The 116,953-nt window shown below is 49.9% G+C and overlaps 4 protein-coding genes and 1 long non-coding RNA gene across 13 annotated transcripts in view; 2 read left to right on the top strand and 3 right to left on the bottom strand.

Moving 5' to 3' along the window:
* Positions 1-7,611: 7,611 nt before the first annotated feature.
* On the bottom strand, positions 7,612-14,765 carry OCSTAMP (osteoclast stimulatory transmembrane protein). The gene is given in 6 exon segments (XM_024559316.4): positions 7,612-7,804; positions 7,807-7,930; positions 7,932-8,077; positions 8,080-8,431; positions 11,131-12,121; positions 14,590-14,765. Coding segments are annotated over 6 exon segments (1,680 nt in total). The 5' UTR covers positions 14,634-14,765; the 3' UTR covers positions 7,612-7,781.
* A 6,097-nt stretch (positions 14,766-20,862) lies between these two features.
* SLC13A3 (solute carrier family 13 member 3) lies at positions 20,863-78,145 on the bottom strand. Of its 3 annotated transcripts, none has more exons than XM_045194914.2 (14): positions 78,002-78,145; positions 58,168-58,433; positions 55,587-55,750; positions 49,851-49,917; positions 47,978-48,043; positions 46,857-47,042; positions 44,601-44,726; positions 42,818-42,913; positions 41,716-41,820; positions 37,219-37,316; positions 34,094-34,206; positions 26,944-27,105; positions 24,443-24,580; positions 20,863-22,573 (listed from the first exon to the last, which is right to left on the bottom strand). In XM_045194914.2, the coding sequence occupies exons 1-14, from the start codon at positions 78,110-78,112 to the stop codon at positions 22,394-22,396; spliced, it is 1,878 nt and encodes a 625-aa protein (XP_045050849.2). In that variant the 5' UTR covers positions 78,113-78,145; the 3' UTR covers positions 20,863-22,393. The 3 variants fall into 3 exon arrangements, with proteins under 3 accessions (XP_045050849.2, XP_045050850.2, XP_024415272.2); XM_045194915.2 differs by having other exon boundaries at positions 26,944-27,102; XM_024559504.3 differs by lacking the exon at positions 47,978-48,043.
* Positions 78,146-89,275: 11,130 nt separating this feature from the next.
* TP53RK (TP53 regulating kinase) lies at positions 89,276-92,796 on the bottom strand. Its single transcript, XM_053927122.1, has 2 exons — positions 92,401-92,796; positions 89,276-90,355 (listed from the first exon to the last, which is right to left on the bottom strand). Exons 1-2 carry the CDS (start codon positions 92,681-92,683, stop codon positions 89,877-89,879), a joined length of 762 nt encoding a protein of 253 aa, XP_053783097.1. The 5' UTR covers positions 92,684-92,796; the 3' UTR covers positions 89,276-89,876.
* A 1,857-nt stretch (positions 92,797-94,653) lies between these two features.
* On the top strand, positions 94,654-107,740 carry SLC2A10 (solute carrier family 2 member 10). 7 transcript variants are annotated; one of them, XR_006655332.3, is made up of 7 exons: positions 94,655-95,126; positions 100,954-102,237; positions 102,793-102,915; positions 103,888-104,023; positions 104,989-106,016; positions 106,432-106,481; positions 107,303-107,733. XR_006655332.3 is itself a non-coding variant. In XM_045194824.3 (6 exons), exons 1-5 carry the CDS (start codon positions 95,123-95,125, stop codon positions 106,472-106,474), a joined length of 1,590 nt encoding a protein of 529 aa, XP_045050759.2. In that variant the 5' UTR covers positions 94,654-95,122; the 3' UTR covers positions 106,475-106,481; positions 107,232-107,715. The 7 variants fall into 7 exon arrangements, 4 of the variants coding, with proteins under 4 accessions (XP_045050759.2, XP_071077841.1, XP_045050757.2 ...); XM_045194824.3 differs by lacking the exon at positions 104,989-106,016 and having other exon boundaries at positions 94,654-95,126; positions 107,232-107,715; XR_006655331.3 differs by having other exon boundaries at positions 104,989-106,481; positions 107,232-107,737.
* A 6,716-nt stretch (positions 107,741-114,456) lies between these two features.
* LOC123479657 (uncharacterized) overlaps positions 114,457-116,953 on the top strand; it is a 3,054-nt gene continuing 557 nt past the window's right edge. Inside the window, exons 1-2 of the long non-coding RNA XR_006655339.2 lie at positions 114,457-114,641; positions 116,373-116,533. This is a non-coding gene — a long non-coding RNA (uncharacterized lncRNA). The remainder of the gene's footprint in view (positions 114,642-116,372; positions 116,534-116,953) is intronic.

Here is a 116,953-nt window from a genome sequence, read left to right as displayed (position 1 = left end):
TTTCCCACTTTCTCAGAAAGAAACCAACACCAGAAAATTCATGTTAGAAAGAAATACTACACGTGTGAGTACTGCAGAAAGAACTTCAATCCATATACGAAGTTCATCATACATCAAAGAGTTCATACTGAAGAGAGACCCTACAAATGTAAGGATTGTGGAAAATCCTTTAAAAGCACCTCGAATCTTAATCAACATCAAAAAGTTCACACAGGAGAGAAGTCTTTTTCATGTAATGAATGTCAGAAAACCTTTCAGCAGCTCATCGATCTTCATCGCCATCACCAAATCCATACCGGAGAGAAACAGTATATATGTACTGATTGTAAGAAGACCTTCGTCCGCTTCTCGGATCTAACGCGCCACCAAAGAACTCACACAGGAGAAAGACCCTACCAATGTAGTCTTTGTGAAAAAGCCTTTAGACATCACTCGAACCTCATTAAACATCGAAAACTTCATTCTGACGAGAAGCCCTTTAAATGTGATGAATGTGAAAAGACCTTTCGGGTTGGTTCAGAGCTGAATCAGCATAAAAAAATTCATACTCAAGAGAAGCCCTATAAATGTAACGAATGTCAAAAGAGTTTTAACAATCATTCAAATCTTAACAAACACATGAAAATCCATACTGGAGAGAAATCCTGTGTGTGTAATCAATGTGGAAAAGCTTTTAGCATAAACTCAAAACTTGCTCGACATCAGAAAATTCACGATAAAAAGAAACCCTAAAAATATATAGAAGACACAAAAAGGCATTTATAAATCACTTACTTTTTACTAGAAATCGGAAATTAAACCAAAGAGATCAACGCGGAAAGGTTTTTACTCAAAGCCCAATTCTTCTGCATGAATTCATCCTATATGGACTATTTTAGGAATATAAATACATACATGTTGAAGACACAGGAATACGTGATCAGAAATGTACTTCCTACGTTGCATTGACTTCTTTGAGCAAAAATGGCTAAACACATTCAGCCAAAACTTGAAATTGGATAAGGCAGTTCCTATTGTGAAAAGGTGGTTATGAGGAAGCTGGAACGGTGTAGTGCAAAGAACATAGTCATTTTGCTGTCCGTTCATAATCTATTTTTACTGGATGAATAAACTCATTCCTTTCACAGAGGTCGCTCTCTAAAGCTGTGAACCTTTGTAGGGGGATGATGCAACACTAATCTAAGCCTAAGTCAGGAAAACAAAAGCTATCTCTTTGGAATTCGGAATTAGAACTGTTAGGGAAGAAGAACCTTTGCTGGTGAATAATGAAACACAAAGACAATTATGAGGCAACACACTAAAGTATAATGAGTTAAGAGGGTAGACATGAGACATGTAAAGGTCACGGTTTGTGGGTGAAAAGACGGTTTCTGCTGCCTTGTCTAAGCGGATGTGACTCTGAGACGCCCAGCCTACCTGGATAGGTAGCACGATTCTTAGATATATCTAGAGAACCAAGATGACTTGGAGAAACGACAACACTTCTAGGACTCAGATTCAGGACATGGAGACTCTGTTACGTGTAGTGTGGTCTTATTTGTAATAGGCTGATTTCCTGTTTGTTTTAATAAATGCTAAGTTTTCTAGTGCGTGCTACCACTGGCGTGTACTGTTGAACACATTCAGGCCTTGGGTTAGAAATCTAATTACACCTTCCTGAATCTTTTCCCATAATCATTGGTGGCAACTTAGTCCTGTTCAGCCAAGTAGGGTAGGCATAGTGCTACGAATGTGTTTAGGGCTGGCCTCAATCCACAGAAAGTGACAGAAGACGATATTCCGTTTCTTCTCTGGGGGTCATTCTCACATCTTCCTGATCTCGCTGCTTTCCCACATATTAACAGTGGTTAAATTGTTGTGTAATCCCAGACGTGGCCCCTCTTGTCTGCTTTCCTCTTTAAGGAAAGGTGTGTATAAGGCTCACTTTTTGTAAATAACAGACACATAATAGGTTTCAAATTATATATAAGTTGAAAATGCAAGTGAAATAACTGTTAAAATGAGAATAAAAATATGTTATCAATCCAAACTTGGACATTGAAATGGTTAGTGGGATAAAGAAAAGAATTGTGTCCTAGACCTCTTACTCCTAATTTTGATCCTTAAAGTACTGGTTAGCGTAAATTTATTTTTTAAAAAGATTTTTAGTTTTTGAGAGGGGAAGGGAGAGAAACATCAATGTGTGGTTGCCTCTCATGCGCCCCCTACTGGGGACCTGGCCGGCAACCCATCCAGGTGCCCTAGACTGGGAGTCAAACAGGTGCCCATTTGGTTTGTAAGCCCGCACTCAATCCACTGAGCCACACCAGCCAGGGCTGGTTAGGGTAAAATTTCAAAGGAACTATTTTATGTGTTTCAAGTGTATTAAGACTTTCCACCAAGGATCCTATCTGGGTCAAGCTCCGCCCAGCCCCACCCTTCCCTCCAGCCCTGGAGGGCTCGGAGTTCTCCCTGAGTAAGCCCTTCCTCTCACTTGTGCGTGCACCTACTTCGCTTCCCGATCACACCAGGCCAGGTGACAGGGAAATGGGAGGATTCTGAGGCTGCAGTACGTCCCCTGATCCTCAGTAAAAGCCTGGAGAACCAGCAGGGGTGTCCAGCAAGACCACGGAAGGCCACGTGCGCAGAAGAGGCTTCTGGGTGCCTTTCCCAAGATCCCCCGCAAGGGGGCTGGATGCCTTTCCTGACTACATTCCCCCTAAGGCTGCTCCGCAGAGCCCCTAGATGAGGGATTCTTTGAAGAGCTCTAGCTTTAATTATGGGGTTTGGTTGATTGATTGCTATGAACCATTCCTAAAAAAAGAAAAGCTGCCAATTAATTTCACCGAAGACTATAGCTGAGAAACAAAGGTTACAAACTGTTAAGTGTCCACCAAAATGCTAATGATCCCCCAAATCTTTACATTTCTCCAACACCTAGTTCAGGAACACCAAAGCTGTATATCTTATATATTTTTTTCCTACTGCTTTCCCCACTCAGCATCAGAAAACATGCTGGAGAATAACCCCTAGGAACATTTTAAATGTGAGATCTCATACAGGAGCGATCAGAAGAATAATCAATGCTATAATGAAGCCGTCGCTGATTTCGGTAAACCCATCTATAGAGATACTTTGAATGTATGAAGGCTCGTAGGATTCAAACACTAACTACCCAAGAATTCGTGGTGAAAGGCAATCTATCAGTGGGGAGTCTGGGAGGCTCGCCTGGCTCATCAGCAGCCTGGAAGGAGCAGGACTGGAGGGCTGGGTGGAGGCAAGAAGACCCAGGCAAAAGAAGTGGGGAAGCGCCATGGGATCGGCACATATTGTGAAGATTGTTCATATTAGTTTTCTATGACTGTGTAACAAATTGCCACAAGCGTTGTGGCTTGAACTAGGCAAATATATTATCTTGTCACTTCTGTAGATTAGGAGTCTGGGCACGGTGTCGCTGACTTCTCAGCTCTGGGTTGAAATCACGGTGTATTGGGGCTGCGAGTTCTCTGGTGGCTGGAGTTTGGTTGGCAGAACTCAGTTCAGTGGTTGTCGGACTGGGGTGGCCATTGTCCTGCTTCCCTGTCAACCAACACCACTCTTAGCTCCTTATCACACGGCCCCACAGGTCTTCCATTATGTGGGCACTGTTTTCTTCCAGGATACCAGGACACCCGTCTAATTTCTTTTTTTGTGAAGACCCTGCTTTTAAAGGACTAATGGGATTAGGTCAGACCCATGTGGATAATCCTCCTAGTTTAAAGTCACCTCTTTTGGGACCTTAATTACATCTGCAGAATCCCTTCACAGCAGTGCCTAGCTGACTACTTGATTTCATAAGCAGAGTAAGGTGTGTGTAACAGGGGCCGGGACTCTTGAGGGGCCACCGTAACAGTCTGCTTCCCACCCTGTTTCATTACAGGGCTCATCCAAAAACATCAACCACGTGAACAAAACTAGTAGTTTATGGGTGTCTTTGTCCACATCGGTACGTGTACAATGAACTCATTCAGGAAGTAGCCGTGAGGGCCGGGGGAGAGGTTATGCGTGAGCCCACAGCACAGTGCTGCCTCTGGTCATGGCGGGTCTAGCTGCTGCTGCTGCTGCTGCTGCTACAGAAGGTCCGACTTGCCTCCCCAGACGGCAACACTGAGTCCTTGATAAGGCGCTGTTCTGGAGAAGAACAGCTGGCTTCCTGGTGGAGAGTTGATTGCTGCAGGCCCCTTTAACTCTGCTTGAAGCGGTGATTCACCCTGCGGAAACTGACACGGACTTTGGATGTGGGTTTCCTTTGTTGGCCACAACGCACCTATGCCTCTGTTGGAGGACTGACAAAACGCCTCATTTCCCGACTGGGACTCTGCATAATATTAGCTCCCACCAAGGCACCCATTTCATAGCACAGGAGGTGTGATAACGGGCACATGGCCAGGAGGTCCACTACCCCACCCTACATGACACCAGCCTGAACCGGCCAGCCCGATAGAACCACGCTATGGATTATGAAAGGCACAGCTAAGGCAGGACCTTTGGAAAAGTTCCCTGAGAGTTTTGGGTGCCGTCCAATAGGATGTGGCATATGCTTTGACCCAGTATGGAACCAACGAAGAGGTGACAGAAGGATTGCCCTCTCTCCATATCACTCCCATGTACAGAATTTGTGCTGTACTTTTCCACAGCCTTAGATCCTGTTGAGATAGAGATCGTGGATCTTGTAGGTACTCCACTAGGAAACACAGCGATAAACAATGTCCTAGCCTCCAGCCCCTCTAGGAGAACTATTCTGGGAAGGTTCTACATGTTTTTCAGAGGTCCTGGCACAATCAAATCCCTGTCATTTACATCAGTGGCATTAATGACACCCCCTTAGGCTAACTTTCCTCCTTGGTCTCATTCTCTCCACTTCTTCATTCCTACTTCCTGAATCGCCTCCCATGTAAACGACCTGCACCTGAATCCTTGTTCCAGCTCTGCTTTTAGGCAAGATGTTTATATAAATATGTGTGCATAGCACACATATTCTATAACCCAGGAACTTAATGCGTTTTTGCATAACACGATAGGATGACATCGTAGATTGTGCCCTGCCCTCTCTTCCTGGAGTTTTTTTTTTTTTTTTCAGCCAGAAAGGGAAGAGACTGAAGATCTGAAGAGGAGATCATAGAACTGACATTATCATCATTCATTTGCTTTGAAGGAAGAATGTAGAGTTAATACCTAGGTCTTTGCCTTCTAATTACTAAATAGATTGTAGTAATTAACTGGTGTTCTGCTTATCAGCTAAGAGTATTTTCATTTTAAAAACCGTGGATTCTGGTGAGATTTTTATTCAGTGAGAGCTTCCTTTGAAAGAAATGTAAAGAGCAGTGGAAGACGACAGTATTTCTCAAGATGTGTTTTTCAGCACACCAGTTACATTGACATACATACTTCCCATAAGGATGTTCATGGAAACAGAGTTTATAATAGAAAAAAGAAACAACCTACATGTACCTTGGTCGGGAATAACTAGATAAATTATGGTGCATACTCACAATGGGATGCTGTGCCAGTACTAAGAATGAATAAAGTTATTTATGTAATAAAAAATACCCATGATCTAATCCTAAATGAAATAAAATGAAAGGCCAACAACTATATAAAGCATCATTCTATCTTTTACATATACATGATTAGATAAAGGTATGCACATTTAAATACATGTGACTGTATAAACTTAGATAAAATTTAGAAGCATGTGCTCCCAAATTATTTAGGAGGAAGAGGGACTTCCGCTTATGCATCTAAATGATTTTTTTTCTATAAAGGAAAATGTCGGGGTTTTCCAATTTGTGCATGAAAGATATACACAATGAAAGGGGACTATACAGGCATTTTACAGCCATTAATTGAATATCAAATGAGAGTCTGTAAAGAGAGAGATTAAAACACACACACAGAGATCCTCATTGAGATAAGCACTGAAGAAAAGGCTGAAATAAAAAAATATTAAATATCACTTATAGGTACAGATTTATAGGTAAATTTTATTTTATTTTATTTTTTATCCTCACCCAAGAATATGCTTATTGATTTGAGAGAGAGAGAGAGAGAAACATTGATTAGAAAGAAAAACATCAATGAGTCCCTTGTAAACCGAAAGGTTGCAGGTTCAATTCACAGTCAGGGCACATACCTAGGTTGTGGGTTCGGTCCCAGTCGGGGCACGAATGAGAGGCAACCGATTGATATTTCTCTCTCACACTGATGCTTCTCTTCCTCTCTCTCTCCCTTCCCCTCTCTCTAAAACCAATAAGCATGTTCTTGGGTGAGGATTAAAAAAAAGAGGGGGGGATACTGCAAGAATGAGGAGGAAAACAGGGAAAGTGACATGGGGGGGGTGGGGTCTGAGTTCTATAGCTTTGCAGGTCCCCACTTCCAGGGCTCACTACTGGCCAGCACAGAGCACAGGGACTGGTCGCGATATGATGAATTAGGGTAGTCTAGAGGAGGCAGAGGGGGGAAGGGAGAAGAGAGGAGAAAATGCAGGATGGAGGAAGGGAGACTGGGGAAGAGGAAAGCAGATGGTGGATCATGCAGTTTCCACTGTGGCCAATAGGTGACAGTATTAGCACCCTGGGGGATGAACTTTGTTGCCCAGGGAGAAGACACCCGTTGCAGTTGACCTGGGCCAGCTCATCTGTGGTGGACATCTGTTGTTGGTTTTGTGTTTTGTTTTGTCCTGGTCCTTGTGACATCTGTACTGTCAATTTTCCTTTGGGGCACTCCCACCCTCCCCGTAAGGCCTGCCTTATATATTATACTCGCCTAGGCTGTGCACTGAGCAACTCCAGAGGGTCCATCCACGTAGACTGCCAAACGGTGCCCACTGCAACCGAGCAGCACCCAACCTACACAACCGCCAATGCCAGCCACTGGATGATGCTCCAGTAAGTTGCCCACCCCACTCCTGGCCTAGGTGGGGCAGATTCTTCCTGACACGGGTGCCGTGAGGCAATAGCCCATTCATTGCTGCTGATGGAAGGTGACGTCTGCCCAGTAACAACAGCCCAGAGGGCTGCAGGAACAAATCTCCTGACCTCTTCCTCCCTTCCCACTTCCGACAGCCTTGTTAGTGCCCCCGTTGACTGCATCCAGCCAATGGTCAGAGGGCAAAGGAACCAGGGTGTTAGGACGCATGGACTCCCGGGGGTCAGACCCCTGTGAAGGAGAGCAGGTGAAAGAGCGGCGGAGAACTATCTGGAGGGGAAAACAGGAAGTGCCAAGCCCACAGAGCAGGGGCTTGCGATTTGTTGTAACTTAGATGGGAAGAGAGTTGCCAGTTAAAGCCCAGTTAACCAGTTCAAACTGAATTTCAGGTAAACAACCAATATGCGCCCGGTCTAAGTATGTTTAGTATAAGGACGGTGTGTCCCAAGGACACTAAACCCATACTCGTTGTTTATCTAAAATCCAAATTGAACCTGGAGGCCTGTATTTTCCTTGGGTACACTGACAGGCCTGCATGGGAAGCCCCTACAGGAATTTAAAGCAAAGGAGTAACCTGGTTCTAATTTAGGATTTAATAAATCCATTTATTTATAAAATCAAGACCATTTTAGAGCACTATCAATAAGTTCAGAGGATTCAGGGGCATATAAATAAGTTCCAGGAGCATTTACACACATTCATGAGGCGAAGTCGCCACCGACTAGGTAAGCAGTGGATGCAGGTGAGAGCCTGGAACGACCCCCACCTGGCCGGGGGTGGGGCACTGAGCCATCTTTGCACTTCCTTGCCTTTCCCTTGGCATAGTCCATCTCTGTTTATGAAGGCCTTTCATGCCCAAATTTCATTCTGTTCTTACCGCATTCCCGTGTGGAAAGTAGCTCACATCATTGTCATTACGCAGCTGCAGCAACTGAGGTTCAGAGAGGTGCAGCAACCTACCCAAGGTCACACAGCGAGGCGGCAGGAGGGCCAAGGTTACAACTGAGGTTTGTGCGACTCCGAAGATCTTCCCTCTCTTCTCCAAGCTTGCCTGTTCTTCCACGTGTCCACTATGCAATAGGCCTGTGGATCCGTGCTGGGTGCTTGCCCGCAGGTCCGGATGTGGGGATCAGGAAGGAGTCCGCAGGAGCGGCTGCTGGTCTCGCTTCCGCTCGTAGCTCCGCTGGAGCCGGGCGTGAAGGTGGCGGACCCTCCTTGCCTCCTGCGCCCTGAAGAAGGAAGCTGCGATGGTGTGCCGCAACCTACGGGCGTATGTCTCCAGCAGGACCGTGGAACAAGCCGCGAGTTGCAGGACCCCGGCGGCCAGCGGGGCGGCCGTGTGGGGGCGCTGGGCTGGCAGCAGAGGGCAGCCCGGGGAGGTGAAGCGGAGCTCCCACTGGAAGGAGTTGTGGGCTGAGAGGAAGGGGCTCTCCTGAGGCGGCTGGTTGAAGAGGAAGGGGAGGAAGCCCAGGACGGTGTATGCAGCCTTTACAAAGGACAAAAAGGCCAAGTCAACCAACACGCTTTCCAGCCATTCCCTGTCCCCCACCACTGGCATCTTGCAGGGCTGGGTCAACCTTCCCTGCGCTCATCTGCGACACGGACGCAGAAGTCACCCTTGCCTTCTGGGGCTCGAGGGAGAGCCAACGAGATCAGGAGTCTGACACAGGCTTTTTGCCAAAGGACACACACCGTGCAAATGCTATTTTTATTATGACTCTCTTTGAAGAGTAATAGTTTATCTTCAAATAATTCACTCTTCAAATAATAATTTTTATCATTACTTGCATTCAGAAAAAAAACAAATTCATGCTTCTGGGGCATGAACTCTTTGTTGAGCCGTCAGTGGCTGAACGCTCTAGATGGATGTCCTTGCCATCAAATAAGCACCAGCCTATGAGGTCTAGCCCAGCCTATGAGCCCCAGCCAGGGAGGGTCCTAATATCCTCTCATAAGCATCAGGGTCTACACTTCCCATGAGTTAGGATGGAGCAAGGAAGAATGATGTCTACAGAGGCAGGAAGGTCAGAGGTTAACCCTTTGAACTTGGGAATCAACTTCTTGGGTTGGATCCTGGCTTGGCCCAGAGCCAATTTCCCCATCGGGCTCAGTGCTGGGCCCCATTATACTTTCAGGGGCCTATGAAAATGTTTCATTTTCTTTTAAAATCAGAGTTTAGAATTAACTTTTCAGTTGAAGAATATGTTTCATTATATACTATTAATATATTTGTGTTCATCCCAGTGACGTCATTGCTATTTTTAATGGAGGGAGAAGTTCTTGCAAGTGGATGTGCAGAGGCCACACAGAAGTCCCAGCACAGCCCTGGTTCTGCCACTTACGGGCTGGGCGAATGTGAGCCTCAGTGTCTCCATCAGTAAACTCGCAATGATAGCGGTTCCTCTCTGACAGGGTCACAGGGACAATTAAATGAGCTATCTTATTTCATCAGTTCTGGGTTCTCATTCCGCCCCCCGCCACATTTGGACTTTGAGATGAAGAAGTGTCTTCCGAACAAAAAGACTCATAACTGCTTTCAGCACTCGTGCCGGTCCCCGCTGTCTCAGAGGGTCAGGGGTGCCAGCATCCAACTGCAGAGTGGGTGTCTGCAGCTTGGAAGAAAATGCTGGAAATGAGGGTGGAGCCTCAGCAGGGCTCGAGAGGGCACAGCGAACAGTGTTGTGTGAGAAGTTGAGGAAGCTGGTCGCTCAGCCAGAGTCATTCAGAAAAGTCAGGCTTGAGTGGGAGGACGTTTTAGAAAACCAACCAAAATTACTTCACTGTTTTTCTTGCTTTCTCTCCATCAGAAAGTATGATGAAATAAGCCTATGTTAAAAATAAGTGAACGATTTTATATGAAGACAATGGAAATTCTGAATGGTAAGAAGGCATTGGGCAATGGCTTCATTGGAAGCGTTTTCTTTCCTGATGGCTCCTGCAGGGATGGTGTAGCTTGTAATCCATGGCCTCTTAGGTATGGTGAAATACAGTGCGTCAGGCAGCACGCTGAGGACATGGCCTGACATTTCCTTGTTGTGACCTACGGCATTTCATAGTATCTTCCAAGCACAAATTGTATTGTGGTTGAAGGAAATTTTCATAAGACAGTCCATACCCTTATTACCTATAATATCCTCTCATATATTTCTAGTCCATTCTATTTCATTAAAAAATGATGACCATGACCCCTAAATTGATTAAATTCATCTCATGCAGTTGGAAAAATACTTTCTTACATTAAATAAGTACTCAATAAATGTTAGCTATTAATATTACTAGCTCAGGGTCTGACACTTTAGTGGCATGCAATGGGCTTTCGTGTGCGATCTCACCATAAAAATAAAACATAAAGATCTTATGGTGGAAGGAGTTCGTGAACGAGAATCTACCTGGCCCACAAGAGTCGCCGTGCAGCTTGGCGCTGCCACTCACAGGCTGGATGAATGTGGGCCAGCACCCTAACTTCTCTGAGTCCCCGTGTCTTCATCAGTAAAATGGCCAAAAAACAGACCGAAAAAACACAACTCTTGATGAGATAGTAAATATCTAAGAGTAATTCGATAGTAAATATTTTATATATAATTATTAAAATAGTAAGTAATTTCAGCTTTGCTGGCCATACAGTCTCTGTTGTTACCACAGCTCAAATTTGCCTTTGGAAAACTGTGTTCCAATAAAACTTAATTTACAAAAACAGGAAGCTGGCAAGATTTGGCCCATGGGCCATAGTTGGTGGGCTCCTAAATCTAGACCCTTCCTGAGCCCTGGTATACACAGTCTGATGTTCACAGATGTGAGCTATGAATAATGCCCAATATTTATTAAACATCTCCTGTGGGTCGTGGTGTTTGCTGGGTGCTTCTAGAGACTATCACATTTAAAGCTCACATGAGCTTGTAGGGAAAGGAGGACTGACCCGATCTGTACAAGTGAGAAAAAGGGGGGCTAGGACGTGTGGCCACATCCCTGGGTATCAGTATTTTCACCTGCGGTAGGGGTCAAAACAGAGCCCACTGCATCAGGTTGGGGTGGGAATTAAGTTCATCTGTTTCCCAGGGTCTCAGCCCTTCCCAGGGCTATGACTTGAAGGTAAGTAAAATTCAATCACCGGCCAAGGATTTGACAAATTTTACCCCTCCCCTCAAGGAAATGACTCTGTACCTGCCTTCCCATCACCACACTTACATCATACTTGACCATGAGCGTAACGGGCACAGCAGGCAGCTTCTGAGCCCAGTCCACGGCGGCCTGTGCCAGGAGGAAGGTCACGTGGTCTGTGGCCACCGTCACAGCTGTGGCCATGAGGAGCAGGGTGAGTGGCCCCAGCCTCAGTAGACAGCTCAGCAGCTCCCCCTGGGACAGCCTTGGCCAAGCTGCCCGGAGCAACCAGGCTGGTGGAGATGCCAGCAGGTGTGTGGCCCGGGCCTCTTCCAGCTGCTGAGCCAGCTGCCGTGTAGCATAGATGTTATCAAACCGCAGGTCAGTCAGGTAGCAATGGAGATACCGGGCTGAGTCCACCAGGAGGCCAAGAAGGAAGAGCCCCGTGACCACCTGCTGGGTCCCCAGTGCTGCTGCCCGGGCCAGGGACTCCAGGCTAGAGAAGTCCTCCAGGACCTGCTGAGTGACCTGGAGCATGTGAAGCCTGAAGACAGAGCCATTGCCCGGGGCCTGGAGTGTCAGGCCTTGGCCAGTGTGACCCAGAGTCCTGGATGCTGTGTGCAGCTGGTGAGTGGTGTTGAGCAGACTCTCCAGGGAGCCCTCAGTGACACACCTCAGCACCTGTCCAGCTGCGCCAACATTGGCCAAGACATTGGGTACCACGGTGACAGCCAGGATGGTGGTACTCCAGGACAGGAGCAGGCGACGCCCCTGCTCTGTGCCCAGGGTGGGCACGCTGAGTGCAAACAGGCAGCGCGCCGGAGGCACCAGGCCCAGGCCCAGGAAGACCAGGAGACCACAGACAGTGGACACCATGGCTGAGGGCCCCAGAGGATGAAGCAGCAAGGACACCAGCCATTGGTGGGCCAGACCTGCAGCAGCGGCAGCCAGGGAACCACACAGGAGGAGCTGGGTCAACAGCTGGCCACAGCTGGTTGGGACCGGCTGAGAGAAGGCAACCCAAGCAGCCTGCAGTGGGACAAGGGCCTTGGAGAGTCCCAAGTGCCAGAATCTGCACCTGTACACACAAAAATTGGGGAACCTCTATCAGGAGGGTGGGGAGTTTGGTGTCTGCCCAGTGTCCCTGCCCCACAAACCCTTCATCTGCTAGCAGGCTCTACCCGATTAGCTACAGGAGCAGGCACTCTTCCCAGGTGGGCCAATCAGAGTAACCCACCTCAAGCCCACATGACCCAAGCCGAACCAATCAGAGCCTTCCCCAGGATTATTCTCACTGGAGTTGTCAGGGAAGAGCCCTGTTTCCATGCAGTTCCCTAAGTTGTGAGAATAAATGTCTGTGTCCATAATTCCAATTTTGTGAGGGCAACTGGCCCAAGGGGATGAAGGGGTCATGAAGAGAGAAGCACAGATGGAAGGGAGAGGATGAGAGAGAACTAAAGATACTGTTTCACGGTTGACTCTGTGTAGCACTGAACATTCCTTCTGTGTGGACTTAAATGTCTCCTCTACAATTTGGAGGTGGGGGGTGGCGAAGGGAAGGGGAGAGTGGATTAGTTTACCTCTGGGAACTTTTCTACTTTATTTTCCTTATATTTATTTATTCAACAAATATTTATTAAGCAACTACTATGTGCCAGCCACTGGAGAAACTGGAATGAATGAATAGACAAGAATCCTTGCCCTTCTAGAACTTATACTCATGACAGCAGAGGAATGGTAAGAAGAGTTCGGATTCTGGATACATGTTGCTGGAAGAGCCAAAAGGTCAACAGACTGATTGGCTGTGGGTGTGGGACAAACATAGCCGGGAGGTTTGGTGGCCCAAGCAACTGGAAGCATCGGGGTGTCATTTCCTGAGGCAGAAACATCTGTGGCTAAAGCAGGTTTGAGTGGAGTGGGAGAGGAGGAATGCTGGTGGAAGTCTTAAATTTGAGTTGCCAGTTCAGCCCGTCAACGGAGCTGTTGCGTATGCGGTTGGAAACACGAGTCGGGGATTCAGAGGAGAGATCAGGCTAGAGATACATTGTTGGGTGCTGCTGACTTATTGATGGTAAGTAAAGTCCGGGGGCAGGATGAGATTCCTCAAGACATGTGCCGGTGAGCAGGAGAGAGATCCAAGGACGGAGCCCTCGCGCTCAGGGCTAGCAGTTTGGGAGATGAGAAGGAACGAGCAAAGGAGACCGGGAAACCAAGCCAGGGGTGTTTGAACAGCCTCATAAATAAAATGTTTCAGGAAGAAGGAAGCGATCAACTCTGTCAAATGCTGCTAATGGGTCAGGTACATGCAGTAGCTGATGGGTGACCTGTGAGTTCATTCAAGACGGAACAATTCTGGCCGGTGTGTAGATGGGAGACCCAACCAAGACCGGGGACACCGATGAAGGGGAGGCTCCCTGCAATGACCTCCTTGTGGGTGGCAGAGGTCAGACCGAGAGCACAAAATGTGGGGCTGCTCTTAGAAAGCAGCAGGGCCGTTCACTCTTACCAGCAGGTGGGAAGGCAGAGGAAATGGGTACAGATGACAGTGAGTAGACAGGCAAAGAGGACAAGTATAGATCAGTATCATCTGATATACACAGAACACAGCAGTGGTTAAAGGCATGACTCCAGACTGCATAGGTTCAAATCCCCACTTTACCACTCACCATCAGTGTGATCTGGGCCAGGTTTCATAACCTCTCTATGCCTCAGTTTTCTCATCTGTAAAATGGTGCAATAAAAGTAGTATCTCCTAGGGTCATTTTGTATCTGGAAAATTGTGTCACGTCAGCTACTATCTGTTGCTAAAGCGTCCACCAGGCAGGGACTTGGTCTCTGACCACTGACATGTCCCAAGGGCCTAGAACAGTGTCTGGCGTGTAGTGGGTGCTCCATAAATAGTTGTTGGCTGTGGTGTGTTTGCTTCTGTTTGCTCAGGGTAGCAGGAAGCGAGGTCAGCACTGATGGTGAGGATGCTGGAGGAGTCGATAAGAGCCTGAAGATAAAGGAGGAGATATAACACAGTTGTCCAGGAGAGTAGGAAAGGAAATGAATTAGGGAAATGATATACATTCCAGGCAGCGTGGAGGACTCACCTGAGGTTAGAGAGCATGAATTAGGGCCTTCCTTCCCTCTGAAGTCATTTTAACTTGGGGCTAGACGCCCCTCCTGCTGTATAATTAGTGTTGGAAACCTGGTGGCTGTGAAACACTATAAACACTATTGGAAAGGAAAGCCAGTTCTGAGTCATATCGGGTGCCAAGGCCTGTGTTAAGGGTGGGCCATGAGGCTTTCAGCTGCCTTTACTGAGCGCTCCCTCCGAGCCACGCACAGTAGCAAAGCCCTCTGTGTGCCTTTTCTCCTCCAGTTCCCACTCCAGCCCGGTAGACCGTGTTATCACTTGCATTTCCCAGTCGGGGAAACCGAGGATCAAGGATTTACCCAATCATGCTGCCAGGGAATGGCCGAGCTAAGACCTAGACTCATTCCCAGAAGCCCGACTGTTCTCCTGTCTGTGGCCCCTGTGCCCAAGGTCCCCAGACCTACCCGGTCCTGACGAGGTGCTCAGCTGTCCTCCACAGAGTCCTCATGCCTCCTGAATGGCAGCGGAGCCAGCCAGGCAGCCTTAGGCAGCGAGGACAGGTGGAAAGGAAGTAGGAGGAATTGAGTCCTCTAGCACTTGGGAAACCCTGTCACTTCTGCTTTTCTGCCCTTAATTAAGTCCTCCTGGTGGCCTCATCCCGCCCTGCAGGGCCCACCTCCCAGCGGGTTGGGCAAGCTGCCTCCTCCCCTTCAGTCAGGCAGGCGTGGGTTGGAGGTGTGGGAGGAGAACAAGAGCCTTTTCCAAGCAACATCTCTAGACCTGATAACAGGAAGGTGGCATTAGTCCCATTTCACAGAGGAGGAAACTGAGGCTCAGGGAAGCCATTCATCCAGGACTAGAACTCTGCTCAGCTTCTTCCTTCCCTCCCAGTCCATAGTTACGTGCCCTAACTCTTAGGGGGTGGGGACCCAAAGGAGACCGCTAGACTTCTGCTGAGGCTCTTCTCCAACCATCAGTGGCTCTGGTCTTTCTCTCCAGCTCCCTTCCTGTCTTCAGCCCTGTGGGAACCAGGCTTCAAAGCACAGCTGTGTCCCTCCCTAGCTGTGTTGCCTCGGGCAGGCGACCTCATCTTTCTCAGTCTCACCTTCCTCCTCTTAAAAGATAATGATGGTAACAGTTAACCTTCAGTGAGCATTTGCTTTGCATCAGACAGGTTTCTATTCAAATTCATTGAGTCCTTACATCCAAGGACCCTTTGTGGTAGGGACCATTGTGATTAAAAACGGAGACCCAGAGAGTCAAGTCCCTTCACCAAGCCACTGAGCTAGTGTGAGGCAGGGCTGTGATTTACACCCAACAGCCCTGCCCCACAGCCAGCTGGTCAGCCCCTGTGCTCTGCCGGGTAGAGGGGTGTCCCGGGCCTCATGAGGATCTTGTGGTGCTTCTGGCACTCCAAACAGTAGGCACTCAATAAATGTGCATTTCCTAAATGCACTTGGCTGCAGCCATTGCCTTGCAGGTACACTTGCAGCTGTCCTCTCCCAGCATCTCTGTGCCCTGTCACGGCCTGTAGGACAGCCTCCTCCAGGAGGTCCCCACCCTGCAGGAGGGGCCAGTTAGGGTTGACCCTTAGGTAGCATTCTTCCCTTATAAGGACGTGTTGCCTGGGTTGCTTGCTCAGGCCTGGAGGAGGATGTCCTGTGACCCAGATAGGAGAAGTGACACAGTTGAATGAGACACTTGTGGCCTTCAGAGAGCCTGCCACCCTCCCCAGGTCACAGGCCCCTCCAGGAAGGTAGGCCAGGCACCCAGTGCAGCAAGAGCAGCAACCACATGCCCGCGGGGCCAGCTAGCCAAGGTCAGGAGCACAGTGGTCCAGGTGGAAACGGCAGTGCCCGGCCACATGCAGACGCCTTCGCAAAGGGCAGCTTCTAATCTGCTCCCACCAAGGCGGGGGGAGCCCCTTGAAAATGAGGCCCAACGTTACCAGAGTTTCCTCACACTGTGTGTGCTGGGTGATCTTGGGCGACACACCGTCCCTCTCTGAACTTGCGTGGACTCTGATATAATGAGGATGCCAGCACCTGCTTCTTGGGGTTCTTGAGGGTTCCATGAAATAGCATACGCAGAGTGCCCAGTAAACAATAGATAAACACTCCTGCCTGCCCCCTCTCACCGGGCTGAGGGCTGTGCCTGAGCGTGCCCCAGGCGGCTCAGACCTGAGTGTAAGGCCTCTGGGATGCCCTGACCAGGCTCCGCCCACACAGGAAACTTCAGGGCATTGTGCTGGTCAGAGAGGGGCAGTCCTGGAGGACACCGATTTTCCCCAGTCTCTGCGCTGGCACCAGGGAGCCGACTGGTTAAGGCCCACGTGGGTCATTTCCTGAAGGCCTCCGGTGGGTGTGTGAGGTTGGGAAGAGATGGGGACACAGGGAGGAAAGGGGCGGAAGATATTTGTGACTTTTCTCAGCACATGTAGGCGGTCACTTCTGCCTATATAAGGCGACTCTACTCCAAGGCCCACAACGCCCGGAAGGGGCTTCTGAATCACCAGAACAGAATCAGCTTTGTTGGGGGGGATTTCTGGGTAGAGGATTCAGAGCCTTAAGACAGGACCGGAAGAGGAAGTGGTAAACCCTCAGGTCTCAAATCAGAATCAGAGGTATATATAGTATGAGAGTCATCGAATTTTACTGCCTGTGGGTGCAGAACGTCACTGCCCGGCATGCAGCTGGTTTGAGAATACGGAGACGTGGCTGCAACCTTCCCAAACAGACAGTGCTGTCCAATAGAAACAGCATGGGGGCCACACATGTAATTTCAATTTTTCTAGCAGCCACTTAAACAGTGAAATTAATTTTAATAGATTTTACTCAACCTGATATATCCAAAATAGTATCCTTTAAACATGCAATCAATAGAAAAATTATTAATGGGATAGTTTACATTCAAGTTTTTCATAGTCAGTTATTAAAGTCTGGTGTATGTTTTATACTTACGACCCCCCTGAATTCCAACTAGGCGCATGGCTGTTACAGGTGGCTACTGTATTGTACAAGGCAGGTGTGGACGATTTCTATCACCACAGAAAGTTCCGCTGTGGCTGCTGCTCTAGGTCATTAGAACCTGTGACCACTAAAGCCGAAATGGACCTTCCAGATCATGTTGCTTAGGACTCCGAGATGCAATGCCTTCAGAAGCCAGGAAGGTGACAGAGTCAAATGAAGACAGCCAGTGTAAGACATTAGGGAGTGGTGGGGACTGTGGCAAACAAGAGGTTCTCCCTCCAAACAATTGTTGCCAGACAGCAATGAGGTTGCATATTGCCAGATCTTCTGGTATTTCCTTTTCCAAGAGAAACATAAATTCAGGTTTTAATGTGAAATCTTCTGAATTTAAAATATTAGCAATAAATGAATCATTTAAAACTCAGGGAAGGCAGGGGAGGGGGAACCTGACTGTGGGCTGGAGGTGGTCCTGGGGACCACTACCTTGCAAGCTCTGATATGGTCTCGACCTTCCATGCCACGTTTTTCTCAGTTTGCCCCCCAGACCCAGCCATCCCTCTCTTCTCCCTGCCTTGTGCCGCCAGAGGTGGACCTGGATGGGCTACAGCAAAGGATTCCCTTGCATTTTAGCTTCTGTTGGTATGATGGTTAATTTTATGTATCACCTTGGCCAGGCCCAGGTATTTGGTCAAACATGATTCTGGATGTTTCTGTGAGAGTGTTTTTTGGATGAGATTTAAATTTCAATCAATGGAGTTTAAGTAAAGCAGATTGCTCTCCATAACGTGGTGGGCCTCGTCTAATCAGTCGAAGGCCTGAATAGCCCAACAGACTGCCTTCCCCTGAGTGAGAGGGAATTCTGCCAGCAGGCCGCTTTTGGACAATTTCCTGGGTATCCATCCATACACACACATCCTGCTGGTTCTCTGGAGAACTCGGACTAACACAGTTGGGTTTGGCCAGTGGGTGCCCCAGCAGAAAAGCTGAGGAAGGGAGGAGAGGAAGATCCAGGGCATCTCTTTCCCTGTGGAGTCCTCAAGAGCGGATGTTCCCCGGGACTAAAGATGCCAGCCTGGTTAGGCCTCTCTTTGTCCCAGACCTCAGGCTGGAGGTGCTTCTTCACGACTAGTAGCCCTCCCTCCACCTCCAGGGCCCACGCCTACCCGCATGGTTTCCCTGTCCTCTGCCCACACCTTGTAACTAGACCTTTTGCTAAACCATCCTCAAGTTAGCTAGTTTATGTGCCTATTAGCTCCCTTTGAGACCCTGACTACGCACTCTCACCTCTCAGAGGCAGAAACCAAAGTCCGAAACGGTAAAGGGCCTGCTTCCGGTCCTAAGCGTGTCCGGGGTGGAGCCCAGTCTCACCTGGCTCCCTGCACTCTCCATTCAGTGACTTTGCTGTTTGTTTTTTTCATGTACCATCACTGCTTCCATTCTGCTGCCTGCTGCCCCTACCTAAACTTCTTTCATACGGGGCAAAAGTAGGTTGACAGTTGTGAGTATGCAGAACAGTTTATTCTTGCACTTGCATGTATTAATTATTGTGCTATTTCCCATACGAACAGCTGTCAGCCTACTTCTGCTCCGCCCTGCGTGCCCTGGAGTATGTGTCTGTCTGACCCCGTTCTGCGCCTGTTGTTCTTCGCTCCTGGGGGCCATATTTCTCACAGTGGGCTTCCTCCACATTTCATTTAATAGCCCCACCAGTAATGGTCACCCAGGTGGCCTCCAGCTCATTGGCCCCTCAAACAACAGTGGCACAAATGTCCCCCTACAGAGGCATCCAACCTGTTGCCGTCTCTGGGCCACACTGGAAGAAGAAGAGTTGCCTTGGGCCACATATTAAATACACAAACACTGATGAAAACTGATGAGCAAAAAAAAAAAAATGGTTTTAAGTAAATTTTGTGTTGGGTTGCATTCATAGCCACCCTGGGCTGTGTCTGGCCGATAGGCCATGGGTTGGACACCCCTGGATCTCCTTAGGGACCGTTTTGCTGGGCTGTAAACCCAGGAGTAGGATAACGGGGCACAGGAAAAGCAGACAACACCTCCCCTACACCCCCCACCCTGCCCAGCTGCTTGCCGGACTCACAGGAACAGTTCAGTGTCTCCCCAGCAGGACATGAGGGTCTCTGTCTTCTCCCATCTCACCGCCGCTCATTGCCCACTGTTCTAGCTGTGGCCAGTCTGATTGGCTTAACATGCATTTGTCTGATTACAAGTGGGTTTGAGTATTTCTTTATTAACCTGCTGGCCACCTAGATATTCCTTTTTAGAATGGCATACTTATATCTTTCACTCAATTTTCTCTTGGGTGTTATGGCAGAAGGCTTCCAAAGAGGATGGCTAGCCATCCTCTCCCCTGTACATGGATGCCATTCCTCCCACATACAGTTGAAAGGGTGGAGTCTATTTCCTGCCCTTGAACCAGGACAACACGTGATCTGCTTTGACCAATTGAATATGGAAGAATTGATGTTCTTGGACTCCCAAGTCCAGGCCTGAAGGAGCCTTGCAGCTTCTGCTTTTGCCTTCCTGGAAGCCTACTGTCCTGTAAAGAGATCCAAGCTGGACTCCTGGAAAAGCCACATGACCCCAGAGGGTCCACAGCCATCGAGGACATTCCAGCTCCAGCCACACTCCCAGCTAAGTGGCCCTGACCATGGCATGCGGAACAGAGATGAAACCATCCCTGTACAACTCTGTCCAAATGCAGAAATGTAAGCCAATGATTCGTTGGGTTTTAAAGCCCTGATTATGTGGGGTGATTTGTGATGTAACCATCGGTAACTGAAACAGGTGTTTTGTTTTGGTTTTGCCTCTCCCTACTTCCTCATATATTCCAGACGCCCCCGAGTCCCTGGTATATTTCCAATGACCCTGCACTGCCCTTGCCATCCCCCATCTTCCCATCCCCCACCAGCACATGGCTGACTCTTTCTGGCCTCAGCCCAGTGCCACCTCCTCAGAGAAGTCCTCCCTAACTGCTTAGGCTGAAGTAGCCTCTGGGCCAGTTTGTTACATCGGCCAGTTTCATTTCTGCTTAGCCCACATCATGACCTAGAGACATTTTGTTTACTTGTCTGCCTGACTCCTCAGCTAGAATGCAAATGCCGCGTGGGTGGGGACAGCGAATGAGCCCGTGAGAAATAAACACTGTGCGATGAACAAATGGAAGAAGAGTGAGCCAAGAAATGAAACAAAGAGAGCCCAGATCAGAGGGGGGCGATTGCTCTCCCATCAATTCTGGTATAGATTCATTTACCAAATATTGACTGAGCACCTACTATGTGTCAGAAAGTGTCCTCGACACTAGAGTTTCAGCACAGAACAAAATAAAGTTTATATTCTCATAAGTTTGTATTTTATAGAGAGAGACATTTAGTAAATAAGAAAATAAATACTACAATGCCCTGACTAAATACGAAGAAAAATATAGCAGTATAACAAGACGGAGAGTAATGAGGATGATATTTTAGACCAGATGGTCAGAGGAGCTTCTCCGGGGAGGTGACATTTGGGCAGAGACCTGCATAAAGGGAGGAAGCAAACACAGACGCGGGAGCAAAGTGCTCTAGGCAGTGGGAACAGCCGAGCAAAGGCCCTGAGGCAGAAGAGTTTATCTGGCCAGAGCAGAGCTGGAAGAGCAGTAAGAAAGTGAGGTCAGGGAGGTCAATTCTGTGGATTCCTGACCCAGCTCAGAAATTTGGGGCTTTGAAGCTCTTTTATATCCAGAAAGGCAAAAACTCTTCACAGCCGGTGTTGATTCACATTCTTTATTTTATAGCATTTTCGATCAGAAGTATTTGAAATCATGCTTAATCTAGTTACAAGTCCCATGGGTTTCTCTGTGAATGAATGTCTCCCTTCCCCTGTCACACAGGAGTGCGCCTCCCTGGCCCCCCAGGGGCTGTAACTGTGACTAAGTACTGAAGGTCTACTCCTGTGGGAAGGGGGGTGCTCATTCTCTAGTTCAAGGGGCCTCTCTTCCAACCTCCCCCCTGCTTCCAGGGAAACATCCATGACTCACTCCTGCCGAATGGAGGATGAGCTCAGTCTCTGGGAACTGCCTCCCCAGCCCATGCAGCTGCTCAGGGAGCCTCACCCCTCAGGGGTGTGGGTGGTGCTGATGCTGGGCCACTCATCCATTCCACAGACACTGCCGGAGCACCGCCGGGCCCTGTACTGTGCAGTTCACTGGAGATGCCCAGAGGTTTCCGCCGGAAACCAGGAGTGATCAAACCCCCTGGGAGAGCCCCCGCCAGCCACTGGCTCATGGCGAGTCTCAGGGTGCCCGTCTGTAGAAGTGGATTATGATATTTGCCTGCCTGAGACCTTTTACCGGCTCTTTTCACGACCCCGGTTTGTCTTTTGACTTTTCTCTCACCCCTGACAAATGTGGCCTTTGCTAATCAAACATGCTTACCACTCGGGGTAGCTGGGGGAGGTAATGACTGGCTGATTAGCACGCAGCAGCCACAAAGACCGTGGGGGTCACATGCAGCAGGGGCCTGGCCACAGGGGCCCAACTCCAGAATCATGGACAAACTGAATCAGATTAAACAGGAGAATCCTAAAAGCTTAGAGAGAGATGTCAGTGGAGGTTTCTAGAACTCCCCTGATGTGCCTGGGAACCCAGAGAGACAGCGAGGAGGCTTTGCACAGCCTCCCTGTCCTCAGGAAGTCATCTGTCCCTCCCCATGTCTCCACAGATTGAATATTCCCCTGCCTGCTGGGTGTCAGCAGGCGAAATGGTCAAACAGTTGGTGCAGAATGGGCACCAGCTGAGTGGAATGGGCACCAGCTGTGAGCAGCTGGAACCAGTGGACCAGAAGGAACACTGCCGCCAAAAAGCCTCTCCAGGGAAGGGGACTCCTGAAGGCAGGATGGCCTCTCCAGAGTGCGACCTACAGAAGCCAGTGGGGAATGTTAGCTGGGCCCCTGGGGATGGATAGCTCCCAGTCCCAGCTGTTCAGGACAAATGCTATCCTGGAGTTGCTTATTGCTGCCGAAGTTGGGCTCTCTTGCACCCCAACCACATGCTGGCTCAGAGATAAAGGAGCTTGATTCTCAGGAAGCAGGTCTGGGAAATATCTGGGCCCTGAACTGCACGAGAAAGGAGAAGGAGTCCTAGATAAAGAACTTGTTGACCCGAGCGGACCACTGGCGGTCAGCCTTGCTTGCTGCTTACTGGATCGCAGAGCGCTGCCAGACCACCCGGTCTGACCCTACCAGCAGCTGACAGTAAAGCCTTCTGGGAGGGCCCAGGCCAAAGAGAGCCTCCAAGGTGGACTCAGAGGGTCCCTGGTGTGCCATTGGCCACGGGTGTGGTAGGCGGCACCGTGACATTGGCTAAGTGGTTGTGGGCCCAGTCTGGGAAGGTGCCCAGCTGGAAGATGGCCTGTGCCCAAGTATTGACGGCCACATTGAGCAGCAGGACACCCATCAGGTTCATCAGGAAGCCGGCCCGCACCTGAAACAGAGCGCAGACTCAAGACCCAACACGTAGACAGAAAACCCACAGAGTCCTCCACCCATGCCCAGCTCGGCGGATGCCTAAGACCCTTCCACCTGCACACTACCCGCGGCCATCACTCAAAGAGCTGCAAAGGTCACCATTCACTGAGTGGTTTCTAGGTGCCAGGGACTGTACCTTGCAGCTGTCACAGGGTCGCTTACACCTGAGAGCAACCCCACAAGGGCTATTACTATGATTGTTCCCATTTTACAGAAGAGGGAAATGAGGCTCAGAGAAGCTGGTTTATCCAAAGCCACACAACTCGGAAGTAATCTGATGGGACCATCCAACAACCCCCACCCCCTGCATCCCCCGCCCACACGGCGTGTCCAGTGGAGGCTGGACTAGCTGACCGGGAAGGCTTTGACCTCTGGAAACTTTTACCTCTTAAATAGCTGGAAAGACCTGCCCACCTGCCCCCTGCCCAGGCTGACCTCACATACTGTACCATCCGAACTTGGGCTAAAAACCCTTTTCCCAGCTGGGTTTTCTGATTGGCCCACCCTGGCCATCCAGCCATGGACCGCATGGCGAAAAAGTGACTCCCTTTTCGGTTGCTTTTCAAACCCTGTCCACAAAGAGCAAGTCTCCCTTAGGTGCTACCATGCCCTGAACGCCTCCCTCCTCCTCTCCAACTGCCCTCCTTAATAAGCAGGGTCCAGAACCTTCTCCAGGCAACTGTTTGTTATCCAATAGAATGTCATTATTTTGCTTTTTTTTCCCCTTTGCATTTATTTTTAGACATGCCTTCAATAGCATGCGACACTGGTTTTCCTTTTGCATGTGCATCGCTAACTTTTCTTTTTAAATACCCTTATTTAAGTTTTAAAAAAAATGTAAGTTGGTTTAGCAAAATTGTGAAAAGAATATTACCCTGGTGGCTCATGGGAAGGGTATCATCCACGGTGAAGGAAGGAGGGCACTTGGCAAGGTCGGAAGCTGCCTTGTGTTGCCTCTGAGCTGGGGGCTCTTAAATCCCTTGGCAAGTCTGGAGGGTTGGAAGGAGCCTGACCGATGCTTTGGGGGATCTGGGTGGAGGGCTGGCTCTTCCCTTGCCAGGCTCTTGGGAGCCTGGCTCAAAATGCCTCAGTTCCACCTTACTACTTAGTCACTTAACAGCTATAGGTTACACTGTTTGCTCTGGGATCTCTTTCTGCCTCTTCCTCTTGTTATCTCGTCCTTTATCCTGCGGGTCCCTGACACTGGAAGCCAGCATCACAAACTGGTGAAGCAGATCACCCCTCTCGATGGCCTCAGTAGGAAGGTTATTTGCATTCTGAGTGCCCAGTGTACAAGCGCCCCAGGCAGGGGTGGAGAGGGAAGGGGCAGCTGGAGGCGAGAGGAGAAAGGGAGGAGCGGACTTAGCAAGGAGCCTTGGGGAGAGGGAACACTGCTCAATGCTGAGCCCTGCTGAAAGCTGGGGGATCCCCCACTGCTGCAACCCTGGACTTGCGTCTCGCTCCCCACCTGGCTGGGCACTGAGATCTACCCCTAAGCCCCAGGCTGTGGCCTGCTGTTCCTCTGTCCTAAAATTCTGGGCACACAGCCATTAGCCTAACAAGCAAGAAGAGAGAGCAGTGCCCATGGCGAGGGGGAAGTCCCTGGTCCCTGAGGCAAACTTTAGCGAATAATCTCTTAGGCAGTGTTTCCTGAAGTTGTCTAAGCAGCGAGTCTTTGCTAAAATGTATCTTCCTCGTCCCCCTAAGAGTGACCTTGACCTATGCAGAAAGTGGAGGAGGGTAGGGTTGAGGGGAGCAGAGGTCCTCCCCACTACTCGGTGTCCACCCACCTCTCCGGGCTCCACTAGCAAACGCCCAGACTCACCATGTCTTTGACCAGCAAATGTCCAGAGGCGAAGGCGATTGAGTTGGGAGGCGTCGAGACCGGGAGCATGAAGGCGTAGGAGCAGCCCACCGTGGCAGGGATCATCAGGTACAGTGGGTGCACCCTCAGGCGGATGGCCTGGGCCCCGGAGCGGATGGCGAGCCCAAGACAGAAAGAACCAGACAGAAACCACAAGAGGTAAAGACAGTTGGAAGGGGAGGGACTTGGAGACAGACGCAGAGACAGAAAGAGGGACAAAGACACAGGGACAGAGAAAGGCAGAGCGAGAGCGAGCGATTGAAACGCATGAGAAGACAATTTAGGGACAATGAGAAACGCAACCGGAAAATGAATACACAGGCAAGAGAGAGGCGGTGCACGGACATAGACAGGGAGAAAAGAAGAGAACCAGACCACGGGTGAGACGGAGAGAACATTCTCAAGGTTAGTGACGGTCCAGGGCCACACTGCAGGGTCACTGGGGAGGATGGGCTGGGGAGATTTATCTAGGACGCTCCTTCTCCAACTTGAGTGTGCGTGGGAACCACCGGGAGGCTTTTTAGAACTCAGATGGCTGATTCCTCAGGTCTGGGGTGACCCTAAGAATCTGCATTTCCATCAAGTCCCCAGGCGATGCGGAGGCTCTAAAACAACACTGCCTGGTCCTTCGCTCAGCCAGGCTCTGGGCACCTTCTCTTGGCGCCTCCCTGGGCCTCAGGGGTAAGGAGAGCTGGGGATGGCACCCACTGGCAAGCATTTCCAAGTTTCTGACTCTGTGGCTCAACCGGGCCTGCGATTCGGCCTCAGTCAGTGGGCCACGGGTTCGTCACTTCTCTCCAATGACATATTCACCTACAATTCATGCCGATTGCTTCTCCAGCATTTTATTTTAAGATAGGAGAGTCTGGGCCTCTCTAGGGGAATCACCCTCTTGTGTGTTAAACGTTTTGATTTTGATGATGAGCAGCATTTGGAAGAATGTGTCGTTTGCTAGTGTCTTCAGTAAAAGCAGCCCCTCTAGATCCGGCTGGCTCTACACTCCCTCCTGCATCCCACCTGGAAGCCCCTCCAACTCTCTCAGTTGCTGGGTCCCTCAGATCCTGGGGGAGGGTGTGATTAAATCCCATCGCACTTAGCAAGAGGTGGGGAGCCCCCACCCTGCATTGCAGGTGAGAGAGTAAAATGGCACATTCACTGTGGAGGGCAGTTTACCCTTATCTAACAAAACTGTGAATGTACAGGCTCCTTAATCCAGGGATGTGAAATCTACCAGTACATCTACACGTCACCAAAGGTGCACAGACAGGGAACGTTTGGGGCAGCGCTGCTGGATCACAGCGAAGGCTGGAAACAGATGCTTTAAACAAATCGACAAGTACCGATGCCTAATGGAATATTCTCCAGCCACTGCCAAAGAACAAAGTGTACCTTTGTGTATGCAAATACAGCGAATACGGCGTGATCTCTGTTATAATTGATGCACAAGTAAATAAACAAAAATAAAGTGGTTCAGACAAGCGTGTCTGGTATATCACTGTTTGTATACAAAGCGTATACTCGCAACATTGATTTAATTTGGCAGATTTTGGATCTTATTAAGGTAATAAGATGGTTTGGTTTTCTTTAATCCATTCAAACGTAAAACTCCTGTTAATCAGTGTTTAAATCCCTAATGTAATCTCTTCTTTGCCTATGGCCCTGGAGTCATTTTGCCATTTGCAACTTTATTTACATGTGAGGTGGAGTTATGACATTTCCCCCCTTGTCTCTACCTGTTCGCTTCTGGTGTTGGGGTTTGGCTAACCTTCTGCCTGGATCCAATGGCTTTCTCTACCTTTCTGTGCCCTGGAACCTTGGGTGAGTTGAGCACTATCTGTTTCTCGAGGGGTCCAGCTCTCACCTAGCCAGCTCTCCAGGGCTGGAGACTGTGAGAGCCGCAGCTCTCCCCTGGGGATGGTCTTGTTCTTCCGGGGGACGTTTGGCAATGTCTGAACATGTTTTCGATGATCCTGATTTAGAGGGGGTGCTACTGGTTTCCAGTGGGTAGAGGCCCGGGGTAGGGGGGGGCGCTAAATGCTCTAAAGTGCACAGGACAGTCCCCACCACTGACCCAAGGTGTCAGCAGTGCCAAGAAGCCTGGCTTCCCAGGGAGGCTACCGCTTTGCTCTCATCAGAATTCTACCATGGTTATTCGACGACTCAGATTTTCTACTTCTGCTTAACCCAAATTTGGTCATTTACATTTTTCTAGAAAACTTTCCAAAGGAGAGAATTGGTCACTTTGAAAATATTGACTCTGTTGATGCATTTTTTTTAAAGGAAAACAAAGAGTAAATATTTTTTCAATCAGGGCTCTGACACTTTCATGCATTTCGGGAGAGAACGGTGACCAGGGAGCTCCCTGGTGGAGATCCCGCCAGCAGGGGGAGCTTTTTGACCTGTGTTGTTGGAGACCCTGGGACCCCTCCTCACCTCCCCCTCGTCCCCAGAAGGACCCTCACCAGCTCCGCCAGGACGGGCAGGAAGATGATGATGGTGGCCGTGTTGCTGGCAAACTCGGTGAAGAAGATGATGACGGAGGTGATGATCAGGACGGCCAGCATGGGCGGCACGTTCTCCAGCGGGTGCAGCTGGTCGCTGATCCACATAGACAGCCCGGACTGCTGCAGGGGAGGCAAGGGGCATCCCTTCACACCCCGCCCACCTCAGCTGCCACCCTGGGGGTGGGGTCCCGGCGGGAGGGCTGGGGCCAATCACAGTGGTGACAACTGTGCTCCTTCCTAGATGCGGAGTCTGAGGTTCAGGGGGCTAAGTGACATGTCCAAGGTCACACATGCGAGCCTGGACTTGAATCATCTCTGTTTCTTGAACTCTTCTCTACTCCATATGCTATATGCCTGGGGCCCAAAGCCTTGGACCCTCAAACAATCCATCTGATTCTCCAAACAATCCATTTGGGTCTAGCACCAGTAAGTTCTAACTCGAGTGGGAGAGGGGAATTGGATTCTCCAGGATAAATCTCCACATTACTCCAATGACAGTTATTAATTAAAATGATATTAACACAAATGTTATACAAAACATTAGTCTTTTAATTATTATATATTAATATGCATCAAATGTATAACATATAACATATACTATATATCATGTATAATATATGTATCAAGTATATATTAAATATAACACTATCGACATGATTATAAATAATAAAGATATTTGTGACCAATAATAAGGAAGTTTATTACATGATAATACAAATGTGAATGTTATAACATTGTATTATTATTCATTACCACAACCATCACCATTACTGTGGCTTTATAGGGTGCCAGGCACCTGCATGCATTACCCCCCTGTGTCCTCCCTGCCACCCTATAAGGTAGACATCCGTCCCTGTGTTATGGAGGAGCGGTCTGAGCCTGGAAAAGCTTTTGTGATGCCCACGGTACCCAAAAATAATGACTGAGATGCCTTTCACACTTAAGGCCACGTGCTTCCGTAAGCTACTAATGTGCTCCAGCAAAACTCCCTGTCGCCCAGGTGCCCTCATTTGGACACATCAGTCTGTCACTGCCCCTCTTCATATAAAGAGCAATGTCCAAAGCTGAGCTGAGCCCAGCAGGATAGAGAAAGGACCTGTTACACTGTCCCCTCGCTGGCCCCTGACCCCACCCCGCCATTGATACTGCAGAATTATCTCCAAGCTCTCTCCACTGAATTCTTGGAGAGTTACTCTACTTGCAAGTACACAATATGTATACTGTCAGACCTCCTGCCCAAGGGAGTACCTGGGAGACAGTATCTTTAAGTACCAAGAGTCCCAACACACTTTTGTTAGGATCCCAAAGCAGCAAGGCTGAAGATGTAAAATTGTGCTCTATTCTGCCACCTGGTGGTGCCATGCAGCAATATCTTAAAAACCCACCAAGTCGTGTCCTGCAGGTCTGGTTTTGTTTTTTGGTTTTTGGTGTTTTGACTAAGATAACAAAGCCATAAGCTTAGATGTTGACTGGAGGCAGAGTTGGGTTAGTCCCCTAATATTTATAATCAAGTGTGTATCACCACGGCCCTTTTATCAACCCAGTATCTTCTGGTACCAATACACTTGGGTCTATCAAAGAAACTTTGTACATTTATTTTATGATTAATGGAAAATGTACAGCTTATCCAGAACTTAAAATTTCATAATGGCTTCTAGAACACAGCATACTGCTTTTAATGAATAAACTAACACACTTGTTCCTACAATCTGACTTTAAAATTACTTTCAATGAACGAACATGCTTAAAGATATTTTTCCCTAGAGGAGACCTTGTAAAATTATGGTGTTTCTTCTACATCTGCACTGTTTGTCTGAGAGCCTAGAAACTATGGTGCATGGCCAAGTCAGGACCCCAGCCCCTTCCCTGGCCCAGGGAAACGTTCAAGGGGAAAACGAGGCCACTGGTTTTTCCCCGAGGCCACAACTCTGGCAAAGGGACGGAGAGCAGTGTGTGCAGTTAAATGGAGACAGGCTGGAGAGAGGGAATGTTAATGACTTGTATGAATGAGAAGCCAAGAACTTCCCCATAGCCAGACCTCTGGGTGACAGGCTTCCAGCCACTGACCAGCGGCCACTCAGGCCCTTGGCTCAGTTTCCACAGCCAGAGTGAGGTCTGGCAGCTTCATGAGAGCGGAGAACCCCCAAGTGCCTGGGTTTCTCTTGGGGGCTCCAGAGGGCTTCGCCTGCCACTCCCATGCCCTTAGGAATCAGAAGGTCTGTTTCTTTGGAAATACACAGCCCCACCATGTGCTAGGAACTCTAGGATCAGCAACAGGCATGGTCAGAGGCAGCATGGCCATGGGGTGAGGAGAAAGGGCTCTGGAGTCAGACTAAGTGGGCTCTCCACCTTCATCCCTTCTGGCTGTGATGTCTTGGTCAAGTAGCTTAACCTCTCTGTGCCTCACTTTCCTTATCTGTACGTGGGAATATCTTAGTACCTGTCTCAGACAGTTATTATTGGGAGAAAAGGAGCTAATCTATAGAGCATTTTAGTAAAGTGCTTGGGCACCTGGTGTGTGCCCAGTGCATGTCAGTTGTCATTAGTAGCATCAAGTGGTGACATGCCAGAGGGGTCAGAACCCTCAGAAATCACCCAGTGCCGTGGCTGTGAAATTGTGTTCCTTATGACCCTCGAGGATGCCAAGAGGTGCCTGAGGTCACGTCACAGGATAGGAGGGAGCTGAGCTGGCAAGACAGTGCTCTCCTCCTCTCCCTCCCCCTTTTCCACTTCAACCAAGTCCTTTTCTAGATCTCTTTGATAATGGTAGGATCGCTTCTTACCAGGAGGGTGTTACAGTACGAGTTAAAAGTTTGAACTTGAACTCTCAATAGAGAACACCCTTGAATATCCCTTGCAAGACTCATAAAACACAGTAGGCTCTGCTGTGCGTGTACAACTCTGTATCCTAATTCTTCGGTAGAGAGCCCGTGAATTTGATTAAAGGAAAGAAAAGAGAAGGCTGCATATGTGAGGTGAGCATTCAAACCAGGGCACTGCCTGCAAGCTGAGTGATCTCGGGCAAATTAATGAGCATCTCTGTTCCTTGATTTCTCCGAGGGCTCATGGTAAGGATTAAATGAGTACTTGTAAAAACAGTTCCTGTACTGAACATGATTTATTGTTATTTATTTAATTGAACGATCACATAAACTGGGCACTCTTATAGGTATTTTGCTACTATTAACCTATCTAATTTTCATGGCAACCCCATGAGGTAAGTACTAGAATTCTCTGCATTTTATGGTTAAAGAAATTGGGGCACCAAGAAGTGGTGATTTGCCCAAGTAAGTGAGATGCCCTATAATTGGAACTTTGAGCTCACAGTCTGGGTCTTAATCATTTCATTAGGCTAGTTTTCCAATTAAAATAATAATAATTATAGCAACAACAATAAAACTCAGGTCTCCGGCAGGAAATAAGGGGTTGGAAGAAGACGCGCTTCTACTTGCTCTGCTCTGATTTGACACCGACCTTCAGTGACCTCAACATATTTGTAGACCGGTTTGCTGTGGTGGGGATTAAGTGAGATGTACGTGACGGTGCCAGAACAAGGTCGGCTTTTCATCCATGAGATGGTAAAATTATAATAATAACGAGAGTAGTGAGGGTGAGAAGACCCCGATTTCCACACCGGGTATGTACCAGCCCTCTGCTGGGCACTATCCACACCCCCATCATGTCACCGGCCCTCAAACACAGCCCATCTTACAGGGCATGTGCACAAATATTGTTTATTCAGAAGGCACGGGACATGGCGGGTAAGACAGATAGGATTCTTGCCCCCATAGAGCTTGCATTCCAGTAAGAGAGACACCAGTAACCAGACCATGAACAGGGCCACGTGAGGGGTAGATAGAGTGTGAGCAGAGCGATAATTGGAGAGTGACTGTGTAGGTGGGGAGGCTAGTTTACGTGTGTTGGCTGGGAGGTCCCTTCTGTGTCGCTGACCTCAGAGCTGAGAGGCAAGGGCAGAGAGAAAGCAACTCCAAGGTACTGGGGAGCGGGCGACTCGCGCGGCCGAGGAACGCTAAGGGGCCGTGGGACTGCAGTGGAGGCGCGGAGAGGAGAGACACAGGGGCTGACGGGGTCTGTGTGGGGGCCAGTGGGAGCTTTCAGGCCGTTGTGAGTCAGGAGAAAACTGGGGAGAACGTGAAGGGGATGTCAGCGAGTTGCCTGAGCTCAGAGTAAGCCCTGGGATCTGATTCCAGCCCTGTGGAACCAGCACGTGGGAGTCCGCACATCCAGACTCACTCCGGCCTCAGCCGAGGACCCCTAAGCCACAGGAGGCCGCTGAGGCCTGGCAAGGGCACCAGGCAGAGGCTAGGAAGCAGGATGGGCCAAGAGCATTCTGGTCTCTCCAGGACAGGCTGCGCTGCCTGGGGAGGGGCCGACACCAGCAGGGCCTGGGGGAAGGCAGCAGCTGCCACACAAAGCTCCCCTTGAACAGAAATCCCAGCCTGCTCTTGGGGCTGGGCCAGGAGCCAGACTAGCCTCCCAGCATGCTCAGGGGCCCTGCAGCCCAGCCTCCACTGAGAGGCAGGCTTTGCCCACCACGCTCGGAGCTCAGAGAAGTCTCTGGGGTGTGGGGTCACCCCTCCGCCTCCTGCCTCAGGGCCAGGCTAGGTGCATCTCCGCAAACAGCGCCATTTCCACAGAGTCGCTGGGGGCAAAGACCACTGTGTCATCCTTGACCCTGAATTCCCTCCTTCCCCAATATCCAGCCAAAATAACCAGCTCTGCAGTCCATGTTCTAAGTTCTCCACACGTATCAACACATTTAATAATTATAACAACGCTATGAGATGGGATGCATTAGTATTCCTATTTTGCAGATGAGCAAACTGAGGCGCACAGCTCCGAGGTGACTCTAACCCAGTGGCTTGGTTCCACACCCATGCTTTCTACCTTTGCTCTTCAGGGTCCTCTTAAGACCTGGAAAACATGTCACTTCCTCTGGGAAGCCCTCTTTAATACGTCTCCAGCAGGAGGCAGTTGTCAGAAGAATCAGACAGACACCTGTTCAAATCCCAGCTCTGCTACCTATGCGCTGTGTTACCTAGAACCAGTCACTTAATCTCTCTGGTCTTTGGGATTCTTAAAATGGAGACACCAGGAGTACTTTTGCTCATCCATCCTTTGGCTTGTCTTGACACTGTGCTATTTATTGAAAAAAATGAATAAAATAAAAATATAGCTCACGAGAGAGTAGCTGTGTGGGAACCTACGTGTGGCACCCTGACCGCCCTTCTTGAAGGCGCCCTGCCCCAGCACAGGGAGAGCGGGCAGCAGTCGGCCTTCACTGTCAGCCCCAGACTCCAGGGTGGCCTTGCCCCAGGTTGCACCTGCTCCTGGGGAGGCTCGAGTCCACGGATGAAGGAGGGATGTGGGATAGAAAGGCCTGGTCATCTTCGACCACCTGGGATGTCTCTGAGAGGCTATCTCAGCTTGCCTCTCTCTGGGGGTTTGGATGAAGGCTTTGTGGGGGTCTGCCTCACCCCCACCACAGGAGATGACCTCACGGTCACCAAAAAACCTAATAAACCCCCTGCTTGCTTCTCCATCTCGGAGTCTGCTTCCCGGAAGCAAAGCCTGCAGGAGCCACGGTATGAGGAGCACAGGCACGTCTCAGCACTCCCTGTGCGCTGGGACTGCATCAGCATCATCCTCTTTCATCGCTTCCAACCACCCCGGACAGAGAGAACTCCGAGCCAATTCACAGGTGAGAAAACTGGTGCCCAGAGAAGTTAAGGAACTTGCCCGAAGTGCCCCAGCGAGCAGTGATAGAGCTCAAATTCGAATCCAGGTCCTCGGATCCCCAAGCCCAGGCTTCTGACTGGTATAGACCTCCATAGGTACCTTGCACTGTAACACTACTTGAACCTGAAAGTTTAAATTGAATTTAAAAAGAGAGCAATCTGAGAAGTAGACGCAGGTGTCCTTCACCTTAATGTTAGATCGCTCTTTCCCTGGTTGGGTTTTGAATGCGTGGGCTCACACGGAGCACTGTTGGGGCGGTGGGGCCCAGCATCGTCAGCTGTGGTTGTGACCCCGGCCCATCTCCTGCCTGCACAGATGTAGGCAAGCTGCTGAGCCCCAGGGTGCCTCCGGTCCTCATCTTTCAAGCGGGGTAGCACCAGCATATGCTTCAGTGATGTTTATGAAGACTGACACGGTCAGAATCAGCAAAGGGCTTCGAGCGGTGCCTGGCACTTGGGAAGCTCTTGAGACCGACCGAGCCATTGGGAGTCTGGACTCTGAAATTCCGTTGGCAAGAGTTCGAACCCCAGCTCCTAGCAGAGTGTGATTTTATGATCTTAAGAGGGTTGCTTAATTTTTCCGTGCCTCAGTTTTCCTACCTGTAAGTGGGAGGTTAAGACATTACGGGGACCCTCGGGGCCGCGTGAGGCTCAGTGAGATGACACAGTGTGCCACGCACCGGCACTGCGGCTGCCCTTCTGAGCAGGGCCGACGACCCTGAGAGCGAGCGTCTTCTGAAATCCCGCACCCCTGGGGCCTCTCTCGCCTCCCTCTAGTCCTGGCCCTGCGTCTGAGCCCACAGAGCCCTCTAGAATAACATCAATAATTAATTAATAGTAAAAATATCTAACACTTATATCATAGTGGCTAAGAGCACACACTCTAGAGCCAAATTACCTGAGTCCAATCCCGAGTACAGAGCTGTGTGACCTTGGGCAAGTTACTTTACCTCTCTGTGCCTTTGTTACCTAATCTACAGAAAGGGGATAATGATGGCATGGACCGCCTAGGCTCGCTGGGAAAGTTTAAGTCCATTACTGTGTGTAAAGCATGTGGGACGGGCGAGCACAATACGGTGGGGCTGTTCCTCTGTGCTCAGAGAACGCTGAGTCAGTCGTGATGGTATTGGTACCAGTAATAGTATTACATTCATCGTGCGCCCTTGAGGGTCCAATCATACCTTATCCCCGTCCTCCTTTGCAGCACCTGGCACTGAGGTGGGAACTATGATTATTCCAACTGGCAAATGAGGTGGCGTCTGCTGGGCCCATAGCGTCACTGGCGCTTATGCTGAGCCTGCAGCTGAGCCCACACCTCCCCGGGCCTGCAGCCCACCTGCTGTTCTTACCTCACAGCCTTTGGCCATGGCGAAGCCCCCTCCCAGGAGAAGGATGATGTTCCAGGGGATGGTGTCCTGGGCCTTCTTCCACGTCAGCAGGGGCTCTGTCTCTGCGTTGGAAGCTGGGCAGAGAGAAGACACTCACTCTGAGGAGCGGATCCCAGTCCCTGCAGCCCTGTCTTTGTGGGGACGCTTAGAGTCCTCCAGGAAGCCACAGCCTGTCCCCAGCGTCTGACTCTGGAGCGGTAGGGAGAAAACCCACAGCAACATGGTGGGGCGTGTGCTCTACTCAGAATGAAACCGTTTTCACGGCTCCCTGCGTCTTGAGAATCTCCTGGGACCCAGCACTCCACACGCAGGACCCCCTCGAAGTCTCTCAGCAGCCCTCCTGCATAAGTGTTACTTTCATCTTCACACAGAACAAAGGGCTCTCTTTGGCACTGAATGTATAGACAGGAAAGAAAGAGTAAGGGCATTCCGGAGAAAGAAACTACAGGAAGCGTCGGCCCGCGGAATTATGGGGTGATTTCTAGGTTTTCCAGGACAGCAGTGCGGGCCGTGGTTAGAGTTGGGGCAGCACACTTCTCTACAGAAGGTTAGGGAGTGGACCCTTCAGGCTTTGCGGCCTCTGTTGCGACTAGGCTGCCATGGGGGCATGAAGCAGCCCTGGACAAAACAGATGTGGACGGGCATCTCACGAAATCCTACTTCCCACTGGGTCTTCCCGCTTCCTATTAGCCCCTGGGGCTATTCTCTTGTAAGACAGAAACTGTTCTCTGTTTCAAAACGTGAAAGGAACGATGAACAGGGAGGGCCGTGTTCCCTGAGACAGACTGTCCTGCACCCAGTCTGCTGCCTACGTGAGTGTCTCTTCCCTGTCGGTATTTGACTTGACTTTGCCACCTCCCTCCGGCAGAACTAGGAAGGCCAGAGGTTTGGCGTGTCTAAGGGACCTGCTGGTTTCTAAGTGGGAAAGCAAGGCCCAGAGAATATAGGGACTCGCTCAAGGTCACCTAGCAAATAGTAGCAGAGCTGGGGTAGCAGACAACCAGGGCAGGCTGCCCCAGCCGAGAGGAAGCTCTGGGCCTGTGAGCCCACCCCCAGGTGGCAGAACCATGGATGGAACCTGACCCAGAGCAGCCAGGCCACAGCCTGGTCAGGAAGCCATGAGGCTAGGAGGCAGGCAGGTGGGGGAAAATCTATAAGAAAAAGAAGTACTGATTCATGTTAGAACATGGCTCAACCTTAAAAACATGTTCATTGAAAGGAGCCAGTCACAAAGGATCATGTATATAACTGTGGTTACACGTATTAAAAAATGATCTAGAATAGGGAAAGCTATAAAGAAAGCAGGCTGGTGGTTGTCTAGGGCTTGGGCGGAGGGCCATGAGTGACTGCTAATGAACCAATGTTTCTTCATGGGGTGATGAAAATACTCTAAAATTGGTGGTGTTTGTGACTGTACAACTCTGTGAATATACTGAAAACCATTGAATGGGCGATTTGTACGGTATGTAAATTATGTCTCCATACAGCTGTAACCAACATAGAAAAAGAGTACGCCAGACCAACCAGATTCTTCCTCACAGAGTGGGATGTAGAGAGATAGCTGGGCACAAAGAAGTGATGATAGAAGGTGAAAGAAGAGACAGAGAGGTTGCCTGACACAGGAGGGGCATCAGCGGCTACGGTTCCCTGGGGACACAGAAACATGAGGAAGTAGACACTGTCAGGAAGTGGAAACTGTGAGGAAGCAGAAATGGTGAGGAAATGAGTACTGGGAGGCTCCAAGGGAGCAGACAGACTCAAAGGCGCGTGCACTGTAGGACCAGAAGCTATGAGGGAACAGGCCCTGAGGGGACAGGAAGCAGCAGAGGCAGGGGAAGTGAGTGGGCGCTGGCAGGGAGGAGACGCTACAAGGAAACAGAAGTGATAAAAAAGCAAGAACTATAATGAAACAGGCGCTGGAAAGACACAAAAGCCAAGAAACAGGAGAAACTATGAAGAGACCAAGAAAGGACACGTGGAGCGGAAGGTGAGCAGAGCAGTCTGAGAATGAGACGGAGACACAGAGATGGCGGGACCCCGGCCACCCCGCTCAGCTTCGCAGAGCCCAAAGCCCACGCCTGGGCTCCTCGGACCTGGTGCTGGCCTCCTCGAGGGGTGCCCCAGCAAGTGCTGGCGGGACCCGTCAAACCCTCTCTGGCCTGATCCATCCACTGTACTCCCCGCACTGCAACCCCCATCCTCCCTCCACAACTGAAACTCTTTTTGAATACTCCATTTTCTTCAGCAACAGAAAGTACTTAGGTAGTTTCTTAGTGCCTCACTCCTGCCCAGAGCTCAGCATGTCCCCCGGGATGGACAGAGATGGGCATCCCCCAGATGCACAGAGATGGGCCAGGCACGCAGGTGGCAGGTGCGGGCGCCTTCTCTTGGCAGACACCTGCTGGAAATGCAGGGGGGTCCCGTGATGGTGCTCTGGAGGCCAAGGCCAGCCCATGGGCAATTTGGTTCAGAGGGCTCAGCGATTGCTTGAAGCTGAATTTGAATGCTTTTTGGCACTTTTGCCTCACTCCCCACCACTTCCTATTCATTGAAACCCAGCCTGAGGTTTTCATGTCTGGCCCCTTAGGCAACTGAGTTGCAAGGCGAAGGGTGGCAAAGTCTTTGTGAACAGGACCAGAAAGTAAATATTTTGGGCTCTGCGGGCCAGGAGGCAACATCGAGGCCATGGCGTGGGCGTTTACACGACTAGAGAATATATCAGCTCACAAGGTTCTTGCGGAAGGCATTAGCAAGTGGACCCTGAAATTTGAATTTCGTGTCATGTCTGTGCGTCAAGCATATTTTTCTCCTGATTTTTTTCAACCATTTAAAAATGTGAAAGCCATTCTGAGCTCATGGGCTGTACGGAAACAGGCAGCCAGCTGCATTTGGCCCGCGGGCGGTAGTGGGTAACCCTGCCCTGGGCAGTCACCTCTGGCAGGCCTACTCGCCCAGACGAGGTAACTGCTCAGACAGGGGAACAGGGAAGACGCAGGGGGCAGGTCCCAGGCGTGGGCCCCGCCTCCAGGCCACACTGCTCACAGAGCTCACTGAGTCCCCCGATGCCCCAGCCCTGACCCCCTTACCTTTCAAGTCAAACCACCACTTGAGAGAGGGCCTTTGGGACGGGAAGAAGAACAAGATGGTGACGACGGCCATGCCGGTGACAGCATCAGACGTAAACCTATAAGGACAGACAAGGCCCCCAAAGCACGTGACCCCGGGCAGCTCCACAGGGCAAGTGTGGGATATGTACAGGTGAGCGTCTGTGGGAGGGAGTTAGGGCCGCTGTGACCAGGCCTTGCCAGACGCCTCTGGATTCTGTCCTGCACCGAACTCCGCACAGATGCAACCGCCTGTGAGGGCAAAAGCCCTTCATCCACGGCTCCCTGGGGCTTTTAGAGTCTGCTTGAGCCAAACAAATACTTTTCTTCCCAATCTAAGAACCCTAGGTAAGGGGACATGACCACAGAGGAAAGAATCTGAGAGCCATAGAATCGTGGGGCCCATGGATCACCATAACCGGGGCTCCTGTAACAGCCCTGTGTTTGTTCAGCTTCTCTTTGCATTCCTCCTGAGACGGGCAGCTTACTACACGGATATAGAACTCATTCCCATCAGCAGAGCCCAGATGGAGCCAGCCTCTTAGCCCCTCAAAGCCTAACTACCACCTTTCAGGATCCACGAGGCGCCCTGTGGGGATTCAAGCTCACAAAGCCTGGGGCAGTCTTCTTCTGTTTGAGGGGAGGGATCCATGGCTCAGAGAGCAGAAGTAACTTGCTCAAGGCCAGATCGTGGTCCAGGGAGGAGATCGGCATTGAAACCAGAGTTCTCCAGCTCCAAGTTCAATGAAGCTCAGAGCTAACTGCTAACAAAAGCTTTTCTAGCCCACGCATTTGGGAAGAAGATTATTATTCAAATTGCCAAGAAACTGGAAAAGATAGTCAATATCCCTATATCGGAAGAATATACATCGAAACACTAATGGAGCGCCATTCCGTTTTTACCTCTGTGAACAGACAGCCACACTGAAAAGGGCGGTGACACCGAGTGAGGCCGTGGCAAACGGGGCGGGGGGGGGGGGAATAAACATTTGACCTTCTAGACGGCAGCGGGCAACGTGTCCACACTTCCCGCGTGAGTACCCTTGATCCAGTGATTGTACTTCTAGGAATTTATCCTCAGGAAATAACGGGACTCTTGGACACAAACTACACACAGGGATGTTCATTATTGACGAGAGTAAAAAAAAAAGAAGATGTTTAAAGAAATTGTGTTTAATAGTATACATGTAAAGAATACCCTGCATCTGTCTCTTTAAATAGATAAGATAGTATCTACCTTTAGGTATTGACATAGACATGCAACCAAGAAACCTTGTATTTAAAAAAAGTTTTTATTTGCAGTACTGGACACAGTCCAAACGGAAAATTGATCAAATAAATGAAAACACTCCTATTCTATAGAATACTAGGCGGTGTTTAAAAAGAATGAAATAGCCAGTTGTCCACAGCCATGTTACTATATTTTCCAATTTTTGTCACATGTCTGTTTGTATGTGTGAGTATGTGCGTGTGTACCTGACACATTGCACACCAAGCTTTCATCGTGAATGTCGTCGGGGAGTGGGGCGGAGGGGAGCTGAAAGGCAACTAAATTTTACTTCTTCAGTTCAGCATTGTTGAAATTTTTTATCAGGAAACAAAACAGAATAAAGCAGATCATAGTATGTTCACTGTAGTCATATTTCTGTCAAAAAAAAATCTTGTGTTTGGATAAGTTTCTTTTTAGGTAGTTTGTGTCCGCTTTTAAAATTAGTTTTACTGAAATCTATAATTAGCATGGAATAAAACGCACTCATTTAAAGAATGTAGTTAAGTGAGTTTTAACTAATGTGGTCTTGTAATAACCAATACAATCGAGGCGCAGGAGAGTGCCCGGATAGGTGATTTTTAAAATCAGACGGCACGTACATCGGATCTGGAGGTGGAGGTTCTGGGTGATCTTTACTTTCTTTGTGTTGTTGGAACACTTATAACTCCCATTTTTCAGCTAAAAAAGAAATAACTAAGTTCCTACATTTGGGAAAAATAGAAGAACGGTAATCAGAGCCACTACTCTCGGTTCTGCGAAACTATAGTTTTTCTTCCTCGTAACAACCTTCATGAGATCAGAACTGGTATCACCCATGTTAGCTGAGGGGAGGCTGAGGCCCCACGGTGAAGGTCGGAGAGCTGCTCCCTCCAGCGTGGGAGCCAGCAGCCATGCCCGGTTCGTGGGTGCTTGAAATGTGGCAAGACCAAATTGAAATGTGTGGCCGTATAAAATTCCCTTCCACGCACGCCAGATTTGGGAGATTTAGTATGAGAAAAGTAAATCTCTCAAGAATATTTTTATATGGATTACATGTTGAAATAATACACTGGGTTATAAAGAAATAGATTGCCACAATTATTTTCATCTCTTTTGACTTTTAAATATGGCTATTAAAACATTTTAAATGACGTATGTGGCTCACATTGTACTTCTGTTGGACGGTGCTGCTGGATAGCATCAGATCTCACCAAATCCAGAGGACACATCTGCCATCTAATCGTGTTCTAACTCATGCCAGAATTTGACACAGTTGCCTGCTCACTTTCTCTTAAAACCCTCGCTCGCTTGGCCTTTGCCAGTCCGTGGCTCCAGGTTTTGCGCCCACCTCACCGACTGTTTCTTCTCCGTTTCTCTAATGGGATTATTCTCTACCCAGCACCTAAATATTGGGGTTCCTCAAAGTCTGCTATACTCTCCTCTACACTCTTTCCCTAGCTGAGCCCATCAATACCTCTGGATTTAAATTCCAAAATTATATGATGACTCCCAGATTTATATCTGCAACCCGACACCCCTGAGCTCCAGGCTTGCGTATCCAAACGCCCCTTGCCGCATCTGAGAGACGTATTAGACTGGCTAAGTCTAAACCAAGTGCAAAATAGAATTGTTGATACGGCATGCCCAATCTCTTAAAGAATGTCCTTCTCCAACTAAGCCCCACCAGTGTGGGGACTTCTTTCCCGCAGGCCCCCAAATCCAACCACAGCAAGGCCTGTCATTTCTAACTTTGAAATGTATCTTGACTGTTCTGTCCCCATTGCTACCACTTGCATTCGAGTCACTGAAGCCATCACCTAGACTGGCATCAGTAAACTTCTATAAAGGGCCACACAATAAATACTTCGGGTTTTGCAGGCCGTGGAGTCTCTGTCACGACGCCATAGCACGGGAGCAGCCAGAGCGAGTACAGGAATGAGTGGGTGTGGCTGTGGGCCCACAGAACTGTGTTTGGGGACACTGACATTTGAATTTCACTCCACTTTCACGCACCACTCATCAAGCCTAATAGGTACAGCTGTTCATGTGGAAAAGAATGCAATAATTAATAAGTACTAATATAAGAATAAGTTCTTGTGTTTTGTGTATTCGCAACTCTAAACCTACTTTCTCTCCACCCAGGACTGTCTTTTGATTTTCTCTAGCCATTTAAAAAGGTAAAAACCACTCAAACACAAGGGGTGGGCCAGATGTGGCCCATGAGCCTTAGTTTTCCTTAGAAGACAGGGGTCGTCGAGGTGGTGCCATAGCTCCTAACTGCTCCGTCCACCTATATTTTTGCCCCCACTGCCCATTCCCTAGTAAATACAATTAATGTTTTATGGAGTTCTTCCTCTGAGCAATTCTGATCACGTGACATGCACTAACTCATTTATGCTCTGAATAATCCGATGAGAATTATACTATCACAGAACCATTTTCCAGATGAGGACACTGAGGCACACATTGGTTAAGTAACTTAAAACCCTCCAATAGTTTCTATTGCTCTCATTCAAAAAGACCAAAATGCTTAACATGGCCAACAAGACCCCCACAGTCTGGCTCCCGCCTTCCCTTCCAGCCACATCTTGCCCACTCTCCTCCCTTCCCACCAGGCCTCGGTCACACAAGGCTCCTGTTGGTTCTTCACATGTCCTAAGCTGGTCCCTCCCTTGGGCTCTCAGTGGGCATGCCCAGGGTGTCTCCATTTTTGCCTCTACTCTTCCTAGCCTTTGGTTGTCCCCAGAACTCTCCAAAGTCAAGGCCCTTGCTCCGCTCTTTCATCACTCTCTCTTTCTTCCATTGCACTCGTTACAATAAGTTATTTTGCTGCCTAACTACTTGTTTCGGTCTGTGAACCCAATGCCTAGCATAATGCTTAGCACATATTAAGCTCTCGATAAATGTTGATTGAGTGAATGCATGAATGAATGAACGAATGAATGAATGACATGCTCAGGGCCACATAATTTGTAAGTGGCAGGGCTGCCCCTGGAACCCAGCTTTGTCTGATTTCAAAGCCAAAGCTCTCAATACATGAGAACCCAAATGTCTTATCATCCAAACCTAAACTCTTCCAAGAGCAAAAGAAGGAGCTGCTGATAATCACCAGGGTCAAGGGGTATGAGCCTATCCCAGGTCACTCCTGCTTCAATGCCTCTCCCGCTGCATGTGGCCCATCCCAGAATCTTCCCTGTTGGACTCTGTTCCCTGGGTCCCCAGAGGCTCACCCAGCAGGGAAGAGACTGGCCCAGCCAGGGATGAACTTCGGGTCCCGGAAGAAGAGTAGAATGGCGAACATGCAGAAAAGGATGAAAACGGCCTGTTCAGCAAACCTGTGGCACAAATACGCAGGCACATGGTGACCGTGGGCTCCAGCAGACCGTAGGGCGAGAAGGCCTTGGGCAGGTGCCCGTGGTGTGACTGGGCCCAGACCCTGGCTCTGAGAAGCTGAAGGGAGTAATTCACCCCTCAGGAAGCCTCCAGAGGGGAGGGGTGTCTTGTGACATGAGCGGTTCCTGCCTAGGCCTGCCACACTCAGCCAGGGTCCTTCCTAAGCATTAAGTACCTCCTGTCCCCAAACTATTTGTATCATTTCTACTGGGAATTTCCCACAGTCCTAAGGAGAATCCAGAGACAGAGAGAAAGAGTGAAACAGAGACAGGGTCAGAGAAGCAGAGAGACAGGAAACAGACAGAGGCAGGCAAAGACAGAGGAAGAGCTACACACAGAGGCAGGCAGATAAACATAAACATAGAGTGAGACGAGCACAGAGGGACAGACGTGAAGAGAGAGGTACACAGAGGTGGAAAGAGAGAAGCCTCAAATGGTGGGGTAAATATCTACCCAATGTGCCCATTTCAGAGATTGGGGAACAGAGCCCAGAGAGGGTTAGTGCCTTGCCCAAGTCACACAGGAAGTTAGTGGCAGAGTCAGCCCTTGGGGGCAAGCCTGCGGACTCCTAGTTATTTTTACCACACGAGACACATACATTAAACAAGGTCCTGGAAGTCACCTGAGGCAATGCCGAGTATCCCATATACCAGGAGGGAAAGGGTACATTTGGCAGGAGGGAGGCAGGTCCCCACCCCAAGTACACCCCAAGGGGCTTTCTGGTCCTCAGAGTATCTACCCCAGCACCAGAGCAAGAGGCTGACTGTTAAGCCACCTCCCTACCCTCCATCTCCAGGATCCTATCTCAGGCCACTGGTCCTGATATTCCCCTGGGACTCAGCCCCCAGGGACCCAGGGGTCAGAACAGGAGGACTGTATTGAAAATCTAATGCTCAGCTATCCCCCATCCCTCACCCTCAAGGACCGTGGGCCACGTACTTCATGGGCCCCAGATTCTGGAATTCCTGCTGAATCATAGCCCGAGCCCTATCTTCTGCACCAGCTCTGACCTCAGATTTCTTCTTCCTCCAGCCCCTGAAACAGAAAGTGGGGAAGTTAGGAGTGGCCACTGCAAAGGTGACTAACTTCTCCCCCGCCCACTACCACCTGGCCAGGACTCATTATCTCTGTTCCGCAGACTGCAGTGGCCTCTGCGTGGTCTCCCTCTGTCTTCCCTTTCTCACATCTGTTTTCCCCACCTGTAGCCTGGATGGTCTTTTAAAAATGTAAATCTGATCATACAACTCCCCGGGGCGGGGGCCTTCAGGAAATTAAACAAAAACATGAATGAACAGACAAATCAATGGAATAAAATAGAAAGTCCAGAAACACACCCAAACATAGTGGGGACTTAGTCTGGGATAAACCTGGTATCGCAGATTGGTGTGCAAAAGATGGGCTGTTCAGCCAATGGCATTAGACACGTGGACTGTGGAATCGAATGCAGAGTCCAGAAATAAGCCTGTACCTCTACAGTCTCTTGATTTTTGACAAGGATACCGAAACCATTCAATGGGGCAAGAACAGTCTTTCAACAAATGGAGCCAGGACAGCTGAGGGCCACATGCAAAGGAAGGAATGTGGGTCCCTACCTCACACCATGTACAAGATCTAACTCCGACTGGATCACAGACCTAAGTGTAAGAGCTGAACCCATACAACTCTTAGATGAAGACATAGGGGTAAAGTTTCATGGCCTGGGACTAGTCAACTGTTTCTTAGACATATTATATCAAAAGCTCAAGCAATCAAAGACAGATAAATTGGACTTCATCAGAATTAAAAACTTTTGTGTGTCAACAAATGGTGTTGGGACACCTGGCTGGTCACCTGGAACAGAAAATAAAATTGGATTCAAACCTCACACAGCACCCTAAGGATAAACGCCAAAGAGATTTTTTAAATGTAAAAAAGTTAAAATATCAAAAGAAAATATGTGATGACTTTTTTTATACCTCCTTTAATGGGAAGACCCTTTTAATTATAATGGAAAATTCAGAAGCTATATGAGAAAAGATTGATCAATTCATCTGCGTAAAATGTTCTCAAAAATTCTACATGAAAGAAAGTACTGAAGAAAAACTATTTGCAACTCATCTTGCAGAATAATCACTAATTTCTCAATATATAAAGAGTACTAGACATCAATAAGACCTACACCAACCGCCCAGCTGCAAATGTACAAAGAATATAAACACAGCTTAACAAGTTACAGAAAAGGAAATAACCAATGAGCCCCATGAATATATCCAAACTTTTCATATTGCCCCTCAACACTGAAAGTTGCTCAAAATTACTCTCAATAAAATAAATGCAGATTATTTTTCTCTGATCAGATTGGCAAAAATCCACTTTTCTATTTGGAAACAGACACTCTCATACGTGGCCAATGGTAGAATTAGTACAATTCTTATGGAGAATGACTTGACAATGTTTATTAAAATAAAAATGTGTTTTTATTAGTGTATTAGTATCGATGATGGGTGAATTAACTGACGGTCTGTGCACAGCAGGCTGGTCACACTACCCATAACCCTCACATCCCTGGGAACTGACGTCCACTCCAGTCACCGTGTGAGAAGGTAACATGAAGTTACAAGAACAATCCTCAGTCGACCTCGAAGACTGAGACTCACGGAGGCCACTCCCAGGTGAGAAGGAACCTGCGTCAAAGGCAGTTCAGCCTGGCTGAAAGCTCAAGTTAAACAGGAAGGGTAGGTACCTCAAGGTCATGCCCGCATACAGGAAGGCGATCCAGAGCCAACCCACCAGCAGGAACAGCACCATGAGTGGGAAGGCGAAAATGAACCAGGAGCCGAAATTCACCACATCGCACTTCGGGAAGAAACTGGAGGAAAGAGGGCGGTGAGAGCCAGCCAAGGTCAGCCACGGGGGGTTGGGGGGTCTGTACACACCCATAGAAAAACTAGGAGGAGTATGTTAAATATTAAGAGTGGGATGAAAAGTATTTCAAAATTTTAATTTTTTTCTGTATTTTCTGAGAGCTCTATAACATGCCTATCACATGCATAATCAGAATAAACTAATAAAATGTCTTTAGGGAGCAAAGCCCAAGGAGAACACTCAGGGCCACTGTTTCCCCGTATCCCCAGGCTCCCCGCTGCAGAATCAGAACCCCATGTCACTTAGCATTCTTTCTAAATCCCCTCCTCCCACACCAGAAGGTCCAAGCCTGTGCAATTAAATGTTGCATATTATTTGCATGCAATTTGCATGCAATTTACTCGAGATCCTTCATGTTTGATATTTTTACTCACAGCTCTGCATTTCCCCACCCCCCGATTTCTTTTAAAGTTGGGACAAAGTTCTGCTCATACCAGGGCGGGCAGACGGCCTGAAAACTTTCTGACAGCAACTGTCGCCTCACCCATCAACCCCACCCCCCAACTCAGGCCCTGCCTCTGAGGCTCCCAGACCCACATCCTTCCTGTCCAGCCCCTTCTGACTGAGGAGACCACAGGACCAGCGCAGACTGTCCCCGCATCTGAAACAGGGCCATCTTGGCTCCTGGGGTTTTAGTTGCTAACTAAACCCTGAGGCACAGCCAGACCTTGCTCAAAGAACAGAGGTGGAAAGACACCAAAGGTCGGGAGTGGGCTCAGATCAGTGGGAAAGGTACTGATGCCTGGCCTCCCTCCCACACCTCCCGAATCAGAATCGCTGCAACTGAGACCCAGGTGTACTTTTCCCTCTCTCCCGGTGACTCTGATAAGCACCCATTGGCTGAGAACCACCTGTTTCCACCATCACATCGTAAAAATCAAGGAATTTAAGAACCTGAGAACATAGCAGAGTTCTAAGGTTTTCACATCAGCTCAAGAGGCCAAACAGGAGTGTGCTTAATATTTCTCATGAAAGTGATTTCGATTACCCACGAGTGTAGTACTGATTCATGTACGCCAAGCCTGCTCTCCGCTAGATCTCCACCCTCCTAACAGGTGCTCGATTCTTTGGTTGAGTAGCAGGTAAAGAAATTGGCCAGCATGTGGGGCCATGTTGAGTATCAAAGACTTTTGACTGTTATTTGTTTGCCAAACGCTTACCTTTGCATTCATGTGGATTAAATAAACCTCTGCCAGTCTCCACGGCACAGGAATCTTAGAAACCCTGCCTCTCAGAATCCTAAAATCTGAAAATCTTAGAATCTTGAGATACAGGTATTTTAAAAATCTTTGAGCTAAGAGGCTTGGAAGGGTGGAATGGACGCATCGTGCTGTCCGAGAACTCTCTTATTCTCACGCCTGCCTCTGTGTATGGTTTCCGTGATCGGGATGCTTGTCCTTCTAGCAGGCCCCTCTCCACTGCTGGCCTGGGTACATGGTTGCAAAGCTCGCCACTGGATGGGACAGCCATGGACCAGCACCTCCATTCGGGGCACTTTTAAAATGGATTACCATATCATGGCACTCTTCTGCCCTCAGCTTTCCACTGACTCCCCACTGGGTCCTTAACAGTAAATGCCTTAGTCTGGCCCCTTCTTACCTCATCTCCTCCCACAATCCCCTTTTCCTTCTACACTCCTGCCTTGATGGTCTTTTTGCCATTCACTTTTGCATAGGCCATTCCCTCTGGAAGGCTCTTCCCTCCTATGTCCACACAGTTCACCCCCTCCCTTTTGCTCAAATGTCCCCTTATTAGAAAGGTCACACATTCATGACCAACCAATATAAAATACCACCCACTCCTGTCCCTCTACCCCCTTATCCTGCTTTGTTTTATTTTACAGCTTATCACACCGATATATCCCATATTTGTTTGCTTTTTCTTTTACTGCTTGTCTCCCCACCAGAATAGAAGTCCCTTAGGGCAGAGACTTTGCTGGGTTTTGTGTCTTGTGGGGTCCTGAGAGCCGGCCAATAGAAGGCACCCAAGACACAGCTTCCCTGGATGTTAAATGAAGGGGGCGGAGAGGAAGAGAAGGAAACTCCAGGGCCAGGTAGGGGACACTTGCTTTTACCTCTTGAGCCCACCAAGCAGGATGAGGTTTGGGGCCGTGCCTGTGACAGTGGCAGTGCCCCCGATGCTGGCTGAGTAGGGGATGGAGATGAGGAAGCCCTTCCAGATGTTTCTGCGATGTTCCTCCTCCTCCGTGGAGCCGGCTGGGAGATCCAATGGAGCCTCTGCCTCCTCGTGGCAGTCTTTGCTTTAAACAAACCCGAAGAGAAGCCGCTCAGAACACGCTCAGCCTTCCCAGCCTCATGGGGAAATGGCTCACACAGTGCTTGGCTGGGGACAACTGGCAGTCTTCCGAGAAGGCAATTTGGCACGGGCCTTCAAAACCTCTAAAAACGTGCAACCCTTCAGCTCAGGTGTTCTACTCTAATTTATCCTAAAGAAATCATTGGGTAAAAACCTCAGGTGTGGGCACAAGAGTTCATGTGGTGTTAAATACGGTAAGTTAAATTGAGAACAACGGAAGTCTCCATAAAAAAAGGGGTTGGCTAAATAAAACGGTCCTCCTTCCGGATGGAATGCCAGTGCAGCCATTAAAAATGATGATTTAGATGAGTGTGTTAAGATGAGAGGTGTTCATTATATAAAGTGAAAAGATAGGTAATAGCACTAGCTTTTCATTTAAAAATGTTCACGTGTTTCGTGAATATCTGAGTATTAAGAAAAGTCTAAACTAGTAATAGGCAAAGTTGTTTTGGTGCCTTTCTCGGAGCTCGAACTATGGATTTTTTTCTCTGTTGGTATTCTCTGGGTTGCTTTCCTTGCACAAAGAGTTTTAGGAAAGCATGAAGTCAAGAACTGTTCATTATATAATTAAAAGATAATGCTGTTGACACAAATGTATTGAGGTGGAAGATGTTCGGTACAGTCCATTAAGTGAGATAATAGCATATGTAGCATTATCAACGTTTTTATTTAAGAAAATGTATTTACGTACACAGAGAGGAAGCAAGAAATAATCTAGAATGGTATTCACTTAACTGTGCTAATGCTGAATATATTTTTTTATTTAGGAGTATTTTTTTGACTTGTGCAATTATAAAATGTTTATAATCGAATGAAATTAAGAATGGCTCCTGTGCAACCAATCAAAAGTGTCTGAAGAACAAAAGATCCTTCAAATACCTTCTGGCCTTAATTGCTACAAGAGGGGCCCCTTCTCCAGTGGGTGACGGGGGCATGATCTGGAATCTGAAAGGAACATACGGAAGCGGCTGGAGACCTTCGTCCTGCATGGCCTGACTTCTCAGGGTGAGCGGCCCATGCAGGAAGGGTGGCCTCTCTCGGATCGCGGAACCCTTCCAGGCTGAGCCTCACAGTGAGAATGAGAGAGCGGACAGGGCTCTGGGACTCATCTAGTGCGACCCCTTCTTCGTTTGGATGGGGAAACCGAGTCCAGAGAGGGGACGAGGTTTGCACCCGATGGACACTGAGCCTCCATCCAATGGACGTGGCTTTTGTCTAATGGACGTGGAGCTCCAGAGAGTGGCGTCAGGTCTCTCCCATAAAGTCAGCACAAGCTCTGCGTAGGCAGATGGTTAAAACTGATGCCCAGGTTGCGTGGTAGTGAGTGCTGGGCTATCACAAAACCCATAACTCAAAGCTGGACTCGAAGCTCCCAAAGGGTGCTGGGAGAGAGCACAGGCCGTAGGATAAGACAATCAGATGTAAGATCAGGTTCCTTCTCTGCTATCCCTCCCATCTCATTCAAAGTCAAGGCTGCATCAATGGCCTATGAAGTCCCACGTGCTCTGTCCTTCCACCACCACCCTCTCGCCATACAGACGATCTCTCTGGCACCACCTCCTACCACCCACTCACCCAGCACCAACCACACAGGAAGCACACGGGCTTCCCGTCTGCATTGGACTCTCAGGAACTGTGCACCTGCCAGTCCCTCTGCTGAGAACATTCTACAGGTCCCCCATGACCTCTCACCTCCTACAGGGGTCTGCTCAAGCATGACCTTCTTAGAGAGGCCTTCCCTGATCACCCATTTTAAAGCTGCCCCTGGCCACCTTTTCTGCCCCAGGCTCCCTCCCTGGCCCTCTTTTCTGCTTCGTTCTCCTGCATAACACTCACAACCATCTGACATACGATGGATTTTCCTCATGTAGGCGCTGCTTGTCACTGGGACGTAAGTTCCACAGGTCTGAAATTTTTTGTCTCTGTGTGGCTGCCTCCCTGGTAGTGCCAGGCTCATCCTAAGCTCTCAATAAATATCAATGAATGAGTGAAACAGACCTGATCGATGCCCAATGAAGCTGAGAGCAAGTCACTCTACTTCCCACCATTTCATCCCCATTAAGTCAAGATAATGAGGCCTTCGGGCACAAGTGCTCCCATTGTGCGCACAGGACCCAGCACCTGCTTTGTCGGTATTATCCCACTTCATCTCCAAACAACGCGATAAGGTGGGTCCCAATGTCATGTCCACTTGGTGGGCGAACCTCACTGAGACTCAGGAAGGTTACGTGACTTGTCTAAATGACACAGCAGGTAAGGGGCAGAGCCAGGGTTCCAAGTCAGGCCTGTGGGGCTCCAAACCCAAGATCTTCAGCACATTGTCACACACAAAGGACACCAAAGGCTAAAGGTGCCGTGATTGCGAAGGCGCTCCCTGACTCATGTAAGTGTGAAGAATTATTGTTGCCTCATAGAATAGTTTTTCCTATGGAGCCTCTCAGCCCGGTCTGCACCCCTCTCCTCCTTGACCAGCATGTGGCTTGTGCTCTCCTGCTCTCCTGGGCCCACCCTGGAGACCCTCCCCTTACCAGAACTCCAGGGGTTTAATGTACCCCACTGCCATGACCACATTTTGCACTTTTAAGGGGTCTGTGGAGGTGTACGCCTAAGCCAAAGGTTGGAAACTTGGGCGATTAGGTCATTTGGAGAAAATTCCAGAGATGGGAGGGAGGTCGCTTGCAGCACTGAGTTCTTGTTCATCATCTCCTTGGACCAAGCACTGGCTCCTCTAGGACTTTCACCAGGAACTCACTCTTCTGTGCTGGCAAGAAACTGCATCTCCGTGGGCATGGGTTGCAGGCCTTTGGCCTGTGCAGCAGCTAGGAGAAGAAAGCATGATGGCTTTAGTGTCGTGTGCGTGGGGCAGGAGTGTGCCCGTGCTGTGGCAGCCAGAAGTGCTGCGGCAGCCAGAAGTGCTGCTTCAGGCTCCACGCTCTGCCAAGGGTTCCCTGCTATTCACTCAATCAATAAACAAATAAAATACGTCACTCAACACTCCATCTTCCTGTCCCACCCATCTCTGTTCGGAGATGTCCCCAGAGCTGTGGGCAGGGAATTAGCTGCAAGACTGCTTGACAGTCCGTAACTCAAGCCCAGGCTTACCCGAGCAGCCACTGCCAAAGGGATGTTTGGGGAGGACCAGTTGTGAGTGGTAATGGATCAGCATTGGGAGGGGTGACCCCAATCTCCCATTCACTCATTCAGAAAGTATTCATTGAGTACCTACTATGTGCTATTGACTATGCGCTTGAGGTACACAGTGAACAATATACAACGAGGTCCCTGCCCCATGAAGTTTATGTTCTAGAAAGGGAGACAGACAGTAAACACGTAAAGAAAAATTCAGGTAGTGATGAAAGTGATGGAGGACATAAAACGGGGCCATGTGATGGAAAATAATTGCAGAGTGGGGAGGGGGAGCAGGTGGCTTGCTGTCATCAGGTCAACAGAAAGACACCATGCGCTGATGGCATTTGATCTGAGGCCTCGAGGATAAAGAAGAACCAGTCTGAGGGAGAAGGAGAGGAGCAGCCCGGGGTGGGCGTGGCAGGAACTGGGCTGGATCACACAGGGGGCTTGGGGATTATAGCAAAACCTTTGGCTTCTCCTCTGAGTCAGGGGGGAGCAAAGGCAGGGGAGTGTTTGAATAGAGGAGTCGGGACAGGGTCTGACTTTATTTTAAAAGTATCCCTTGCTTGATAGGTCAGCCTCCCTGGGAGCCAATGATAGTGTTTTGAAGACAAGACAAATGGAAGGGATTAAAAGTTCCTACACGGAAATCATCACCAAGGGCAAAAGAACCCATCCCTGGGCATTGGTCGTGTGACTGGTAGCTGAACACGTGGGTTCTCAGTTCAGATCATAGCTCCGTCGTTTACTATGTGATCTTGGACCAGTGGCTCCCAAGCAGGGCCAGTTCTCCCTCCCATGGACATTGGGCGACGTCAGGGCACGTTTTTGGCTGTCACAACTGGGACGCTGAGTGTGCTGCTGGCATCTAGGGGGTGGAGCCAGGGATGCTGCTAAACATCCTGCAGTGCCCAGGGCAGCCTCCCATGAAAAAGAATTACCCTGCCCAAAATGTCAACAGTTCAGACAAACCCTGGTTTAGATAAATCTGTTATTCCTTCTGCACTTCAATTCTTTAATGCATAAAATGGAAGAAATAATTTTCCTAGGGTTGTCAAGGGGGTTAAGGAGTGGACCCATTTGCTCTAGACTGAAAGTTTGCATCCTCCCCAAAATGCATACGATGAAATCTAATCCCTAAGGGGATATAGTGTTAGGAAGTGGGGCTTTGGAAGGTAATTAGGTCATAAAAATAAGGGTGGAGGGCTCATGAATGAGGAGAGTGCCCTTCTAAAAGAGACCCCACAGAGCCCTCTTGCCCCTTCAGCTGTGATAGGACACAGCAGGAAGACAGCCACCCATGAACCAGGAAGTGGGATCTCAGTAGACACCACATTTGCTGGCTCCTTGACCTTGGACTTCCAACCTCTAGAACTGTGAGAAGCAAAAACCTGGTCTATGGGATCTTTGTTACAGCAATTTAATGGACTAAGATACCACATGAAGCAGGGACTGGCAAACTTCTTCTGTAACAGGCCAGAGAGTAAATATTTTAAGTTTTGGAGGCCATATGGTCTCTGCGGTTAACTATTCAACTCGGCCACGATATCATGGCAGCAGCTAAAGACAATACGTAAACGAACAAGTGTGGCTCCACCTTTATTTTGGGGCACTGCAATTTGAATTTCATATACTTTTCACATGTCCCAAAACATTCTTCTTCTGATTTTTTTCCAACCATTTAAAAATATATATAACTATCCTTAACTCACACAAAACAGGTGCTGGGCTAGATGGGGGGGGGGGGGGCGAAGTTTGCCAGACTGTGATTCACAGAATTTCACAGGACTCTGAGCACCCACAAGGATTCAGTCGATGTGGGTTACTCTTGAGAAAGAATATCAGAATGGCCCCTGGTGCCCGGAAGTGGCCTGACCCAAACACACTCTGTTGTTCTCTTGTTGGGCCCAAGTAATCTTACACATCACTGACGGCCAACAAAGTCCCTCTGGGACCAATAAAATGAGCCAAGGCGAGGACGCTAGAGTTGTCTTAGCACAAAGCATCTGGCCTCCCACAAAATTCCGAGCATCCTCATGCTTGCGAAACGAATGGCTGCTACTTCCTTTCCAGAGTTCTGGCGGCACCCAATCTAGAGCAATCCCTTCTTCCTTAGATCCCCTCCACACGACCCGACAAGAGCCCCAGTCCTACGAAAGGGCCTTTCTCACACCCTCTTCCAGAGGTGATCGAGCTTGCCCCGGTGTGTGCTCTCCCTCACTGTGGCAACGGAAGCAAACCCCGCCTGTTCAACCTCAGACGCGTTTCTGGGATCCTCGCCTTGTGGACCGGGAAGGTGGGGCTAGGCTCCAGCCTCCGCTCTTTCCCTGTCGCACCCAGGGACCTGGGGAAGTCAGAGCCTTCTGCTCGCCACTCTGGGCTGCTCCTTTCCTGCTTGTACCATGAGGGAGCAGGATTCCTTGCTGGCTGCCTGTGTTGTGTTGGCTGTGTCTGAGCCCTGCCCTGCTGACCACCAGCCAGGGTCTGAAGGCTAAACACAGGCCAGTTCACCCAGGGCCAAGGGCACACAGGCCTAAGGGTTCCTGTGGTGGGAATACATGTCCACGTGCAATGCACACAGCCAGAGGCCAGGGCACTGAAGCAGGAGGTGTTAATAGGACACCGATGCTGGAGGCAAAGGTCGCTCCCCAGGGGATGACCAGACAGGAAGACCTCTGACCCAGTGACCCCTGCTCAGCCCCTACCCATTGCTAGCTCACTGTCCCCCTCCCTCCACAGCTCTGGGTAAACGGGAGCATTTCCTGAGAGTGCCCAGGTCCCACCCTAGAGGTTCTGGTTTAGAGGCTCTGGGGCCTCAGTATTGCTGAAAAGCTCTGCAGGTGATTCTTTTGGAAAGTTCTGGGCTGAGAACTGCTCCCCTGAAGTTACAGATCGGGAAACTGAGGCCCCCAAGGCTTCCCACACCCTCAGAGGGGGCATGCATTCACCAGTGGACCTCAGTTTCCCCCTGGCCCCTTTCACTCACTCATGCACCCTTGTGGCTGCCAGCATCTGAGCTGAGGAGCTGTGACCATGTGAACGGTAGTGAAGGAGCTGGTCTATTCCATCCTTAATTCCACACATTTATTGAACACCTACTATGTGCCAAACGGTGTTCTAGGGGGACAAGGCCACAGCAACGACAGAGATAGACACAAACCCCTCTGCAGCTTGGATTCTACAAGGAGACAGAGAAATAAATCCCTCTTGACCAGTAGGTATAGGAAACTTCAAGGGTGAATCACAGTCTGGGGTTTATTACTGGCTTCTCTCGATTCCTGGAAATCTTACCATGGTTTTTATACAACGGCCACACAGTAACTAACCCTTTCCTATGTTCCCCATTTTCATTTCTCATCAAGTTTCACAATACATGTGAAATGGGAGGGATGGTCCTCATTTTATGGTTGAGAAAAGAGCCTCCACTCCTGGCCTCATGAATGAAGAGCAAAGGAGGAGGGCAATGCCACACCCAGTCTCAAAGTGGTTTTCTGAATGCTAGTCCCTTGGACAATCCTAAAGGAAAGGCGTGGGTGGCAAGAAAGAATGGCAGCTAACTCACCATGTTCCTTTGGGCAAACCATTCTGCCCTCTGAACCTCAGTCTCGCCATCTGTAAGATGGGGATCGTTGGGAGGGTTAAACAAGCTAACGGGCATGAAAAATTTAGCACAGTGTCTTTAGAAAATGAAAGCACATCATCGTTGTAGTCGCTGTGTCTGTCCCTCGTGGACTTAAAGCCCCGGAGCCTCCTCGCCCCTGACCTGGCTCGCTAACAGCGCCTCCACTCCCTCCACCCCCATCCTCACCTCACCTCACACAGCACAGAAACTGGGTGAGAGGGAGCATCTCTCTTTGCCCTGGAATTAGCTTTGGTTTAGGTCTCAGGGCCAATCATTAACCAGTCTTGGTTGTCTGATTCCACTGCCCGCAAAGGCAGGTGGCTGCCCCGACCTCCCAGGGTCTCCTGCCTCCCGACACCCTGCAGCAAGAGAGAGAAGACTGAATTGCGCTCTGTGCCCAGCCTCATGGGCGACCTTGGGCAACCCTTCCTGGGTGTCAGACTTTTTCTTTGTAATAAGGGACTTGGCTTTCAAACTTTTTTGGGGGGGCCACTAGACTCTGAAAACAGATCTTGTGTTGGAGGCGGAATAACAGAGGGTAAGAGCGCAGGCTCTGAAGTCAGCCCGTGTGGATCCAAACCTTGGGGCTGCTTTACCCTCTTTTATTGATTGTAGAGAGAGAGAGAAGGAGAGGGAGAGAGAGATGAGACTCGGTTTCCATCCTCTGAATGGGGTTGATGCGAGCTGCATCTCACTCAGATGTAAGACCTTAAGAAGAGTCTTTGTGTAAAATAAGTGCTCAGCAAACACGTGTTTGTTACTTGGAAGCTCGGTGTATAAAACGGATACAGCAGTGGCAGCTGGAGTTGAAATGGGAGGAGTGAAGTCGCAGAGCCCAAAGACTCAGGGGAAACAGTCTGAGGACCAACAAAGCAGATACAGCAAAGTAGGGATCCACAAACTATGGCCCTCGGGCTGCATCCAGCCCACAGCCTGCCAGCTAAGAATGATTCTAACATTTTTAAGTGACTGGAAAAAAATCAGTAGAAGAATGTTTCATGATGTAAAAATGGTACACAACTTGAATTTCAGCACCCATAAATAAAGTTTTATTGCAACACAGCCACGCACATTCATTTATGCATTGTGTACGGATGCTTTCTGTACCCCTTCACTAGTGATCACATCCATGTGCCTACCAACTCGCCACCATGGGGAATGCTGCAGTGAGCACCGTCACCTGTGTCCCCTCGTGGTCCTGCGCCAGAATCCCTGTAGCATTAGCAGTCAGGTGCAAAACTGCTGAGTTACAGGGTATGTGCACATTGAATCTGATTAAATATCGGCAGAACACCCTTAAGAAACGCAGACCCAGGTCCCCCCCTCTCTAGCAGTGCGCACAGTTCCAACGGCCCCCATTCCTGCCAACACTTGGCATTATCCAGCTTTCTCATTGTTTCTTATTGTTGTTTCAATTTGCATTTCTCTGGGCATTAGTGGTTTTGATCATCTCTTCAAGTGCTTTAAAACAAGGCTTAATTATAGAGGTGGAGATAATGTATGGGAAGTGTTTAACTCTGCTTAATACATAGTAAATGTTCAATAAATGCCATTTTTAAGGTACTGTGGTTTGACTTAGTTAATTTTCTATTATTATTATTATTATTAAAATCCTTGGCACATAGTAGGTGCTCAGTAAATGTATTCCCTTTACCTTCCCTGACAGCCTTTGGACATCCCCACTCCCACTCCTCCACCTTGCTGGGGTTGGTCCCCAGTCCCTTTCCCCAGCCTCACCTGTATTCTCTTCACTCTCCCAGTTGAGGTCCTTCCGCGTCTCCTTCTGGCTGAAGAGACTCTTCAGGATGGCGATGGCGATGGGCAGCATCATGGTGGTGGAGGCGGTGTTGCTCAGCCACATGGACAAGAAGGAGGTGGTCACCATCATTCCGAGGATGAGCCTGGGAATGGAGGGAGGGAGAGGTGGATCTGGAATTGGGACCCAGGAGGTCCTCTGGTCTGAGCTTGCTTCCCCTGAGGCATCCAGCCCACTCATTTTACAGATGGCCCCCATCACTGGGTATGGTTGCCGTGGCTCGGCACCCAGACCCTGCACCACCTCACCCCAAAGGGCCCTCCCAGCTCCCTCTTCCCCTCCCCCTCCCAGTCGTACCAGGAGCGGCTGCTCAGGCTCTGCTGGACTCCTCACTGGCTCACACACACAGGCCTTCATTCATCCCCTGCCGCCCTCCCTTTGCTCGACCCCGCCCACTACCAGGAATTGAAGTTTTGGGATCTTTTTGCTTTACATTCAACTTTTAACCTCCCTGCCATTTGTTTAGACTTGTTGTATGAAGTCAGCTCGAAGTGGATCTTTTTTCAAAGGCTCTGCTAATTATTTCAATCCCCACCATTTATTGAAACATCCTTCCCTTCCCCACGGATTCAGATCTCTTCTAGCTTATTTATTCAGTGTTTCCCATCTATTTCTGAACTAGCGCCATCGGGTTTTCATCGTGGAAATTTAAAATATGTTTGCCAGCAGCCCCATCCCTTCTGCAAGGTCAAATTTAAAGCACCTCCATGAGGTCACCCCCTGCCTCTCACATGGGCTCCTGTGGCAGGTGTGTCCTTTGGGTATCAAAGCCTGCTACAGATGGAATCTCTTTCCAGGACTTATGATTCCTCCATGAGCAAACACAGCTTCCGAGCCTAGCAGAATGCTTGGCCCAGAGCAGATGCTAAAAAACCTGCAAGTTTTCCACAGCCTTCTTCTCCCTCATCCCTGCCCCTGCCCCCACCTTGATCGCCATCACAAAAAAGCTCTCAAATTCCGTCCATCTCCCCTGCCACCACCCACGTCCTAGCTGTTAGCATCTCTTGCCTGGACACTCAGAACAGTCCCCTAGCTGGGCTGCGTCCAGCATCTCTCTGCCCTTCTGCTCACCACGTGGCAGCCAAGAGGAATTTTTTTTAAATGCAGATCTCCTCCTGTCACTCCCCAGCTTAGAACTCCTCGGGACAGAGTTTCACACCCAGGGCGCAACCACGGATTCCTTTCAGGATGGCAAGGGAGGAGAGAAATACGTCTTTAGATTACTAACGTCTAATAGAAACGCTTTCCTTCTGCGATAAACATAGTCCGCAAAGTTCAGTGGCGTTAGCAGTGCCTGGGCCCCGGTCGCCAATTATCGTAAGATCACAGATAATTCCCTATCGCTTTGCCGTGCCACAGCTGCAGACACCTGGGAATAGCACTGCCCCTCAAAACCGTCTGGGAACTGCAGTTGGGGTTCGGCCAGTCGCTAGATCCTATCACTTACTGGAGAGGGGCAGTGTGGCCCTACGTCAGCTTTGTGGGTTTTAAAAAATTACTTGGATGACCGCAATTTGCTGTAATTAATGTGGTTATTGTTGTTTTAAAGCCCATGTGCTGAGCTTTATGATTTAAAAACATTATTCCAGGCCCTGGCCAGTGTAGCTCTGTTGGTTGGGTGTCGTCCAGCAAACTGAAAGGTTGCAGGTTCGATTCCCTGTCAGGGCACAGGTCTGGGTTGCAGGTTCAGTCCCTGATTGGGGAGCGTGTGCAAGAGGCAACTGATCAATGTTTCTCTCTCACATTGGTGTTTTTATCCCTCTCTTTCTCCCTCCCTTTCCCTCTCTCTGGAATCAGTAAAAGGGGGAAAAAATTAAAACAAAAAAAAGCATTCCAGGAAGGAATTCTTAAGATTCACCAAATTGAAGAAAAATTTAAAAAAAGAAAAGAAAAAAACATGGAAAGTACAACAATGACCCTATTTAAGAGGTCATTCATTCCTCTTAGAATAAAAGTTCAAATCCTAGCCAGGGGCCTGAGGCCCCATAGGAATGGACCCCACCTTCTCTCTCTCTCTAAGGCCATTTCTACCCACTCTCCACCTACCCCGTCACTTGGCTGGTAAACAGCAAACTAGGGTGGTAGTGGCCAGCCAGCATTTGCTGTGCAGGTCTAGGCTACCATATTGCCATTTTACAGACAGAGAAAGACATTTCCCAGAACAGGGAAGGGGGAATTCAGTCCCAAGCAGCCACACTGCTAAATGGCCCCTTCTGAAACAACTGGACACAACTCCCTGAGGGTGGGGGCTGAGAATCAGCATTCCAACCAATGTCCCAGTGATTCTTACACACTTTAGAGACCCCCCCACCCTGAGCCTGGCACTGTGCCTGGCACACAGAGGGGCTCATGAGAGATGTGAGGAACAATGAAGTGCGTGGAAGGCGGGACACGGTGAGTTTGTTGGCCTGGGTGGGTACCAAGCCAGAGTGAATTTGGGCTCCGAGAGAAGGGACCCTTCTGCCCCCCCCCCCCCGGGGCCGACCCGTTGCCCGAACTTACCAGGCTGGATGGACCCCAACGAGCATCAGGATCTTGAGGGCGATTCTCCGGTGCAGGTTCCACTCCTCGATGGCGGTGGCCATGATCAGACCACTGAGGAACAGGAAGTTGGTGTCCAGAAAGTACTGGGGGCAGACCACGCTGGACCGCAGGATCCCCAGGAGGGGGAAGAGGGTGACAGGCAGCAGGGCTGTCACCGAGAGCGGCAGGGCCTCTGTGCACCAGTACACCGCCATGAGCAGGATGACGAACAGACAGCGTCCTTCCTGCAGGAGGGGAGATGCAGGCTCAGGAGCGTCAGCAGCGCACAGGGTGGCAGAGGGAGGAGAGGTCCTGGAGCAGGGCCCATCGAGGCCCATGGGGAGGCAGGGGAGAGGCTAAACGCCCACGGCTTTGACCTCAAGGAGGTGGCGTCACCTGGCTGCGCCTCATGTTGCTCGACTCTAAAAATAGGGAAGCTCTATCTGCCCAGTTTATAGGACTGTTTGAGGATGACATGAAATATCATCTTAGAAGGAGACCCTGAGACAAGCATGAGAGCAAAAACAGTTTAAATAGTAGGGGATCTCAGGAAGTTCTAGAAGGGCAGTGGGGAAGTGAGACTGTTGGTCGCTGGGGTCAGTCCTGATGGAGACCCTGGGAGATGGTGTAGATTATGCCTCAGAAGCTGAGCTATTTATCTGCCGATTCCCTGGCCATCACAGTTGTGGGCTGCCCCCCGGGAGCATTTGCTGCCCCGCCCTTCCAGCCTCCCCCATGTGCAGCCAGAGAACCTCACACCGAGCATCTCAGTGGCAATAAGCAGCTATTGGCGTGTGTAGAATGGTGAATGCCAGTGGGGATGTGGAGGGAGCACCAGGAGTGACTGCCACCTCTATCCCCAGCACACAGCACGAGGCCCGACATTGGGTGCATACTCTATAAATAGTCATTAATAGTGACAAGTACTTTATTGTGCCTGGCTGGTGGGAATAAAAATGTTATAGCCGCTATGGAAAACAACATGGCGGCTCCTCAAAAAGCTGAATAGAATTGCCGCATGGCCCAGCATTTCCACTGCTGGGGATCCACCCCAGAGAACCGAAAGCAGGATCTCAAAGAGGATTGAACACCTGTGGTCACAGTGGCCTTGTGCACAAACACTAAAATGTGGAAGCAACCCAGTGTCCACTGACAGATGTCCCTGGAATATCACTCAGCCTTAAAAAGGAGAGATGTCCTGACACGTGGGACAACAGGGATGAACCTTGAAGAGAGGGTGCTGAGTGAAATAAGCCAGGCACAAAAAGATGAAGATCGTATACTTCTTGAGGTGCCCAGAGTAGTCAAACTCAGAGAGACGGAAAGCAGATGAGGGCAGAAGGCAGAGTCCTAAGGTCTCCAGACCCTGTTCCTTTGAATTTTAACTTCTGGAGTTCGAAGGTTGGGGGAGGTGTCTGACCCGACAGGCTCACTTTCTGGGTCACCTCAGAGTCAGCACTTGGCCTCCTGGCCACTTTGCTCTGTCCAGAGGGTCGGCTTCAAGAAGGTGGCCCAGGGGAAGGTGGAGTCCTGGCTCCTGCCGAAACATCTCCCAACCCCCAGGACTGTCCTCTCAGCCAGGAGAAGCTGGCATGACTCAATGGAAACCTCCAGGGGTGGAGGAGGCTGAAGGAGACTGTACCTGAGAGGACAGGTGCCAGCAAAGCAAGAAGCCTGGTCCTAATTTTATTTTAATTTTTAATTTTAATTTTAATTTTATTTTTTATCTTCACCTGAGGACATGCTTATTGATCTCAGAGAGAGGGGGTGGGAGGGAGACAGAGAGGAAGAGAAACATCAATATGAGAGGGACACATGGATCGGTTGCCTCTCATATGCGCCCCGACCAGGGACCAAACCCACAACCCAGGCATGTGCCCCTTTGGTTTACAGGACGACCCTCCAACCGACTGGGCCCAGTCCTAATTTTAAAGCCTGACCTCAGAAGCCAGCTTAGGGGAGAGCTTGATGTGGGTGGGTTCAGTGATGGCTAAAACGGAAGGGAAAAGGGTGCCAAAGAAATTCCTAGAGCTGAGCTGCCCACTTGCATTAGCTTCAGGCCACAGGGGCCGTTTAAGTTTAAATTTGTTCCAGGTAGATGAAATTTTGAATCCCAGTTTCTCAGTCACACGAGCCACTGCTCAAGTGCTCAGTAGCCACAGGAGACTCGTGTCTACCGTTCTGGGTAGAGGATATACAACCCTTCCATCATCTCAGGAAGTTCTGTTGGAGAGAGCTGCTCTAGAGAATCCCGACCTCAGGGCCGGGAAGCCTGGGCATGATGGTTTTGCTGCTGAATTTTTGTGGCAAGTCACTGAACCTGCTGAGCCTGGTTAGTTCATCCGCAAATCGGGTGTAATAATCTGGGGGGTGTCTACCTCACAGGGGATCCCACTGAAATCATTTCTTTAATTTTTCTGATATTTCATGGAGAAATATCTGCTCAGTAGTTTCTCCAACGTCATAACACAACTATTCAGTATTCATTCTTTACTTTTTATCTGGCATCCCCTGTCTAATTTCTCACACAGTTTTGTTGTGGTTCCCATGCCGACAATTCAGCACAGGATTGGGGCCACTCTTTCAGGCCTTCTTTGTTGAAGGCAAGTGTGGGGAAGGGGCTGGGAGGGGGCTGGGCCAGCAGGTGTCTGTTGGTGATCTCAGAGTCTTGGGTCACCATCGCTACCCTGAAATGTGTCTCTGCTCTAAGCATTAGGCAAGCTGTGGAGACCAAGTGTGAAAGCCCAAGAATGTCACAGTTCTTTGGTATCTCTTTCAGCTTTTAGGTCTCTTTGACTGACAGAAAGAGAAAATTAGAACAATTACAACAATTTAGCTGATCGTTATCCATCCCCTGTCTCCCACCCGCCTTCCAATACCCCTGCTTCTCACCAAGGATCTCGGGCCTCCTCACCCAGTTCTTCTGAACTCCGTACTGTCACTTGTGTCTCAGCGACTGTCCCTTCCCCCCTGCATATTCCCCAGGCTTTGCCAGGACTTGGAAGAGCTCATAGAGCTGAAAAATACTTCTGGAGAAAGTCCTGCCTGGGAGCTACAGAGGCATGTACGGCTAGCTCTTGGTTTCCTTCTGCCTTTTGGTTCAAATCCCATCATCGTCACCTACTCTTTACACACCGGGGGTGGGGCTGTGGGCTGCCCTTCTCGTCAAAGATGACATTCTCTTCTCCCTTTGCTACTTTTGGTGGCTGTTTACAGACTGCTTCAGAAAGGTGAATGGTTTCTGCCAACTTAAACCAGAAGTTCTTCCACCTAGTAGTTTTGTCCTCGGAAGTACGTACTTCCTTTCATTTATCTGCACTTTCTAACCTTTCTGCGATAAACATGCACAGTAGCAATAGCATGGGCTTTGGAATCAGCCAAGCCTTCCACACTCTGGCCGTGTGATCCTGGGCCAGTTACTTAATACACTCAGCCTCGGCTCCCCTACTTGCTGTGGGCACACGATAACAGTACCTACCTCGGGGAGTGATTTATTTAACACAAGAGAACCACTGACTCAGGGATGGACGCACAGGAATGCTCAATAAATATGAGCTATTGGTGTGTTGGATAAATTATTAATAACCACATGTTAATATTACTTTATTATTAATAACTCAAGTTCAATTTCTTAAAGTTGGGCTTCAAAACTACTCTTCTTAAATGTTAAAGTCTTAAAATATGACAGCCAGAATGGATCTGAGGTCATTTAATCATTCTCAACAGCGAATGATTTTGTCCCCCAGGGACAAAAATGTCTGGGGACATTTTTGGTTGTCCTGATTAGAGGGGAAACCTAGTGGGTGGAGCCCAGCAATGCTACTGAGCTCCCCGCAGGGCCCAGGACAGCCCCAGGAGGGAGAGGTATTTGTTCCCGATAATGTCAATGTCAGTAGAGCCCACATTGAGAAATCCTAGTCTAATCTATCGCTTCTTAGTACAATGGTCACCTGGAGAAGGGAAGTGGCTTGCCTGAGGTCACACAGCCAGTCAGAGGTAAGGACTTGATTTACCTTATTTCCGTGCAAGACCACTGTGCCCTGAGCTTTACCAAGGCTGAGACTGGAGTGAGGCTGGTGCACAACCCTGACAGTGAGCCCAACTTGAACTTTGCTCCCTGGGTGCCTCACCTGGCTTACCCTAGTCCTGGTTGGGAGCAAGAAAGGGAGGTCCCCACAGTCCCTGAGCAACCCTATTCAAGCCAACCCAACGCAGGCATTTCTTACAGGAAGCCTTATAATTACCCCCCTACCCCCGCCCCAACCACCCCTACCAAAGCAATCCCAGCTCTCGGGTTTAGCCAATCCATTACCACAAGGATTAAAGTCTGCAGGCGAAACACGTGCGGCGAGGGGGAGAAAGAGAATGCCACATCAGGCGGTTAATTTTTGAGCTGGGGGATGACTTCCAGGCAGACACAAGGCAGCTTTTTCCTCATTGCCCCAAGCTTGCCCCGCTGGCTCACTCAGGACAGAAAGGGCACTGGTCTGTTCTCTGAGCCCTGATGGGGAAACTTTACTCACCATCTTCCCCCACCCCCTCGCTGAGTCCTCCCTCCCCCCAGCTCCCTGGCATTTCCGTCAGGGCACTGGGCTGTGCCCAGGCTTGTGGCAGGCACCAGTGACTCTATGCCAGGCCCTTTGGGGAGCAGGGCGGGGGCCAGCTGCTACTAGAGGCCTGTTCCCCAGTAGTGTCCAGGACCCAGGAGATGGGAAGCCCTAAACTTTGAACTCCAGCAAGGCAGAAGCCATGCCTTAAACCTCTCTGTCTCCCCTGACTGCCCCCAGCCCAGGGACGGTGTCACACAGCAGTCAAAGCTTCCGGAGTCACCCCGGGCTTGAAGCATCATGGCTCGGCCACCCATTACTGGGGTCAGGGACCTTGGGCAGATGGCTTCCCTGCTCAGAGCCTCAGCTTGCTCACAGATAATCGGGGAATGATGGCATCACAGAGTCACCACGGTGGTACAGCCACAGGAAGATGGCCAGCACCGGAGAAGCAGGAGCTGCTGTGACCAGTGGAGAGAGCCAGGAGGTGGGGGCCGAAATCCGGACCCGATGCCACGAAGCAGAGGCGCCTACGAGTTAGTGCGCTTGGCAGCCAGCACCAGAGTGCCTGCGTTCGAGTCCTGCCTCTCTCACTTCCTAGAGCAAGTGACTTAGTTCTGTGCCTAAGTTTCCTCATCTGTAAAAAGGGAATGACAGTAAGAATTTCGACCCCATAGAGCTGCTGCAAGGATGAAATCAGTCAGTGCAGGTGAAGTGCTGGGAGCCGTGCGTAGCGGAGTAAGCGACGTGCACCTTAAACGTCACCTACGACTGCTGGGCTCTGGCGCTGCGAGCACGCCTTGCCCTCTTTGCAGAACTTTCACCCCCACGATCCGCAAGGCACTCAGGTCGGCCACGTGGGATGATGGCGTGAGTCCAGTGGCACCTGGACACGGACCCCAAAGGAACAAGAGTCCGGGGCACACACACAGAAGACCCAGGCAAAGGGCCCGGCCTGGCAAGATGAGACAACAGCACAGAGCCCCCTGTCTCTGCAGAGGCCATGACACAACTAGACCCAAAGCCTCCACTTGAACAAAGGGGTTCAGGGAGGCCAGCTGAGGCTCAGGTGACAGGCCACGAGAAGTCACACAGTCCTGGGCGCAAACCCCAGCCGACCACTCACAAGCTGCAAGCTTTGGACTGACAGGTGCCCCTTCTGAGCCTCTGTGTCCTTATCCCTAAATTAGGCTGCACGCTGCACCACCCTGAGGGAGCTGGGAGGGAGATCACGGGGAGCATGGCCGTGGCCCTTCTTTGAAAGCCCTGTGATTCTGGGAGCATTGGCCCCCCACCCCTTCAGTCTCTGAGGCCAAGCTCCCCCCTTGCCCCAGAGCAGCACCACTAGTTGACATGGCTGCAGGCATTGAGCACTCACTATGCGCCAGGCATGGTTCCTGTAGATTCCCGTTAAAACTCTACCCATGAGGCAGCTACAGCTGCTGTCTCCAGTTTACTCGTGGCTCCGTGACCGGGGCTCAGAGAGCTCGAGTGACTTACCCAGGGTCACATTGCTCCAATAGGAATGGTAGCTGAGAATAAAAAAGCTACCATTTATTGAGGGCGTACACTGGCCAGGTGCCAAGCCACACCTTTGACGTGCATCAACTCACCTGCTCCTCATATAACCCTGTTTAGAAAGGAGAAACTGAGGCACGGCGAGGTTCAGCAGCAACTTCGTCCACATGCACTTCTAGCAGGAGATGAAGCTGTTATTCCCACCATGGTGGTCTGGGCCCAGGGCCCCAGTCCCAGTCGTGGGCCCTAGTGCTGGGCTCAGTGGTGAGGATACCAGTGATGGGGACAGCCAGCATTTCCCGAGCACTTACACTGTGCAGGTGCCGGGCTAAGCCCTCGACACACAGTGTGTCTCTTGTTCCTCGCACACCTTGGTAGGTTCTATTAAAGGAAATGGAAGGACAGACACCCCACAGAAAAGCACTTCATGGGCCCTTCCACACCCCTGGGTCTCAAATATAAGCAGAGCTAACTTTAGGGTGCTCACTCAGGGGTAGGAGACTGGGGGGTGGAGGGGTATGCCAGAAACACGTGCAGGGTGACTCGGACGAAAATAACGGAGGCTACCCAGAAATCTGGTCTGATTTCCAGCCAGGGCTCCCCACTACCCTCAAAACACTCTGAGAAAGCAGTTAGAGCCCACCTGTATGCATTTGGGCCCAAGACTCAAGGGGGTAAAGAGGAGAAAGTAGAGAGGGTGACTTGCCCCAGGAGACCTCTGAGGCCAGCCTCCCCTGTCCTCCCACCCTGCCTCCAGACTGGGGTGTGTTAGTCTCCTGGATTCATTAGCAGAGGGTATACAAGTTCAAGTGCAACTTCAAGTTCTCAGAGCCATTCATTAAAAGTGTTCCTGGGGTGGCTCACATGCCACAGCCACCCAGGCCTCACTAATCATTCCTGAGCCAGGTCGGTGGGTGGCGGGGGTAGGAGCTGCACTGAACCCAGGAGCCCCCAGCCTCCTGGCTCAGCCCCAGGCAGACGGAACAAGCTGTTCCGAGAAAGGGGCCCCTCACTGTGTGACCTTGGAGTGCTCCTTCCCCTCTCTGGGCCTCGGTTCCCAGCAGTGTATTTACAGCCCCACTCAAGGCTTCTCCACCTCCCCTGCTCCTGAGAGCCTCTCCCACACCCGTGGGGGCCTTTCTCTGGTGGAAGCGGAATCCAGCCTCAAGGCGTCGTGTGGGGTCTGCCTTGGAATCCCAACTAGGCTCTTGAACTTTGCCGCCCTGTGGTCAGAGGGCCAGAGATGAGCCCCGATCTCCTGGAGGGGCTGTGATGAGGGCTCGGGACTAAGTTGGACGTTTCTCAAACACCTGCCCACTGCCACCTCAGGGCCTTTGCACTTGTAAAGTGCTCTTCCTTTGTGCATGCTCGGGGCTCCCTCTGTGAGCTGTTCCGGTGAAATGTCATCCACTTGAAGCATTGGTTCAAAAGTCCCCTTCCCGTGAAAGTTTCCTGACTCTAACATGGCACCGCCCCATCCCTGCCTCCCCTCCCCTTGCTCTGTTTTTATTCTCCACGGCACTCACCGCCATCCGACTCACCGCTAGGTCTTATTTACCTGTGTGCTTGTTTTCAATGTCCCCCCCTGGAAGGTCAGATCCGTAAGTACAAGGACTTATGACTACGTGGTTCGCGGCTGTGTCCCCAAGAACAGTAAATGGAGTGTCATAGGTGCTCAGTTCATACCTTCAGACTGACTGTATTAACCACTTGTGGTCAGTGCCCAGTGCAAACACTGAAGGAATACCCGTTTCCATCCTGTGCTCATTCTGGGGGTATTTATGAAGCACCTGCTCGGGGCCAGGGGCTGGGAGCACACTGGTGAACACGATGGACAAGGTTCCTGTGACCTTCCTGCTTGAAGGGCACAGAGCGCTTGGTTTCCCTGGCCCCTCGCAACAGCCCCATGAGGTGGGCAGGCCCGTGAGACAGATGAGGAATCCGAGGCTGGTGAGGGAAGTGTCGCTCCCACTCACAGGGCAAGTGCTTGGCCAAGCCGGGATCCATCCTGGGTCCGCACTGGGGGTCTGCCCTGCCCAGCATTTTCAATTCTCTGCTGTTTACCATTGTTCCTCACCCCCCGACTCTGGCCCAGCTGGCCCTGGGAGCTTGCAAGGCTGGTGAGTGACAGAGAGCAGACCCCTGCTGCTGAGGCCTGACCTGTGGAGTTCTTCACCCCACCCCTGTGAGTTAGGTCCTGTCAATGTCCTCATATTATAGAGGAGGAAACTGAGGCACAGAGAGGTTAAGTAACTTGCCCAAGGTCACACAGCCAGGAAGTGGAAGAGCAAGACTGGAGTCCAGGAAGTCTGGTACGAGAGCGCACACGCTCATAATGCTGCCCCTCCTCCTCCTCAGAAGGTTATTCGGGGCAGACCCCTCTTCCTGGACTCCAGCAGAACAAGATCAGAAGCAGAAAACGAAGCCAGATCTTCCAGGCTGATGACCAGTTTAGCGGGGATGAGGCTCCCTTAACCCTCCCCCACCCCAAACAAGAGGTGGGAACTGGGGTACGGTCAGGGCACGGCATCAGCCCCCTGCCAGGCTCCCTCAGGCCTGGACACCCCCTGATCGAAGCAGACCACATTCCCCATACTAACTTCTCAGTAAACTGCCTACGCTTCGTTTTCAGGGAGACTGCTATAAAATGCCTAGCTTTGTCACTTCCCCAGCCCTTTCCAGAGAAGTCCAAGGGGGCCACAGAAAGGGGCGGGAAGTGGTTACAAGGAGCAGGGAGAATGCTCCTTCCCTCTCTCCCTCACCCCCAGGCCTCCAGAGCCAGCTTGTCATGGGAGAAAGGTGTTAGCGAGCCCATGTGAAAGCGAGGGGGCAATCGGGGCTGTGGGTGGCAGTGAACAAGGGCCTCTCTTGTTCCTTCTCCCAAGCAAGGGATAGGCACTGTTCCCTCCCACTGCAAGCCCAGAGGGCAGAGGGGACGGTCAGCTCTGTCCAACGGAGCCCGAAGTCGGTCTGTGAGTTGAGCTGGGAGGCTGGGGTGGTGGCTTGTCTTGCCCGGAATGCCCTCCATTTCCCAGTCGTGTCCACTCTGTGAGGCCTTCTGCCAGGCTGTGTGCCCACAGGCAAGCTCAGCCCTCCCCAGGCCTCAGTCTCCCTGACAGAAAATGCCTGCCCCTTGGGGGACCAACGGAACGCATGCATTCAGGACAGGGCTTCTCACCCTCGGCCCCACTGATGTCTGGGGCCCGAGGATTCTCGGTGGGGCCATCCTGTGCATTGTAGGGTGTTTAGCAGCGAACTTGGCCTCTGCCCACCAGTCACCAGTAGAATCTCCCCCTACCAATTGCGACAATCAAAAAGGTCTCCAGACTTTGACAGATGTCCCCTGGGGAGCAAAATGCTTCAGAACCACTGATTTCCAGCATTTCCCGCAGTAGGTGGTTTGTCCCTGAAGGAAGGCAGCCAACATTGGTTCAACCTTTTACAAGCATCATCAATTATCATATCCATGTACTCCTGAGGAAACTGAGGCACAGAGAGGTTAAGGGACTGGCCCAAGGTCACACAGCTTATTAAAAAGCCAGTATTTGAACCCAAGCAACCAAGGCAAAGCTCCTCTCCATCATGCTTAACCACCCATGTTAGTTCCTACCTTCAAAGAGCTCTCCGAGACTTACAGTGTCAGGATGACAAGTCTCTCCCCTGACTGGCTGTCCCCACCCCATCCAGCCTCCACTGAGCCGTGGACTGTGGGCTTTCGACGAGGCAGACATGGCTTGAACGGCAGCCCCACTACTCATTCAATGGCTGTGAGGTGCTAGACAGATGGCTTCACCTGTAGTCTCAGCCTCCTCACCTGTAAAATGGGTCCGTCACCCTAGTGTTGCTCAGAATGTCAGAGAGCACAAACTCCGGAGCTAAAATGCCAGCGTTTGCATCCCAGCTCTGCCACTTTTAGTGTTGGGAGCTTGGGCAAGTCACTCTGTGCCTCAGGTTCTTCATCTGTGAATGTAGATAATAACAGCACTTGCCCCCAGAGCTGTGGGGAGTATAAGGGAGCTAGCAAGCAAATCTTAGGTGTGTTGAACCATGCCTGACACTCACTACATGCTCGAGAGGCGTCTACTGGCTGTTAGGAGGCCTTTTGGGGGACGGAGGAAAGGGCATGGATAAGGCACGTGGCCCAGGACATCAACAAACTTGAATTCACTTCCTGCAGCCTCCCAGGGACCAACGCATTCCTGCAGGAGAGCTTAATGCTGTTGAAATCAAATTCCTTTTTTAGCCCAGACTGCTGATGAGGACACCCATGGGAGAATGGAGCAAAAGGGACTGGGCGGGGGAGGCGGTGGGCTGGCTGGTAGGGGCACGCTGGTCTCCCCGGCCCTTTTCCAATGTCTTTAACCAGCGGGGACCACTGTTCTGTTCTGCGCATCAGTACCCCCAACCCCTGTGGCACAGGTTCATTCCCATTGGCCGCCCTTCCCCCTGTGAATTTCAGGGACGAATAGAGCCGAGAGCCTGGTATCCCTATTTTGCGGAGGACAGCACAGCTGCGGATTTTTATTGAGCACCTACTTTGCACCAGGCACTTTCAAGTCTTCCCAGCTGGTAGGTTTCATTATGCCCACTTTGCAGATGAGGAAATCGAGGCTGGGGGAGGGCAGTGATTTGCCAGCAGGTCGTGTGGCCTTGTGTGTCTCTTCCCTGATGGATCTCATCCGGAGCGAGTGCTTTGGGAGCACGTACATGACTTGTTCCAGGCCCCGGCCGGGTCGAGCCCATCTAGGTGCTGACTTTGTGTCTTCAGTGTCTGGGGGGTGTCAGAAAATGCTACTCATCAGTCCAGAGGGCACTGTCCTGTTGAGTCGGGTCAGGAAACACAATCCTGGTTCCTGCCGCATCACGGGAATCACGCACGCTGGCCTGTTTACACACCTGGCAGGAGCTCTGAGAAAGCGGAAAGTTGGCAGGGCCTCAGAGGAGCCATTCCGAAACCAACAGGGCACCGGGTCAAACCCGGCGGGGAGAGAGAGCATGGTGGGGGCACCGAGGAGGGGTCTGGGACCACCTGGCTGCAGGGGGCTGCGGAAGTCCCTCTGCACCCCCTCTGGGCCTCGGTCTCCCCAGCTGAGAGATGAAAGAGCTAGAAACACCAGTTCCAGCTCAAATCTTTCATGGATTGGCTGCAGTGTGGGGTTCTAGAAAGTGCATGTCTTCTGAAATCAGAGCTACCTGGGTTCAAGTTCAAATCTACTCATTCACCTATTCACCGAATACCTACTATGGATCACACGCTGTCCTAGGTACCAGGGGTGCTGTAGGGAACAAGACACACATGGGCTCTGCTCTTAAGTCACTCACAGCCCAGTGAGGGAGGCAGACGAGGAACAAATAACGATCATTTCAGTTCGGGATGAACGCCATGAAGGAAATAAAAACAGGAGGCTGTTTTAAAAAGAGTGTTGTGGGGCGGGGAGAGCAAGTGTTCTTAAGGATGGCCAGAGGGTCCAGCTGCAGAAGACCAGGGGTAATGCCATTCTAGGCAGAGAGCAAGTGCAAAGGCCCGAGGCAGGAACGCGCTTGGCAGGTTAGAAGAACCAAAAGAACTCAAAGCTATTCTCCTAGTTTCACAGGCCAGAAGTCTGAAATCCTTCTCACCAGGCTAAAGTCAGGGTGTCCTCGGGGTTGGCTCCTTCTGGGGGCTCTAGGAGAGGTCCTTTCCTTGCCTTGCAGCTTCTAGAGGCCGCCTGCATTCCCTGGCTGTGGGCCCACCTCGCATTCCCTTCTGACTTTGACCTTCATGCCTCACATTTGTACAGACCGTGCGACTACGTCGGTCCACCCAGATAATCAGAATCATGTCGGCCTCTGAGGTTCCTTACCTTGATCACACGTGCAAGGTCCCTTTTTCCATGTCAGGTAACATCCACCCATCTAGTAGGACACGGGCATCTCTGGTGGGCCCCTGTTCGGTCAACCCCACGCCAAGAGATTTCCTTTACTTGTCAGACACCAAGTGGCATGGTGGAAAGAAGGTCCCCTAGGTATCCACCTTGTTTTACAGACAAGGAAACCCAGAAACCAGAAACGAGGCTGACAGCCCACCCCATGAATCTCCAAACAAGGCGTAGAGATACGGGATCCGGCATAAATAATGCCTGCTTTTTCTTACAAAATCTTTTATTACAACATTGTAAGTGTGTAATTCTGTAACAACAGTATCACACGCAAGCACACCCTGTGACATGTTAGGTGAAATGTGCGAATTAAAACTATGAATTATCACACCCATATTATCACCTACCAACCACGCTCAAGCAGGCCCTACTTCTGCCGGACCCTGCTGTACAGGTAGACACGGCTGCGCGTCCAGCATTTCTTGCAGTGGGAGGGGCCAGCTGTGGAAGGCTTTGGACCCTTCACAGGACAGTCAAGACCGTCGACGTCACTCCCTTTCTGCTTCCTTCTTCAATTTCCCTCCAAAACACAGTCTCAGTTTGGTACTAGCTTATCTTTAATACCTCTCTTGACCACGCCCCTCCCTTCATAACAAAGAAAGGCCAGGTCTCCGGCCCTCAGCCTCGAGCAGGCTGTAGGTAGGTAGCCATACGTAGCCAGAATTAACCGGCACTGGATATTTATTTCCGTATTGCTAGTTTTCTTCTATTAGTCGTCTGTGATCCTGATTCTCCCCACAGGGTCCTGACGTAAAACTTTTTTCTAAGCCATTGTATTTATGTATTTTTAAGAAGCGGGGGCAGTAAGGCATTAACATAAAAAATGGGCAAATCTTAGGAATGTGTATGTAATTAAGTGGTAAGAGGGTCTGGCCAGAATGTTGTGGGTGGTATTTGGGTGATGAAAACAAAATCAGACCCCATGCTATTTTGGGGGTGCATGTGGACAAAGTCCCCACCCAAGCTCTCTGGGGTTCAAGGAAATGATGCAAGTTAAGAGCACTAGGCAGTGTCTGGCCAGCGTTGAAATCCACAAGGCTGGGCTCATCATTTTTTGGGGGGTGGGGGGAGACTCATATTAGGGGAAGACTCACAGGGATCTCCGAACCCTGGCCACCCTGTCCACCAAAACCCAGGACCAAGAGAAGAGAAGATACTGAACTAATATTTAGTAGCTGTGTGACCTCGGGAACATTACCTAACTTCTCTGTGCCTCACCTTCCTCATCTGTAAACATGAGGGTAAACATTATTCCTGCTTCTTATGGCTTAGGTGAAGAGCAAATGACCTAAAATGTGAAAGGCATCTAAAGTAACACAAGGTAAGTGGGGGAAATGAGAAGTTATTATTATTAAAAACTCCCACTAATGTCTGGCACTGCACTGGACAATTTCTGTACCTTCTCTTAGTAACTCTTTGGGGGGTGTAAGTCCTCCCCACTTCACGAATGAGGAAACCAAGGCTCACAAATGTGAGGTTGCCAACTCGGGCTCCCCTGCCTCATAGTTTCAGAGCCACAACTCAAACCCAGGTCTTTCCAACTCAAACCCACGCTGTTCCTATCGCTTAACTTGTCAGAGTCTCAGTTTCCTCATCTGCAGAATGGGAGAGTTAGAACTTACATTGAGCATTGAATAAAAATGTAAGAAGTTATGGTGCGGGCATAATACATGACTTCACTGGGCCCAAATGATAAGCAAGGAGGAAGGTAGTATTACGACCATGTTATAGATGAAGAAACTGAGGCCCAGAGAAGTAAAACGACTTGCCCACGGTCACAGAACAAGTATGTGGAATGAGACTCGAGGTTCTGATCCCAAACACTCAAAACTGAGAACAAAATGACCATTTTCCTGGTCACCCTTCCCAAATGCCCCCCACCCAAGAATCAGGCAAATGCAAAGAAGAGGGTCTCTGACCTTACAGGTGTACTACCACCCCCTAAAAAGACCTACCACCCCAGAACAAGTCTGCTGCCGGCCAAACTTGCCACCTTTGCACTAGCTGGGAAAGGGGGCTCCTCCTCGGGCGGATCCAGCCCCGCACTAGGGTGTGTGGTTTTGCTTGTGGAGGTTTTGCTTGAGGTGGCTTTATTCGCATTTTGCCTCCTCAAGGCCCCTGTGCAATGCACAGCCAGCACAACACTCCGTAGCAGGCCTGCCTGGAGCACCCCCAAACTCCTCCTCCTCAGAACATCCTTAGAAAGAGTCACTGAGGGGCACCCACTGTCAGAACTGGCCAGAGGGTCACTCCAGCTAAATTTGCTTTCAGTGGGTGGAAGGCGGAAAATGGGGCAAGCATTCTCTGCAAACACACAGGGCTGGCACTTATTTGTAAGCCTGCTTTAGTAGTCTCCTCTGTCCCCACTAGCTGCCCAAGGCCAGCCCCCCCAGCAGTATCCTGTCTTCCTAAGTCTTCAGCATTCTTTGTAGCAAGAGCCGGCTCCCCAGTGGCACTGGAAACTGCAACCACTGCATTCCAGAAGCGCACCCCACTCCTTCTCATCCCCGCTGACAGCGTCCCAACCAGGAGGACAAATGTGAGATTGTTCCTCCCCCGACCCATCTGCCCTTCAGATTAACCCCAGCCTTCCTGGAGACCAGCTCACCTGTCGCCAGGGGACGGGTGCATGAGAGCCAACCCTTTCTACCAATCAAACTCCTAGGACCTCAGAGCAACAGCGGCCTGGAAAACCAGGCCCCGAGTAGGGGCCCAGGGCAAATGCCCACACTTCTCAAACCTCTTTCCTGACCTGATATCTGCAGTTTTGCAAAATTTTTAAGGAACCCACATGTATAATATCACTTGCATTGGTGCTTCCAGAATTTCTACACGACAGAGGCTCAGAAGTGGCAATCTGACGTTGGGAGGGGGGGGGAGGGGGAGGGCACCGAGGACCCTGTCCTTGAAGCTACATTTGCAAGGCCAGCATATTGTCAAACCACCAGACTCTGGAAAAGTTATCACAGGGTTAAAAGTGATTAAGTTTACACAAAATTTCTGGAAGCTGTGTTTGCCTAAAAAACCCACTCTGTTTGTTTTAAATTATGTCACAGATCAATACAAACAGCAGTGTTCTCTGTTCAATGTTCTCTTGGGATGCTTTTATTCACATTGTGCATTAGGTTGAGAAACATGTCAGTTATTCATAGCTAAACTATACATATGGAGGAGGGGCTCCAAGTATGCGGATGGAAGGAGGCCAAGATCTCCCAAGAAGCCAGACTTCCCTCCTTATAGGTTTGTCAGCCATGTAAAGAGGCAGTGACATCTAGGGCCACCAGAGGGTCCCCACCAGGGATCTGTAGGGAACTAGGAGAGGTTTTCATTCATTTATAACAAAGGGAAGAGTGTAAAGTACAATGATTAGAAGTACAGACCCTGCGTCCAGCCTTGTACAGGCTGTGTGACCTTGGGCAAGTCACCCAACCTTGCTGAGCTTCCATTTGCTCATCTGTTGGTTGAATAGGGATGCTAATGGCAGCTGCCCCTCTGGCTATGTGGACAGTACATAGCACAATGCGTGGGAAGCTCTTAGCACGGTGTCTGGAAGCAGTAAGAGTGAAGCATTCAATCAAACACCTTGCTCATTAGGCTGCCACCATCCCAGGGGGTTACAGGCACTCCCGCTACCTGTGCACGCCGCGGTTCACAGGGAAACAGATCCACTGCGAAGCTAATGAAGCTTCAGACCCCCTTCCCAAACTCCACACTCAGTCGTGCATTTGTAAACCTGCATGCTTTTTCTTAAACAGAGCCACTCAAATACTTGGACTTCAGGCCCCATAACATCTGGATCTGCCCCTCGGTTCTCAGATCTTGCTAGAGGGCAAAGCAGAGAGAGAAGCTTCCAGAACCCTCTGCTGTGGAGAGAGACCCTGTGTGCTTCATCTCTTCTTCCCCAGAGCTCCACCGACCCATCCATCCTCCCACCAGGGACGATGATGGCCCACTTTACAGACAAGGAGAGTGAGAGCCTTAGAAGAAAGGAAAGTCGGCCCGAGATCCTGAGACCAGCGAGTGGCTTAGGATGGAATGCTTTTTGAAAAAGTGACCTAATTCTATTCTAGCATTTATTCTTCTTCTTTTCCATGTCCAAAAAGTCTAGTTGGATAATTCCATTAAAGGACTCGCTTGTGTAATGCCTCTGGATCTCCTGGGCACCTCCTGGTATCACCTCCTCTCTCTAAGCTCAAGGAGGGTCTCTTCATCCAGGTAGTCCTCTCTGAACACCTGCCCCAGCTACCCTGGTCTGTGCTGGCAGATGCTGGGTAGTGCACTAAATTACACCCTCTCATAACTTTTACTTTTATGAACATTTCATATCTCACTGAGGGATGGGGAAGCAACTTCCTTGAAGTAGAAGCCTTGTCTTATGAGCCTAGTGTCTTCCCAGGGTGCCTCAGAGGGACTGGGCACAGGTGAGGGACCTGCCCACAGAGACCTGCCGTATCACCTCCTTCCAGCCCCTGTGGGTGGTGATTTTCATTCCACACTCCTGACATCAACCTGCAGTCTTTGGTCTTCAAGATTTTCCCTTGAGAGTTTGGAAACGCCTCAGGCTCTGGGTTCTGACAAGCTCAGGGCCAGACCCCGCTTGGCTGCTTGCTGTGTGACTCTGAGCAAATCACTGCATCTCTCTGAGCCTCGCTTTTCTTCTCTGAAAAATGAGGCAAATAATCCTCCCCCTGTGAGGGGCCCCGGAAAGGTAAAGGGACTAAGAAGTGAAGGGATTAAGAAGTAGGAATTGGAAGTTACGGAATAGTCACGGGGATGTAGCACAGGGAATAATATTGTAATAACTATGTACCTTGTAAGGTGTCAGATGGGTACCAGATTTATCGGGGTGATCACTTCATAAGTTATATGAATGTCTGTCTAATCACTGGGTTGTACACCTGAAACTAGTATAATATTGTATGTCAACTGTAATCAAAAAATAAAAACATATTTTAATAAAAGAAAGGATGAAATGAGATGGAACACATCTCATTGGGTAAAGCTTAATGGTAAAGCTTAGCCCTGTGCTTCACTCCTAGTAAGTGTTTGTTAAACTTGGCTGTCCCCGTTGTGCAGGTATGAAGACCCACCGGTGCATTATTAGGCACTTACTGCACACCAGGCTCAGTTCTAAGAGATTTACATATACAGTCACGTGCCACTTAACGACGGGAGAAAATACATCTTCAGGTAATGTCATCACCCTTGGACATCACCGAGTGCACTTACACAAACCGAGACGGTCTAGCCCAGGGGTCCCCAACCTCGGGCTGTGGATGGGTACCAGTCCACACCTATTAGAAACCGCACCGCACAGCAGCAAGTGAGCTTGAATGGAATGCTCGAGAATCGTCCCGAAACCAACCCCTACCGCCCCGATCCGTGGAAATATTGTCCTCCACGAGACGGGTCCCTGGCGCCAAAAGGGTTGGGGATGGCTGGTCCAGCCTACTGCACACCTAGGCTACACGGTCTACCCTACAGCCCCTGGGCTACAAACCTGTGTAGCCAGTTACTGTAGCGAACCGCGCCAGAGTGAATCAAGCACGTGAGAATGTGATACAATCAACAGACTGTCCACACGCGATGTAGGAAGCTCCTGCCGGCGGGACACGGCTTACTGCTTACAGCAAGCTTTGGTTTTGTACGTGGAAATAACAATAAAGAGTATAGTAGAGTGTGGATGGAAAAAGGGCCACATCCTACACCCGACAGCAGCTCAGGGGGGCCTTAGAAACCCCGAGACGGAAAGTAACCTCACAGGATGGTCTGAAGGTAAAACTGCCTAACTAAACGTGAGTTGGGGCAGGTAGACTTGTGCTGGGCCCGTGGCCCAGAGTGTGCGGTGCACCCAGTGAGCCTTGTCTGTTGTCTTTTTGCATCTACAGTAACAGGCCTTTGGAATGTCGGACTGGTCCCTTTTTACCCAGACCCCTCAGGGCACAATCTCCCACCGGAGCCGGGGACCACAGGACCCCTCCTGATATCCTGTCCCTGCATACCATCGCTATGTGCTGGAAACGTGCGTGGTTCACTATGCCACTCCCGCCACTGTAGAAGAAGTGTGGTCTCTCCATCCTTATCCGGTCTCAGAGATGCCCCTGCTTTGCTCCCTCCCACCTCCTTAATCCACCACCAGTGAATTTCAGTCACTCCCTCACCCCTGCCTCCAGCCTCCTCCTTTGTTCTAATCTATAACACAAACTGTAAAACTGCCACTCTCCAGCATTCTCTCAACCCACCGAGACCTCGTTTCCCGGCAGTTGTCATCAGCTCAAACAAACTCACAAAAATTCTCCACAGGTTTGGAGGTTTCGTACGTGGACAACAGTAATGCATAAGCCAGCACCGTAGTCTCGTTTACTATCAAGTACCACCCACTGCACATAACTGCCTGTTCTATACTTTCACAGGACTGGCAGCGCAGTGGGCCTGTCTACCCCCGCACCTCCACCAACGCGTGTGGGTGGGTACCAGGTTTACCGGGGTGATCAGTGCCTAAGTGACGTCGATGTCTAATCACCGGTTGTACACCTGAAACCAATATAATGTTGCATGTCAACTGTAATTGAAAAATAAAAATATTTTAATAAAAAGCTTAAATGAGATGAAGCATGGAAGGCAAAGCTCAGCACTACAGGGACAGGTATACAGTAAGTGCCTAATAATGGTGGGTCTTAATCCAGGTGCCTTGCACGATGGGGACAGCCAAGCTTAACAAATAGAAGCGAGGCACAGGGCTAAGCTTTCTTTGCCTTACGTGTTTCATCTCATTTCATCCTTTCTTTCATTAAAATGTTTTTATTTTTCTATTACAATTGATATACAATATGATGTTAGCTTCAGGTGTACAACTCAGTGATTAAACTTATGAAGTGATCACCCCGATCGATCTGGCACTCAGCTGACCTTGCTCCTAGTAAGTGTTAAACTTGGCCCGGGTGTCATTGCATCGGGGTGGCTACATGGCACTTGGGCAACAGGAATTCTTCAGCTCCACTATACTCTCACGGGACCACCACTGGATATGCCATCAAAACATCGCTACGCTTCTACGTTGTTGCTCAGTTTATTGTGTTCATTGGATTCCACATCTAAGTGAGATCATATGGTATTTGTCTTTTTCTGACTGGCTTGTTCCACTTAGCATGGAACAGACTGACAGCTGTCAGAGGGGAGCGGGGAGGGGGGCACTGGATGAAAGAGGGTGAAGGGATTAGCCAAAGGACCTGTATGCATGACCCATAGACACAGACAGAGGGAAGGTGGGTCGGGGGCTGGGTGGAGGTTGGCAAAGGGGGGGAAATGGGGACATCTGTAATAGTGTCAACAATAAAAATAAATTAAAAATAAAATGAGCACCTCGTTATGCTTACCTGGCATATGACTATTGCCTCAATTAATACTCGCTACAACCTTAGGGGTTGGCACTATCATTTCCCCCAGAGAGGTTAAGTGCCTTGCCCTAGGTCACACAGCATGGCCTTCAGTAAGTGTTCATTGTGATCGCCAAGGGAAATGGGCCACAAACACAGCAGCCAAGCCTGTAGTTAGAGCTCAAAAAAGAGAAATCATTCCTGAAAAAGCGAGAAGATCCAGAAAGCTGGGTGGGACTCCAGCTCCAGGGAGCAGCTGGGAAAGGGTAGGAGCAGTGGGGGCGTTTAGAGGATCAGGTAGAGAGGACAGGGTAGAGGGGCACTGGTGAATTCTGCCTGGACTGGAACCTCATTGCTCCCCCCTCTCCTCTCACGGAGGCTCAGGAGAGAGGGTCCCGCGGGCGGCGCTGCGCGGGAGGCGGGACTGGGGGCCCACCGGCAGAGGAGGCGTTACCTTGATCGGGAGGGCGAAGACCACCGGCAGCAGCGCCAGCGGCGTGACCAGCAGCACCAGCAGCCGCCGCCGGCTCCACAGCTTCTTGGCCACCGCCGCCAGCGCCGCCATGTGTGCAGTCTCGGGGGAGCGGGCCGGCCCGGGACTGCCGGCTCCCGTACCACGCGCCCCTTTAATAAAGCCTGGGGGCGGGGCGGGGAGGGGACTGCGCTTGGGGACCAGCCACCTCTCCCTACTACCCTCGGAGGGAAAGGGTGGTGCTTGCCCTCCCCACCCCCAGGCCCGGGGCTGGTGAAAGAGGCCAGAGAAGTTAAGAAGAGTTAGGCACGATAACTAGGCACGGGACTGCAGCCCTGAAGGCACTTTGGCCTCGAGTTTAGGCCCTGACGACTTTCCAGTTATGTGACCTGGGGCAACTGGCTTACTCTTTCCTCCACTCGGTTTATTCGCCCGTGAGATGTGCAATAGAGACAGTGTGAGGACTAAAGCACCCAACAGTGTTAGCAGGTTCAAATCCTGGCTCTGCCGCAGGCGAGCTGCGTCGGTGTCAGCCACTGGTCTCTGAGCCTCAGTGTCCTCCTGCAGGGAGTGCGAGTGACGGTGATAACCGTCCCTGCCCGACAAAGGTCTGCGGGGAAATTTAATTGAGATAATGCGGTAAATGGCCTTAGCGCAGTGTCGGACACCGAGCGAGCCCTCGGTGGGAATGATCGTGCGTCAATATTGGTCTTCTTTTCTCCCAGGGCGGGTGAGGCACCTGCAGGTGCGACCTTGGAGGGGGCCTTTCCTTCCTCTTGGGTACACGCACAGGACACAACCGTTGGGTTGTATGGTAGTTTTTAAAGAAACTGCCAAGCTGCCTTTCCAAAGTGTGCGCACCGTTGTTCGTTTCTATCAGTGACTCAGTTTCTCCACGTCCTTGCTAGCACTTGGTGTTGTCACTGGTTTTATCTTAGCCATTCTGAGAGGGGTGTACGGATACTGCATTGTGGTTTTAATTTGTATTTCCCTATAGGCGAATGGTGTTTTAAGGTCTTTCAGTGCCCCTGTTTGCCATCTGCCTATGCTCTTTGGTGAATTACCTCTTCCTGTCCTTGGCGCATTTTCTAACTGGACGATTTCTCTTCTGCTGTTGCATTTTGAGTGCCGCTTTATATTTTATATATTCTACACAGTAGTCCTTTGCCAGATGTTGTCTGCAAATATTTTCTCCGAGTCTTTTTATCCTCTTAACAGTCTTTCACAAAGCAAACATTTGTAATTTTAGTGAAATCAAATTTATCCATTGTTTTTTCTTTCTTTTTTCCTTCCTTCCTTCCTTCCTTCCTCCCTTCCTCCCTCCCTCCCTTCCTTCTCTCTCTCTCTCTCTCCCCCCCCTCTCTTTCATCATGCTTTTGGTATAATACTCTTTGCATAGCCCTGGATCCTGAAGATTTTCTCACATTTTTTTAGTTTAATAATTTATCATTTTGTTTTATATTTAAGTTCATATGTTAATTTTTACATAAGGTGAGAGACTTAGGGTGAGGGTTTTTTTTTTCTTATTTCTCTTTTTTTGTGTGTGTCATTGACCAATGGCCGCAGCATATTTGCTCAAAAGGGTTTTTTTGTGTGTTTTTTTTTACCCCACTGAATTGCTTTTGCACTTTTGTCAAAAATCGATCAGGCATATGTGATAGATGTATTTCTGGATTCTTTCTTCTGTTCTATTGATCTAATTGTCTGTCCCTCTTCCAATACCACACAGTCTTGATTACTGTAAGTATATATGAAGTCTTTAAATTGGGGAGACTGATTCCTCCCATTTTATTCTTTAAAAATAATTATTTTAGCTATTGTAGTTCCTTTGAATTTTCATGTAAATCTTTAGAATAATCTTCTCTATACCTATAAAAAATTTTTTGTTGGGATCTTGGTAGAATTGCATTAAACTTGTGTATCAACGTGGAGAGAATTTACATCTTTTGTATGTTGACTCTTCTAACCACAAGCATGGTGTGTCTCTCCATTTATTTAGAATTTTTAAATTTCTTTGATCAGCAGTTTGCAGTTTTAGCCTTACATGTGTTACATTTTTTGAGGGATATAAGTTGTTTTACTTTTTCAGTGCACATATGTTCACTGCTAGTATACAAAAATAGCATTTTGTGCATTTATCTTGTATCAATTTATTTATTACTTCTAGGAGAGTTTTTGTTTTGTTTTGTTTTGTTTTGTTTTGTCAAATCCTTGGGGCTTTCTACCCAGACAACCATGTTGCATACAACAAGGATGGTTTTATTTTTTCCTTTTTCATCTGTTTTCTCTTTACTGATTTTTCTTGCCTTATTGCACTTTCTAGAACTTCAAGCACTGAGATTGAATGAGAGTGTGAAAATGGACGTTTTTGTGTGGTTCACAGTCTCGTGAAGGAAGCACTCAGTCTTCCGCCATTAACCATAGTGTCAGCTGTGTTTTGCACATGCTCCTCAGGATGGTTATTCTAGTGGGTACACTTTTTATTTAAAAGATCCTTTGGGCTGAGATGATAATGGTTGAAACCAGAGTAGTAGTGGCAGATGTGGTTAAGAAATGATTCAATTCTTGATGTATTCTGGCAGGAGAGCTGGCAGGTCTTACTGATAGTCTGACGAGGCCAGGAGACAAAGCAGCTGGTGCTGTGATGTGCTGAGATGGTGGGATCTTTCTCACAGTGAGGAGCGGACCAGTGAAGAAGCACGGATTGTTCCATGTTGTACTACACAGCCTTTAAATAGTGACATTTCATCCCACAGAGTGGAAAGTATTCCCTGCATCAGTTTCCTTTAACTCCTTATTACGCCACGGAGAGGGTCCCAGTTGGGTGTTAGTATCCCTTTAACACCTCAGCACTCCGTCAGCTCTTGTAACAGCCTGAGAAGGCTCGAGAGCCAGAGACTTTGGACAACATTGGACAGTACTGATTGATTTTTATTGTATTTATTCTTATAATTGTTTTGACTTTGAGCAAGTGTGTTTTATTGTTTATTAAAGTCTGTGATTTATTTTTTAACATCCTCATTTTAAATTAAACCCAATGAAGTTTACAATGTGAAGCCACTCCAAGAACAATATCCAGTAACTCATGAGGCAGAGCGCGTGTCATAAGAAAATCCCAAAAACTGGATGCAAAGATCTGAAATTTGGGAAGATAAGAGGTGGCAAGAGAAAGCCCCAGAAAGGGATGCAGTGCCCACTTCCCAGCTGGATCATGTTTCCATGATTCCTGGAACCCTGGGTAAGTTATTTCCCAATGGACCCTGCAGGTTGTGACAAAACTTTCTCCCATGTCCTCTCAGACTAGGGACCTGACCTTGAACTAGCCCGATAACCGGCTTCATCAAAGGTTTTAGTCAGGTTCACATCAGACAACACTGGATGGAGGGAAAGGCCCTGCGGGGAGCACTTTGGACATTCGAAGCCTGGGGGTGGGAGGACGGGATACCCCAAGCTGGAAAAACCTCTCCTGGGGGTTTGGACCCACTGGCGTCATAGACACTCTGGTGCATCCCCAGAGCGGAGACCTCTGGACCGGCTCTCTCGTTCTGGAGCCAGCGAAGAGACTGAGAGTATGATACTTAGTATTAGAGCAGAGGTTTCGAGCTGGTGGCTCAAAAGTAATAATAATAATATTGTTAGCGATAACAAGAACATAAACTGCACTGACTACATGCCAGGCACGGTTTCCAGCACTTCACGTGGATGATCTTTTCTAACCCTTCCAATAGCCACCCTGCATGAGACAAAGCTACACGTAAGTTCCGGCTGTACCACTTGCTTGTTGCACAGCCCAAGGCAAGAGGTTTGATTCCGATGGGCCTGTTTCCTATCTGAAATGGGAATGAGAATGGAACGTAGGTAATAGACGTGTTTGGAGAATTAACAGGCAAGAGCGTAGCACAGTACCTGCCCATGGTCGGTGTTCAACCATGGACAACGGTTAGTGTTCTGCTGGCGACAGATGGCACTTTCCAAGGAGACACCAGAGAGCGTTCCACCCTGGATGTGCATCACGTCCGCTCCTCGGATTCACACTGTTCCCACCCGGGGTGGGGGTGGGTCTCTGTCTCACCCGTTGAAAGTGGGTGGGGGCTTATGATGAGCCAATGAATAGAACATGGCAGATGGATGCTAGAGATTTCCAAGGCCGAGCTATAAAGGGGGTGCAGCTTCTGCCTGGTTCCCTCACCCTTGGGACTCTCACCCTTGAAACAGCCACCATATTTGACATTCCAACTAAACCAGGAAGAAAAACCACCCAGAGAGAAACCAAGGGTCCCAACAAGCAGCCAGTCATAGCGAACTGGAGTGGGAATCCATCAGCCTTCAAAAGATTCCAGTCCCCACCCCACCCCACTCCCACCTTTGAGTTCTTCAGCTGACGCCCTAGTGGATCAGAGATTAGACAACCCTGTGCCCAATTTGTGCCCCAATCTGTGCCCCACCCAGATTTCTGATCCACATGATCTGTGAGCATAATAAGTAATTGTTTTGTGCCATTAAATTCCAGGGCAATTAGTTACACAGCAATAGTTAACTACTACTTTTCTCGTCTGGAGAAGGGCTTCTTAGAGGAAGGAGAGTCCTTCTCAGAGGAAGGAGAATCCATAGGACAGGAGCCCTTCAGCTGGAGGGCATAGAGCACTACAGGAGGAGAGGTGGCCCCAGACTGGACCCACGAACTTCCTTCCTTTGTTTCTCCCTGCTTCCCACCAAAAAGGAAGTAGAATGTGGGAGGAAATTCTTAAAGAACTTCCACAGTCAGTGGACGATCTGATTACCACTTATTCTCTTTCCCTACTAGATATGCCCATTGAACAGATGGGGCAACTTAGGCTCAGAGAGTACGAGATAACTGCCCAAGGTCACACAGCTAGTGCATGGTAGAGCTGAAATTCCAGTGATACACACTGCTACTCCCCCACAGTCCATTTTTAACAAGCAAATAACAATCTATGTACACTATGCATTATATATCAATTGTTGTCAAGGGCCCAGTTACTAAGGGCTCACTGTGTGACCAGCACTGTGCCGAGCACTTACATAAATGACCAGCTCCTGCCCGGTTCTTTGGCTCCGTGGCCGGCCTGCTGTCCTCTCAATGACTGTGCACAAGTTCTTTTTTTTTTTTTTTTTTTTAAGATTTTATTTATTTATTTTTAGAGGAGAAGGGAGGGAGAAAGAGAGGGAGAGAAACATCATTGTGTGGTTGCCTCTCGTGCACCTCCTACTGGGGACCTGGCCTGCAACACAGGCATGTGCCCTAACTGGGAATTGAACCAGTGACCCTGTGCTTCACAGGCTGGCACTCAATCCACTGAGCCACACCAGCCAGGGCTAAGTATGCCAAGTTCTTCACATTGACTGCTCCCTCTGCCTGGGTCTCTCTTCCTCCCACCTCCCCACCTTCCTATCATAGTGGCTGATTCCTATGCACTCAGGTCTCAACTCAAATGTCACCTCCTCCTTGGAGCCTCCATGATTACCTCATCTGATGAAACACAGCCGTCCTCAATGCGACCTCACTCGTTCAGTACAAAATCCTCCTGAGTTATTTCCTCCGCAACATGGTTCATCATTTACAATTATCCCTGCTGGATAAAACCCTATGAGAACAAGGAGTCCAAATTGTTTCTGGCCACACCCCCAGTGCCTGGAACAGAGCCTGGGACACAGTAGAGGTTCAAGAAATACTGACTAATTGAACCTGGTTTAAATCATTGTATTTTGTTATTATGAACAGCCATCAAGATTCTGAATAGCATTCTTTCAACAAATATTAACTGAGCACCTACTATGCATCAGGCATCATGTGGGATGCCGCCCCATAGCAGTGATCCAATAAGACAAAACCCTCCGCTCTTACGAAGGCTTCATTTTAGTAGCTTTCTAATGAGATAAGTGAGTGGAGCCGATAGCATTCCACATGGTGCTTGGTGCTATGAAGAAAAGTGAAGCAGGGGGAGGGGAGAGAGCATGAGGGGAGAATTGGCATCAGTTTTCCCCCTCCCCTTCCCCTGCCAGGAGCGATTCTCAGTGCCCCCTCCCCGCACTGTCCTCACCGAGCCCTGTACCTCTGCCAGCATCTTTCCATGTGACATTTTGGTGGCCTTTGCAGTTCCAAGAGCAATATTGCCATTGAAGCAAGTCCCTGCTGGTGGACCTCAGTCAGCATTTGGAATAAGTCCCCCCTTGAGATGCCCTGGGGGTGGTCCCGCAGTGTGGCCTTTCAGGGTCTTCCCTCACTCTGGGGGAGGGGCAGGCAGGCCCTGGACTCCCCTGGCCTGGCGCTGTGACTGACTCTGTGTTCCCAGCTATCCTCTTACCCCCTCTGTTCCAGGCACAGACCAAAGGTTTACAAACACGAGGAGGCCTTTGATCAGAGCCAGACTCCCAGGGTTCTGACTGTTTTTTGTTCCAAGCTGCAGGTCAGGACCAGCGCAGCTTCGGACTCCAGCAGGGAAGACGGAGGGTAGGCGGGGCGTGCGTGTGCGTGCGCGCGCGTTTGTAGTAGCCCAAGGAAGGCTCATGTGGCTCCTTGATTTTCTTTCCAACAACCAGGTTGGGTTTGTATGAGAGAATCCATTGCAATCCCGTACACGTTTGCAGAGCACCCACTACTACCCACCACTCTTCAGGCACCTAATTATGGAAATTAGGGCGGGGACAGTGGCACCAGCAAGGCCCCCTGCCCCTGGAGCAGATGGAAGCAACTGTGCACAGAAACACGGAAGACAGCAGGTGCTCGTGAATGGGTACGGAGATAAAGCTGGGGAGGCAGACCAGGAGGGCTGGAGCTGGGGTATTTATTACCTTTCACACAGGGTGCTCCGGGAAGACAAAGTGGAGTTTGCCAGAGCTCGGCAGGAAGTGAGGGAGGCAGCCACAGGAAGGCCTGTGGGAACAGCGTTGCAGGCAATGGGAACCGCAAACACAAAAGCCCTGGGATGGGAGCAAGACTTGGAAGAACTGTGTGGCTGACTCAGAATGACCAGCAGGGGTCAGAAAGGGCTGGGGAGGGGCGGGAGGGCCTATTGACCTTGACTGAGGTAGAAACACTGGAGTGTTTGGAACAGAGGGATGGCATGATCTTCAGAAAGTTCTGATCGTGTGGCCTTGGCCAGAGGGCTGGCTGTGAAGGGCTGCGTGGCTGTGGGTATGGCCACCTGTCTGATCTGGTTTGAGCCCTTCATCTTGCCGATGGGGGAACTGAGGCCCAGGGAAGTCTGGGATTTTTCCCAAACTCAGAGAGGACGTAGGTGGCAGAGATGGGCCAGGCCTTGAATAGGCTGAATCTCAGTCCCAGGTTCTTGCCTTGGGGTCCCCGGAGAGAAGGTGTTGGCATCCTCCTGTCATTGCTTCTCCCCTTTGACCTAGATAGACGCCCTCACTGCCCAACATGCCCCAGCCTGACCCAGGAAGGCACACATGGCTTCAGGGGGCTGGTATCTGTATCTCTTCTGATTAGGAACTATTGGCTTCAGGCGATAGCAAACCCCATTAAAGCAGCAGCAGCAGCTTTAAAGGCGTTTGCTTATGCATGCAGTAAGTCAAGAGGTTGGAGGTCTGATGTCACTACGGATGGAGTCTCACTCTGTCCATCTCTCTGCTCTATGGTCCTCTTCTCATTGACCCTTTACCTGCAGGAGTGGCCTCATGGTCTCAATATGGCTGCTGAATACCCAGTTATCACCACTGCATTTAAAGGCAGGAATTGTTGATGGGCAAGTGTGGGAGTCTGGGCATGGAGAGAATTCTCACACCCCTTTCATCTACAAGCAGTATCTTCCCCCAGAAGCAACTGTGCAGATTCCCTCTTGTGTCTTATTGGCCAGATAAAGGTCACGTGACCATCCCCGCATCAAGGACCACTCAGATTCCCTGAGATAAAGCTGTTTTCCACTCATACATACCTGAACAAGTGAGGCTCTATCCAAAAGGAATGGAGGGGAGGGTGGAGCTTTTGATAGGCAACAATGTCTGGCACAATCTCTACTATTTACAGGGTGATGACTCTGGGCAAGTTTCTCAGCATCTCTGAGCCCCAGCTTCCTCTTCCGTGAAGTGGGTGTAGTCAATAACCATTGCTTCTGCCCTCCCAGCATCCGTTTCCTGTTCATCTCCTGAGACACCTTGAGTTTCCATAGGACAGTGGTTCTCAGAACGGCAGCCTCAGCATCACCTGGGAGCTTGTTAGAAATGCAAATTCTCAGCCCAGCCCCAGACCTTTTGATTCACTGGGGGAGGTGCCTGGCTATGTGGAAAAGTGCATCTAGTGAGTGAGTGAGTGAAGGAGTGCGTGGTGACCAAATTAAGACGGGATGGGAGCAGGCATCCCCATGTCTGTCTTGCTCACTACATCCTGAGTGATTAGCATGGCGCTTGCCACACGCAGATGCTCAGCTACAGTGTGGAGTGAATAAATGACCAAGTTCAAGAGAGGGAGATGGGGAGAAAAGCGGGAAGGGGGAGGAAATGAAGAAAGAGGAGGGATGGAGGAATGGGAGGGAAGATTCTTGTTTATAGCTTTGCACCGGGAATGACAGTAACTTGCGACCTCTGGTGGCAAAAGAGAGCCACTCCTCTGGGCCTGGGAAAGGGGAACTTGGCGCTTTGCAGTTGCAGGGGCTTGAGTTGAGGACCAGAGATTCCCAGTCCCCCCAGAAGAGGTTTGGGACAGGCCCTTCCTTGAAAGCACATGGTCGCAGTCAGCGAAAGCTGGCTGAGGACTCGGACCAGGTGAGTGAGGCTCTTACTAGGGCACAACTTAAGGGGGCACCTAAACACTCAGGAATCGAGACAAATGTTTTAATGTAGTATTTTTAAAAAACAAATTGGCACGCCGTAGCCCACAAGCCAGCTGCCTGTTTTTGTAATTAAAATGTCATTGGAACAGGATCAGGATTAGGGTTGACTTTCTTAGTTACAGCAGATTGTACCTCACATGCTTCCTTACTGTGGGTGCTTCCTACAGCCCCTACGCCAGCACGTGACGCCAGCGCACGCGGCACATCTAGTGTAACCAGCGCGCCTGCACGGGCACTCACTATGCCAGGCTTCCCTGAGTCCGTCCTGGGGCCCACGGGCTGCCCGCGAGGCTCTTTTAAATATTCCAGGAGACGGGGGCCATGTCCTTTTCAGTGCTGGACACATCTCAGCGTCACATCACATGTCCCTGCCTGTGTTGCCCACTAGTGGGGTGACCTTGGGCAAGATTTAATTTCTCTCTGCCTCAGTCACATCCTCTGTGAAATGGGTTAATGCACATAACGTACTTCATGTTGTTGTTAAAAACGTGGGCTTGAATCCCACTTCTGCCACTTACTGTGATCTTAGGACATGGTATTTTGCATTGCTGAGAGTGTTTCCTCATCTATAACGTGGGGGTTGTCACTCCTGCCTGGAGGTTTCAGGTGGGAATTCAGAGCCGTGCACGCCACCGGCTGTCCTCCCAGGACTCCGAGCGATCTGGAATTGCAGAGGACGTCTCTGTGCTTTGTGAGACACTGAGCTGCGGAAGGAATCCACTGCCCGCTTAGGTCCATCAGGGGCTGTAGGCCAAGTACACAGAGAAGACAACGCTCCTGGGAACATTTGTGACATTTCTCCAGTCTGCAGTACCCCTCTCCCTCTCAGTGCCTGCAGGGATCACTTCTGCTTTCCCATGGCTGCAGGCGGCCACGTCACTCACACCAGTGGGCGTCATGGTTTACAGCATGCTCGCCCACACCTCCACCCCCAGGCTACCATCATTGCTGGCCCGGTCAGCTGCATAACCTTCCCACTGATTTCCTGCTTCCACTCTTGCCTCCTTCAGTCCTTTTTCTACCAATGGAATCCTTTCAAAACAGGTCTCCCTGTTTAAAACCCTCCACGGCCCATGAAGAATAAAACCCAACCTTGTTACAAGGCCCTCAGCCACCTCTCTGATCTCATTCCTGTCCCCATCCCAGCTTGCTGCAAAGCAGCCACACTGGTCTTGTCCCTTGACGAAGCTCCTCCCTCACCACCTTTGCACACGACGGTCCTCCTGCCTGGACATACATACATCCCATCTCCCGTTCTCCTGCACATCTTAGCTCCCTGGGCACTTCAGCAGAGGCTTTCCCTGACCACCCATCCCTCCTCCCCTCGAGCTCACTCAGGATCTCAGCACCCTTTACAGCACACATGCCGTGGGTGCTTAGACTACCCTTCCCGGGAGGGTAAGGGCAGCCTTCGTGTTCCCTGTGCATCTCCAGTACCCGGCACGCAGTGAGTGCCAGGGATCTGCTGACGTACCTCCTTCACACGTGGGTCAACCAGTCGTCCCCCAGCGAGGTCCCCGTTAGCCTTCATCAACCTCACGGTGCATATGAGGACCCTGGGGAATGAGTCCTCTGCCGTGTGGAGAACACTCACTGAAAAAGAACTGCTGGCTCCAGTAGCCCTTGGAGATCTTGGGAAATGTTAGCACCACCAATGCATTCCGTAGGACGGGCCTGTCATATCCAGCATACCACTTCTTAAAGGGTCGGTGGAAAGAATATGGGCTTCAGAGGCAGGTGAAAGTACCCCTTGCTACCTGTGCCGTCTTAGACAAGCTGCCCACAGTGTGAGCCTGTTTCTCCATCTATGAGATGGGGTGACACCTGGTGCAGTTGTTTTCAGGTCCAGGATGAAAACTCCCGGCAGCCTGCCTGACACGCAGTGACCAGGTGATGGTACTAGTTCTATGAGTCCCCACTGCCCAGGAAGGGTGCGAGCCATTCTGAAGGAGACGGACACAGGTCGGACTCGGTCCACCCGAATGTTCCCTCTATGGACGCAGGTGCCGCGTCCACCTTGCTCACCACCGCACCCAGTGCCCGCCACAGCGCCAGATACACAGCAGCTCTCAGGATGCTCACTTGCTAGTTGGGGCCAACGAGGAGGAAAGGGATTTTATGATACCTTCCACACACACCTTCTATGGGGCAAGCAACTGAGGCTGGGTAAGGTTACGTGTGAGCTAATTAGTGGCACTTGGCATCTTAACTCAGTTTTCCTCTACCTTCCCCTGAACCAGGCTTTGTCAAACTGTGGTCATTCCCAAGCCACTTCACCAATTTTGCTCTACCTATGTACTGTCTGTGGTACAAATTGATTCACTTTTTTACCTAAATAAACTAAAAGGAACTGTATTCAACCACTTGTCTTAATTAGAAGATAACCATAAAATCACAGAGCTACAAATATAAAAACAATGTTGTATAAAAGACTCTTAAGAGAAATTAGTCAAGTATTTTTCATTCTTTTTTCCCACCATGACCCTCAAAACTATATTTTACATTAATACCCAATACATACCCTTGTCTGTATATACGTATATGTAAAGTCTCATAAAACAGTGTTCGCCATACTACACGTAAGGCACATGTAATATTTCCTACTCTCTGACTCTACTTCGTTTTAAAAACGCAGGGTGCATCCCTCTATGGAGGTTTCAAGAAGAGCGCCATGCACACCAGAGAGAAACCAGCATGGGGTTAAAGGGCAGGTGAAGACACACTGCCACCGAGACTTCGTTCTGGTCTCACCAGGAATCAAGAGAATAACCTTCTCGTTATGTGGTTCCACGTTCTTTAATGCCACCTGTACCATGTACCTGAGGCAGAAGCCCGTCCCGGGTCCGCTGTACACTCAGGCCCGCCTGGGACATAGCTGACGGACACGGGAAGAACAGCGGACCGCAGGTAATAATGACACTGAAGAGCCTGATCACAGGCAGCACGTACAAACAGCCCAACTTTCTCGGGTCTCACCCATGCTCGCAGCACGCCTTCAGATTTGCGTGAAGCAAACGGCCTCACGGTCTGTGGCTGCCCCGCGCAGGCTTCTACCCGACCATGGTCCTCTTCCGTCCTCGCAGGCGCACTTCATCCAGTTTCTTGAGCACTGGCTTGGCCTTTTTGGAAGAAGAGGAGTAGCTCTTCAGAAAGGCCTCAAACACACTCTCGGTGTTGGGGTGGGTGCTGAGGAAGGCTTTCTCCAGCACGTAGAGGTCAACCCCCTTATCTTCCGGAAGCGCCGAGATGAAACTCAGCCCGAAGTCTATGAGCACGATGTCCAGCTGCTGTGGGGGCGGCCTCAGCAGCATGTTCGAGGTGGTGAGGTCGCCGTGAACGAGGTCCTCGTCGTGCATGCGAGCCAAAACCTGCCCGATGGTCTTGGCTAAGCCGAGGAGCCTTTCGGGAGTTTTTTCAGTCTCCATGATGGATTGAATATAATCTCGAACAGTCACCGAGCCTTCAATTTCTTCCATGAATAAGCAGTTGGAAGCATAATCCACAAAAAAGACAACGGGGGCAGATATCCCTGCAATCAAGACGCAACCAGTTCAGTCACGGAATTAGATTCTTTTTTTTTTTTAATGGTAAGCTTAAATTTCAAAGATGGATCCAGTTTTTTACAGTGTGTATCTGCTAATTTCTGGAAAACAATTTAGAAACGCTGTAGAATGGTCTAACTTAACTCATCTGAAAGCTGCTCCCTCTCACGGTCGGCATGACTGCCTCACACCACCCCACAGCTAAGTTTAGCAGTGCCAGAGCTCCCTCCAGCTTTCCACCCTCTGTGATTGGACTTCGCTCCTGCTTATTCCACCCCCCCCCCCAAAAAAAAGCCAAGCCATAAGGGTAAGGGCAGGCCGAGTTAAGAACTATCTATCTGACGAGGACACAAACAGGAGGCCAAGCGGTGTACTGGCTTAGAGGATCGTGTTCAAGGTCAGGAAGGACCAATTCAATCCCGTCTCCCTTCCTTATTAGTTGTGAGCAAGGAGTGAATAAAGCAAGACGCGATCAGTACAACTAAGCTGACTTAAAATGGAATCTGTATAGCCAAGCTGACCAAATTGGTTCAGACCAAATGGGCTGAAGCATGAGATTTTGTTTCACTTGAACTAGCCTGAGGACTTAAACTTTGAACTGTTCAGCTGTGTATCAATACCTGGAGAGATACACGAATACTACAGACAAGCCCCTGAAGAACTTCGGAAACAATATTCATGGATCCAGACCGCCTGACATTCCTTACACAGGCTGCCACTCACCTGGAGGGCTACCATCTCAGACCAATACAGAGGCCATGAGTACCGTCTGATGCTTCTGAAGAATGAACTTTTTACTAGAACTCTCAACTTGTCTCTTTCCTTCGGAACACTCTGGGTGTTACCGGGTAGTGTTTCTGATTTGCAAATTCTAAGACCCTTGAATAAAACTCATTTACACTTGTATAACCTTAAAGTCACATCAACTTCTCTACGCCTCCATTTCTGCTTCTGTAACCTGAGAACAAGACTTCCAAAGATTTAATGAATCTTTATTGAATGTCAACCATGCTCAGAATACTTCTAGATACTGGGAATATGGGGGGGGGGGCAGATACAGCAGGAAATAACACAACCACAATCCCTGCTTAATGAAACTTACATCCATCCTAGAGACGATGCAAAAAGAAAATATGAACACACAAATAACTTCATTAAATCCAAGGAGAATATGCCTGCTAGTTCACTACTGAATTTCCTCCCCATCTCCCAGCACCTAACAATATCGTGGTGTACACAGGTGTCTAAAAAGTACCAATGTAAGAAAGGAAAGAAGTGTAAAAGTGAAAAGCCAGTTTTTCTGAGTCAGAGGGATATGAGCTGAGGACCTGGCTGGGTCACTAACTAGCTGTGTAACCTTGGGCAAGTTACTTCCCCTCTCTGAGAATCAGTTTCTCAATTGAGAACAGGTTTGCGGTGATGGTGCACATGGTGTTTTAATGAAAAAATAAATAAGCGACTTAATGACAGCTAACTTTATGAAGCGCTACGTGTCAGTCATGCAGTCAAATGTAACAGGTGGCATACACACCGCCTCTAACGGTCCCAATATCCCTAGGAGATTATCACTGCAACTGTGAGTTCCCTCTACAGGTGAGGAAACAGGCTGAGAGGTTAAAAAACGGGGTGAAAGGCTACAGTAGTGTGGACGTTTGAACCCAGAGGGCCTGGCTCCAGGGAAAGTACTTGTACTTACATCTGGTCCGTAAAAGAAAGGAAGAGACAATGATCAAACACCGAGACGGTACAAATGGGGAAACTGAGACTGAGGGTTGTTAAAAAAAAACGTGCTCAACGTCGAGCAACAGAGCCGGGAACTGAACCGGTCTCAATAGCTCCGGGACAAATGTCCGTCGCTGCAAGGCCAAGAGGCTCCTTAAGAATTAGTGAAAGAAGAGAGGTGGGAAAGGATGACATTTTTTAAATACCCAAGGCCACGCGGAAGGCACGGGGCGCAAGGGAGTCCCGCACCCGCGTCGCCCGGGCCCCGGAGCCTCGGGCCTCCCCACGCCCCCGAGGCGGGCAGTCTCACCTGCGCGGCGGCAGCGGAGCAGCGCCCGGGCCTCCTGCACAGTCCGCCGCCGGCTGAGCCGCGCCTCCAGCGCCGGGTGCCGGTAGCTCTTGGGGAAGCGGTGCTTCACCACAGCCGCGCGGCCCTGAAAGCGGCCGCGGAACACGCGCGCCTCGGCGCCCTGCTTCACCAGCTCCAGCCCGCTCAAGAAGCGGCTGCTCCGCTCCCGGGCCGCGGCCAACGCAACGGCCTCCGCCGCGGGCCCCTCGCCAGTCCCTGCGGCCGCAGCACCGGCCACCGCCATTCCTGTGCCTCGGCGCCCATCGGCTGTGCCCGAGGGCTGTCGGAGATGCTTCGGCTCGCTCCGGAAACCGTCGGCTCTCTTCGGCCAATCGACCGCCGGCACTTCCGCTCTGCGGAAGTGGTTCCGCCTCTCAACCTTCCGGCTCTTTCCGAAGCACCTCGGGAAGACTGCTGTGGCCCCGCCTCCCAGCGCTTCGGCTCTTTCCGGATAACAGCGGCCCCTCTCACGAAACACTTTTTCCAGAATCTTATTCGTTTCCCTGAGCTGGGCGTTGCTGTTAGGGAAGTAACCACAAGTGCCGGGCGCAGCGTGTCCTGCAGCAAAGAAACCCCCATCATTTCTTTGAATTTCAATGTCATCATTGTCACAACGAAGATAATCAGTTTTACTCTGGTAATTGCTTATTAAAATGAAGATATTGCGCGTGAGGGTGTCTGTTGGATTGCATACACTCCTCATATATTCATTTTCCTTCGCCTACCATTGGGCCTCTGTTTGAAATACTGTAGAAAAAGGCCCTTTGGTCCTAGGGTCGCCGTGTCGCCAACGCTCAGCTCCGCGATCTCGTTCATCACAGCGCAGGTCACCTGCTCAAGCATCAGGCCCTTCGTGGTGGCAGACTGCGGTTTTCAGCAACTTCCATCAGCCCAGACTACTCAAAGTTCGCCCAGCACCAGCTCGATTTATCGCCCAGCCTCCCGGGTGTGCGGCTGCATTCTCGCTCATCGTTAGCGTCCACATAGCCTTCTAGTTCTATAGCTACCCAATCTGCCTGAACCCCGCCGTTGGAAAATCCACCGTGCAAACATAGTTTCAAAGTCTCAGGCTTGCTGTAGTCGGACTGGTTCTGGCTTCTACGGCAGGAAACCTAGTTTAAAACTTTTCAATGGCTCCCCACTGTACTTAAAATAAAGACCCGCGGGGTCCTGCGTGCAGACTCGTCTCCCACTAAACTCCCTTTACCCTCGAATCTCCCAACACAATTGCCTTCCCTCCTTCTTGCCAGGCTCCCTCCTGCCACAGAGCGTTTGCACCTGCTGTTTCCCCCTGCTCTTCCCTCCCTTCGTGTCCTAGGCCCATCTAGACAGCCCTGCCTTCTCAGCTCCAATGTCACTTCCTTAGGGAAGCCCTCCTGACTTCTCAGAAGAGAGAGAATCTGACTTTTATAAGCTCTGGTGTCCCTACGAGCCCCTTCTCTTTTGCACACAGACAGTGTTTTCTGTTTGTTTGTATCCCTGTTTGATTGGCGGCAGGATTTATATCGTCATGGGCCTTGGTTGGCTATTGCCTGGAAGCCCCCCCCCCCAACTTCTGGTCACGTGGGCCTCTCCTTTGGGCAGCTCATGGTGTGGCAGGTGAAGGAGTGAGAAATCAGGAGAGGGTTAGCGTGATGAAGTCTTTGAGAACCTAATCTCCAGAATGACATCGTCGCTTTTGCTGTGTTCTATTTGTTAGAAATGAGTCACTAGGTCCTGCACACCCTCAGGGGAAACCATTTTTCAAGATGCTACTGAAATGCTTGATTAGACTCTCCCTGTCACCTGCTGTGTCCCAGACACGCCGGCTTTATTTCTGGTTTTTTGTTTTTTGTTTGTTTTTTAATACTCCACAAGCTCCTTCCAATGCAGGGTTGTCCTTTGCTCTTCCTTCTTCCGGGAACCTGAGGGCTCAGCCCTCCTCAGAGCAGCCTTCCCAGACCCCCAGGCTGAGCATCCACCTGTGCCCACCCCATCGCCCCCGTTTAATTCTCTGCCTAGCCTTTACCTTAGCTGGTACTTCTCTGGCTTGTTATTTAACTCTCTTCTTTCCCCACTAGAAAGCAACTTACACACGAACAAACAAATCTTGTCTGTTTTGTTCTCCTGGCCCATCCCCAAGGGGATGGATGGCATGGTGCCTGTGTCATTTGGGAGGTGTCCAAACCTGTGTCCAATGAGTCAGGGATGAATCCCTGGGAGAGTGTCTGAGCAGCTGAGGTGGATATGTGCGTGTCCCCATTACCGTGGAGGCACGAGTGTGTGTGTGTGTGTGTGTGTGTGTGTGTGTACACGCTGGAGACCAGACTGATGTGGACTGAAGTAATTGGGAAGTCTCTTTCCTGAGAGGGGAGGGGGGCGGTTGGAGAGGGGACGCATGTGTGCGCCCCCAGCAGGGGTGACAGTGGGCAGCAGCCTGGGGGAGGACGGTGGGAGGCATCCCTCCCCGGGAGGAACGTGAGTGGGGCCCCCAGCCTGGCTCCCGCGCCCCTCTCCCACGCCTCCAGGCACAGGGGGCCAGGGCCGGCCTACGTGGCAGCGGCGCTAGGGGCGGGCAGGCAGAAAGGGAGGGACGGAGGCGGGCCGGCCAGAAAGTTTGTCGGCAGCCACTGTGGGGACACCGGCCCGGGGATGCGCTCCTGGCCCTTCAGCGCCCGCAGCACGCCTGGGTGTCCTGCTCGCCATGGGTAAGTCGCGACCAGACGCTTCCCGCCAGGGAGTCCCCGAGATCCCATCAGTGCGCGCCCCTCCGCCCCTTGCTGCACCCCCTGACCAGATACCGCCCACTGGGGCGGGCGGCGAGCCCCGCACACCAGGCCTTGCCTGGGGCCTGGGAAGGGACCTGGGCGAACTTCCTTCCAAGCTCCTTTCTGCCCAGATGAAAGTGACCTGAGAGAGCTCCTTCCTTGATATTGAGCGCTCACGTGGACCAGGCCCTCTCTTAACCGCTTCAAACCTTACAGCAAGCCCAGGCAAGTGAAATCGTTCTATCCCGCGGATGAAGAAATAGAGGCGCCACAAGGAGCGAAATCCATTAATCAATTCACCCGAACACCTCTCTTCACCAGGGCTGAGGATGCTGCGGTGAACAAAACAGGAGAAACCCTGCTCTGGAAATAATTCAACAGAAGGGAGACAGAGGGGATTAGAATGCAGCACTGTGTGTGGGTGTAGGGAATTTCTTTGTTGCTACAGGGACCAAGGTTTTTATATTTTTCTCTGGATTCAGAGCCTCAGAGAGTCACTCTGTCATTCATTCACCTACCGTGTGGCAAACATTGGGGTCTCCAAGGAACACATAGAATGAGGTGGCGTTACAGTGGTGAGGGAGGCAGGTTCTTTAGCTAAGCAGGAAGGAAGGGCGTCTGCTACCAGGAGACTTTGGAGCTGAGATATTGAGACAGGTAGTAAGACGCTAGGAAAATTCCTGGGCGAGTGGAATGGGGAAACTGAGACAAGAAAATGAAAGAAGGCCAGTCAGTTTGAGCAATTTACAGCTACCTGGTCTCCCCTAACCAAGGACACTTGAGAATAAATGGTTTATACCTCTCCTCCCTGACCAGAGGACACTGTAACCTCCCTGGCCATAAACCACAGGTGTCCAGGAAGAGAGGAAGGCTGACGCAAATGGAGGGAGAGATAACAGGGAACAAAGGGAGCCAGCTCTGGAAGAAGCTGCAGACTCCCCTTTCAGCTCCTCCTCCCCTTACTCTCCAGAGAAACAGCACGTCTGTGCTTCTCCTCAGAATTCCCCCTCCCAAATTCCCATGTTTCCCCTGTATAAAGTTGCTTCTGAAAGCTTAAGGTGAGGTGGGTGTTACAGTTTTTACCTGCCACCTACTCAGATTGCTGGCCTCTAAAGTAATAAAAGCGCAATTATTCCAACCCGTCTCTGCTTTTTGGCTGGGTGGTGGCAAACAACACAAGTCTCGGACTTAAAAGAAGTGGGCTTGCTAAGATCTGAGAGAAGGGCTTCCAGATTAAGGGAACAGCAAGTGCAAGGGCCCTGAGGCAGGAGTAAGCTGATGTGGTCCAGGGCAGTGTGGCTGGAGCACAGGGAGCAAGGGGGAGAGCCAGAGAGGTGGGCAAGGGCTGGATTATGCAGGACTTTGTAGGTTATGGTGAGAAGCTTGGCTTTTATTCCAAATGACATAAGAAGGTAGAGAAGGGTTTTAAGCTTGAGTGGGACATGACCTGAATTGTGTTTTAAAAACCCTGTGCTAGTGTGGAGAGTCATACTAGCTAACGCTGACTATAAGGTAGGCAGGCATATGAGGCAGGCATCACTATTTTCCTCCTTTAGAGATGGGGAGGCTCCGAGAGGATAAGTGCAGCTGCACAGGGTCACAGTTGCGAAGAAGAGGAGCTGGGATAGAACCCCAGCTCTCTGGCTCCTGTCTGCCTTCTTGGCCGCTGTGCCACCCAGCCTCTCATGCGCAGGGTAACAGCACAACTGTCCACCAGCTCCAGCTCTGGCTCCAGAACCCTAATTTCGGGGCCAGGATCTGCTCTATTCCTGCCCACGGCCCCTTCCAGGCCCTGGACCTTGCCAGATGCTCAGGAGCCAAGATCCTTTCTCTCTGGACTTCCTGCATCCCCAGAGTTCACTCATTCATTCATCCATATATTCAACGAGTATTTATTGAGTGCCTACTATATGCCGCGTACTGTCCTCAGCATCAGGGAGACAGGCGAACAAACAATTCCTGTTCTTTGGGGCTGACATTCTGGTAGAGGAGAACAACGAATGTGTAAAACATATAGTTATTTCAGGTGGTGATGAGTATCATGGAGGAAAAGAACAAGCAGGGAAAGGGGACACAAAGTGCTGGATGCTGTGCGGAGGATGCTACTGTGCATAGAGGTCCAGGGGAGGGCTCAGGAGAAGGTGAGGTTCAATTGAAGAGCAGAGGGAAGGAGGAAAGGAGCCCTTGGCATGGAGGGGAAGGCTTCCCATCAGAGGTGAGAGCCGGAGAAAAGCCATGAGTGGAGATGTGCTTGGAGTGAGGAGGAACAGCAAGGGAGCTGGTGTGGCGGGAGGAGCAGAGTGAGAGGAGGCAGATGCTGGGGGACCCTGAAGGTCATGGTAAGGACCTTGGCTATTTTCAGAGAGAAGAGGGAGCCTTGGAGGGCTCTGAGCAGAATGACACTGTCGAGCTTAGGCTGTCACAGGATCCCTCTGATTGCTGTGTAGCTTTAGAGTAGGTTCCTATGTCCCTGACACAGCCCCTGGAATGCCACGTCGTGGTCCCCCCTCATCCCTCACTCAGTCATTGGTTCTTTCAGCAAAAACCTCGTTGAGCCCCTCTTGGGTGTCAGGACGAAGCTGCCCGCCCCACCCCCCTGAGACACAGCGACAGTGTCTCTGTCCTGTCCTCTCCACTTTAATAAGGATAAGGAGGACACATCCATGAACTCACAATATGGTGTGAGCAAATGGAGGGAGAATGCAGAGTTGGTTGGAGGTGAAAATGTGGCTTGGAAAGTTGAGGAAGACTTGTGGGAATGATGTCTAATGGCCCTGACTCCTTTGGGACTGCTGCTATGACAGTATCATTTGACTATGTTTTGTGACATAGGGTTGCCCTGAGAGCTTCACCTCCCCTCCACCTCTGCCCGCTGGGTCCCTGCTCTCTCTCACACCCCACCTATCTCTGATTAGCCCTTCTTGCTTTAAGTCAGTTTAGCAAAGCTCTTATGTATGTAGGTTTGGGAGTCAGATGGGTCAGTGTTTCAGTCCTGATCCTGTTGCTTCTCAGCTGTGAGAACACTCGGACCCTCAGTTTCCTCATCCGCAAAATGGGGACAACTGGAGCTGTACCACCTAGCGTTGTTATGAAGATGAATCCAGAGGAGGCGCCTAAAGTTGCATACAGAAGATACTCAGTAACCGACGATTTATTATGACTGTTCCATTTCATGTTTATTTTTGCTGTTCTCTTACCCCTGTGACTGGAATCTGCTCTGATGCGTTTTCCAGGAAAACCTGTAGACAGTCACCTTTGCCTCTGAACCCTTTGGCTTGGTTCCCTTTCACCTCAGGAGGAACCCAGGATATGGCAAACAGATTCTGTGCTTTCCGTTGATTGCCTCACGTGGACTGGAAGAACCTTCCTTTCTGGCTGTAAACTCCAAGAACGGAGGCAGTTGGGGCCAAGGGAGGTGACGCGGGGGCAGCACCCGGGCAGCATTATCTCCCCAGGGTGTTTACCAATGGTCATGAACCGGTGGGGCAAGGCCAGCCAGTGAACACAGGAGGTTATTTCCCTCGGGGGCAGGAGCAGTGGGGAGAAGGCTGGGCAGAAAGGGGGGCATGTTTCCACCCATGATACTCCTCCCCCTGCACAAATATTGCCTAACAGAGACGAGGAGAGGCAGAAACAAGAGACGACAGATTGAAATCATATCATGCCGAGATTTACTAATGGGGTGGGAAGAGAATGGACCGTGGAGCCAGATGTCCTGGCTTTGAATCTAGGTACAGCTATTTGCTACTTTTGACCTTGGGCAGGTCACTTCACCTCTCTGTTTACTCATTCATAAATAATACAGAACCCCAGCTCAAAAAGTTGTGGTGAGAAGCAAACGAGTTATCGCTCTTAAAGCCCTCAGAGCAGTGTTTCAAGTGCAGTAACCCGTTGGGTCTGCAGAAAACACTCTGTAAACCTGGCTATGGTGTTATGAATGCTGTGGTCAGGCCTGCGTGGTTCGGCTGGGCCGGCTCCTGAAGGGCATGGGGTGAGATAGAAACTGCCGGATTACTCTAGATACTTCCAGACATATTTAAGTTTAAATATGTGAATTAAAAATTCAAAGTAGCCCCGACCGGTGTGGCTCAGTTGGTTGGGCGTCGTTCTGCAAGACGAAGGGTCGCCAGTTCGATTTCCTGTCGGCACCCATGCCTGGGTGGTGGCCCTGTCTCCGGTGGGGGCCTGTGCAAGAGGCAACTGATTGATGTTTCTCTCCCTCTCCTTCTCCCTCCCTTCCCTTCTCTCTAAAAATAAATAAATAAATCTTTTTTAAAAAATCAAAGTAAACTGTATAACTGAACTGTGGATATGGTAGCCTCTAGCCCCATGTGGCTGTTTTTACATTTAAATTAATTAAAATGAAATACAATTAAAATTCCTTCCCCTAATCACATTAGCCACATTTTAAGCGCTCAATATCCACAGTGCTGGTGACTGTCATAGATCACTCTCTCCCCAGCTCAAGCCTGCAAAGGCTTCCACCCCCGGCAGTGAGATTCATCGTTGTCCTCGTGACCTACGTAGCTCCACCTGATCTGGCCCCCGCTTGCTTCTCCTGCCTCCTCCTCTCCTCTCGCTCTCACGCACTGTGTTCCAGCCACTCTGGCCTCCTTGCTGAGTAGCACGGTGATTAAACGCCTGCACTCTCTAGCTGCATCAGCGCTGCCGCATACTTGCTGTGTGACCGTGAGAAACTTTCTTACCTTCTCTGTGCCTTGGAGGATGATGCTAATAATAACGTGTAATGGGGTTGTTGTAAATGAGGAATGAAGTGGGTACATACATGCAAAGCTCCTGAAACAGGGTCTGGTACTTAGTAAGCACCATATAAGCACGAGCTTTTCATATTAATAGTTATTGTTCAAACATACTAAAACCTGTCCTGCTTCAGGGCCTTGGTTCTTGCTGTTCCCTCTGTCTAGAGTATTTTTTTGTCTTCCAGATTTTATAGGACTTTTATCCTCATTTCATTAATTACCCCCTGCTCAAATTTTCTTTCTTCAGAGAGGCCTTAGCTGACTACCCTATTTAAATTAGTCACTCCATCACTCTCCATCCCCTTTCCCTGTTCTGTAAGTGACAGCATATATTATTTGTTCACCATCCACCTTTTCCTACTAGAACGTCATATCCTTGACAACTCCACTGCATTGCCAGCCCCAAGAATGTAGCTTGGTGTATTGCAGATGCCAGATAAATAAGTTTTTAAATGAACGGTTGGATGGGAGGGTGGGTGAGTGCAGGTAGGGGTACGTAAGGGATGGAATACAAAGATGGCGGGATGTGTGGATGCATTTGTGGAGAGATAGATCAATAAATGGATCGATGTTTGGGTGAATGATGGGGCATATGAGTGGAGAAATCAGTGGATGAATATGTGGTGGGTGGAGTAGATGGATAAATGGAGGAGTGTATGATGAAAGGATGGGTAGATTGATCCATAAATAGATGTGTGAATGGATGAAGGAAGGAGTGAATGGGGGGATGAAGGATGGAGGGGTGGACAGATGGATCAGTGAGTGGATAGATGGGTGAATGGGTAGTGTAGATTGATGAAGCAGTGGGTGGATAAAGGAAGGAGTGGATGGATGGTGGATGATGAGTAGATGGCTTGATGGATGATGGATAAATAAATGAGTAGGCAGATGGATGGAGTAGCTGGATGAATAGATGGAGCAATTGATAGACGGAGGGGAGTTGGACGGGTAGAGGCTCTGGGCAAGGAACCATTCTGACCTCCGTCCCTGTCACTTTTGTTTTCCAGGCCACCCACCACCCCTCCTGCCCCTGTGTGCCTCTGTGTCTTTGCTGGGTGGCTTGACCTTTGGTTACGAACTGGCAGTCATATCGGGTGCGCTGCTGCCGCTGCAACTTGACTTTGGGCTCAGCTGTTTGGAGCAGGAGCTCCTGGTGGGCAGCCTGCTCCTGGGGGCTCTCCTCGCCTCCCTGGTAGGGGGCTTCCTCATCGATCACTATGGCAGGAAACATGCCATCCTCGGGAGCAACTTGGTGCTGTTGGCCAGCAGCCTGAGCCTGGGCCTGGCCAGTTCCCTGGCCTGGCTTCTCCTGGGCCGCTCGGCAGCTGGCTTTGCCATCTCCCTTTCCTCCATGGCCTGCTGTATCTATGTGTCGGAGCTGGTGGGGCCACAGCAGCGGGGAGTGCTGGTGTCCCTCTATGAGGCAGGCATTACCATAGGCATCCTGCTCTCCTACGCACTCAACTATGCACTGGCCGGTGTCCCCCGGGGATGGAGGCATATGTTCGGCTGGGCCGCTGCACCTGCTGTCCTGCAATCCCTCAGCCTTCTCGTTCTCCCTGAAGGCACAGATGAGGCTGCAGCCCACAGGGACCTCATCCCCCTCCAGGGAGGTGAGGCCTCCAAGGTGGGCCTGGGGAGGCTAAGATACTCCTTTCTGGACCTCTTCAGGGAAAGGGATAACATGCGAGGCCGAACCACCGTGGGGCTGGGGCTGGTGCTTTTCCAGCAGCTAACAGGGCAGCCCAATGTGCTGTGCTACGCCTCCACCATCTTTCACTCGGTCGGCTTCCGTGGGGGATCCTCCGCTGTGCTGGCCTCAGTCGGGCTTGGTGCTGTAAAGGTGGCAGCTACCCTGACTGCCATGGGGCTAGTGGACCGAGCGGGTCGCAGGGCCCTATTACTAGCTGGCTGTGCCCTTATGGCCCTGTCGGTCTGTGGCATAGGCCTCGTCAGCTTTACTGTGCCCATGGACTCAGGCCCAAGTTGCCTGGCCATGCCCAATGCCACCAGGCAAGCAAACCTCCCTGGAGACTCGGACCAGCCAATGGGATTGTCTTCACATCCACTGCCAACAACCAGCAAGAACCAAGGGGAGCCAGTCTCATCAACCTCTGAGAAAACCAGGCGCCACCCCAGAGGTGGGGACCCCACAACCCCTCCTGGGCCAGCCCTAAGCACCGCATCCCAGGCACCGCCTTCTCCTGCCCCAGGGCCAGCCCTGCTGCACTGGACCGCGCTGGTCTGCATGATGCTCTTTGTAAGCGCCTTCTCCTTTGGGTTTGGACCAGGTAGGTGGGAGTGTCCTGCAGGTCGCTCAGCTTTCTACCCTTCCTGGGGGAAACCTTGGGGACAGTATCCCTCAGGGTCTCAGAAGGACACTAGTGGGGCCTTGAATGTAAAGCCAGTGAAGCTTAAGCTTCAGGACCCCTTGCTTATTTGCAGACACTCCTTTAGAGGACAGGGGCCTGATTATATATTTTTTACTGAAAACCCCCCAGATTGGTTAAGCTTCAGGCTTCATAACACCTGAATTAGCTCCTGGATAGCTAGCTCACTCAAAAATCTTACTTGAAGGCAACTTAATGAATAGGGTGACCAACCATCCCAGTTTGCCCAACACTGAAGCTCCTGTGTCCCGGGCACCCTCGTGTGCCCCGGGGAAACCACGACTGTTGGTCATGCTAAAGGGATGCTTACAGCCCCGTCGGGAAGCAGCAGGGAGAATGTGGTGTCAGAAGCCCGGCACCATGTGAATCACACCAATGGGAGGCTGCCCGCTGGACCGTGGGTGCAGGCCCCGCCCCGGCCCCAGCCTAGGAGCCCTCCCTGCCCTCCTGTCCTAGTGACCTGGCTTGTCCTCAGCGAGATCTACCCCGCGGAGATCCGAGGGAGGGCCTTCGCTTTCTGTAACAGCTTCAACTGGGCCGCCAACCTCTTCATCAGCCTCTCCTTCCTCGACCTCATCGGTGAGTCGTCTTCACCTAATTCCTTGGTCCAGTTCCTTCTAGATGCAGGAATAATGTCCCCCACCCCCCAACAGGGACAGGGCTTCCTTATTGGTCCGGGTATAAATTACAGAAAACCTGACGTGAGCCAGTTTATGAACCAAAGGGAATATTTTTGTAAGGAGGGCCGTCAGCTTCAAGCATGGCTGATCCAGAAGCTCCAGTACAACTGTGGCCATCTTTAATCTCTCTCCACCCTGCTTGCTTCCCACACGGTGGGCTTCATTCTCAGGCAGACACCTCCGGGGGGCAAAGATGACCGCCCACAGATCTCCTCAGCTTGGCAGCCCCTTGGAAAGAGAGCATTTCTTTGCCAGTGGCTCCTCCCCGAGACCTGGAGCTGCTTCTCATTGGCTTAGCAAGATCACATGCCCACCCCTGAACCAATCACTGTGGCTGGAGGGCTGTCTCTGTACCCTAGGCTCCCGGCCTGGGTCATATACCCACCCTGGGGTTGGGGTGGGGGAATGGAGACGGCCTCATCGACCAGTGGACCAGAGGTTGGCGCGGAGTCGTTCCCCAAAGGGAAACTGGTGTCAGATAAAGGGAGAAGATTCTTTTCGGAGCTGGGCTTTGCCAAGCCTGCATCCTGCCACTGGTTCGCTGCTGAGGGGAGTGTTATTTTCCCTACGTTCATGTTTTCAGATCCCGAGCGCACTCCACTGGTAGAGTTTTAGATGTGGGTGTGCGGGCATCCACAGAAAAGACAAAATGCCCTTGTCAGGGTTTGTGGTCTGAGCCCTGACCCTTTGCCCGCCTCTGGGTCAACCAGTCCTACTCCTGCTTGAAGGCCCTTATCTGACAGTTGTTGGTCATTCTGCAAAGCGACCCTCTGAGACTCCTCTGGAGGTGAACCCACTTTCCCTGCGCGACCTGGAACCAGCCAGCTGGCCGCACGCCGCCCACTCTCCCTCCCCTCCCCCCTGTTCCCAGGCACCATCGGCTTGTCCTGGACCTTCCTGCTGTACGGGCTGACCGCTGTCCTTGGTCTGGGCTTCATCTACTTATTTGTCCCTGAAACAAAAGGGCAGTCGTTGGCAGAGATAGACCAGCAATTCCAGAGGCGACGGTAAGGGGGACAGGGCGGGCCTGGAGGGAGAGTCCCATCGAGCCTGAGCCCTCCGCTGCAGGACTTCAGCTGGCATACTTTCCCCCTGCAAGAAAGCGAGTTTCTCTTCTTCTTGCCTCTCTCCTGCCCGGACCCTGTGCATTTTGTCCTGTCTTCGTACAGGAGCTGGTTTGCTTGAGTTGCCTTCGTGTCTTCCTACAGCAGAGTTTCCTTTGACTTTAAGCCCAGATTAAACCTTTAAATTGTGCCATTGTGGAATCCCCAGAGGTTGGAAGAGTAGAATCTCTAAAACCAGAGAATCTTCGAGTCCTGGAAGCTTGGCGAAACCAAACATTATGACTGGCCTTTTAAATCCTCAAGCAAAGAACTATGGGCTTAATCCACTTATTCAGGGGGCATTTATTTATCTTAAAAGATTTTATTTATTTTTTAGAGAGGGGAAGGGAGGGAGAAAGAAAAGGAGAGAAACATCAATGTGTGGTTGCCTCTCACATGCCCCCAACTGGGGACCTGGTGCAGAACCCAGGTATGTGCCCTAGACTGGGAATCCAACAGGCCACCCTTTGATTCACGGAGGGGCACTCAACCACTGAGCCACATGAGCCAGGGCAAGTGGGTACTTATTAAGCCCCTACTATGTGCCAGGCGGTGTCCTGGGCCATAGGCTATATGGCTGAGAATAGGATGGAGAAGGCCCTTATCCTCATGAAGCTTCCATTCTAATGGGGGAGAGGGACAGAAAATAAGCAAGTCAACAAAATAAGCAAGAGCAGGCCCAGGGAGACCCAGAGGAGTAGTCAGGTAATTCAGAAGATGGAAATGTACATTAAGGCAGGAAGTGGGAAGGGACAGGTAGGAGTGAGGCGGGGATGGGATGAGGGGTCCCAGGGCATGTTCCATTCCCGTTTCCTCCAGGAAGACTCCCAGGCCCTGCCACCCTCTGACTACTCACCTCTGCTTGACAGGTTTGCCCCGAGCTTTGGCCACAGGCAGGGCACATTTGGTGTCCAGTACAGCCGCATCAAGGTCTCTGGGGCCTCCTGAGGAGTCCGTCTGCTTGGAAAATGCCGGAACCATGGTTTTAGCAGACTGTCTCCAGCTCCCTGCTTGCCTGGGCCCCAGAGCACAAGTTCTAGGTGGTCCTTTGACACTGACCCCTGCTCCAGAGGAGGTCTTTTGTGCTCGGGTGGAGAGGACGGAAGTCTGAGAACCCAGAAGTCTTCATGTTCAGTCTCAGGCTCTGAGGGCTTCTGAGGAGCTGCCTTCTTGCCCCAGTTTCCCCACTGACTCTGCACATCTCTGCAGTGTTTATAATGAGAACATCTTATGGAGTTTCCACTGTTCCCTGGGCTTTCTCAAAGAATCTCTGGGGTGCCAGTCCTGGCAGGAAGTCTCGCCTGGTATCCCCCTTAAACCCCAGCTGAGGAAACCATATTCTCTGCTCTCTTTTTTCATGTGGCTGGGACTTTTCAGTGAGGTGGAAGCCTGTTTTTTTTGGGGGGGGGTTTGGCTCTTAGAGATCAGTTTTGTTCATCCCTCTAATGCTCTTACCCAGAAGCTTTACCATTCACCAGCAACCCAGACTGGTTCACAGGAGGCTCAAGTTCTAGGCCCAATTCTGCTGGTGTCATTGCTCTGTGACTATGGGCCTCAGTTTCCCCCATGTGTACAGAGGGACACCTGGACCAGGTTGTTCTTAAGATCTCTTCTGACACCGGTGAGCTGGGATTCTAAATGCTGGTAATACAACAAATATTCAGCATGGGCACTGCTCTCCAGTCACGTGTCATCTCTCTGGGGGATGTAAGTTTTATTAGCGGAAAGGTCAATGGCCGTCCAGAGTCACGTGCACTAAAATCCAAGAGCGTGGAATGAGCCGCCGGAGCTGACACCAGGATGGTGCTGGTTGCCTTTTCATTCAGAAAGATGCTTTGGAGGCCAGCGAACCTGGTTGTCAGTGCTGCCTGCACCTCTTGGCAGCTGTAGGCCTTGGGTGAGTAATAGCTCCCTCGAGCTCCAGTGTCTGCATCTTCAGTAAGGGTGTGACTATGCCCCCAAGGGGTGTATGTAACCCTGTTTCCCTTCAGGAAGGTCTTCAGCTGGTCCCATTCAACTAGTCAAGGAGTGGGGGGCCGCATGTTCACCTCAGTACCCAGGCCCCCTCCTTCAGGACATTGTAAAGGATTGTCCCCCAACAGGTGAGTCAGATAGAGATTGACCAGGTAGCTCAGGCCAGAGGTCACTAAAGAAAGGGACTGGCAAGGAGTTCCTGGATGCTGAGAATGAAGAGCTAGAGTAGGCTCCAGGTGCTGGCGTTGGATGAGGCTTTGTCACTGTGCCTGCCCACCTGGGTGCTGATGCAGCCCCCCAGGACTCTGGTCCCTCAACCCCTCTCCTCTCCTTTCTAGATACAGATGCTCCTTGACTTATGACGTGGTTACGTCCCAGTGAACCCATCGTAAGTCAAAAATTCATTTAATACCCCTCACCTCCTAAACACCATAGCTTAGCCTAGCCTGCCTTAAACATGCTCAGAACACATCAATTAGCCTCCTGTTGGGCACAATCATCTAACAAAATGAATACACTGTGGAGTATCGGCTGTTTACCCTCGTGGTAGAGTGACGGACTGGGAACTGAGGCTTGCTGCCGCTGTCCAGTGTCCTGAGAGGGTATCAAACTGTATAGCACTGGCCCAGGAAAAGGTCAGAATTCAAAGTACAAATGCATATTGCTTCCACACCATCATGAAGTCGGAAAACCCTAAACTGGAGCATTTTAAGCCTGGGCATCTGTACTTCCCTTAGATCCAGTGGTGTGCTGGAGCCAGCTTGCACTGGCTTATAAGAGCTGATTGTTAAATTTTCAGGATCTTTGCAAGCTGGTTGTTAAACACAGCCATTAAAAGAAATTAAATTCCTTAAACTTATAATTAAATAAATTGTATTAAAAACAAAGGAGATAAATACTAAAAACTCATCACTTCCTTATTTTACCACATTTTACTATTACCCGTGTTCTTGAGGTTATTTACATCTCTTGTATCTCAGGAGGGACATAGGGGAGAGTTTGAGCATTTCTTCCTGGTCCCGCCTTCAATGACGTCACGTGGGTCCCTGGAAACTGGCCATGGGGAGTGCATTCGCACCACAGAGGTTGGGGAACATGAAAAATCCGGGCTTGATTTATTGTTGTGTTGGTTTTACAGTCCTAAGAACGTGATGGCTAAAATGTTAACAGTGCCAATTAAACTTAAAACTATGCCTGTTGTGTCTAAAGCCAATACCTTGGGAGTGGCACAAAAAATGGAGGAAATGCTGCTCCAGGATGTGAGCTGTTATCCAATCCAGCCAGCAAGTTGCTCATGTCAGTGATGAAGGTGCCCCGACATCCACCTTCACTGTTTCCTTTCGTTGGACTCATTAACGAGAGCAGAAATTGCACCCAGCGCCCGTGTGGGAACCGCACTTGTGAGCGACTTCCTGCTGAGTCGGCTTGCTAGCAGGCAGGAATGCGCAGTCCACTTTTGTGCAGTCGAGGCTCAGTGTCAATCACAGCTGCTCGTGCGTACAGGAGTTTGGCAGAAAATAATAAACGTTCTGTGAGAATTAATTGGTGATATGGAATTTATAATAAAGAGTATTTTCAGTAAAGTGAGGATATTATTTGTAAATTTGAAAATTTTGTGCAACAAACATATTCTTCATCCCAGTAAACTTCACACACACACACACACACACACTTTCCCCTGGAGAGCAATTGTTGGATACCTGCCAGCACGTCACTGCTAAGATCTGTCCATGGGGCCCCTTTGAATCCGGTTCTCTCCCCAGGGACTCCCAAACCTGTCTCAATTCTCCTTTCCTGTCAGCCTAGGAGAAATGCTTTTCTAGCCTTTGGGTGGATTCCCCCCAATATACTTACTGTTCAGAGATGCTCTGTGGCCACCACTAGTTCAAGGTTGGGGTCATAGTAGGTGCTCAGAGTGGTGACGAGGATAATGAGGGCAAGGGCCAGGTGGCCGTTCAGAAAGGGGGGCATCTAAAGGTATTTTTAATTTGGGGTACCTACTATGTACTCAGAGATCTCTAGTGCCAATCAGGAAAGAGATGTGGTCTGCTCACTGACCTGCAGGGTGGATGCTGGGAAATTCTTCTCCCAGATAACCCCAGAATCATTTCAGCCCCTGGTCTCTGCTTAGCCCTTTCAAACACGCCCCACACTCAGCACCTGCCTATTGTTTGCCACATTGCAGGACACAGACTACTTACTTTTCCTTAAAGTGACTTGCCTTCCAACCTGTTGCGCAGATGGGCGATCTGCCCTGGTGTTCACCGTAGGGTTTACTTATGTCTTGGTTCCGATGCGATTCAGGATCGTGGGGTTCCCTGGCACAAAGATGATCTGAGGGGAGCTGCAGGAGGCAGGGCTGGGGGTGCGATGGGCTACATAGAGAGGAGGTGACCTGGTCCAAAGGGAGGGTTCAGAAGTGCACGTGAGCAGTCAGGACACCAGGTTCGAGTTCTGCCTCGGCTGCTTGCTAGTTTCGTCTCTCTGAGCCTCGGTTCCCTCATCTGCAAAATGGAGGCACCGGCAGGCCCTACCTCAAAAGTCTGAGAACACCGGACTGAGGTACCAGATGGGAAATCACGTTCCAAGCTGTAAAGGGCAGTGCACCCGTAGAGAGTGGGGATCCCCTGAAGCTTCCCCCCAGCTGTGGGCAGGGCTCCTTTGCCCCAGGGCTGCCCCAGACCCTGTTCTGACTCAGTTTCTGTATTTGCTCCTTCCGCTTTCCAGAGCAAATATTTTTCCATCTGTGGCATAGGAGGAGGGTGGAATGTTGACGTGAGGCACAACATTTTCCCAGCGCCCCGCTCCGAAAGTGTTTCCAGACCCCCACACGCTGGGTCCTGTCCAGGGTAGACAAGAATTTTCATGGCTGGTTTGGTACATGGGTTTGGAGTTTTTCCTGCTTGTGAAATCTGAAGTGGAAAAGCTGACATTCTGCTTCTAACCGATCCTCACAAGATGCGAAAATTCCCAAGTAGGTGGCTATGTTGAAAGCTTTGTATTCTAAATGAAATGAAATAATGAAATCAAATTTAGTTCTTAAAAAATTGGTTTATTTAATAATGAGATGAGTGGCAGCCCACCAAAATATTACACAAATTTCAGGATTATTTTATAATCTCTTTAGCTCTGCTTTGTATTAAAATTGTATTAAAACATCTGTTGACTCAGATTCAGGTCTCCCTGAATTGTCCACTTTATACAGCCTCTCTCACTGGTCATTTGAATTCTTTCTTTTCCGGGACAATATTTGAGACTCTACTGAGTGTTATTGCACGTACAGCCAACGGCTTTCAGAGCCTGCGTGTGTGTTCCCACTGGGTTTGGCACTGCCGTGTTGCTAACTCCTTCCAGATTTGGGGACCGATGCCACCTCAGCTCTCCTGATTGGACGGTCTGGGTTGCTGGTTCCTGAGATGCGGTCCCAAAAGCTCTCTCTGTAGGGTGTTATTCTCGCGATAATAAATATCGCACCGATGTTAAGCTGCTCAATACAGTTTCAATATCTAAAGCAAGAAAGAGATTTTTCTAAACCTCTAAGTTAGATGGTAGAAGGTGAATAACACACCGTGTGTGTTTCATTGCTCAGGTGGCTAGAAACCGCCCTGATTACAGAGCCTCTGGTGACAGGCAGCTGGGTGACTGTCTCTGACTTTCCAGAAAGCTAAACCCAGTGCTAAATGGCCTTTGTTGTCTCAATGATGCGGCCCACGCCAATCTTGGATGTCCGTGAATTTTCTACTCTGAATCGTTACTCAACAAACTATTACCAATGTTTATCTCTAAGTAGTAGAATAAGAAGGAATTTTATTGATCATTAATGTTTCTCTGGATTGTCAAAAATTTCAACAATAAACATAAAATGTGTAACAAAAATTTTAAAAACCTTAGTAAAATTGCTACAAACAATAAAGATCAAAGTGAAGCTGTGGTATACTAGATGATTGTTCAGTAACTATTTACTCCTTCCCCACTCTCAGCAGAGTATACTCTGTGGCCTCATTGATGCTGTTCTTGTCCACATGACTTGCTTTGGCCAATAGGACGTGGGCTGAAGCCACAAGGTGCCAGTTCCCAGCCTAGAGATTAAGAGGCATTGGGTGTATCCTCTCACTCTTCTGGGAACTTCCAACATCCACCATAACAGCAGGGCTTGGCCCTTCCAGCCTGGACCCTAGAGCGACAAACCTGTTACACACCTGAACCTGACCTCAGCCAGAGGCACAGCTGTACCAGGCAGCTCACATATCTGAAAATGAGAAAGAATGCTAATTGAAGATTATGAGGTTGTTTGTTATGCAGCAAATGCTGACTAATACAAAATCTAACCAGGTAGGAAGTGTTTTTACCACCTACTGAGTATACCCTTGCCATACCTGAAAACCCTAAAATAATAACAACAACAACAATACTAATAATACAATTTTTGCTTTCAAAATAGTTAATAGTTAGAAACATGCAAAAATAAAAACCACCCATATCTTATCACTGAAATATAATCACTAACAACATCCTGGTGTATATCCACCTCACCTCTTATCTCTGATGACAGATGATGCAAGCTACATCAAAACCTTGGAGGCATGCCCGACTCCTCATTCTTTCTCCTTCACATCCAGTCTGTCAGCAAATTCTCCAGGCTCAGCCTAATTCGGCCTTTCTCATCACCTCTTCCCTCACCATCGCTGCCGTGACCACCATCTCTCACCTAGATTAGATTGTTGCAACATCGGTATAACAGGTCCTTACTTCTCTTCTTGCCCCTCACCTATTCTCCACACAGCAGCCAGGGGACCCTTTAAAAACCTAAGTTGGCCCACGTCACTCTTCTGAGCTGAGCTACCCAAGGCTCCTGCCTTACTCAGGCAGCCTCTGTCACCACTTCTCAGGCCCTCCCTGCTCTCCTCTCTGACCTCATCTTTTCCCTCCCAGCAGCTCCGACACACTCTGCTGCCCACCCTCAGCTCTTTCTACGCCCGGTGGTAGGAATGAGCACATGGCAGATACTTGTACGGCCCACTCCTTTGTGTCTTCCTGTTATTCAGGGAGACCTTCCCTGGCACCATAGCTAAAAGTTCACGCTCCCATGTGCATGCACATACAACACACACATGTACACGTAAATGCACGGTGCATGTACTTGTGCATACACACTGACACTTCACATTCGTCACTCCCTGCTTCGCTGCTCCATCTTGGCCCCTGCCACTCTCTAACATACAATATATCTCACCAACCAGTAACTCATTATCCGCGCCCCCTGCTACATTGTAAGTTCCACAACAGCAGAGTATTTTGCCTGTTTTGGTTGCCACTGTATTTTCCTGAGTTTAGAACAGCACCTGGCACATAATTAGACACTCAACAAATATTTGTTGAATAAACAAGTGAGTGAATGTAGAGTGGCTGGAATGTTGCAGATACAGAATAAAGGGTAATCATGAGCACTAAGGAGGTTTTTAAAAGAATGCTCTCTTCCTCTCATACTATAGATGCTGTTGAAAGTTGATAAAAAATTTTAAATGGAGCATAAAATATAAAGTCATAAAGGCCACTGGTAGAAACAGCAGTAAGATAATTATTAAAAGCAAGAAGGCGAAAGGAGGAAGAGACAGTGGAGGGAATGCATGTGAACAAAACTCCTCATCTCTCATCCCCGTACATCGTTTAAGGTGGACGATGTAAGAACAGCCACTGTACGCTTAGTTCTTAAAGCAGAGCCCACAAAGCTATGGAAACTGCTCCTCAGATGTATTCTATTTGGTCCAGATATTACTTATACGATTTTTGAGTTAGTTGCAACTTTTTTCAGTTACAGTTTACTTTAAATATTATTATATTTGTTTCAAGTGTACAGCAGAGTGGTTAGACAGTCATTCATTGGTTGCTAACTTTTGAAATTTGGGATATTTCTGCCTTCTCTTGAAAAAGACGGGGCCCTGTTGGGCCTGCAATTCTCAAGTACAGACACCAGGTGGTGCAGAGTAGCAGCTCGTCCTATTACATGTGGCTTGAACCCCTTGTTTGCTGTTAAGCTTTTCATTCTTGGTATAAATATTTAATGGTAACAACCTAAAAAAATAGATACAAATAATTCTAACAGTACGTACGTCCAGGCAGTGGGGCCTGGAAGTGTTGCAAGGATGAAAGAGGAGGGTAATTCCCCATTCAGAACCTTCTGCCCCATGTGTGCATGCCTGGGGGTTCAGGTACATACGCCTTGTTCCAATAACAAAAGGACTAGCTAGGTGAAAAAACTATTTAAGAATATGCTTTTTCCTTTAGAAGAATTTTTAAGCCCTGAAAAATATGAAGATCAAAAATAAAAACTCCCCATGCCCTACTAGTTACCAAAAAACAACTTGGTATATATTCATCTAGTCTTTTGTCTATGAATATAAATCAAGCTAGTCAGAAGTGAAGACAGGTATTTGGGGAGATTGATATTTTCACGTCATTGAGATCACACTATGTAAAACATGGAGACCTTCACCATTTACATTATCAAGTATTTTACATGAAGCTAAGTTCATATACATATTGTCTTTGCCAATGTTAGGAGTCGCATCAGCAATTTCTCCCAGTGTCTGGCTTTTCTTCACTTCTGAGTGTGTAGTAAATTGAATTATATGCTTACCAAGTCAACATTCGTTTTCCTGGCGAAGACTGAATCTGCCAGTGGAAACCGAGTGTTTTCATTTTCTTTCTTTCTCCCCATCACTCTGTGCTTTTCTGGTTTCTCTGGGTGCATATTTCCCATCCCCACACCCCTTCACTTGGCAACTGTGAAGTTGCTAAGTTCTTCCAGATCTGGGGTCCGATGCCATCCTACGTCTCTGGGTTTGACAGGCGGGTTGGTGGTTACTGAGATATGATCCGGAAAGCTCTCTCTGAGGCTGTGTGTCGATCAGACGTCAAGTCATGAGACGGGAGGTGGCAGCCGTGCTGCTTCTGGATGCTGGAGGTTGTTTCTTTCTCCCTGAAGTTTATCTGCACCGTGCTGGACACAACACAAGTTTCCATGGTATCCTTGACAGTTTTCCAACTGTTAGGCAACCAGATCAGGTAGCTCTTGGCAGGAGCTCTAAGATTTTAGCTCCAGATAAGCTCTTCATTGCTTTTGACCATTGACTTCAATTTGAATATCAGTAAAATCTCTCTCCGTTCACACCAGTGGCCACACTAGCTTCTCTGCCTCCGCAGTGGGGTAATTTTTTGAGACAGTTACAATGTGACCCTCGTGTTAGCAGCTGAGATTTCCAGCCTCCCAGGCTCACCCTTCCTGCCACCTGATCTGAAGCCTCAAGGTGGGAGACCAAGCAGGACCACTCACCTGTGGTCGCTGTGTCTTTGAGCTTGTGTGTGGGCGGGACATTCCCAGACATTGAAAGACTGGAAGCCAGAGGGGCAGGCCTCAACTCTCTGTTCCCTCCAATCACCCATTCAAACACACTGGTGGGATAATTCTTTATCTGGCTCTGCAGGAGCTGTTGGAAGTTCCCACAGCTTTTCTGCTCACTCTTGGATAATGATAAAAGACAGTTTGATGATGAGAACAATCAGATGTCTTCCAGTTGTTTCCAAGTGTAACAACAGTTTATGTTCAGTAATTAAAATGTCAAGTCATAATTCCAAACTTCATTCGTGTTACACCTTTCTCCTCCCCCACTGTACTTCTCCCCGCCCCGCCCCCCAACCTGACCCCAAAGAGGTAAGGGGCATGAAGACTACTTGGCCGGTGCTATTAGGATGTGGCATTGTGCTTTCTAGACTCAGTGGGTATTTGCAGCCTATTTCTTCTCTTGTTAGGGTGCGTTTGGGGGGCTGTTTCTTGGCAATCCCCCCGCTGGGAACCTTTGAATGACCTTCCACAGACTCAGGCGATGGGTCTCCTCTGCCTGGCCACTTTCAATTTTGCCCAGAGATCCTTAGCATCTCCACATGATTCCTCACATTTCCAGGTCACCTCCCACTGGGAATTTCAGGCGATCCCAGGCCAGCGGCTTCTGTGGGATTCAGAACCAGTCCCTGGAAAAGTTCACACCCTTAACCCACTCTAGAGCCACTCCCCGATGCTGCTTGGAGTAACCCATCATCTTGCAAAGGTTGAGCAGCCATAAACTCAAACTTCTGTTCACCCTCAGGGTGATAGTTCTTGAAGAGATTCTCCTGGGCGGCCCACCCCATCTCTTGGCTGGCCAATGAAGGCGTTTCCTACCCTACCTTTCTGGCTACAGTGATTGGTTCAAGAATGGGGGCATGACCAAAGCTAAGCCAATCAGAGCCAAGAATGCTTCCGGTGCTGGGAATTATTTTTAAATCTCATAAGAGAGGTGTTGTGTGTGTGTGTGTGTGTGTTGTGTTTTGTTTTTTACTGGTTGCTGAGGGACTAGGAGTGAGCGTAGAGCTGTGTCTGCTACCAGAAAGGACAGCCTGGTTGAGGATGAGGCTGAGACCGCAGGCAGCATGAGGACGAGGAGAGATATAGATTCCTGATGGCATCTGAGCATCTCATGTCCAAAGTCAGACTCATCCATGAACATTTTAGGTATGTGAGTCGATACATTTCTTTTGTTCCTTTAAGCCAGTGCAGTTTAGTTGTTTCTTTCACTTGCAATCCAGAGACCTGGCTGACACAGAAAGAGGAGGAATCATATCCCAGGAGGAGAAATGATTAAGCATTTAATCTGAGGTCTGCCAGGTCTCAAATGTCTCCTTTGCATAACTCCCATCGAGAGTTCCATCAATTCATTCATTCAACAAGTATTTCTGAAGCACTCTGCTTTCCCTGACACCTTTGAAGTAACTGTTAACATCCAGACTTTAGAGGTAAGGAAATTCAGGTTTCCGCAAGGACACGAAACCTGCCCAGTGTCACACACTCTGGATGTCAAAGCTGTGTCTCGCCTCGACGTATGTCTGACTCCAAAGCCCTTGTTTTCCCATTGGCTGCATGAGCTGCTCTGAGCTGCCCTTACCAGCCAGTGCCTGCTTGTTGGATCTCATTCCAGGAATGAGCTCCTGGAGCAGCAGGGCACAGGCAAAGGGTGACATTCCCAGGGGGCGACAAAGTCTGTCAGGACAGGGGTGGGCAGCCGCCTCTCTGCCTCCCAGAGAACCTTCAAATCGTACCCACATGGCCCCGGGGACCCTGGTCATCCTGCAGTCTCTCATGGGACTCAATGCCTTGGGTCTAGTAGGTGCTCAATCATAGTATATTGAGTAAAAGAAATAGTGGAGAAAACGTTTGCCATGGCAACCACAGTGCCAGTGCTAAGATTGAAAGTGGCAGTAATGCCCCCTGGGAAGGGCTGCGGACACACGCAATTCTATGTCTAAGCATCTATCCCGCAGGCACATTTGCACACAGACCAGTATCAGGACCACAGCGCGGGGCTGGCCAGGTTGTGCACTGCCCAGCACTGGGAAGCACCTTTCACTTGGGGGACGGTGAGAGGTAGATAACTCCTCTATGTCTTCCCTTGTGTGCCCTGTGAACTTTTTCTTTTTACCATAGTCATATATAATTTTTCTCCAAAGAAAATGCTGGATGAGTTTAAATTCCTTAATACATTGCTTGGCACATCAGCGCTCAATAAGTGTTAACAGCCTCTATTATCATCATTGTTACCATCTTATTGTTTTGAAACTCGTAGGGTGTTATTACACCATAGAGACGCACGAGGGCGCACAAAGCATCCAATAAAGACGTGTTTTCACAGCAGCAGCCCCTCTGAGGCTGTGGTTTTGAGGGTACAAGGGTGGAGGGGAAAAATATTGGGGGCCCTCTATAAATGACAAGGGCAAATCTTGGCTCCATCGTGGTCCAGTCAACCAACCTTTTAAGTGAAATACCAGCCTCATTTTCTGAGCGTTTCCCTAATGGAAATCAGGGTGACTCCATTCCGCATAGGTGATGGTGGTTTTGAGGAGCGCCCCTCCGACACCCGATCACGTCTCCCCATCTGTGTCAGAGGGATAAACCCGCTGTGCAGGGCTGCTGCCAGGGTTAACCAGGGACTCTCCGAGATTTTTTTTTTAGAAAGCCTGAACTAGTTCTTTCTATAGTGAAAAACCAGAAAGAAAAAAAGGGAGAGAGAAAAGGGAAAAAAAATCCCTCCAAAAAGTACCAAAATTGAAGTCACTCTTACAAGGTTAGATTTTTAAAACTCACACCTCTAACACACATACACACACACAAAATAGAAAGACAGTAATTCTCATGGGCTGACAGTGGGACCCAAGTTTAACGATTTTCTATAATCTCTTCTGCTTCCAGTTCTGGCGGCACTTCTCTGTGACTTGGGGATAACCTCATCTGAAGATAACACACAAAAGCCGGTGCTGAGGCCTGTGGCAGACAGATTGTACATCTGCCTGACAGCGGTCCTCCCTTCCCCCTGGCTGTAAGAACTTTGTTCCAGCAGAACAGATGGCAAGGTGCTCCACGGAGGGATGCTCCACCCCTAGCCCCAAGGGGTCAATTGTGATAGTCGGAGTCATTCTCTTTTGCCAGCAATTGCTTTATAGGTGGGCATATGCCCTGGTTCTGGCCAATGAGATGTAAATGACTTTCTCCTGGGTGTTTCTGGGAGAAATTTTCCTGTGTGATATGAGGAGGACAGGAGAAACTTCTGTCTGTCCTATGTCTGAATGTAGTCAGAAGGTCTGGAGCTGCAGCAGTTATTTTGTGACCATGAGGAAAGGACCAGGAAAACTGCAGAGGCTCACTGGCAACCACCGATCTGCTCTGTGCCCATGAAGTGTTGCCTTTTATAGAATCTCATAGAAATGGGTCATAGAATAGAGAGCCTTTATGAGACTGGCTTCTTTCGTTCAGCATAATGCTTTTGAGAGTCA

Source organism: Desmodus rotundus, chromosome 6, assembly GCF_022682495.2.
Source record: "Desmodus rotundus isolate HL8 chromosome 6, HLdesRot8A.1, whole genome shotgun sequence".
Classification (NCBI taxonomy): Eukaryota; Metazoa; Chordata; class Mammalia; order Chiroptera; family Phyllostomidae; genus Desmodus; species Desmodus rotundus.
This window is presented reverse-complemented; position numbering and strand designations above follow the sequence as displayed.

What these genes read in the sequence shown, in the direction of transcription:
- TP53RK (XM_053927122.1), bottom strand. Translation starts at nt 92,683, where the DNA reads ATGGCGGTGGCCGGTGCTGCGGCCGCAGGGACTGGCGAGGGGCCCGCG. An exon ending in GCTCCGCTGCCGCCGCGCAG is followed by an intron (nt 90,356 to 92,400) that starts GTGAGACTGCCC and finishes TCTTGATTGCAG; the next exon opens with GGATATCTGCCCCCGTTGTC.
- SLC2A10 (XM_024559727.4), top strand. An exon ending in CTCCTTTGGGTTTGGACCAG is followed by an intron (nt 102,238 to 102,792) that starts GTAGGTGGGAGT and finishes CTCCTGTCCTAG; the next exon opens with TGACCTGGCTTGTCCTCAGC. An exon ending in CTCCTTCCTCGACCTCATCG is followed by an intron (nt 102,916 to 103,887) that starts GTGAGTCGTCTT and finishes CCCTGTTCCCAG; the next exon opens with GCACCATCGGCTTGTCCTGG.
- SLC13A3 (XM_045194914.2), bottom strand. Translation starts at nt 78,112, where the DNA reads ATGGCGGCGCTGGCGGCGGTGGCCAAGAAGCTGTGGAGCCGGCGGCGG. An exon ending in CTGCTTGGTGGGCTCAAGAG is followed by an intron (nt 44,727 to 46,856) that starts GTAAAAGCAAGT and finishes TCTTTCCTCCAG; the next exon opens with TTTCTTCCCGAAGTGCGATG. An exon ending in GCCAGTCTCTTCCCTGCTGG is followed by an intron (nt 37,317 to 41,715) that starts GTGAGCCTCTGG and finishes CTGTCCTTATAG; the next exon opens with GTTTACGTCTGATGCTGTCA.